The sequence below is a fragment of the Amblyomma americanum genome, chromosome 1 (genome assembly GCF_052857255.1).
Source record: "Amblyomma americanum isolate KBUSLIRL-KWMA chromosome 1, ASM5285725v1, whole genome shotgun sequence".
NCBI classification, from domain to species: Eukaryota; Metazoa; Arthropoda; class Arachnida; order Ixodida; family Ixodidae; genus Amblyomma; species Amblyomma americanum.
The window spans coordinates 374,104,706-374,248,884 of record NC_135497.1 but is presented as its reverse complement, the minus strand read 5'-3'; the positions used below and the strand labels follow the sequence as shown (position 1 = coordinate 374,248,884).

At 46.6% G+C, this 144,179-nt stretch overlaps 1 protein-coding gene across 1 annotated transcript; it reads left to right on the top strand.

The window, feature by feature from the left end:
- The first annotated feature begins 48,644 nt into the window (after nt 1–48,644).
- LOC144101248 (xaa-Arg dipeptidase-like) lies at nt 48,645–115,041 on the top strand. Its single transcript, XM_077634336.1, has 6 exons — nt 48,645–48,899; nt 78,473–78,618; nt 81,357–81,506; nt 83,359–83,500; nt 113,817–114,059; nt 114,736–115,041. The coding sequence occupies exons 1-6, from the start codon at nt 48,677–48,679 to the stop codon at nt 115,026–115,028; spliced, it is 1,197 nt and encodes a 398-aa protein (XP_077490462.1). The 5' UTR covers nt 48,645–48,676; the 3' UTR covers nt 115,029–115,041.
- Nucleotides 115,042–144,179: the final 29,138 nt, after the last annotated feature.

Sequence of the window (144,179 nt, the reverse complement as noted above, 5' to 3'; positions counted from 1 at the left end):
GCGTTTTCGTCAAAATGCGCGAGGATCGGTGGCGACTGTAAACGACGCTGAAGTACCTTGAAGGCTTCTGCTTGCGGCGCTTCCCATTTAAACGGCACGTCTGCCTTCGTCAGTTCGATCAGGGGCTCGGCGATGCGCGAAACGTTTTTCACAAGTCGTCAGTAATATGCGCACAGTGCGAGAAATGTGCGCACTGCTTTCTTATCGGCCAGCGGTGGAAGCTGTTCAATAGCAGCTGTTTTCTGCTGGTCTGGGCGTGCTCGCTGCTTGCTAACAATGTGACCTAGAAACAGCAGCTCTTCGTAGGCAAAGTGCCATTTCTCTGCTTTCAATGTTAGGCCAGACGACTTGATGGCGTCTAGTACTGTTCGAAGTCTTTTGAGGTGCTCTTCAAAATTTTAGGCGAAGACAACGACGTCATCTAAATATACGAGACAAATTCGCCACTTCAGGCCTGCCAGCACTGTATCCATTACTCGCTGAAACGTCGCTGGTGCGGAACAGAGACCAAATGGCATCACCTTGAACTCAAACAGCCCATTCGGAGTGATGAATGCTGCCTTCTCGCTATCTCTTTCGTCCACCTCAATTTTCCAGTAGCCGCTCTTGAGGCCATCGATGAGAAATACTTGGCGTTGCAGAGGCGGTCCAGTGTGTCGTCAATGCGGGGTAGGGGGTAGACGTCCTTCTTTGTTATGTTGTTCAAGCGGCGGTAATCAACTCAGAATCGAAGTGCACCGTCTTTCTTTCTCACTAGAACAACCGGTGCCGCCCATGGGCTGTTTGAAGACTGGATGACGTCGTCGCGAAGCATTTCCTCGACTTCGTCCCGGATGGCTTGTCGTTCTCGCGGTGACACACGGTATGCGCTTTGACAGATAGGTCGGACGTGTTGGTCCGTTATAATGCGATGCTTGGCAAGTGGCGTTTGTCGGACCTTCGGCGATGTCGAAAAACACTCACTGTAGCTTCGAAGCAGATTGCGGATCTGGTCTTGTCTGTTCCGGGGCAGGGCTGGGTTTATGTCGAAAGTGGGTGAGTTCTCTTGGTCAGGCGAATCTTCTGCGGGGGGGGGGGGGGGGGGGTCGGAGAGGGCGAAGGAGCCTCGTACGTCGGATATTTTCGTCGAAGAAAGCAATCGTCGTTCCTTTGTTAATGTGCCGGTGTTCTTCGCTGAAGTTAGTCAGCAGTACTTCGGCCAGGCCATTGCGGAAATGTGCGATGCCTCTTGCGATGCTGATTCCTTGGTCTAGAAGCAACTGCATGTTGCCCTCGATGATGGCTTCAGCGTTAATGGCTTTCGTGGTGCCTACAGTCACGATAACGCTTGAACGAGGTGGGGCGCTCACTTCTTCCTCCAGGATACTCAGGGCAACGTGATTTTCCCGAGTTTTCATCGAAGCTATGGCTTCGTCCGTCGAAAGCGTGATCAGCTTGGATCGCAGGTCGATGATCGACTGATGCTCATTAAGAAAATCTATACCCAAAATCACTTCGCGGGAGCATTGCGGTAGGACAACAAAGGTCGCAGAATAGGTATGTCCTTTGACAGTCACTCGCCCTGTGCGTCGTCGTGATGGCGTAATGAGGTGGCCCCCCGCGGTGCGAATTTGTGGGCCGTCCCAAGCCGTTGTGACTTTTCTCAGCTGCGCAGCGAATGTACCATTCGTCACCGAGTAATCGGCTCCTGTATCGACTAGAGCGGTAACTTTCCGGCCGTCGATAGTCACTTCTATGTCGGAGGTCCTGGTTCTTGCACTGCATGCCGCACTCGGCGTCGGGCACGGCATCGTCTCGTATGCGAGTCGCGGGCGGGGCGTGTGGTCGGAGCTTTTCTGGGTGGCGGCGTCGTTTTGAAGGCAGTTTGCGTCGTGGTCGGGGTTGCCATTTCGGAATCGGTGCAGTGAGGGTAGGTTCTTAATGCGGCGTCGCGGGTGCAGCGTCTTCATGGGGCGTGGTCGGTGGATGATCTTCGGTGTTTCGCTCGTGAGCAACCTCACCTCCAGAGGTTGCTGTCTATAGTTTCCCCTACGGCGGCTGGGAGACCTTCCTCGTACCGCGGCTGCGTAGCTGCGGCGTGGCGACGCAAAGCGCGAGGTTGACGGCGATGGTGAGCGCGAAAAGCGGTTCGTTGTGTACTCCTCTCGACGCAGGTACTCGTCGATTTCCTGCGCACGTTGGCCGAAGCGTGGTCGTGGGGTGTTAACGGAAAATCCTCGAAGACCGATACGTCGGTAGGGGCAGTGACGAAAAATATGGCCGGCCTCACCGCAATGGAAGCACAATGGCCGGTTGTCGGAAGTCCTCCAGACGTCGTATTTCCTAGGGCTTGAGCGACAATTGTAGGCTGGGCGGGCGGGGACAGGGAGGTGGCGTTCGGGAACAAGTTGTTCATGTAGGACAGAATACAGGGGTTGTCATTGGGGCTGAGTAGTCCTTACTGCAGCGGCGTAGGTCATGGCCTGGGGTTCTGTGGCCGTCGGGGTGTCAAGTGCCTGTTGCACTTCTTCCCGTACCACATCCATCAGAGTCGCTGCTTGTGGCTGTGGGGAAGATGGCAGTAATCGGCGAAGCTCCTCTTGGATGATTTCGCGGATAACTTCTCGCAAGTTGTCGCTGGTTGTGGCCGTCGCGTCCGTACGGATGGCACAGGCAGAGGAAGGGCGATTGTACTGCCGAGCTCGGACTTCGAGGGTCTTATCAATCGTGCAGGCTTCTTGCATGAATTCGTCGACTGTTTTTGGCGGCTGTCGGACAAGACTGCCAAAGAGTTCTTTTACGCCGCGCATTAAAAACTGAACTTTCTTTTCCTCTGTCATCTCGGGGTCGGCGTGGCGAAATAGCCGCTTCATCCCCTCGACGTAACCACGGACGGGCTCATTCGGAAGCTGGATCCTGGACTCGAGGAGCCATTCGGCTTTTTCTTTCCTCACGACACTGGTGAATACCATCAATAGTTCTCTCTTGAATAGCTCCCATGTCGTAAGGGACGACTCGTTGTTTTCGTACCACGTGCGTGCGGAACCACTCAATGAGAGAAATACGTGTCCAATTTTTGCCCAAATATCCCACTTGTTGAATGACGCCACGCGCTCAAATTGGTCCAATCATTCTTCGATGTCTTCGCAAAGGGATCCAATGAAAGTTGGGGGAACCCACGGCTGCTGCATTTTGATCGGTGTCAACATCTTCGGCGAGGTAGCGGTGCTCATAGTAGCATCTTTTCGCTGTCTGATGCGGCCCGACAGGGTTCTGAACTCAGGCTCCTTTCCCTGGAGACGTCGGCTGGCTCGCTGAGCTGCTGGCTCGTCCTCGGGTGCGAAGCGCTGAGGGCTGGCGTCACGACTTGAAGTGGCGTCCGGAACATGGAATAGTTCCGAGCACCTCCACCAGATGTCACGTAGTGGTGACGGCAGTCGAAGGAGCGATGAAAACGGACAAAAGGTCTTCTAAAAGAAAACTGTTTATTGGGCTGACTTGCGCCCACAATGGACTGAATCACTCAGCGGCGGCGAAGCGACAAGCGTGCTCGGCGGTCGTCGAACAGAATGCCCTCTGCTGTCGGCTGTGCTGAATTTATAGCTGATAGCGAACTTTCGAGATAAAGCGTGCGAAGTTACTAGAACATTCTGGAACAACGTAGAATCAGCTCTGCCTGGCTGCGATCAATCGAGATATATCTAGTCGCGTCTTTCGTCGCAATCAAAGCGATAAAATTGTGTGGCGGCAGATTTGAAGAACGAACAAAAACTGCAAATATTCGCGGCAATATAATGCCAATTTAATGTATTTCTGGACGTATGATAAGTAGAATCTTAGGTTGCTTGCTTTTTGGTGGCTGTTATTTGGGCTATTTCTTCCTTTGCTCGTTTGAGAGATTTGTGGCGCTCCTCTAACGCGGGCGTGCTAGTGATAACGTCCATCGCCTCGCTGGAGGCGCTGGAGTCCCGCGGAGATGGCTTTCCTCGACACCCAACGTGGAGAAGAGTTGAGGGCCACCGTCTCGAAAGACTGCGGGACCTTTCTCAGAAATGGCGGAATAGTTTTCGGTTCGTCTGCCTGTGCCGTCGATAACCCTGCCGGAAGCTCAGTAAACCTTGCCTGGGCAGAGGCTGGAGCTCGGTGTGGTGCGCCGCTCCGATGCACCATATCGGTGAAAGTTGTGCTGGGAATTAATGAAAATGAGTTCTGGGTAAGTGAGAATGTGCTTTTAGTGAGGAAAGATCGTATTCGCGCCTTGATAAATGTGGTGTTTTGCTTTTTTTTTAAAGTAACAGTATCTTTTCGGCTTCCTCGTCAAAGTTTGCGCAGAGTGGGGCAGCATAACGGACATCACAAGGGTCTTCGTATGAGGGGAATTTGGCACATATTTGACAGTCATGACAACTCTACGAGCTATGTCCGTACCTTTGGCACATTAAGCATCGTTGGGGATAGGGTATGTACGGTCGGACATGGATTTTCACGCACCCTACTTTAATGGAGTCAGCAGTGCATTGGAGTTCATGTAGGAAGCAGATACTCCGCAGGAATTTTTTTAATTTTTCTTATTTTTATTCCATCGGCATTGCTGACGTTCTGGTCCGTGAGTTGTTGTAACATTTCTTTTTCTGTTAGATTAAGAACGTCATTTTAAAAATTATCGCAAAAACTGTCGGCAGTGATCTATGGGGAGAAACAGAGACAGCGATATCCCTAAACGACACAATGTGAGTTTTGACTGCTAAGCCCTGTCATGGACTTCAAGGAGGAGATCAATTCTTGCCAATTTCACTACCTTGTAGCAGAGGCCCAAGGTTTCTGTGAGACACATAGCAAATAAAAATGGAGCCATTATCCTGGCCTGTTTTTCTTCTATTACGCCGTGTATGACGTGGCGTGGAAAGGTTACTTTCGTTTTCTGGAAAAATTCGACGTTCCTTAGGTCCTCCTTCTTTCTGAACGCCAAAATCTAAAAATGAAGAATCCATAAAATGTATCTGTTTTCCAGCCATGGTGCCAGCCACCCACCGTGGAGCCCAACAAGGTAACGGGACAGGAACTACAAAGAAAGTTCTGCCCACATCAGCTGTATGCCCAAGCCATATCCAAATATTGCGTAACTCAGGCCAGTTACTCTACACATGATTAAACCTGGCTGCTAGGAACACAAGTAAATCCAAGAAGCGAGGAGAGGGCAGGAAATGCACACGAAAGAGGATTGGAAAGTGAGAGATGAAGAAGAGGACAGGAAAAGGTGACTTCCCATTTTCCTCTGTCGGGTCAACAGGGAGAAGCCAGGAGATCTTGAAAGTCCGCACACTCGGCGTCGCCTGGACTACCCAGATCCCCTTTCCCCGTACACAGTCAAATGCCAAGCACAGTTAGGCGTGGTTGAGTCAAGCCCACATGTGCTCAAGAAACCGTGGTGTAGCAACTCACCATCATCTGCACGTTACAGATCCCCCATGGTGGTAAAAAAAAGTGTTTGATAACGACGCACGCAAAGTGATTCGTTCAGCCTTAAAGGACCGTGTACTGCGCGATGTCATGTTAAAGAATCCCAGATGTTCGAAAGTTCCGGAGCCCTTCACAACGACGTCCTTCATAGCCTGAGTCAGTTTGGGACGTTAAACCACCGTAAACCCTTCCCTCGTACTGATGGGGTCAGACTTCTTGCTGCTGTAACTTGGCGTTTGCAACTCACCCTGTAGTGTTATGTTTGCAGTCATTGCAGTCTCCTTTGACGCATCGGTCCCACCCCAATCGTCACTTGCACATGCCGGGTAACCTATACAGGCGTGACCGCACCTGCCTCCACCGGATTCGCCTCGATGTAGCACGCACTACCTACTTCCTATTCAATATCTGTCACTCCAGCAATCGAATGACCTCAGAATATTGTGTACGGGGAAATCTTGACCATTTATACTGCACCTGCAGTAGTTTTACATCATCACAGAGAACAATGAATACCGAATAAGACGTACTACAAGGCTCTAGCCTCAACCTGGCAAATAAACTCGGACTGAGATTTAACGCAGCTTAGGTGTTACGTGCAACGAAAGCACTGTTAGAATATCTTGGCGACACGTGTAGATGAGAAATGCCTGACGGGAAATGTTCCCAGCAGCATTTTCGCTTTTGTAGCGAATACTACATTACGGTAGCATTTCTAGCCTTCAGCGTTGCGGTGGCGGCACCGCAACCCTGTGGCTGCATCGCCACGCTGTCACGTGTTTGGTCACGTGGTGCGGAGCAGCTGCCAGCGGCGCGGCACCGTGGCTGGTCACGAGGTTCGTCACGTAACCAACCACTCGGGTAGCTGTAGCTATCGCGCCACTCCATGTTTAACCAGAGCTAAACCACCACCAATTTCTTTTTTAGCATGCGCGCACCGTCGTCTTCCTCGCCTCTCTCTTGGAATCTCGAAGGAGGTGAATAAAAAACGGCTGTGAGTAATAAACAACTTAACTAATCACGCTCCTCAGTGGAAATATTACCTTTAGGCACTAAGAATAGGATATTTAGACGCCTGAAAGGCCTTGATAAACCAATTTCAGGAAGCAAACAGCGAAAAGCGAACATCATAGGCTGATTAAAAATGCGACCTCTTTTGTGCAAGAACACTCTCACCAGTGGTATTCATGGCGTGGATAGTCACAGAGCAGTCCGAGAAAGCAAGAGCCTTATAGCTTCACTGTCTCAGAGGTAGCGCAAAAAAAAGGGGGGGGGGCGGGACGGGACACGATCAAAGTATAACGGAATTGACGGCATGGATGGGGCATCAACTTTGCCGTCAAGATTGCCTGTCCCGTTTTCTCTTCTTCCCTCTGTATCTGAGATAACGAACGAATAACAGCTTGCCCGAATGTCGCCGTTAAGCCATATGCTAGGCAGCTGGCCAGAAGCTCCGGGCCGCATGGCTCGGCTTGTGAAAATTTCAAGTACGAGCGACCCGTGTATTCGTGCCGGAAGCAGGCTCGTTAACGGCGTCGCTCGCACCGGCGCTGATGCCCTGGTTTCTAATACATGCACTGTGTCGTGCATCCGCTCAGCCTGAGTAGGGCTTTGTACGACCCGAGGGCGCCCTGCCTCGCCGACAGCGCCGTCAAGTGGGTGGACCGTATAGCAGCACAACCTGCGGCCGCGCAGCGTCGTCAAACCTGCGGTGCCTCGTCGCGCAGCTTATGCCCTGGTTCTGTTTGCTCGCACCACATGTGTTTTATCGGCAGTGTATTTGAAAGGGTTTCTTTATTTTTGAATGCGTGTTTTTATGCATTTAATGGCGAACAGCTTCCGAAAGCACGATATGGTGAACTCAAACTGTCTGGTGCGTTCAGTAGAACGAGAGATGTTCAGGAAGCGGACAGGAGCATAAAATGAACAAGTGCAGGGTGTCCGTATAAATCGTTACCACAAGACACCGGGGGCGCTTTGGAGGCCGCAGTATTCGTTCAAAGCACAGTCGGTCATTTACTTTTGTATAAACCTTCATGCTTGCTTTGTGCTTTCTTCTAGTCTCCGGTGCGATGAGAATTATCTTTACCTTATTTTTAACACCCAAACGGCATCATCTGCGCCTCTTTCGTGAAATCTTAGCACACGATACAGGATATGTGTTTTCTGCAATATGTCATCTAATGTATGTGGTATAACATCCCGATATCAGCCCCATGCGAGATTTGTGGGTTGCCGTAGTAGAGAGCGGCCTTTTAAATTCAACAACCTTGGTATTCTTAACAGGCACTGACTCACAGAAGATTGCAATTCTTACATTTCGCATCCATTAAATCTAACCGTTGGAGCCAGGGTTCAATGCTCTGAGCTTGTCAGCCGAACATCTAGTTGAGCCGCCGCGGTGGGTCTTTCCTTCAGCAGGAACCCGCTCTCTATGGCACACAGCCTTCTTGACCACGGGACACCACACAAAAAGTAGCTAAGCCTAGTACAATTACGTGCAACTATCGCGCGACAAAAAAAAACAGAAAAAACAACACAAAATATGAGAGACGCGCTTAATTTTCGTTTTTTAATGAGCTTTCTTGAGCATTGAACTGACGAACACAGCTGTGGGAAATTGAAGGCACGCTGCACTCAGCGTATTTTCAGGGTGTCCACCTATATATTCCTCTCTACAACATGTTACGAAACTATACTGTGGGGTATTGCGGGCTGCTAAGTAAAAAAAAAATGCTCTAATTGCCCCTCGCACCAAAGGTCACCTGTTGGCACTGGAGGTACATTTCTTCGACAGTTCTGCTAACAGAGTTTACTGTGCATCTTGGACAGCCTCAAGAAATTCAGAAAACTGTGGATATGCACAGCGCAGGCTTTGTGGAGCGGTTTGAGTGTCGCGAAGTTGCAAGCGCGAATTCGAAAGTACGCTTCGACTTGCTCGACTTCTCCACCGGCGAGCAGCGATAAGTCCACTGCCGCTACCCGCATCGCGAGTGTGTTGAATCACGCGATGGATGCCCGGACCTTAATGGTGTGCAGGCCCGAACATGCTCATTGCAGTGAAGTAACTGCAAGATGCGTCACTTTCTATGACTACTGCCCGCAGCTCTGAACATATATACCCAACTGTTCTCGACAAAAGCATTTGTCAACGGGAAAGAGTTTATGAACGCAATTCTTTTTTCATATATTCTAAGATTTCAGCATAATGATATATCCGCAGATCTCTCGAGAGCTGGCTTCCACTTTTTTACTATTAACGTTTTTTGCGGTCGTCAAAAGTGCTCCCCTGAGGTTTTCTATGGCAGTCTTAACTGCTCGATGCGGGCGTTGGAAAAATTTTAAAATAAATATTTTGCTACGCATCGGAAGTCTGCCCCATTGCCTTCAATATTTACATAGCAGTAGCTTACACTAATGCAATATTCAAAAGTTTTGTTTAAGAACGCTGGACATGGACAACTGATAGGCTTTCAATCCGTCCAGATTGTGGATGCTATTTTCTGACTTCACTTCCTTCAGTGTCTACACAGTAGAGTGCTACATCTGAGATCACACGCTTGGTTTGGAGAACATCCATTTAGATGGCAGGAAGCACATATAAAAAGAGAACATCTAAAATATTTACCACGTGCGGGCGCATGCTACAGTGCTCCTCGTGCATATTCCTATTGCTGCTTTGTGATTTACTTGCTAGAATTGTTCATAAAATAAAGGGAACTGCCTTTTTTAGGAATGTATAGAAGTTAAGCATTAGAAATGAAATTTTGGCAAGTTTTTTATGTCCACCATTATTGGAAAAAAATTTGGAATATTGTTAGCTACTGTTATGAAAATATTGAATGAAATGGCCCATTCTTCTGATGCGCAGCGAAATCTTTCTTTCAAAGTTTAACCATCGCTCGCATCGAGTAGTTGAGACTGCCATAGAAAACGAATAGAGAACGTTACTGACGATAGCAGCAACGTTAATGACAAAACAATGCAAGCGTGCCAACACGAAATCTGCGGATATATTGACTGTTATAATCAAACCTTACAATATATATAAAAAAATGCGTTCATAAAATTATTTGGTTGAAAAATGCCTTTGTTCAGAATTGCAAGGTATGCATAGGCGTACGACGTGAGGTGTATTTGAGACCGCGATTGGCATCACGCATGCTTTCGGCACAAGAGTGCTTGCTGCGAGTTTCGGAAGGCTCTTTATTCGAGCAGGTCAAGGTTCGCGTGCCATAAATGCTGCTTTGAAAGTAACGAGTGCACCTTAAACAGCATTATTATTCAAAACTTACTCTGAGAATAAAAATTAAGACTAGCCAAGTGTTTGCCTTCACCTGCTTATCACGCTAATCTCAGCGAATGGAACACGCTTCGCGCCATTCACATTTTCGTACTCCTGCCAGTAGGCGTCGGCGGCCACCCTTTATTTTTAGACCCTTTTTAATGGTCCTCTCTAAAGAATGAAAAAAAAAATTGGAGATAACACTTAAGCTCCGCTCTAAGGGTATGACGCGACAGTGTATTGGGTTAATTCCCATATATGCAGAAGGTTTACACTCACAGATCCTTGGAGTTGTCATACCACTCCATGCGCAGTGGTGCAGAAGTTAAGCGATGCGCTATTTTCCTGCGATGTCAGGTGCTCCCAGCAGGGTTCTTGTGCGGCCCAGGTTGCTCTTCCTGAGCGAGCAATCATTAATTTAACTGCCACCTGCCACGGTGGGCAGTTTTCTCAATATCCGGTGGGCTGGTTGCAATGACACCGCAAGGTCACGTGGCCAAGACGCCGCAAGGTCACCTGCTTTCTATGTTCCTCTCTGGGCACCACCTGCCAGAGTCATGCTCTCGAGTTTTCGCTCACAACGCTGACACCGAATTTTCTGGACAAGGAGGCCTTTAACGCTGTCGCGTTGAAAAATTAAAGTGGAGGCATAAGCTCCGCCTTAAGAGTATGAAGCGATAGCTTATTGGGTTACGGCCCACCTATGCGGAATTGGCCATTATCTACTTAACATTAATAGATCGCTGGCAGTCCTCATAAATTCCTGGCTCAGTGATGCAGCGGTTAGGCGACGCACCACTGCCCCGCGATGGCAGGTGCTGCAACCGGTGGGGCTTGTGGGACCCAGGTTGCTCTTGCCGAGCAACCTCTCGCGATCTGTCACCAATTTAATAGTCACGTGCCACGGTGCGCAGTTTGTTTACAATGTGGTGAACAGGTTGTAATGACGCCACAAGATTGCGCGACTTAGGTACATTTCTTTTTACTTTGCGCTCACGGTCAATGACGCCGACGACACCGACGACGCCGACGGAGACGCTGGATTTTCTACGACAGGATCTCCTTAACGCAATCGTGTCGAAACATAAATTAAAGAAAGAGAGAGAGCACGGACCAGCAGAGCTTTGCCGGGCTGGGCTCAAAGCGAATTTAACACAGAAGACAAGAAGGTAAGAGCTCATAAATAAATTTAGAAATAAATATGTATTTTGAAAAAGTAACAGGAGTCTTACGTTCCGTAAAAATCACAAAGTTTTAGTTTGAGGAAGCGCAAAAAAACATGACACACTGCCTTAACGCAGACGCGCCGTTGAAAAGAAGTTCCGAGCGAGCTCCACATGAACGTTGCTGCATGTTTCCACTCGATCCCGATACGAGTTGTCCTTCTAAACGAGAAGTGTCGCTGCATGCACATTCGGCTGTGCAAATCCTCACAAACAAATGGGTCTGTAATAAAGGAAAAGTTAATAGAACCCCTTATAATCAAAAATATTGCGCCTATGATACAGCTACACAAAGTACCATCACAAACGCATGGCAAACAACACACCACTGGCTCGTGCACGTGGGTCCTATGTTTTTTTTCTACCGAGGCAGACGGACTGTGAACAGAATGTGGGAAATCGAGCTGCGTTGGATAAAAAAAATATATTTATAACTTGATAGTCTTTGTCGAAAACTTTCTGCAAAGTCCAATTTAATTTTCCATTCCATTGGTTTCAAGGTATAAGGCTAGAGCCTTCGATAGCGTTTCAGAAACCCGCTTGGGGTCGTGCACGATCGAGCTCGATCGTGATTGATGTGGCCGTGTAACAAAGTGGGATCTGCATTGAGATCGATCTGAATCTTTACAGTCAATATCGAAGGTGCCCATGCGACACCGGGCACGTCGGAGCATCGTTGCATCAGGAACATCGCCAAGGTAAAAAGGCATGTAAACCTGGCTAAGAGAGTTTCCAGTCGAAGTGAAAAACTAATGTTTTCTGGGTTCGCTTCTTGATCCACCTGAGGACCGGAAGTCAACGTTCTACGACTCCTCTGTGACGGGTGCTGTATATTTTCTTTTTTTTTGTCGTGGTTCAGATCACGTGAAGGTGCCTCTTGCGTTTGATGTTGTGTTCATTTTCATTTTGTTACATTTTTCACTAATACACGACCTAAAGAACAAGAGAGAGAATCGGCTATCGGCTAGAGAACGAGATAGATGGGAATAGGACGAGATGGGTGCACATGAGCGAGAGCGTAAAATTCGCGAAGGTTGTTCATGTAGGCTTGGTGGTGGTCCCGGGGCGGTAGAGGTTCGAGGAGACGCTTCTTGAGTTACGGAAGAGAGTCTGAAGTGTTTCTGCAGATGTCAGCTAGTTTTGATCCTCCTTCTTCTTCTTCACGATCAACATCACGTCCACCATCGAGCTAGGCGGGATTCGATTTAATTCACGGGTATATAATTGCATCAGGTCGATTCTTATGCTAAAATGTGAATTCACGGCTTTTATATTTCCTTTTTTCTTTCACCTTTTTTCTGCAAATTTGCGCCTTCTTCACAAAATTATCCAATTATTCCACTCCTTACCTATGTGTGTATTTGTATCAACAATGTACCCTGGCCAATCCCCCACCCTGGGTACGTGCCATTCAACCAGAGGCCATCATCATCATCATCAAGAACGTGACCCGCAGCGAGGAGGACGTATAACCCCAGGCAAGGAATGCGAACGACGCAGAAAGGCCGGGAGGCAGCAGAACGGAAACATGAAAAAGAGGAAAACAAATGGAAGCTGAGGACAGCGAGAATATAGCTAAATAAACCAAGCAGGGAAAAAATCGGCTCCTAAACAACGTTATCGCAGGTAAACGTTAAAGTAACTAAAAAGCAGTTGATCAGAGCTTATAAGAAGACGGAAGTAAGTGCGACAAAGAGCATGGGCATCGATTAGCGTCGTCGGTTGCGGACACCGTCAAAGCCCCCAAAGAAACCTCCCGCTGCCGCTTGCAACATTCTCGCGAAGAGGCGGTATTTCGCGCACGCACTTCGGGGTCTTCCAACCACAGGCGGCGACACGCTGCCTGGGACAGACGCCGGTCAGCGTTTCGTTCGGCAGTGCGCACGGTGGGATCTTTCTTGCGGTGACACTGCGGTGAAGTGAAGGGCTCTAAGGACTGTGTGCATGTTCGATATCCAACATTAATTCTCTACCTCTCAGCCTAGGTAACCAAAGCCATCGGCAGTGGTTCCGGTGTGCTACCTTCCAGCTGTGTCTAAGTGCTCATAAAAGCGTGGATGCCATCTGGTTGGTTTTGCATGGGTTTCGAAGTTTGGTCTATGGTTTGTAGCGGTTTGACGTCCCAAAGCGGCTCAGGCTATGAGGGACGCCGTGGTGAAGAACTCCGCAAATTTCCACCATCTGGGGTTCCTTAACGTGCACAGACATCGCAGAGTGCAATAGCATTTCGACTCGACCGAAATTCCACCCCCTCGGCTGGTGTCGAACCCGCGTTTTTCGGGTCAACAGCCGAGTGCCATAACCACTGAGCCACCGCGGCGGTTGATTTCGAAGTCATATGCAGTGTGATCGAAAGTAAGTTTTACAGATTTCTTGAAGTTAGTCGCTGGGAGGTGCGTCAAATCCACCTCGGCAAATAAGTTATGCGGTTATGGGCAGAAAAAGTGAGATATTGATGGTCACCGTCAGGTACCTAACGGACTGAGATTGAACAATGTACTTTTTTGTGACTGCAGTAGACGGGCAGTCGTATTGTTTGATAGAACTTCTCTAGCGCGAGTGTGTTGCGAGATATCTGCGTCCAAACTTTCAACTCGATCCGCACGATTGCCTATACAAGGCGTTGACGATCGGCGAGAAACTCTTCCCATCGTGACGCGGAGTTTTGTCTGCCAACAACGTAGAGACCAGAGAAGCGGATAACTGTTTCTCTATCGCTTTCAGCTGTCAAATAGCAGAAACGGCCAACGTAACAGCTGCGTCACACGAGGGAGGAGTTACGCGTCAACTGTCACTGCCTTGCATGCGTAATGCGTAATTACACGAAATCAGTGGAAACTCTGGGGGCGAATATCTCAAAACACTCGTGCTCTAGAAGAATTCTACAAACGTAGTATTCTAGAATTGCGAACACCTCTTTGTTTCCAATACAAACATTAACGCGAGCCGCAGTGGCTAAATAGTTCATTCATAAATTTAGATAATTAGGTGGCTGACGGTAAAATAACCATCTCATTTTGTGTCCCCCTGACCCCGTATCTTATTTGAAGAGTTGGGTTCCACATACCACTGAGCGCCTAATTTTAAGAAATCAGTAAAGCTTAAGTTTGATCACCCTTTGTAAAATAGCTGTCACCAGAGGTATGCAAAGGGAATACGGAGCCATGGGGGGATTCTCAACTGTCGTGCTCCGCATAACTGCAGGCGTAGCGCTCGGACGGCCGCCCGTTCGATTGTAGCTGTCCTAAATTTGTGTCAGTGGTTTGTGATGTAACTATGAGTAAGCGGCCGTCGAGAGGCATTTGCTACAGTAATCTTTTAACTAAACTTTTCAACTCAATCTTTAATTTTCCGTTTGAGTAAGGAATAGTAATCTGAATTGTTCTTTGATGAAACATTGATCCAAAACAGGTAGAAAGTGCGAAGTTTGTTATTAATGACAGCATAGTTTCTCTTATCATATTATCAGATGGCTTATTTATTAGCTATATGAGAAAGCGATTTAATGGTGAAAGATGCGTGTATCATTGTGTGATCAGGGACGTCTGGATGGCATGTGATGGAAGCAACGCATTCTGGAATATTCGTTAATATTAGATCAATTATACTAGTGGTGTGTTGAGTTACTCAGTTCGGACCTAACATTACTTGTACGATGTTAAAATTATGGTAAACATCAAGGAATTAGTTTGCTTCGCTATTACCCGTAGCGGTTAGATTGCGCAGATTAATGCTAGGAAAGCTGAAGTTGCCAAAGAGGAGAACGCCGACATTATTTTGCTAGGTTGCGGTTTAATTTAATCTGTAATGATATTTGGGAAGAAAATATGGACTCTTTTTAGGGTGCTCATAGCACATGCCAACAAGAATTGACTGCGATGAAGAGGGGAATACGACCGATAATATTTCGATGTTTTATGGAAGGTTGTTGGCTGTGCATGGTATTTCCTGTCTGGTTGCAATAATTACTCTTCCTCCCATCCTGTTTTTGAGGGCTTTGCGGAAAACACTGAAATTTGGTAAGTCAGCAAGGAATTTGCTGTCACAGTTGTCAGTGCTTAGCTACGTTTCTGTCAGGAGTAACAAGTTGCTGGAAGACGAACGAATGAGATTAGGAACAATGTGAAAATTTCCAATTAAAATATAGATATTCATACAAATCGCTGACAAGGAAGGTTGGGGGGTTGTGGTGCATGTTTCAAACGGTTTTTTTAAATTTCTCGATGGGTGATTGGTATTGTACCCCTTTTACGATTTGCGACGTCTCGTCGAATGTGTAATCTTTTGGAACTATGTATAAGGTATTTAAACGCAAGGCGAATTTATCTGTTCTTGACAGCGCATAGGCAACTAGGTGTTCGCTGGAGTTAGAGACTGCAGAAGAAAAGTCTTGGTCATTGCTGTAATCGTTGTCTTTAAAATTTCTTTCCAAACGATGGCATGTTTTCTGTAGTTTTCATGGGCATGAGCTTTACAATGATTGGCATGTTCCAATCTGTCGAGTGATGCCCAAGACGGTGAGCGCGCTCAGTTAGAATAGGGTTATGGCAGATTCTACACGTGCGAAGCAATGGCGAATTGCTGAATTTTCTAAACGTTTTCTCTTAAAATTAGTGTCGGGGGTTTTGTAAAGTATCAGGTTTTCATGCCGGAAGCAATTTTCTGCGTTGTCTGGAGGCGCTGCCAGCTTCACGATCTGGTGTTTCAGATCAGTGGTTAGCTTTCAGGCTGTCCATTTCAGAATTAAATGCAGAAAGAGTCGGTAGTGTGATTCTAGAGCAACAAATGCTCTTGTTTAAAACGACCAGGGTTGTGTCAGTTGTTTTCTGCTGCATCGCAATGTCCTGTAAGTCGCAAATTAATCTAGGTTGGCTAGTTGCTAACTTCTTCAGTTATGAAAGTATGTTGTCAGAATTGTTGTGTACCGGTTTGTTCTCCACTCCACTTGACAGCAGCCAAAGCAAATGGATGGCGCGTGAACATTCAACAACAACACTAGTGCAGAACTGCGGGCTCAGTAGCTGCATTAGGAAGTAATTGTTGATTTTCCTAGCGAAAACAAAGAACTTTTTATTCACCTGCATTGCGAAGAGAAACGGATTAATAGCATGCGCCTTCGCACAGCTACCGAAGCCCACAAAACAGCGGCGACAGATGCGACGCTTTTATAGCCGGCGCAGTCATTGATTATCTCCTTGAGAGTAATATACTTTCTACTCTTTCACCAGTTCTTTCCCCAGTATGCAGTTTGTTTGTTTTGTTTTGTTGTTTTTTTTGGGGGGGGGAGGAATGCTAGTGGGTAAAAGGGAAAGGTGGGCTAGTTGGTGGTGAGTATTTGTATGCATATTGTAACCGCGCGAACAAAAGGGGTTCGTGCTGGGGAGGGCGAGATATGGAGTTAAAAGGGTGACTGCATTTTTTAAATTACCTGGTCGTGGTGGCACGGTGGCTTCGGGTACCTAGCCGAAGGATCGAATGTGGATCAAAGCGGCTGCAATTTAACACAGGCGAAATTCAAAACCACCTATTGGTTGCACAATGCCACTGTCTATACATGATCTCTAAGAGGTCGAAATTTGAAATCTGGAGTTCTCCTAGCGTTACCGCGACCTTCGTAAATCACGTGCAGCTTGAAGACGCTAAACAAAAAAAAAAGGCTTATGGGGGTTTAACGTCCCAAAGCGACTCAGGTTATGAGGGACGCCGTAGCGAAGGGCTCCGGAAATTTCGACCACCTGGGGTTCTTTAACGTGCACTGACATCGCACAGTACACGGGCCTCTAGAATTTCGCCTCCATAGAAATTAGACCGCCGCGGCCGGGATCGAACCCACGTCTTTCGGGCCAGCAACCGAGCGCCATAGCCACTCAGCCACCGCGGCGGCTGCCAAACCAAAAAAAAAAAAAAAACGTCGTCAGACCACTGCGAGCAGCCCGGTCCTTTCTGCAGTTGCAGGGCAACCGCGCACGTGGTTCCCGGCACGAGTGCCTCGCGCAACAGCGATCAAACGGTCGATTCAGTCCGCCGCAATCACGGCCCGCAACGCCCTGCGCCGGCTCCGCTCAGACGACAGGCCGTAAACTTTACGACCGCGCGATCGTGGGCGATGCGCGCCCCCTAAAGACCACGTGAACGCCGCCGATACGCCCGGAATAGTTCGCGTGGCATGGGCATAATCGAGGAGCTGCGATCACCCCAGTCACTTTGAGGTACGCCACATCCGAACGTCTCTAATTATTGCCATAAAGGGAGAGCGCGCGCCCCCGCGACTCCCGCTCCGACTGGGCTTCTCGGCTCGTATAGCGGAGTTCCCTTTTGCAAATCCAAGTCACCAGCTCACGCTTTATGGTCTGCGCGCCTTTATGCCGGGCTATTGCTGGCACGGCGTCAAGGCAACATTTGTCCGCGGCTATCGCCTGCGAAACCAAAGCTGAGGCACGTCTTCCTGTCATTTCCAGATAGGCGTCACGCCCCCCTCTACCCTCCCCGCCACCCTCCTGCACTCAGGAGAAGCAACCGCGATCATTAATCATTAATTATTTAAACGTACTGTCGACCTTTATTTCAGGCCTTAACAGGATACCGGACAAAATGAAATATGACTTGAGGGCTAAAAGAAAAATAACTATAAAAAACTAATGCAAATTGTGTAGTACGGGATCGGTCACTCATATTCTACTAGTGGCTGTAAACGATAACACAACACATGCGCTCCATAACATGAAATGTGAAACAAAATAAGGCTCACGTCAGGCAAATGTTATAAAGAAAGATACAGCCGAGAAGCAAAAGTCTCACACATTTGAGCGAAATATAGAAAAGCGCGCATAGTGCAACGGTTGTCGTTAGCAATCGCCAAGCTGTCTTAACTGGGACATATATATTTCAAGTGGTGTCTGGTTTACAATGGCAAAGAGTAAAGAAATTCACTCACTCGTGGATCACATTCAGGATGAAGCAGAATTTGAAACCATGAGCATGAATTTCGTGTTCAGTGAAATGCTTTGCATCTTTTGTTCTTGTGACGCGGATATCTGGCTCAAGGAGTTATCTAGACGTATCAAGTTTTGCACTTGCATTCAAGAGCAAGAAAAGGAAGTTCAGTCGCAGTAATCTGGCTTGTGCGTTCATCGTAGCTCTAAAGGATCCCTCAACAGTCTTTAAGGCTTTATTGGAGAAAAAAGAGTATTAATAAAATTTCATCTTTTTATTACAGCAGGAGGCCCAGTAGTAAGAAATGTAGTGAGACCTCCCATGTTGACTGAATAAAAGAGTGTCAGCCATTATGCACTGTAAAAATTAAACAGAAAACGAATGTTGTGCTTCGGGAATTCAATAATATGCAATCTTACACATACAGCATAAAATTATATAATCGTACATACAAACCTTTAACTAGAGCTAAAAATGCAACATAACAACAGCGGAGGATTACTGCGTAAAAATTGAGCTCATGGCACCAGGAGTTTCCCTCATCTCAGTTTAATGAAGAATAAAGAAGAAGAAGCTTTCAATGCAGGTTGAAGGTGGTCCGTTTTGTCTGGGTCCCTGGCTATGCAGGTATTCATTCAAATGAGGTGGCTGATTACTTAGCAAGGTCGGCTCTTGACGGGTCAGTGACACATCCCGTCCCGAATTTCAGCCTTCTGGCGATTTCCAGGTTTCAGCGGTTCCTACATATATCAGCCAGGTTACGAGATCCCTTACTAAATACCACTGACTATCAGCACTTAGCATATAATTGGAACGTCCGTTCGTGTAAATCCAGGCTGTGTGAGGTAACAATGACGCGGCTGCGGTGCAGGATTCCAAGTTTGAATTTATATCTATGCAGGTGTGGGTTGACACCGACGAACCTATGTGACGCATGTGGGAAAGTTGAATCTTTAGACCATTTTCTCCTCTACTGCCAAAAGTTCGCACTTCAGAGAAAGATTTACATGGAGGTCTCTCTCTCCAGGTTAGGGCTCCCTTTATCTTTTACAGTATTATTATCGTTTGGTGCGAACGCCAAGGGATTTGCATTGGGTTCTATTTGTGGATTTCTCCACGATTACATAATTGCAACTGGTAGGTTGATGTGCTAATTCTTTTAAAGTTCTACGAGCTCTTCTTTTTTCCCCAAAATGCTGTCTGTTATTCAACTGTCAATATTGTTCTCTTGTTTTCATTCATTGATTTTTCAAAATTCACGATTGGGGCTACAATTTTGTCGTCATCTTCCATGGAAACTTCTTTGTTTATTCAACTACACCTTGGCCAATCTCCCCGCGTGGGTATGTGCCATATACCTGGGGTGAAGAAGAAGAAGAGGTTTAAATGTGTGCAGTGGCATTTTAAGAGACGGGTCTGAACAGTTAAATGCGGATATGACGCTGAAACAACCAGTTCGTTCTGTTTAGTTTGTGCGGGTTTTTGACGACAAAAATACATCGTGAAATCAAAACACCTGTCGTTAGGGTGAGCGATGACTAAGGAAAGTATATGTAAGCTCCTTGCTAATAGCTGTCAACAAAAAAAAAAGTCCACAATTGATTACATTCAATCTAGTAATAGAAAATATATTTATTGCGAAAAAAAGAGGTGCAAATGGTGACAAAGCAGCTGAAAAGGTGTCCCGGCTGTATCTGCGATTGGCCGTTACTTTCCCACCTGTTGTTGCTTTCGTCACACTGATGTCACGGCCAAATGAAAACTGGAGGGGACACTTGAGCTTCGCCTTAAGGGTATGATGCGATAGTGTTAGTGGGCTAATTCCCAGATATGAAGAATTGATCATTTCCTACTTTACTTTTATAGGTGCCTGGGAGTCCTCATACCGCTCCAGGGGAATGATGCAGTGGGCAAGCGATGCGCCACTGTCCCGGCAGGTGGCAAGTGTTGGCACTGGTGGGGATTGAGAGATCCAAGTTACTCTTCCCGATCAGCCTCTCGCGACCAATCATTAATTGAACTGACACCATTCATGGTGGGTAGCTTGCTCACAATCCGGTGGATAGGTTGTGATGAATTCAAAAGTCAGAGGACGTAGGTGGCCCACCTTGCTGCTTATCGGTGAATTTTTCGATCTTACCGCCGCCGCCAACGACGACACCGGCTTTTCCGTTGAACGGGACCTTAACCCTATTGTGGTGTCCTGCTTATCACCGCAGTCGTAATGCGCAGGCGCGCAAAACGAATAAAAGGCGTGCGCCGCAATCAGCGCGCGGGCTTATCTCGATCAGCCACGCACCGACGAACATGCGGGAATAAACGTCGCTTCGCCCCTGGAAACTTGTCTGCTCCTTCGCATGAACCACGCTACACTAAAGTTAAATCTCACCGGCAGCCATCGACTCTCCAAACACGAAGTCGCTGGTTCCAGCATGTAGAGAATGTCGATTTGTCACTAAATATGACCTGTTGCCAGTCCTCAGCGCTCCATGCTTCGTGCCGATGTGCAAATTCCAAACGCTTCCTGCGATGTTCGCTGGTCAAAAGCGGCTTTCTCGCAGCCACGCGGCTTTTAAGACCCGCAGCGTTAAGTCTCTTTTGGATAGACGAAAGGCTTAGGCGAAGGCCAAGTTCTTCGTTGATTTTCTTGGCTCTCGTGAATGGATCGTGGACGGCGGCAGCTATTATCAGCGCGTCTTCCTCCGCAGTTGTTCTGGGCCTTCTTTGATGCGGGGCATCTTCCAAGCGGTTTTCCCAGTGAAACACTCGAAGAATGCGGTTGACTGTCTTCTGAGGGCGGTTCTCTTTCCGGGATATCTCTCGCTGGGACATGAACTTTCCCAATGAAACGATTTCGTGGCGCTCCTCTAACGTAAGTCGTCGTGGCATTTTCCTTGCGACAAGTGGTCGGGGATCGCATCGATCATTGCAGCAGTTATATACCCTCATGAAAAAATGTTTCGCGGAATGTTATTGGTGGACGAATACAATATGACGAGCGATGTTGCGTGTTTATATTTTTCAAACTTCAAAGTCGCTCAAATCAAGAAGTGCCAAGCACTGGCTGTACGAGATCTTTCCCACCAATTTTGTTATCGCCCGCGAAGATGCGAGGTAACCAAGTCCACACTTTATCGCAACCAATGGAAAGCTTAGAATAGAAAGAAAGGGTGGTGATTTAGTCGCGGGGGTGAAGCTTGTTGCATGGAACAGCGAACGAGGAAGAGAAGAGTGCGAAATCATGATTTTTTCTTTTTCCAAAATCGGCCGCTAGGTGCCTGGAGGGCTAGGCTGGTCGACGCTCGCGCGATAACCTTCAAATCGCGCTAGACTGTACCAACCCCTTTTCAAAGACGAGCTAGGCACTGTAACGTAAGAGTGCGCCGAACTTATTTTAAACCTGATATGAAGCCGAGAATCCTAAAGGCCAAGAATGTTCCGTTCGCGCTGCAAAAAGCTTCCGAAGCTGAATTGGGTAAAATGGAACAACTGGGAATTATATCGCCGGTGACGGCGTCAGAATACGCTACGCCTGCGATACCCGTAATCAAGCAAGATGGTAGCATACGGATTTGCGGCGACTACAAGACGACCGTTAACCCGTGCCTTAATGTCAACCGCTACCCATTACCAAAGGTAAACGACCTGTTCACAGCCTTGCCGGGAGGTAAGCATTTCTCTAAGATTGATCTCAACCGGGCCTATCAGCAAGTGGTCATGTCTGAGTTGTCAAAACAATACCTCGAGTTGAATACGCAGAAAGGATTGTTTGCTGTTAGTCGACTCGCGTTTGGAATTTCGTCAGCACGTGGAATTTTCCAAAGAATAATTGATACCATGCTTAAGGGCTTACACGACGTTTGCTGCTACATAGACGACATTCTGCTGACTGGCAAAAATGACGAAGAGCATTTCACCAATCTGGAAGCTTTGTTAAAACGACTTCAAAGAGGCGTTCGGGTCAGGAAAGAGAAGTGTTCGCTTTTCCAACAGGAGCTTCGCTACCTCGGACACAGAATCGGCGCAGAGGGTATCTCGGCAACGACTGAGAAGGTTGGCGCACTCCTAAAGGCTCCTAAAGACAGGCAGCAGCTGCAGTGTTCCTGGGAGTCGTCAATTCCTACGGCAAGTTTCTTCTAACCTAGCAACGGTGGCGCAACCATTTTTCATGTTGCTACGTAAAAACGCCCCGTGGTGCTGGGATGAGCGTTGCCAGGCAGCGTTCACCAAGAGAAAGAGCTTGCTATCCTCTCCGCCTACTTTTGCGCACTACGGCCCGTGCAAACCTTTGCAGCTATCATGCGACGCATCGCACTATGGTTTAGGCGCGGTTCTTTCTCATATTTTAGATGGCAGCACAAAAGCCAATCGCATTCGCATCGCGTACCTTGACCGATGCCGAAAAAAAAGCAGCCAGCTTGAGAAAGAGGCCCTTGCGATAATATTTGGTGTTAAGAAGTTTCATTTCTACGTTTACGGTCGTTCGTTCACCTTGGTCACCGACCATAAACCCCTTCAGACAATCTTGGGCCCAACAACCGGCATTTCGACTATCGCAGCAGCGCGTTTGCAGCGCTGGGCTGTCACATTGTCAGCTTACCGGTATTCGCTTATCCTCAGAAGATCAAGCCAGAATGCTGAGGCCGATTTCAGTTCGCGCCTGCCGCTATCAGTGGTGAAAGACGAAACCCAAGAAAGAAGGGGAAACTTTTTATTCATTGCGGTTGCAATCAATGCCAGTTTCAAGCCAGCACATTGCTCGAACAACCGCTCGGGACCCCTTGCTTTGTAAAGTGGTAGATTTCATAAATGTGGGGTGGCCGACGTCTGTGACTGAAAGGTTTGAAGCCTGTTTTTTGACAGACGCAACGAGCTCACAGTTCACCAAGGCTGCATCATGTTCGGGATGCGAGTGATCGTGCCGGCAAAGTTGCGCAACTTGCTGCTGGACGAACTCCACGAAGGGCACCCAGGCATCGTGCGCAGAAAGCAACTGCCGCACAGCTACGTGTGGTGGTCGTCCATCGAGGCGGACCTCGAGCGTAGTGTCAAGGCCTGCGTAAGTTATCAAGAACAACGTTGCGAGCCGTGCAAAGCGCCCCTGCATCCTTGGTCTTGGCCGACAGCACCATGGCAGCGCGTACATATAGATTTCGCTGGCCCCTTTTTGCACGCAATGTTTCTTGTAGTCGTGGACGCGCACTCCAAGTGGCCGAAAGTGTTTCTTATGCACTCGACTACATCGTATGCTACAGTTTACAAATTGAGAGAGCTGTTTGCGTGGTTTGGGTTCCCAGAAACCATTGTCACTGATAACGGCCCTCAATTCACTTCCGAAGAGTTCAAGCTTTTTGTAAAAGAATTGGGCTGTCGTCACGTGCTTACAGCACCGTATCATCCCAGCTCAAACGGGCTTGAACAGCGTTTTATTCAGACACCTAAAAACGCTCTTCGTAATTCTAGCGAAGAGGACACATTACATCTGAGGCTTCACAAGTTTTTGCTTACCTATCGCCACTCGCCTCATGCGACAACTGAGTTACCAGCAAGCTTGTTACTAGGACGACGGCTGCGAAATCGACTCGATGTTGTCAAGGCAGCGGTGGGAGGAAGGGTTGCATATAATCAGTTCAAGAAATCTGTCGCTCGCCCACGTCGTGATCGTGACATAGCAATCGGTGAGCAAGTGATGGCTCGCAATTATCGAGGCAGTCCAAACTGGGTCCCTGGTATTGTTGTGGGGCAGTCCGGCTCTTTGTCGTTTACCGTTCGTGCTACCACACCCAGAGGCAGTTTCACCTGGCGTCGCCACGAGGACCAGCTGCTAGCGCGGACCACGGATCCGGACCGCGAGGCATCTCACCAGAAGGGATACTAATTCCTGGAGTTTACATCAAGCGTCGATCCAGTGACATCCTCCGCTCCTACCATCATTGACCCTGCCGTTTCGCAAGAGGTTCAGATGGCGGGTGGAAGACGCTACCCGACTAGAGACCGTCGACTGCCGGACAGATATCAAGCTGGAGTTTAGCTTGATAAATTAGCCAATATAAAAAGCCAATATAAGACGAATAAAAGGCGTGCGCCGCAACCAGCGCTCGGGCTTAGCTCGAGCAGCCACGCACCGACGAACATGTGGGAATAAACGTTGCTTCGCCCCTGGAAACTTGTCTGTTCCTTCGCATGAACCACGCTACACTACACCTATCACCTTAAAGTGGGAAATGAAACAGATGGCTCGAAAATAAGCCCCCTGGATCACTTTTTCAAAATATCGAAATGTCATTAGCGCCCTTTATTATTGGGAAAGAATCCTGAAATAAACATAAGGTTAATCATATGGCATCAAACAGCACATATGTGTCTGACAGGTTTGAAATGGAAAGGCTGCAGGCCCGCTCCTGCGTTTTTCACATTTGTTAATACAGGCATTTACATATTGAGGCGTGCGTGCATTGTTTAATTACAATTGTGGCTGACGTTACTGAAACAAAACGGAAGGCAGCACGTTTAATTCAGTTGTAATGAACAAGTACAAACTAATGCGTTCGCTATCTCCTGTCTATGATAATGATTTTATTATTGTGAAATAGAAACCTAAGAGAGCGCTCAAGAGATACATTGCTTATAATTTGGTCTAATAATATCCACTTCCTATAAGAATTATTGGTACAATTAGTGATATTGCGTTCATAGTTCCTTTTAGAAAATTCCAGTGATGACTTCTTTTCTCAGAGGAAGCCTTGTCATGATTTTTAAGCCTTGTGCCACATATTTGCCTTTCTATGTTTATCTATAGAGTTCTCTCAATACGCTATGATTCTAGAATGGAATATTTTTTTATTGCGCGTCCTGTCCTATACATGCAATGATTTCATCTTTAATTATTAATGGGAGGGCATTATATGGCTCTTCGGGCCGAAAATCCGCCGTTGACCTTCCGTCCGCGAGAAACGAACCGAAACCCCCAAGTGACCTCGTGAAGAAAAATATCTTTCGAAGAGTGTTTCGAACATAGGTCGGCGCGAATACTTCAGGTTCGTTGGCCACTTCGTCACAGCACTACGTCATCCCCGCAGCGCAACACCACGGACACTAAACTGAGTGTCTCGCGCTGGGTTTGGGTGTCGTCGTCTTCATCAACTTCCATTCGGGTTGCGCGAACAGATCAGCTTCACTGGTCACTGCATTAAAGTAGTACGCCATCGCCTCAGCCGACCACCCCGCCCCGAGTGCATGCTTCCGCATTCACGGCGCCTAAGTAGTAAGTGCCCGCCGTAATTTAAGCAATGAACTCCTGAAACATTGTTTCGGGATCTGTGTATGATAAAGTACAAGAGAAGTCTGGTTGTTCTATTTCTTCAATATACGCGAGCAGATATAATTCGATCTAAAGGAGATTCGTGTACGATTATTCTAATTGGATTTAAAGGAAATAACTATCGGTTACTAATCGGTTATGACCACCGGCACAACTCCAACGCTTGGGGAGTTTTCGAAATTTGATAATTTCTTACAGCTTAAGAAATTTGGGTTGTTTCATGCAGTGGCTCTGAACAGCTAGCATTTATTCAGAGCCAAAACAATTAGTAAATTCATTATATCCATCGTTACTATCATCTAGTAAATTATACTGAAATCCGGATATTAGCGCTTGCTTATTTCTTAACGATGTTTTCCCGACTTCTCAAGTGATGTGGGCAACGAGCTGCAGAAGTCAACCTTTGAGGACGATGGTCATCTGTAAACCGTGCTTATAATCGTTTTCGTTTTGTTAGAAGGTAAACAGTTTTCATGATGCACCCAAAGCGATTCGTATTTATCGCTAGAACATTCTAGGCCACTGCATTGCAGAGAATTAAAAAACGCAGCAATGCCACCAAAGGTGTACTGCAGTCGATGGAAAAAGTGTCTGAAGCGTAGTCATGGAAAAAACACAGCCTTTCCTTCGACTAAGAAGTCCATGCTTCGAGAGAAATGTTTATCTTTCATTGAATTGAATAATTTATTTGTATGCGGACGATTCAGCCCTTGCTCTCCCCAGTGCAAGGTATGATGAAGCAGGCCATATTATTCAACAAGACAGCTCCTTTTAGACTGGTTTGCTAAAAATGAAATATTCGTAAGCGAATCAAAGACAGAGCTACTCTGTTTCCATGGCCCATGCAAGAACGGAATTACGAACAAATCAATTTCCCTGCAAGCCAGTAGCTGCCAACGCTGCGTTTGCCGCCGTTGATGTAAGCAAAAACTCTGCAATATCTTGGCTTGACTTTCGACGATATCTTACCCTGAGGTGAATAAATTGACGTTGTAGCAAAACGGTTACGAGCGGTCTGCGCACACCTGCATACATTAAGTTCATGTGTTCTTCCAGTGAAGGAAATGGCGCACAAATCCTGGGGCGAATCTGCAATAAAATATGGTATTACAAATTACGGTTTTTTTTCAGCATGCAGGTTAAAAGCAAATCGTATCATTCATAACTTATGCAATATTCTTACGGTACCAAATATCGCGAAGAAAATTTCTTAAATGCTATGCGCAGATTAGACATTCCTTTCACTCGGGTGCAGTGGGCGTTCGACATCTTGTGCAATTTTTTTTTTCTTTTGCCTTCAAGACTGATAATATTAAAGCACGTGCTCTTCGGGGCGCAGAACGTTACGTGTTACGGCGAATTTTTTCTAAAAATCATAGAAGCATTCGAAAATTTTTTATACAGTTTTACTTCAACAAGCTTGTGCGCGATTGATGCGTTCTGAATTTCAGTTCAGTTAAAAAGCTCCTTAGAATGTGGCTAAGAGCTGACATAAAATCTTCCTGCTTGAACTGTCACTGATTTTTGTCTTTTGAATTCCTAGCGCCGACGTCTATTTCAGGCATTATCTCTTTAAGTGTCTTGTTTTCTTTTTTGTTCTTTTCTTTAAAAATCGATTACGTATGTTTTTTTTCCCCTTTGTGATAAACATCTTTCGCTGTACATGTACTATTTGCACGTGTGAAGTATGGACTGTGTACTTTGTTACAGTGACCATTTGTTAAAGTTGTTCTGCGATGATGTCTATTGAAGCAATATTATTTCCAATTGTCTTGATTTGTTTTCAGGTCCTTCATAGATTCTTTCTTGTTCTCAGGAAGTTGATTGGTTTGGTTCGTTTTATGGGGTTTTATGTCTAGGTGATGATGTCTTACAAAAGCCCCATGACAAGATTACCTGCAAAAAAATGTGCCAAGGTAATGACGTAACGCCAAAGTCACGTGACATTATTACGCAAAATTTAGAGTGATAGCGTCACGCCAAAGTCACGTTACAGAATCTCGCAAAATTTTGAGAGTGATTACGTCACACCAAAGTAATGACGTCGCACCCGAGCTGAGTCGCAATCGCTGCCATGTGCAGACTGGAGAGAGGAAGAACGATGGAAAGAGACGCGCGGCACAAAACCGCGTCCGCCGGAGCGACGACGCTGGTTTGAGCAACAGATATTGCAGGTGCATACAAAGCCTCAGCCAGCGATGTCATCACTGGTTGACCTCAGTGTGGTGGCAGTATTCCCGAATACATTCACCAAACTTTTGAACAACCGTACGTCGTGCAGCAATCCGGGTGGCGTCTTAGCATTTCTCTTTGCATATAGCTTACATGTGTCAAGTTGGATGCTAGTTTTCGGCAGGGGTTTATGGAAGAAAGAGATGAAAAAAAAATTTGAGTTGTACAGTGTCAAATCAAAATCGATGATTTATGCAATTTGTCGTGAGGATGGCAAGCGCGACATGATGACAAAATTTTACGCGGTATCTAAGGCCTAAAATTTTTAAAAGCTAAGTTATTCTTAAAAAGCTTAAGGCGTTGCGAAGTCGCCTCAACGAAATGGAAGGAGTGCAAAGGGAACAAGTGATTCCACTCCGAAAACCCGCATCAGACAAAACGTTTGCCACCCGGTTTGAACGAAATACATATCTCGCCGAGATGAATCGATAAGGGAAATGAATCAGGATTTTATTACTGTAAATCTTCCTGAAGAGAGACTTCCTGTGAATCTCAGTGCATGACACGTGATTAGGATGATGAGAACGCAGCGCTGCATGGCACATTTCGTTTAGTGCAGTTCCGACGTGCTGTTTAGGAGGTGTCAGTGCAATTTTATGTATATATCTTGGGCTTAGCCTGCACAATGCTACTTAAATAAAACCTGTTTCGTTTTTCTTGCGGTGTATTTCCCTGTTTCAAGATTTACTGCGCAGCTCGTCTCCTCTTCACGTAATTCATAGCTGCCTAACCACGCTGCTTATAGCGAAGGGATGTGGTAAACGTTATACTGAAATTTTTATCCGTAATATGTGTGCGGACGAGAAGCAGCTAAAGAGAAAATATATTCGGGGCGTTTAGTAGGTTTTTCCAGGAGACGCCAGTGTTAGGAGGCTGAGAGAACCTGCGCAAACGATAGAGGATGATGTTTTTGTCTGGACTGTCTATTATCTTACAGCCTAAAGTTGCCACAACGTCTTTCAGTATATTAGCATATATGTGCATTTATTAAGGCGTAAGCCTTTAATGGCTGATACTCGCGGCGTCCGAACCTCCGTCCGTCTGTGCCCTGGAACGGTGCCAGTTGTGGCCTCTCCCCCCTCACACTCTCTCAGCAATCACGTGATGGCACAGCGGCGCTCGCGGCAACGTTCCTTCGTCAGACGTCTCGTTGCAGCAGTCGAGTGGCTCCCAAGCGGCCCGGTGATGATTCCACGGCAAGCGGTTCGGAGAACCACCCCCAAAAATGTGGATTTCTCCAATACCAAACGCCAGAAGAACAATGAGCGAATTCGCATGGCATAGTCAGTCGAATGGGAACAGGCTTTCGACGAACACAATTTTAGAATGTAGAAATTGTCCTTAAATTTTGGTTTTCGATAGAGAACAGTGGCGGATCGTCCGCAGCATATGAAACTACAGAATATTTTAGTGCATCGGAATGAAGGCCTGTGCACAAATACTTGGTCTGCAAAGACAAGAAGTGCTTTTAGATGAAATACAGTACGACATGACTCCCCATCTCGAGGAAGGAGGTGTCAGGGAACAGGATGCACCTGCCAGTGAACAAGGATGTCTTCAGACATCGTAATCTGAGCGTTGGACAGCGATGCGCAAAGCCGTTCAACAATTGTGTCGACCCAGGCGAATTATGACTGTCTGGAAACAGTTGTAAGCTGTTTGTGTTGAATCGCATGGGTGTTCATTTTGGCATAACCCATTCGTTGCCGTACGTAACGCTTCTAAGCTTGTGTCATCGCTCAGATGACCATTGCTCCGCTTCGGCACGGGTTCTTCAGTCGGGGCTAGCGGGGAAGGCGCCGGTAGCCAAACATAAAGAGTTATTCGCGGTGATTAAACTTACAAAAACGGTCTATAGACAGTATTTAGACTTCTTATAGACTCAATCTATTTCCTATAGATATTTATTTTTGTCTATTCGTAGTCTATAGACGGTCTGTATACAAAAGTCAGGTAAAAGTTCATGGATATCAATCTTTGTCTATAGACTGTCTATAGGCTGTCTATAGGTTGTCTAAACCTACGTTTAGCTGATCTAGACACAAAGCTATTAGCACACACTAAATTATACGCTCGAAATTGGATTACGCCTCTTTGATCTGGAACCCCCATCAAGCATACCTGGTAACAAAATTGGAGGCTCTGCGAAATAAAGCCGCCCGGTTCATATCTAAGAATTACTCGCGATCAGCGAGTGTAACTGAAATAAAAAAAAGCTCTGAATTTACCTCTTCTCGAAAAACGGAGAATGCTTTGCATGTTGTCATTTTTCTGCAAATTATATCACAGTCATTCATCCTTTGCTTTGTGCCATATCAAGCCAGCTCATCTGATATTCCCACGCATTGATCACCAACTCAAAGTCGAACCATTATTTGCAAGAACTAATCTCTTCTTTCATTCCCCTCTCCTCCTCGCCATCCGTCAATGGAATCTTCTCCCTGGAACCATTGCAGCTGCCAATGATTACGAAGCATTTGTAACCGCCCTAAAACGCAACTTCGAGCTTTAACCTTCATCCTTCCATTCCTCTTTTTTGCACTTCTGTTGAAGCACTGCTTTCTAAGAAAACTTGATTGTTTGTTTCCATGTGTCTTTATATTTTGAATGTTTGATGCTTTTCAAAATGTTCCTGGCCAAAGAATTTTGTAGTTACTGCAAATTTGTGTTGCGTTGTTTTTTCTGTTGTCCCCACTATGTAATGCCCGCTGGGGCCTTTAGGGTATTTGAATAAATAAATATAGGATTTATATTGCCTACCGACTGTTCTGTAGGGCCTCTAAAGAGAGTCTATAAAAGTTATAGACAGAAGTCTGTGCATAGTCTATAAACTGTCTAAAAATACTTTTGTAAGAGCTGACGGTGACTCAAACACTACTGAGGCGGAATCAGTGAGCAGTTGGACAGTGCTGTTAAGAGGACTCGATAGGGAACATCGGTTTTTGCCCAGTGATTGGTGCGGTAGAATTTTTAACACGTTGAGTGCTTCCGTCGATTATAGTCAAGCTTCTCACCGAATATCAAGACAGAGCAATTCGGGATCTCTTCGGGCAGAGAAGATGTGCTCATTCTATGTGATGTAAGGGGTCGGTCTTATGCCCTGCTGTTCTCAATAAAAACAAGTTCAAATAGAGCAAGACCTTCGTTGCAACTTTTTCCCCTTGAACACCGTAAAATGTGTCGACCCCAGATGAATTAGCGGTTGTCAAATGGGCAAGTTCGATGATTTGAAACTTATCGCAACGTCGTTTAAACATACAGAGCAGGACATAGATTTTGGCAGCACACTCCCTAGCGAGTCCAATATATCAATGAAGAATGGGCGACGGAGCAGACCTCCGTGTGGCACAAAGTTTTCCTCGTTGAACTATCTTGCTAAGTTATTCCCAATACGCGTCCTGAAGGTCTTTCGGACGGCTACCTTTCAATCTGATTGAGCATGCTGCCTAAAGCGCCCACAGGTACGACATCACGAAGGACACTATGCCAAAATGTTTTATCATACGTTTTTTTCATATAACAAAACTTTGGATGGAAGTGCTGTTTTTGCACGAAAGCACCTTTGACATAAGATGAACATGCGTCCAGTTGGGTGATAGTGGATTGGCTGGAACGAAGTCTGGCCGAAAAGCGGTCAAAATGCCTGCAGTTCTGGGGAGCGGATGCGACGATGGTTTATAAGTTTTAAAGACATTCCGTACGGAGTTAAAGGTGGAGGCTGGCCAGAAACCAGCAACAAGAGTGGTTGTTATGGGTCCTATAGTGGTTTGCGTCAAAGCATGGCGAGTAGCCGAGCTCCCCTTAACCTAATAAAGAGACCAAAAATAGAGTGCAGTGTACATTCATTTAGATATTTGACCATGTCAGAAGTGCTTCTGTCAGAACCTGGGGCTGATTTCCCACATGAAACCAGCACGACTTTGAGCTCCGGAAGCGTAAAATCACTATTTTACGCACCTGAACACTCCTTTATCTGGACTGGTGTTTCTGAGTTGAGTTGAGTTTAATGGCGCATAAGCGACTAAGGCTATCATGCGCCAAGCTCAAGGTATAAGAAATTGTTTTCTGTATAATTTTACAAAGGTATAAAAAATATGGGGGTGTAGAATGCCTAAAAGGTAATACCCTTCTGCCCAGTATTGAGAGCAAAACAAAATATTAAAGGTTTCAAAGGAGGCTGGTTACCCTCATCAGCCGTCCTTGGCTGAACAAGGACTGGAGGCCCCCAACCAATCAAGATAAAAACCTCAGCCCTTTTCTCTAGAATGCGAAAGTGGCTGAGGTGCATCAGGCAAAGTACTGGGTCATGTTTTACAAATCTTCAAGAACACCAGCTTTTTAAAAAAATCTAAAAACACAGGACATGTCCACAATTGCATTTTCACCTAAGATCAGTGATGGATGAAAAGGGATGCGTTGGCTATAAAACGGAGAGAAGAACGTTTTCCTTAGATTTTCGAGTTTAGAACATGAAATTAAAATGTGACTGACTAAGTTCGTCTCCACATGTACAAACTGGTTTGTCTTCTTTTGTTAGCAGGAAGTTGTCAGCAATGTGTGTGTGCCCTATACGGAGGCGACAGATAATGACTTCGTTCAAACGTTCCTGATGCACACATGACTTCCATTCACCGAGCACTGGTTTTATTAAGTGTAGCTTGTTATTTAATTCGCTGTCCCAAGAGGACTGCCAAATTTTCCTTGCCTGACATTTTAATAATTTCATGCAATCTTTATAGGGCACATTTGCATTCTTTATTAGCTTGCCACAAGCTTGAGCAGCACACAAATCTGCTCTTTCATTGCCCTTTATGCCTACATGACTTAGTACCCAACAGAGTCTAATGTTTTGTCCTTTTGCTATGGCTGTTGTATTGTTGTGTATAAGGACCCCAAGCAGCGGAGTTATTGCATTTCTGGAATGAATGACTGTAAGCACACGTAGCGAGTCTGAGTAAATAATACTGTTGTTGAGGTTCCCATTTACTATTTTTTCTACGGCTACACAGATAGCGTAACATTCCGCAGTGAAGATTAAAGCACACTGTGGAAGTCTTACAATTTTGTACCAATTCCCGTGTACCGCTGCAATTCCAACGTAAGCGTCTGTTTTGGAACCGTCTGTATAAAAGGCTGCGCAATTATTGTATTTTTCTTCAAGTGTGAGGAATTCTTGTATGATATGTTCTTGCGGGATTTGTTTTTTACGGAAGCCTGTAAGAGTGAGATCACAGATCTCCGGAAAGTTGTACCGTGGTGGAAGTGGACCTCGTCTTCGAGAAATGCTTGGCAGTATGTCTAGTACGCCAAGGTTCTGACATATGTCTTCGAAACGTAAGAGCAGTGGACGGGTAGCTTGCGGTTTATTGTTAAATAGTGCTCTAGATGGGCACTCTGTAGCGATGGGGTAACAAATTAGTTTGTGCAGTGAACGAATTATTAGAATGTACGAGCATGTGAGCATGGCTCTTCTGTCTGTAAGTGACGGCTCGTTGGTTTCAACATAAAGACTGCTTATAGGTGACGCCCTGTAAGCACTAGTTGAAAGGCGTAAACCTGAATTGTGCACTGGGTCGAGTAGTTTCAAATACGATGGTCTTGCTGAACCATACACTATACTGCCATAGTCTAAGCAGGATCATACCACAGAGCGGTAAATTTTTAGGAGGCTTGCCCTGTCAGAACCCCAGTGTTTATGTGAAAGGACTTTGAGTATATTCAGTGATCGGGAAGTTTTCTTTTTTAATGCATTAATATGAGGCAGGAAAGTGAGGTTTTTGTGAAATGTTATACCTAAAAATTTGTGCTCATTTTTTACGGGCAACTCGGTGTCGTTCAGATGTGGGGTAGGATCTGACTGTAATACTCGTTTTAATGAGAACAGAATTGCCACTGTTTTTTGTAGGGAAAACCGGAAACCATTTTTTTCCGCCCATGCTGCTAGTTTATTTATTGTCAATTGTATTTGTCTTTCACATGTCGATACATTGGAGTATGTGCAAAGTATTTGAAGGTCGTCTACATAGACCGAGTGCATAACGGACCTAGGGATTATTTTCGTAAGAGAGTTCATTTTCACAACGAAGAGAGTTGTGCTTAAAATGCAGCCCTGAGGTAATCCGTTTTCCTGATTGAAATTTCTCGAAAGGGTTGCACCCAGGCGGACATGAAAGGAACGATTAGATAAGAAGTCTTTTAGGCAGTTCAACATTCTTCCTCGGATGCCAAGCTCGGCAAGGTCTTGAAGAATCCCGAACCGCCAGGCCGTCTCGTATGCCCTTTCTAAATCGAAAAATACAGCGAGACAGTGTTGCTTATGAATGAAAGCTTCTCGAACAGTATTTTCAAGACGGACAAGGTGATCTGTTGTGCAGTATCCCTTTTTAAAACCACACTGATGGGCATCAAAAAGTTCGCAGGATTCAATAAAAAACGTTAATCTTATATTAAGGACACTTTCAAAAGATTTTGAGAGGCAACTAGTCAGGGCTATGGGTCTGTAACCACTAGGGGAGATTGGGGTTTTTTCAGGTTTAAGGAACGGTACAATAATAGTTTTTTTTCCAGGCTTCAGGTATTTTCCCTGATACCCATACTTTGTTAAAGAATCTTAAAAGTGCCTCTACAGCAGGCTTAGAAAGATGGGCAAGCATTTCAGAGTTTATTTGGTCGGGTCCTGGAGCAGTTTTCTTACCGGCAGAGAGTACAGTGTTGATTTCTTGGAGTGTATTAAGAGTATTATATTTTTCATTAGTACCTCTACTTGTTGGGACCCTTCGTTTTTCGGCTATATTTCTGTATTTAAGAAATGACTGCGTATAGTGTGCTGAACCCAAAACTACAGCGAAGTGCTCCCCCAGTATGTCTGCCTGTTCCTCTAAACTCGTTTGCGTGCCGGGTGTTGTGAGAAGAGGAATTGTGAAAGGTGAGTAGCGGCCATTTAATTTTCGAACTTGCTCCCACATTTTTTTTTTGATGTGGTTGAGCTGTTTATAGAAGAGACGTAAGTTTGCCATAATGTTTTCTCGACCTTGCGCCGGATACGCCTCGCATGTGCTCTCGCCTTTTTGAAAAAAATGAAGTTCTCATGAGTTGGGTATCTGCGAAAAACTCCCCAGGCTTTATTCTGTAGTTTTTTTGCCTCCTTGCATTCTCGTGTGTACCAAATTTTGTGGTTTTGGCGCACCACTCCTGTGGATTTAGGAATTGATACAAGTGCAGCAGAAAGAATGCATGCTGTGAACATTTCATTTATGTCATCTATGCTGTGGTTTTCTAAAATTATATCCTGTAAACTTGCTTTTTCTTGAAACAATGTCCAATCAGCTTAATGTAGTTTCCAACGCTGCGGTTTTCTTGGAATAATTGTTGGCGAGGATGACAGACCTATTAAAACAGGGAGATGATCGCTTCCATATGAATTGTCTAAAACACTCCAGTTAAAATCGCTAAAAACAGACGGTGAACTAAAAGACAAATCTAAAACACTCATTCTTCCTGCGGATGGGGAACAGTATGTGGGTTTACCTTAGTTCAGCAAACAGACATTAGTGGATAGAATAAAATCCTCGATGAGCTGCCCTCTAGCATCCGTTTTCTCGCTTCCCCAAAAACGAGAATGTGCATTAAAGTCGCCAACTACCAGGTATGGCTCTGGTAGCTGATTTAAAAGACCCTATAAGTCAAGCAGTGTTAATTTCAACTGTGGCTCAATATATACAGAGCACGCTGTAATCGTTTTATGTGCAAGCAGAGTGGCTGCTACTGCCTCAAGTCTTGTTTTTAGTTTAGGCGAACTAGCCGGGACACCGTTTTTGACTATAATTGCCACACCTCCTGACAGCCTGCTCGCCTGTTCTCGGTCGCGTCGAAGAACAGCAGAATTCTTAAGAAAATTATTGTTTTCAGGCCCTAAATTTGTCTCTTGTAGACATAACGCAACAGAAGCGTGTGCTCCTAGGATATCTTTTATGTCCCTGCAGTTATTCATAATTCCTCTACAGTTCCATTGCATTATGAAAGCCATCTTAATTTTGTTTTCCTATGTAGTTAAATCTAGATTAGGTTATTTGTGGCCCTTTGATTAGGGGCCTGTCTTTTTTTGACCGATCCAGAGAGCTCTGCCGACCACCCGACGTGGATGGCATGGGGCTGCCCTGGGTCGTGTCCATCGCCTTTGCAGAGGCGCTGGACGACCGTGCGGAGGGCACGTGGACATTAGAGTTGGACCTCGACCTGTGGGAGGAGGTCTTGGAGGCCACGGACACGGGGGTCTGCGAGGCCTCTTTTCGGGTTGGCGGGGTTGTGTTACCTACTCCACCCGGGGGATCGATGGCCCCACCACAGGCTCACTGCGAGTGGCCTGAGCAGGTGCCAAAGCCTGTTGTGGTGCGCCGCGCCCACGCACCACATCGGCAAAGTTTGTTTTGGCTGTGAAGGAGAATGCGCTTGTTTGTCTGCATCGCCCTCTTGCTTCTTTGAACGAAATGTTTTCAGTAGTTTTGAGTGTGATTATTGCTTTTCCTTTCTTCCAGGACGGACACGCCCTGGAGTATGCAGCATGGTCTCCCTCACAGTTTGCGCAGCGTGGGGCGCCGTCGCAGTCATCAGAAGAGTGATCTTTTGAAGCACATTTTGCGCAAGTTTTACGACCGCGGCAACTCCCTGAGCCGTGTCCAAACCTTTGACAGTTAAAGCATCGTCGAGGGTTAGGAATGTAGGGTCTCAGATTTATTTTTAGATAACCCACTTCAATTGAGTCTTGGAGAATACTATGTGCAAATGGTCAAGACTATGTGCTTTGTTGGTATTTCTTTGCCTTATTTTCTTATTTTTATCCTGTGGACATCAACAATGTTTTGTTCAGCAAGCCCTTCTTTGATTTCTTGTTCAGTGAGGTGCAGAAAATCATTCTCTGAAATTACACCCCGGACTGTATTGAGGGATCGGTGGGCAGATATGGATACAGGGATGTCACCCATGGACACAATGTTGAAAAGTTTTGAGTGTTGGATGCTATCTCGGAGTTCCAGTAAGAGATCTCCACTGGCCATTTTTGTAGGCTTGTAGCCAAAGCCCGAGGCACCCGTCAAACATTTTCTACAATGAATGGGGAGATCATTCTAGCAGATTTGTCACTTTGCTCACTATGAATCACATGAAGCTTAGGAAAAGTTTGTTTCTTTTTTGTCATGAAATTTTGAGTTACCTCGGTCCACTCTCTCTTGTGAGGGCGATCAGTTGCTGAGAGAAGGTTTGCCATAGAATAAGTGTGTTTTTCGGCTACGGTGCCAGCCACCCACCATGGAGCCCAACTTGGGGACGGGACAGGAACATGCAAACAAGTCCTACCCTCGCCAGCTGTACACCCCAACTATAACCCAATATGACGCAACTCAGGGTGGTTGGCCACACAAGGTTAACCCTCGCCGCCAGGAAAAAAGGAAGAAACTAGAAGTGAGTAGGAGACAGAAGAGTTGTGAGAAAGGGGTAGGAAAGTAAAAGATAGAGAGGAGGATAGGAAATGGCGACTGCCGATTTCCCCCGGTCGGGTCAGGCCGGAGGTGCCGTCTACAGGACGCTGGGGCCAAAGTAGTGTGTTGCCTCCGCCGAGGGGCATTAAAGGTCCAAACGCTCAATATCGGCTCAACCACCAGGATCCCCTTTTTCCCGGACACGGCGATGCCACGCACGGCTAGACGCGGGTGCTCGGGTCCGTGGTGATGCACTGTTCACCATCATCCCTTGTGGGGATGTCCCTGCGGATGCTCGGGAACCCGCGGTGTCGCCACTCACCGACGCCTGCAACCTGCAGACGCCCCCTGCGGGGTGGACTGGGGTTTCTCTCGGCAGCCAGCTTGTTTATAAAAAATATTCATGTGGTGCTCAAAGCTACGTGTGTGCTCGAAAGTGTTGCTCAAGGTGATCCTCATGGTATGGGACACTGCGCCAGCGGCGCTGATCAGCACATTGGCTTTGTACCACCAGTAATCTTTTATACTTGTTTTATTGGTCATTTTTCTTTAGGATATTCATAAAAGGGCAGTTTATAGTGGCGCGCTGAATTGTGTGAAATCGTAATTTTGGACAAGCAATAAAGAACGTGACCCAAATGACAAAGGTTCAATTATACGCAAATCTTGCTTTTAAAGGGAAATACTTGAACTCACTCGGAACACATTTGTATTCACAGCTGTCCAAGTGGCTGTAACAGCAGTGCATACAGTGACAAGTATCTGACTACACATAATAGGATAAACAATTTAATTTTCCAGATTTTCGAAGCAGATCAGGTAATAAAGGGCGGGTAGAAACGCGGGTGGTGCTATGACTGTCAAAAAAGCTTTCGTTTTTTATTCCTCAATAATGCTGCGAAAGTACAAAAACAAAATTCATCCTACCTGTTCAGCAATGTCATCCGGGAAGCGCACACTCCCTTGATCTAGTGAACTGCCGTTCGCGGGCAGGCTGCCAAAAATCTGTGCAGCTCTCGTAAACAGAACCATGTTGTTGCTCCCGGGCGCGCCGTGCCTTCCACGTGCCTCTTTCCTGAAAGCGCAGGAAAAACGAGAAAGCTGTTCTCTTAATGCACGAGGTAAAAAGCTCCCACCACACCGTTATGAAAAAATCGCTAGCGCTTCTTTTCACTCAACATACTTCGTTTGCACAAGCAGACTGTCTCTAGTTTCGATCATCGCGGCTAACACGATGGCAAACTGAACGCTCGATGCAAGTAAGAGAAAGCTACTCGCACATTTTGCCAGCATCGGGAACTGAAAGTGACGGTAGACTATCTGCCTGTCATTGTCAACTCCACTGTCTGAACTGCAGTGCATGTACGTACGCGTAAAAAGGTGATGCTCACTTGTACTTTTGGGTCTGGTTATCAATTTTCACTTCAACCTGCTTTCCCACAGTGCACGGAGCGCGCCTGCACAGTTGCGTCATACACATTTGCATTGTACTTCGCGCCCCTGGGGGTCCAAATTTTCTTCCCCTAGTCGTATCAGGGCCCACGTCTCCACCCCGTTCCACGTCGTTCTTCGCTATAGCGGAGGCTGGGCGGGTTGCGCGGATGCGTTGCCTATCATAGCGCTTCGCGGCTAAACGTGCGTGGCGCGAACATGCGCATGACAGATCAAAACAAACAAAAATGGTGCAGTCGAGGGCAGCTGTCAAGCGCATAGTTTGAGAGTATAGTGCAGTCGCTAGAATCCTAACTAACCGAGCTAGAATAGTTATTTTATGCGACAAGAACTGATTACTAGTGTGCATAGTAGTATTGAAAAAAAGGTTTATTTACCTACTCGGAGGTAACCCACATGGAAATTGAGAGTACTCCCTTCCACTTGCGAGGAAGATGATCGATCTTCTTTAGCTAAGAGCTCCTTTAAACTTCCTTCCTTTGAGGACTGCGGTATGAAATGGCGCGCATCTGCCAGATAAAGATTACTTTGGTTGAAGTTATTTCAAAGGAGTTGTGCAGTAGCCGTGTGACATATGTATTGGCTGACTTCAGGTCAGAAAAAAAACTAGTATTCTCTTTTGGCCGAAATGAACCCGATAACCTTCAAATCGCGCTTGCTTGTATTTTGAGGTATATATAAGACACGTTTTCTCATCACCTATTACGCGTATACCTCATAGCTCATTCGGGTTAGTTTCATTTTGTCTCCCGTGACATTTTGTTTTCCTGGAACTATAACCATTGTTTTCCAGCGAAAATTTGCAGTTTGGTGATTTTTTATCCGAAGCCACAGTTTTTATTTTTTTGCTCTTTTTGTAGAACAAATCACTCCTTGGAAAAATTTCGTCCGTAGATGTGTACCCTTCTAGTTAAGTACCTTTGCATCTCTGTAAATTAAACTGGAGAAAAAGCTCGCCTTTCTATATTTTTCGTTTTTCTCATGATTGGTAAGATGTAACAAACATGAAATTTAGAGAAATTTGAGGTTAAAGGCAAAACATAGATTTATTTAATCTTTTCAGCAGAAATAACTTGCACTGAAACATATTTTAGCAGTCTTGCCTCTAGTCTTATACTCAGCACCCGTGCCATACTGAGGCTTCTTGGCTCCCCACTTTGTACCTATGGCCTTCTGTATGATTTGTTCTACTTTATTCCCAGTAAAGTATTCTCTCCTACTAAAGTATCCAATCCAACTCAAAATGAAACTTTCACAATAGTCCCTCAGAAGTCATGAAATCGCACGCCACGCGCGAGGTAAGAAGAGCGCTGTGTAAAATGCGCCAGCTATAATAAAACATACCCTGGGATATATTTGCTTTCCCTCGTTGTGTTGAAGAATCAGTTGCGCTTATAAAAATTTCTAATTTTACTTTCGACAACATTTTTATAGCATCAGTTAGAGTGATTGATGGCACAGAAGTGCCCACTCGTTATTCAGCTTCGAATACTGGGTATTCTGCCCATAGGTCGGGGAACTCACTCATGAGTCGACTCACGCTGGTTCATTCAGGTTGATTCTAGAATCTGAGTTGTGAGTCAGTCCGGACTCACATCAGACCATGATCTGAGTCTTGAGTGAGCCCAGACTCACATTCAGATCATGTTCTGAGACGTGAGTGTGTCAGGACTACCATGCAGATTATGATCTGAGTTGTTAATGATCCCGGAATCACGATCAGGTCCTGATCTGAGTTGTTAGTGAGTTCGGACATACGGTCAGATCATGATCTGAGTTGTGAGTGACTTTGAACTCGCATTCAGATCATGATCTAAATGTGAGTTCAGACCTCTCTCTTGCGTTGCCCTCTTTCTGGAGCTGGCTGATGCATAAATTTACTTCGTGATAATTTACATGAAAGCAGACCGCAGCTGCGGGCTTTCAGTGAGATCTAATGGCAGCTTTTCAGGTGCATTCTTCTTCACGAACGAACAGCTCCCACTTTTGCTGGCATGGCCACGTCAGCTCTGAGAGCAAGAAATAACACTTAGACAGCGTGGACATTTGCCCCCTCTATTTAAGGGCAACTGTATTTCCAAACTTGCCTCTACAAATATTCACTAACGTGTCGTAGGGCACGGTGTACAATTTTGCAGGTAAACTAAAATTTTCTCCTCCTAAAATATTCCGGGCGCGCCTAAGAAGCGACGTTTAAAACGAAAGCATTTGCTTGAAAGTGTCTAAATATAAAACACGAAGTACAATGTATCGAGCGTCTATTTACGCCCCCGTTATTTACGCGAGCGTGTCGCGCCCACGATACCACAGTGCGAGCCTGTAGTACGGCACCACTCACATTCAACACCGCGTTCGCACAGCAAGTTTCAACTCTGTAAAGCCGATATTCCCACTAAACTCAAACGCAAGCATGGTGTCAGAACCGAAACAACGAGGCGAGCAGGGCGCCTAGCCGCGCAGTATTTATTCAGCTGCCTCGCAGCCATGTTAGAGGTTGGCGTTGGAACGGATGAAGCACACGAGTCCCGTACCTTTCCAGGGTGTTCACTGACTAATGTGTCATGGCAATGGAGAATTTATTTTTTCTCGCACGCCGAAAACTTTCGTCCCTGAGAGTACACGATTATTTCTGCAAGGATGCCATATCAAAACAACCAAAGCATAGGCTTGATATTCATGAGCGGAGCACATCGATCGAGTGCACAGCCTCGTTCCACGGTGCTTATAGAACGGTCAGCATTTTGAGCATGCAAGAAAATGACATATTTACCTCGTGGTGCACGTCGTAAACGATGTGATCGATGATTTATGAAGCGCATGTCCCGCTCAGTCATCCTTTCTCGTTGTTAATCGTCTGCTCCACAGAGCACACGTGATTAACGAGCTTTTTACCTTTAATCAAGCTCTGTTTCCGAAATAGCTGTTACGCTAGCAGATCTTTTTGAAGCCGCACTGCAGATGGTACATTGCGACGCTCCGCAGATGCATCGCGAGTGCCCGGCGGAGAAACCGCCGTAGTTGACTTTAGTGCGCCGAGAAAATCGGTGTTAGTCAAGAAGGTCGTGATGTCGCAACGACGTGACCTCAAACCCCCCACAACGATCACACAATAGAACAATGATGCCGTCACTACAGTTCCTCACTGGCGTGCAGGGTCGTGACGTCATTCTATTACCATTACCTAGGGCCTCTGAAGGAAGAAAACAATCACGCTGAAAATTAAAATGGTCTAGCCGTGACTTGAACCGCTGCCCTTTGAGTCGTGAGCCGGGCGCGATACACCTCGACTGCTCAGGAACGTTCACAACTTGGTTAAGGGGAGGTCTTGTGTATCTTGAAGTAAATAATTAAAAAAGAAATAAATTTTCAAATTAAACTTCAAAAATAAAAATAAAATTTAGTAAAGAACTGTGTCCTTGTCGGCGAAATGATATCCAAAGAGCCATTAGCGCTATCGCGTAATAAATTGAATGCCAAGCTTTAGTCTCCCCAAATTTTCCAGAAGGCATCTCCAGGAACCAACAATAAAACAAAAAAATGCCGAAAAAGGGGCCGAATAAAAAGGCTTTTTTTTAATTAACTGCAACTCGTGCACGGAACACACGACTAAGCCCGAAAGAGCGAAAACGTACAGAAAGAGGTACTGATAACTAGTATGGTGTTTCACCTTTGTTTGCTATTATGACCTTGTTCTTACACTCGTATGTACTTACTTAATCTATGGCCATACGGCTGCGATTTTTGCGGCGCTCTGATGTCCTTGCTTATTGACACGTTCTTATGTCCCTGCCAAGTGCGTAACAACATTTTTTGTGTTTAATACTGCGTTATTGTTACGTACTCATGTCTTCCTCCCTGCGGTATATCGTTATTTACTGTGTTTAGTGCGCACTTGGCAATACTTTGCGATTTACCATTAATGTTAATATCTGTGACGTGTGGACTGTGTTCTCCAAGTTATGATTGCGTATTGTGTGTCGTAGTGTGTTTTGGTTTGTTGAGCGATATGTGTCAGCTTTAGTAATTTCTTATCCTATCTGAAAAGGAGCAGCCGACACCGTTTTCAGGCGCGGATGTCTCCTTTTGTGTCCATGTAAATAAAAAAAGCTACAGATAAACTGTTCAATAACAAAAAAAGAAGAACTTGTGTAGAGGAACAACACAGAAAATCGTAAGATGATCTTAGCAGGGCAGCGTCAAGCAGTTAAAAACAAATTGTTGCAAGAAGCGTCAAATAAGCATGCATAAAGCCAAGTCAAAGGTAAAAAAGTTGAATTCGTGAGGCTTTTTCGCGCTGTTTCTACGGTCTATCTCGAACCAACTAGCCTCAGTCAGAGCTACCACTCTCTCATGACTGGCTACTTTCACCGAAAACTTCATCTTTATGAGCTATATAAGGTCAAATACTGAAATAGAGATATTATCGCCAATCGGTCGTTTTCGCAAGCAAAACTGCAATGACGGCAGGACGTGTACTTTGTGCCAATCCCTGAGGCCAGGTAACACTGTCATCAAGCTGCAAACGCTTCCCACCATGGAGGAAAGGAATCTAAGGAGAGGCCATCGGTATCCAAGCTGCGCGCTAGAAAGTGCGCCGGAGGTCACGCGCTTTCGCAAGGACTAGTGGGAGTCTTTGGTCGACGGCGCAGCCAATGTATAGTAGCGTTGGATGCAGCGGCGTCGTCTGATTTATTGTCTGCTGCGCATGCGCAAGCGCTCTGAGGCGGCAGCCAAGTAGGGCAGCGAGAGCAAGGAGGAGCCTTCAGGGCCTTTCGGTCTCTTTCGGTCATGACGTAACAAGTTTCAATCGAATACCGAGGGAAAAAACTATTAATTTTTAAATCCAATTTTCTCAGTGAAAAATGCATCTTTTGCTGGTGAACAAACGTCAGGCTAGCGTAGCAGTAAAATTGATTTTAGCTAGGAAAAATATTTGATAAAGATGTGCTCTGTGAACCTTTCCCTAACAAAAATGAATAAATGAATCTAACAAAAAATTAACAGCGCAAGACGTCACCTTTACAGGAAAATTCATTTACTTTGAGACTGTGGTTCCTTATTGGTATATGTAGTACGGCGCTTGGATGTACTTTTCCTTGTCGATGAAAGTTTTGGAATGGTAGATATTCTGAAAAAATTTCAACCTGAGGTTTCGACTACGATCTTTCAAGTCTTCCCATTTAAGTTTACTTTTGCTTTCTCTCATACTTAGTTGACGACCCCAAATACCTGAAACGAATCGCACTGCCCTATTCTGTATTGTTTCAAGCGTATCGGCCAGCTCTTCGGTATACGGGTCCCAGCAAACACATGTGTATTCTAACAATGAGCGCACATCAGTGGAATACAATTGTTCTATTAATTTAGATGGAAGTTCGCTGAAATTTCGTCTTAGAAAACCCAAAACACGTGCAGCCTTAACTTTTATGTGGTGAACGTGCCTAGCCCACCTAAAATTAATTGTTAAATAAACTCCTAAATATTTATATTCCTTGGCCGTGCTTAAAGCACCGTTATTTACGGTATACGTAGTGAACTGGTACAAGCGTTTTCTTGTAAAGGTGACGTGAATCTATTTTATTAATGAGAATATTAGAAGAAATAGTGCCCACTTGATGTCAGAAGTAAATAAAAAGGATTGAAAAGCAGGGCAGAAATTTTGGAAACATCTGTATGCAATAAAGTAATAAGATCAGGCTAGAGAAAAGGTTTATTGCTGCAGATCAGGGTATTCGACAAAAGGCGATGAAGCAATGAAACACGGTAAAAGAATGCAGCGCGAAAAAAACAAGGACGAACAGAAGTGGACAGGACAGCGCCCTGTCCTGTCCACTTCTGTTCGTACTTGTTTTTTTCGCGCTGCATTCTTTTACCATGTTCACAGACCAACAAGCCCAAACAGCCGCTTTAGTTCAATGAAACAAATAGGATCAAGGATGACAGAAAAATTTAAAGAAAGAAATGTTGCACATAATTTATCGAAGGAGGAAAAACCGGTTACTGCAGTTGCTTCCCTTGAGCAAAGGGAGTAGGAAAAGGCAGAGAAGAGGGTTCCTAGTGGCACGTCGACAGGCACAGATGGTATTCCGATAAAGATGGTAAGACCAAAATCCAAGCAAACATTAATACAAGTAGTGAACAAATTGATAGTGCATGGCAAAACCCCTGATGAATTGCGACTAACTAGAATGAACATTATATATAAGGGCAAGGGGGACAAAGCTCTCATAAGTAACTACCATCCCATAACTGTGACATCTGTGGTTTACAGAGTGGCGATGCAGATTATAAAGGACAGACTGCAGGCTTGGGTGGAGAACGAGGGGGTGCTTGGGGAGCTACAAAATGGGTTCCGGAAGCAAAGGAGCTTGGAGGACAATCTGTTTTCATTGACGCAGTGTATAGAGATTGCTGAAAAGGAACACAGGCCCCTAAGGCTAGCATTTCTGGATATTAGGGGAGCTTACGACAACGTCATTCAAGAGCATTTGTGAAACATACTGGGCACATTGGATGTGGAGGATGAAGTAATTAATCTTTTAAAATATGTACATAAAGGTAAGAGAGTGCTTATAAAATGAAAAAATTGTATCAAGGCCTATAGACATAGAGCGGGGGCTTAGGCAAGGATGAAATCTGTCTCCTTTGTTGTTCTTGTTATACCTGAAGGGGTTGGAGACCAAGCTAGAGATGAGCGGACTAGGCTTCAACCTTTTTTTTGGAAGCAAGGAGCATGGATTAAACAGTCATTAACGGGACTAATATCCGCGGATGATGTAGTGCTAATGGCTAACAACAAGGAAGATTTACAGAAGTTTATAGACAAATGTAGTACAGAGGGAGATAGATTAGGTTTCCAGTTTAGTAAGAAAAAATCTGCAGTCATGATAATTAATGATGAGGGCGGCGAGCATAGAATACAAGCGTTCACGCTAGAAGTATTGGATAAATAACGGTGCTAAGTATTTGAGAGAGCATGAAAAATATGTAATGAACAAAGCTAGTAGGAATGCAGCTGTCATGAAAAATATGGCACTGTGGAATTACAATAGGTATGAGTGGTAAGAAAGATCTGGAAAAATGGTGATGTTTCCTAGCCTGACTTTTGGCAATGCGGTCCTGTACAAGAGACCAAATGTTCAAGCAAGGTTAGGTATCAAACAACGCGGCGTAGGGAGGCTAGGTTTGGGAGAACAAGTCAATATACCAAATCAGGGGGTACAGGGTGATACGGGATGGACGTCGTTCGAGAGGAGAGAAGCTAGCAGTAAGTAACAGGAGCGATTGAGAAAAATGGGGGAAAAGCGGAGGGCTAGGAAAGTTTTCAGATACCTGTACATAACGAATGTTGACACGAAATTAAGAAAGCGAACTAGAAAATTGATAAGCAAATTCTGGGAACATACAAGATCTTTAAGAAGGAAATTGCCAAAGAGAATATCTATGATAATTATAGGCGGAGCGCTCTGTTGTTTGAGGCCAGGACGTGAGTTTTGCGGACTAAGACATATTGAGTCAGGTACCACGAGATAGACACGTTGTGCGTTCCATCCATCGTTATGTCTCCGTTTGCATGCGCTGAACAAGTACGAAGGTGACAAATACTGTAACGTCATGCAAAATGATTGCGTTTAGCGTACTTAAGCGTGCATAGAAAGATGGTACGTAAACACTTGTAACACTTCTGAAAAGACTTCTACCGCGCTTTCCTGATTGGCTGAGGAGGTCTCTGCCTTTGATAGTGCTGCAATTTAGTTATGGGATGGAGTATAGCTACTTAGAAGCGGTAAAAAAAACATGAACTTAAATGCTACTTTAAGCTAATGTGGGGATCTCGCTCATTCAAGTGCTTTGAATGTTTTATTCTGATCTGTACACTCACTTTCCTCATAATATAAGCCACGTGACGATCACATCGCTGAGATGTTTTTTGCTCGCTTTGACGAATACATTAAGCATGTCGATGAAAGCTAGACTTTCTTTTAGTAGCAGGGCCGTTTCGCAAAAAAGGAAATCCATACGTAACACGATCCGTACGTCAAATCCATACAATCTATACGTCAGTCTGACCATTCGAAAAGAGATACGGCCGAACTCCACAAGAGTGCGGAGAGCCTCAGAAGGCAATCAAGAAGCTCATAATTTGAAAAAAAATGCCGAATAGCGGGGTCGGCAAAGTAGATAATGAGAAAGAAATTGCAAGATAATGGATGAGTACAAGAAAAGTACTCTGTAAGGAAATAGAACGGCGCAAATTTCCCAAAAATGAAAAGAACGCAAACGTAGTAAAAAAAAAAACGAGAGCTGCAATCGAAAAGGGGAGTTAGTGTACGAGCTAGAAGTTATTAGTTGTTTTACTGCACTGACAGGGCGTTGTCCCCTGCAGCGGAATTTGCGATCCAAAAGCGTGTGAAATGAGTCAGACCCGACCGCCTTCGAGTGAAACAAAAGGTGATCAAATTCCGAACACCCCAAAAACAGGACCAGCCAGACGGGTAATAACAAAGCTTGTGTGAAATATGCAGGGCTTCGTTCACAATAGCCCTGCATGCTTCAGCAGATATTAGCAGGAAGTAAACAGGTAAAATTCTGACATCTGTTGACACAGCGTATACCGAGCATTTAATTAATCTGTTTGATTTCACCAGAGGAAGATATACTCAGTTTCGCACACCAGTTCCGTAATTTCAATGAAGCCAGGGGACATATTTTCTAACCGACTTGTTTTTCCCTTATATTTCGTCCTCTGCCATTGGTTGCGGCTCCCACTGACGTAGACCTTGCTAGAAGCTGTCACTTTGTGGCTGTTTCTATAAGCTGTTCCTTTTCTCTTGTCCATTTTGCGTTCATTTGGCCTTATGTCAGTAGTCACTCGGATATACCCGCGGCTTTTAAGCGTCTGTGGCCACCAACCCGGCCACTGGGTGGTTGGAGACCGGACCTCACCATTGGTTGCATATCACAGCTAATGGCGACCAGTGGTCAAGTGCGGTCGCCTGCTGTTGACCGAGCGCTGCAATGCATCTCATCATTGGCTGCATATTGTATCCAATTTCATCCAATGTTGAGGTCCGGTTGCCAACGACCCAATGGTCGGGTTAGTGGCCACAGACGCTTGAAAGCCGCGGGTATATCTGAGTAGCCACTGACAGAAGACTGAATGAACGCAAAACGGACAACGGAAAGAAATTCTGATGACAATTACGACGCTCCCTAATGCGAAGTTTGAGCACAGGTCTATATGGCTCGGCGGTGGCGAAGAGCGTGTGCTCCGGCCGCGCGCAGCTCTGCATTCCGGCGTCGGCGGCACTGAGCCTCTGCTCGGGCAGCTGCAGACGAAGCATTTCAGCCGGTTGCGTTGCTCATTCTTCAGAAAGAACTGGCCGAGGCGGAAGCTTTAAGGCGGAAAATGTATGGCGAGGATAAAGCAGCTGCTGCAGCTAATATGTCTTTTATGGTGGCAATTGGCTCTCTTGGCATCAAGACATCTTTGGCCAAAGAGCGCCAAAGATAAGGCGTCTGGACATCACAGGTGAGTTAATGTTTCCTTGTTTGCTGGCTTCCCTACTTCATTTCGTCTATGAGACTGAATGTGAAAGCTAGCGGAGGCCAGCATGGTATATCTAGCAAATAGAAGCGGTTGCATTGAGCTTGAAGATGCGAGTGCACCCTGATTCAATGAGGTACGAATCCTTGATGAATCTCGAGTGCAATTTTAGCGTAACATTTTTTTCTTCTTCAAAGAGAATATAAAATTGCAGAGTTTGAAAAAATATATCCGAAGTTTCTGCTTTCGAGCACCTGACTTTAAGCGCACCAAGCAGCTTTTGTTTTCGTACTGCCAATGTGCACAACCTCACCATCATACCAGAACACATCGTGTAGGGGCGAAGTGGAGAGTTGAACTACATCCGCGGCACAAATGCAGCGAATGGTTGATTTCAACTACCTTTTGTAAGTCAGCGCGTTCTCACAGCGTGGAACAGCTGTGTCAGCCGGCTTGGTTGGAACGTTGCTTGCGAACGGGAACAGAGAATGGAAGAAAAAACAAATGCTGCCGTTTTGTCCCGGATGCGATTCTTAATTTTTTTTTGCGTCATAAACACACTGACCGCGTACCCTCCAGCGCGGTTTATTTATTGTGCCACTGATCCGTACATGGAGCAACCTTTTTATCATATAAGTTGGGCATAAAAAAACTGAACGGGATTTTGCAGGGCTAAAAGCTGGCCACCTTGCCTGGAACGGCTACATACAACTTTGCGCCGTTCTTTGTTCACATTTCTTTGCCAGCAACAAAGCGTAGATCGTTACTATCATGGACTTCTTGCCTTTAGTGGACCGTGCGGTGGAACGCCACGGCGAAAATTTATGGGCGCTCAGTCGTTTTTTGTGGGCTAATCCCGAGTTAGCCCTTGAAGAGTTCAAGGCTCATGATGAGCTTTGCGGACTTTTGGAACGCCATGGCTTTGTGGTACACAGGAGGCACCTTTTGGAGACTGCATTCAGGGCTGAGTTCAACGCTCCTGGTGGGACAGAAGGTAGGCATGCTCTCATTCTCCTTTGCTTTTCTCTGATGCACTATTCGCTGAGACTTTCAGAGCTGCCATACTGGCATTTTTATGAAGAACCGCAAAGCTGAATCGATAGGGACGGCACTTGAATACCATTTTGTGTGAAGCTAGTCGACCTCAGCTTAGGCCTTGTGTACGAATGAGCTGCTCCAGACTACAGGGTGTACGTAAATACCTGCTGCATCAAACACATAGCTATCTCTTTTATTGCAACCGGATTTAATTTGAAAATTTGTTGATCGATGTCTGTATATTCATCTTTCACTGCAGATGGCCCGTATTTTCCATGTATTACAACTGAAAGTTAGGCACGAAGCGGCAAAACTGAGACAAAGCTTTACCTATACAGCGACCAGGCGAAACTCTACGCACTAATGTTTACGAAAAAAATGCGCTAGCGTTCACTCAAGTAATTTGAGTTTGAGCGTCGTACGCTTTTTCATGTGATATGCGCCATAGATATACAAGTGACTCAAGTCAACGCTTTTAAATTTCAGGGAACGCACATTCCTGTGAGTTACAACTTGCGGTTGGCTGAGCAGACGGTAGGCAGCGTCTGCGCCAAGTAGAACCTTTCCGTGGACTACTTCCATGCACCCCATCGAAGAGCGTCCTTGGGCTTAGAGAGGAAAAGCAACCATTCTTGTTCGGTTTTCGTGCTGGCTTCTTGCGAACCATTTTTTTGATGGCGTTGTTTATTGCCTCTGGGCATAAGGGGAGTTGGGAAGAAAAGAGAAAGGAAAGGAAAAAATGGCTGGGTGTTAAATAAAGCAGGAAAGGCGGACCGATCTAATGAAGGCGAGGAGGGAGTGGTGATGTGGCCCTTGCGTCCAATCAATATTGATGGACGGGTTGTCTTGGTAGAGACCGGCTGCTACCAGGTGGCGAATTCTAGTTGACTTCAGTGCCGGGCAAACCCACAGCAAGTGGTGAATGTCAGCCTCGGTGTCTTGCGAGTTGCAGACTGGACATCCTAGGCGTGGATATAAGTGGTGAAATTGAGGCCACGTCCGAGTGACGGCGGGAGTGAGGGCAACCCCGACCCGTATCCTCCGGAGCACAACCTCCTCTGCCTGGTAAGACCGCGGGGGAGGGTTATCGCACACGGAGGGACGAGAGCACGTGTGCGGCGCCGGAGGTGTTCTTTTCTTGTGAGAAGGAGGGTAGCATCATCCATACTGAGGAATTGAGGCATTGATGTGGGTGGGGTTGGCAAGCGGGTTCCAGAATCTGCAGATATTTGTGAATTGAGTAGGTCACATGGGGCCCACTCAATTGTAAAGGCTTGAGGGATGCGAGCCGCCAGGCGATGTATATTCTGGCACATTTTTGGGCTGCGGCTGACACGCCGGAGTAGACGAGTTGCTTGAAGGGCATTAGTACGGATGATAATGTGATCTGTACGGAGCAATTTAAGTGCGACTACAGAGTGAAGTGAATCTTGTATAGCAAGCAGCTCAACACAGAAGGAAGTAAAGGGTTCCGCAAATCGAAGCCTGGCCGTCTTGTTAAGTGCAGGCTGGCAGGGACAGTAAAGTGCAGTCGTCGTTACACAGCCCTGGATACTGGCATCAACATATATAATAATTGAGCCGCGGGGTAGGTGACTATCGTGTTCCGCGTTTCGCTCGCGAAGGGTCGATGCCCCGTAAGGTGAGGTTGGGCGACGTAGATCGGTAGGTTTGTTGTCGCTCAGCTGCACAAAGTCCCATGGAGGAAGAACTGACGGTGGCGTGAACAGTATGGTGTGTGATGAAGCAAAGGTCTGGAGTGCTCGCTGTGAATGCAAAAGGGTGGCCTTAACGCTACGAGCAACACGGCGCTGCTGCACAAGCTCGTCAAGGGTATTTAAGTGAGCATTTTCTTGAACTGCCACGATCGGCGTGATGCGTGGAAGGCAAGTGATAGCTCTCATTGACTCTCGATTGACGGCTTCCAGACGATCCCACTGAGCTCTGGTTAAGTGCTGGAACCGTGCTTGGTAAATGCCATGCGTCATGGGAGTGAGCGCCGCCGGTTTTGGGAGCAATACGTCTGATTAGGCCCAAAGTCTGCAACGCTTCCTTTTTAGCCTGAGAAAGCCAGACAGTACCCGTTCCGGACAGATGTATCGACAAACCCAGAATTTTCAAAGCCGAAGATTCTTGAACGGGGGTTCCAGATAGTTGGAGACGGATTGGTGTGGCAGCGAGTTTACGGCGTCCCAGCGGTTGGCCACTGAGGTGAACGTAGTTTTGCTCACGGAAGGCTGTAGGCCGACAGGCATAGCGTAATTTGCGGCAATATCTAAGGCTGACTATAGGGCCGCAGCTTGAGTTAGCAGGTCATGGTGAGTGCTCCACACCGTGATATCATCGGCGTACAGTAAGAACGTAACGTCAGGGACATCATGTAAGCGCCATGCAAGAGGAATGAAGGTAGTATTGAACAGTGTTAATGACAGTACCGAGCCTTGGGTACACCGCGAACAGATTCAAATCATCCTATGGAGTCACCACTGAGGCGTATGGCAAATCGTCTGCCTTCAAGGAAGGACTTTATAAAATCGCATACTCGAAGAGGGAGACGCAGAGCCGGAAAGCCGGACTTTGGAGTGAGCTCTTCAAGTGCACTCTTCACATGGGAAGTATTCAAGTGTATTCTTAACTTCTTTCCACCTGTTTGCAGGCTGAGTTGTTCGAAACTGGGTTTGCCCCCGAAGGGGCGTAGTGGGATTTGCGGAGCCTCCTCCAACCACACACCCGTGAAGAAGCCGTGTGCCGGGCCGGGGGTGGCTTGTACCCATTTTTACTGGTGGGTGTCTGGCGGTAGGTTTCGAACCAACCACCTCCCGCAGCCGAAGCGGACGCCCAGACCACTAGGCGACGACTGCTTCGACGCTTTTAGACGCTTCTTTCCCCCGGCACACCTGCGTAGCCCAGGGCCAATCGGGCCATGGCTCCGAAGCTCCTGCAGGGGAAGCTAGAAAGATCCGAATTGAAGCGAGGGAGAAGTGACGCCCTAGCAGTAATAGATGACGCCGCTCCTCAAGCTATTAGGAAGGTTTCGTGCGAACGGCATACGTTGCGAACAGCGCACGACGTGCTTTTAATAGCTGACACCGCAAAACGCGATTCTCTTTCTTGCGCACAAAACTGGAATAAGGAAAATCGATGAAGTCCTTCGTTTTAAATGTGCGGAGGACACCCTAGTAAGCCATTCGTTCGTACACAGCCCAACCACGTCGATACACATAAGAGGAATAAGGCGAAAGTCGATGGACTTATTAGGTCTCATGGAACAGAACGCTGCGTTGTTTTTATTTCGTAAAAATTGGCAACCTGAGCAATGACGCCTCACTCCTCCGCGAATTATTTTCCTCGACAGCTGACATGCTTAACCCGGTGTTCTTCCTTCTTCTCGTACTCTACGACGAAGCATTTTGGAGGACACATGGGCTCCCGCGTTTTGTTGTCTGCTTTCTCTTGGTTGTTCTGGTAGGTATTGTATTTCAAACAATACTGCAAAGACTGAATTCCGATAAGTATCACAGGGGCGAGTTTGAGCCGAAAGAGAATAGAGTCTGAGAATAGGTGGACTGGCGAACATTGGGGAGGCTATTCTCTGCGAACAAACTCGCTAGATGTGCGACGTGCCGCATGCTAGGGTGATTAATGAATAGGCACACGGTGGTTTGGCGCTTGTCGTCGCCCAATTTCTGCATCTTTGGTCGTTTCCTTCTTACGGTAGCAAGGGGTGGCGAATTAGTCCAACGCAGTGGTCTTTTGTTCTCTGACCCGAAGAGAAGCAGTCACGGAGGACGACGCCTTTGTTTTATTGCGGAAAATTCGAAGAGCGGATGACGTCATCACGCGTCTAGCGTTTTTATGTTATGTAATGAACAGCAGTCTCCAAGTGACCGCTGTCTTCTTGTTCTCCGACTGCCAAGTGGTGGCTATAGTGGTTGGCAGCAGTAGGCGCGCGGTTCCGAGTTTTACGGCGCTATACACTTTAAGCGCTTTTTCGTACTTTCGGGACTAACGACGACTGTTAGTCCCTCGTGAAGACCTTTGGTCACCAAAAAGACTAACTGCGGGACGGGCCAGCCCTTCGCGCATTGAAAAGACGGAATGTTTTGCCCTCGCTAGCAAAGGCAAAGGGAGAGACGACCGACATCATTTTTACATCCCGCTCTCTTGCTCTGCTCCGCTGTAAGTTACCAACTTTGCTGGAATGTTTGCTGCGTACAGAATTGCGGCCTTTTGCAATTGAAGCACGCGAGGGCAGCGCAACAAGGGGAAAAAAATGTCATAAGGCACTGCTGCTTTAAGAAAGGCTTAGCGGCATCGGAGCGATCGGCAGCTCAGAATGCAACGATATATATACTTTTCTTTTTGAACCCTATATGGCGGTAAGTGGCACGGTGCGCGCAAAAGATATAGGCGATTTCATTTTGTTTGCTGTAAGTATACGGTCTTACGCTGCGTGGCAATGAAGGGGAGCACTGAAGTGGTAAACGACCGGTAGCCGTCGCGGCACCGTGCACTAAACGCCGCCCAGCGCAGAATCATCGTGTTTGGTTGAAAGACGAGGCCACATAGACCCGCAACGGAGGCAAATAAAGAAGACCGCGCTGATACGGCGCCTTGAAACTTCGAGTGAGCGTTGCTGCGGTAACTGTAGCGCCAGCTGTGAACTGTGCGTTGGTATGCGGCTCCATCGCATTGTGTGAAGAATGCCGCTACAAGCGCGTCGTATTGGTTTTAGTGCTTATCAAAGCCTGCTGCGGAACCGTGTAACAAAAAAACAAGCACATATTACACAATTATTACGAACGTAGTGGATAAGTCGCCACTGGGCTAAACTTGCCTCCTCCATACGTTGTTAACAACACAGGTATTGGGGATGAGGAGGAAAAAACTTTTATTTTGGCCAGCCCTAAGGCCTAGTGAAAGAGAGCGCTTCCTCGGACAAGGCCCACTGATGGTCTGCATAGCGCATGTGATGCTAAGCACACCACAAAAGAGGGGGAGGGTAGGAAAATGAGGAGAGGTAATGGCGGTGTTATATGAGTTGGGAATGTGTTCTGTGTCTAGCTGGATTTCTGGACAGTTGGGACAGTGAGCTGTGTCACACCATCAGAAGTTGTAGAGAATTACCGGGACGAGGATTCTGTGTGAACTTTGCGAAGGACGTGTGCTGGTTCCGTGTTGAGTGGCGGGTGAGGCTGTGGTAAAAGTGCGCTATTTTCCCTGGTGTTCTGGTAGTGATCAGCTATTTTCTCCTTGTATGCTGCGGCGCCTTCCACTTACGTTGCATTTGGCCAGAGGATCGATGGCGCCCGGGTGTTGATTTCGCTGGCCCGTTAATGAACCAATTTATTTCCCTCGATACCAGCATGACCTGGTATCCAACGCAGGGTGAATGTAATGTTCGGACTGCTGTTATAAGCTTATAGTAGAATTTCATGTAAATGGGTTTCAAGTAGTCTGCGCTGCATATTGCGGATGGCTTTGCTGGAGTCGGTATAGATAAAATTAGTGGTCTGGTGTTTATTGAGTAAGGATGCTTCCTGCATGGGACATATTATCGCGTAAGTTTCTAGAGTGGTTATGTTGGGAGAGTTGGAAAAAAGCCCAGCTGAGCGAGTGATGGGTTCTGTCTATCCGGGTGCATACACTGCATGCATACGCGTGTGACCCGATATTAGACTGCGTGGCGTCCGTGCATATCGGTAAACACGTCCTCTCTCTGCGGTAATGGTTTGCATGTGCTTGACGTCGACCGTCATGAAGGTGTGGCGCAATGTTTTTTGGTATGTTTGGAAACGAGATGTTCCGCGGTAGCTGCAGGCCTGGCTAACATGTGTCTGTTGATGGGGGTGATGCCTGTGGATGTCGCATCCCTGCTCCGAACAAGAAAAGCGCGCTACTTGCCTAGGCAGAATCGGTGGTACCAAAGTTTGTACGTCAGTCACCGTTGGGCTGAGTCTCCTTGTGCACATAAAAGACGTTTTAGCATACGGAGACGTATTAGCGTAGACGTATACCGGACGCCTTCAGCGCGCGCGCCGTGACATGGCTGCGGCCAGGCGGAGCCACTGCATGGGAGCAGCCGGCGCCCAGTAAACCGGTATGCGTCTACGCTAATACGTCTCGGTATGCTAAAAACGTCTATTATATCATGTTTTGTTAATAAATAAAAAAATATTAGGGATGGTCTACAGCTGGAGCATCATATAAAGAACATTTTTTTGATGAAAGTGACGTTCAATCAGATTGGTATGCAATGTTGATGAGCTGTTTTTCCTGGCACCATTTTATTACTAATTGCTTGTAAATCATCATCAGCCTGACTACGTGCACTACAGTGCAAAAATGACTGGCGATTTGGCATTGGTAAACACGAAATATTGTGCGAAAGCATGGTTTTTTTTGCCGGTGGACACTACCGCCACACCTCTAAGCGTGATTGAGGTGTCTACTGACCCAGGGGAGCCCGTTATGCGACTTTCCTTTCCTCAAAATCAATGCAGTCCAATGGCAAATAATTGTTCGTGAAGTAACGGAACGTAGCCGGTGGATAGTGGCCGAAGAAAGAACGTTTACTGCTGGCTTTATAAAGACAGCAAAGGTCACATGACTCGCCATGATAAGCGGCACGTGTGAAACAGTCTTTGCTCCTGCTATACATCAGCCTGCGCGCTTGATAACATATCGCGCGTACTTGATAATACTACATCCCTTCCCCCTAAGCTGGAGTACGTGAGCCGATCTGGTGGCTTCCGTAGGCGAGTCGAGCGACGTGGTAGTTGTTGATCTTCGGCTTGAGAGCGGACTTTCCGTGCCTCCGTACCTTGATGATATTGTGCCTGCTCAGAGCTACTTTGAGCTTCGTCGTGGGTCCGGACTGGAACCGGCTTGCTAGGTAACGACCCCCCCCTCGAGCTGTGGCCTGAGTTGGTCCACGTGGCGCCGCTGCGATCCCTCCGGGGTCTAAACCATGCGTGCTTCCGTCGTGGACACTACAGTCGCCGGCATCCATTTCCGAGCAGACCGAAACTGGCACGACCATACAGGCTTTCCCGGTTGAAACCGTGTTGCTGATCTTGTCGCTGCTGGAACAGGTTCACCGCAGTCATTTTCTGTGACCTTGATGTCCGTGAGTGAAGCTGTCAGCCTGGTTTGGGGACAGAAACCCAACAGCAGTTCCGCTGGAGATTTCCCTCCTTCCAAAGGCGTCGTTTTATAACGGAATAAACTTGATTAGTCGTTCTTGCAATGTACCTACTGAATTCTTTCGAAGCCCTTCATTACCGTCCGCATGGCACGCTCCACCAACCCATTTGACTGAGGATGGTATGGGGCTGCTCGGACGTGTTTCACATGGCTTTCCTGCAAGAAACTAGACATGGTGGCATTTGAAAACTGTGGCCCGTTATCTGATACCACGCAGTATGGCAGGCCAAACCGTGCGAAAATACCCTGAAGTACTTGAATGGTTGTCTCTGGTGTGGCGGTCTTCAAAAGTATGGCCTCTAACCACTTTGTCTCGGCGTCAACCAAAACGAAAATTTGGTAGCCATTGATGGGGCCTACAAAATCCATATTCAACCTGTACCATGGTTTGTTACTTGCCGGCCATGGAGACGGAACTTCAGCAGCCGACATGGGCCAGCTTTGAATACATTGAGGGCAACTTTGAACCAGCACTTCAATGTCCCTACCTAGTCCAGGATACCAGAATAACGCTCGAGCTGTGCGCTTCACGGCTGTGATGCCGGGGGGACTGTCGTGCAGTTCCTTTAGCTTGAATCGCTGCGCCGCCTCCGGCAACACTACTCGATGGCCCCAGTACATCAGATTGTGGCTGGCGGCTAGCTCATTACGACGAGAAAAGTACGGCATCAGGTGTTGCTGTGCTGCCGATAAGTGCCGTGGCCAGCCGCGTGAGATCCACCCCCTGATCCGCTGAAGCGTGTCGTCCGAGCGGCTTAGGTCCGCTAGTTGCCGAGCGGAAAGGGCTACGGAATTTAAGCCCCGCGTATAAAGCACGTATTCCATGGGTTCTTGCCCTTTTCGGTCACCCCAGCCCGGCAAAGGTAGGCGACTGAGCGCGTCTGCGTTAGCATTTAGGTTTCCTGGGCGGTACTCTAAATGAAAATGGTAAGCCGACAGTAGCAGTGGCCACTGTTGGATTCTTCCCGCGGCCATGTGCGGGATTGGCCGCTCCGGGTGAAACAGCCCGGTCAGTGGCTTGTGATACGTCATGAGAGTGAAATGGTTCGCCAACAAGTAATCTCGAAACTTGGTAACGCTGAACACCAAGGCTAAATCTTTTTCCAGTTGCGAATAATTCCGCGCAGCCGGTGTCAGAGCTCTCGAACGGAACGATATAGGGTGGTCCCTGTTCCCGATTCGGTGCGCCAGCACCGCGCCGACCCCCACTGGCGAAGCGTCACATTCAAGCCGAAACGTCTTTTCGGGGTCGTAGTGGACGAGAAGTTCCGCTTCCCCCATAGCGCACTTGGCTCCTGAAAGCCTTTTTCATGCTCGGCTGTCCATTGCCATCGTGCTCCTTCGTCAACAGCCTATAGAGTGGAGCCAACGTTGTTGCAAGGTTCGGCAAAAACTTGTCGTAATATGTGATCAATCCCAAAAAGGATTTTAGCTGGCTCACCATCTGGTCTTGGTGCGGCGGTGATGGATTCCATATTCTGAGGGGGGTGTAAGCCAGTTGCGTCGATCTTGTTGCCCACGAACGTAACTTGCTTCTCGCGGAACCAGCATTTGTCAAGGTTCAACTCGTGTCCGTTGTCGCGCCACCGCTCAAAGACTTGCCGGAGAGTTGAGTCGTAGTTCTCATTTTCAGCAATAATGATGTCGTCCAAGTACACCTTGACGTAAGGAAGACTTTGCAGAACGGATTCGACGCGGCGCTGGAACAAAGCTGGAGCCGATGCGATGACGAAAGCGAGGCGGTTGTATGCAAACAACCCTTTGTTTGTGTTCAACACGGCCTTTTTTCGTGCTTCGTCGTCCAGTGGAAGTTTATTATACGCGTGTCGCAAATCCAAAGTAGTGAACACCTCGCCCCCCCCCCCCCCCCCCCCCCGGACAGAGGTTCGAAGACGTCCTCAATTTTTGGCAACGGATACTGTTCCAGATGTTTCGCCGAATTCACGGTTAACTTGAAGTCTCCGCACAGCCTAATATCCCCGTTTTGCTTCACTACAGGCATGACGGGCGTAGCCCCCACTCGGAAACTCTCACTGGTGAAAGCACTCCTTCCTTGACTTGGCGGTCGATTTCTGCAGACACTTTTCTCGAAGCGCGTATGGCACCAGTCGAGCCTTGAGGAAGCGTGATAGAGCGGCATCTTTTTTATGTAGTTTCACGGGTGGCCCCTTACAGCAACCCGAACTGTGCTCGAAAACTTCTGAAAATTCCATCAAATGTTTCGCTGTCGTGGCGTCACCGTGTATGACATGTACGTTCTGCGACGCGCATTCTTCCAGTAGTACCATGCCAGCCCTCCGGAAGGCTTGGATGGTGTTCTGGACGCACAAAAGAGGCTCGTTGCAATACGCTACAAGCAGCGAGCTGTCCACTTGCGTGCTACCGCAATCGATTTTCATAGCTACTCGGCCAAGGACCACCAGCGGCCCCAGGAAGCACGTCAGGCGCAGTGATGTCTTCTCCAGTGGAGGCCACCACTAGCGGTTATTCTCGAATACCCTTCTTGGAATGACGCTGATAGTGGGCCCTGTATTTACCAGCATGCTCATGTTCCGGCCTTCTCAGAAGAAATCCCTTTCAAATGGCCGTGCGGACTCGTTCCTAGTGTAGCTGTGAGCCTCCAAAGCGTTTCCTCGCCACTTCCGTCACTGCCATCTAGCTCCTTCATCGTGTAAGTTCCTGAGGGGGTTGCGCGACCGGTGGAACACATCCTTGCCAGGTGACCCTTCCGGCCGCACTTGTGACATGTCGCTTTATTGTATCTGCACACTTCCGAAGCATGGTTCGAGCCACACCTTCCGTACTGAGTGGACTCTCATGGATCCATGCCCACGTACGGCATTCCTCCTGTGCTTCTGTACGAAATTGGCAGCACCGTTGTCGTTGAAGCTCCTCTCTTGCATTGCCCGGACATTCTTTTCTGCGGCTTCCACTGCTAGAGAAAACGCTTCTGCCTCCGCCAGGCTTAACTTCTGTTGCGACATGTGTCGTCGAGCTTGTTCATCACGGATTCCGCAGACAATCCGATCCCGCAGCATGCGGTCCAAAAACTTATCGAAACTGCAGTACTTCGCGAGACGTCTCAGGTCGGCGATATATTCCCGTACCTTTTCGCCTTCCGCTTGGTTCCGCATAAAGAAAGCGTAGCTTGCTGCAATCTAATTGGCTTTTGGGTCGAAGTGGTTGTGCAGGGGCTGTATGACGACTTCGTAGCTCAAGCTGCTCCCCGATTCCGACTGGCACTGGCCTTGAAGCACGCGAACCACGTTGTCGCTCAGGGCCGACACCAGAAGCGCACGCTTTTTGCCCGGATCTGTGATGTCGTGGCACTCAAAAAAAGGCCACAAAACGAACACGGTAACTGCTCCAGCTACCGGTTGTATGGTCGGATTCGGGTGGCCTGGCTGTCATCGTGCAGCTATCCCATCCTCGTCGCCACTGAAGTAACGGAACGTAGCGGGTGGGTAGTGGCAGAACAAAGAACGTTTATTGCTGGGTTTTGCTGGGTTTATAAAGACAGCAAAGGTCACATGACTGACCATGATAAGCGGCACGTGTGAAAGTCTTTGCTCCTGCTATAAATCACCCTGCGCGCTTGATAACATATCGTGCGTACTTCATAATACTACAGTTCGCGTCGCAGATGGAAATCGATGGAGACGACGACGCTCTGCAATGGACAGCGCAGAAGTGTGCTGCAGGTTAACACGAGACGTGTTTGGCTGAGTCTTTAGGTCTGATCCCAGGTAAGCCTCCACAGCGTCTTCGTTGTAGCCGGGTGGGCCACGTACGGTGTCTGTCGTGCGCCTCGGTGCACCCAATACCGACGCTTTGGTTTGGTTGGTTTGGTTTATGGGGGTTTAACGCTCCAAAGCGACCCAGGCTATGAGGGGCGCCGCAGTGAAGGGCTCCAGAAATTTCGAACACCTGGGGTTCTTTGACGTGCACGGACATCGCACAGCACACGGGCCTCTAGAATTTCGCCTCCGAAATTCGACTGCCCCGGCCGGGATTGAGCCCGCGTCTTTCGGGCCAGCAGCCGAGCGCCATAACCACTCATCCACCGCGGCGGCAACCAACGCTTTGGGCACATTGTAGAGAACTGTGCCATGAGCTATACTGACAGGTTACGTCAGGGTAACAGACACATGTAGATGAGGTGGTGTCAGAGCACATCATGGATGTGTCGAATGTTGTGACGCGTCGTATGAACTGAGTCATGAGCTCACAACGGAAAGGGAACCAAAGGTTTCTGCACCAAACAGCACAGAGGGACAGCCTGCAAACGGACCATCTGGAATACCCGTCTCTAGACCCAAATCTATCGGACCCGGGCCTGCATGGGCCTTCCACTCTGAGTCCTGTGCTTGCTGCTCAGGAGCCATCTGTCCCTCAGCGATCACGACAGTTGGACGCCCCTTCTATAGAGTCAGTGGAGGCCCAACAGCCAGTGAATGTGCGGCAAGCCTGCTTCGCCGGTGATTTCCCTTCGTCGCCGGAGTGCAGCAGTGTGGCGAGCGAGGTGTCAGCCTCTAGCGTGTTTGGTGCTCCATCGGCTGTCAGAGTGGTTGCGAGCGACGTGGTCCTCTCGGCTTTATGGGCCGAGGACTTGGCTGTCTCGGAAGACGCCGTCGGCAATAGCGCACCTTTGAAGCGCCCTGCAGATGATGAGGTGTGTGTCGGTGGCGAGCTGCACCAGTTATGGTGGCATCGGGAAGGATAGCCTCAAAACGAAGAGCGATGCCTGTCCTACAGGCCACCGAATTGCAGGAGAGCCACCCAAGTGCAGAGGATCGCGTTCAATACGACAAACACAAAAAATGGCGAGCGTCGCAGCATTTCAGATTGCTACCTTTTGCGTTAGGGGTTCGCATGATCTTATAAGGCAACGTCAGTTATGGCATCTTTCAAAGAAATGGGATGTGAGTGTAGCAGCCGTCCAGGCAACCAAGCTGTCCCCTAATGATGGGACAGAAGCAACTCTCGAGCTTTTTTTTTGTCAGAATTCAACGTTACCGTTAGTCACTCGAGAGGCTTATCATGAGGTTGCACGCTATTCCTGGCCAACACAATGGGGATTTCTGCAGTGTCTTATTGCAGTTATCATGAAGACCGTCTTATCTGCTATGACCTCGCAATTTCCGCTGTACAGTGGCGAATTATTGGCGTTTATGGTCTTCTAAAGCTTCGAGATAGATGGCTATTTTTGTGACTAGCTGACTGTTTGTGCACGGACAGTAAGTTTATACTGCTGGGTGATGATTTGAATTGTGTTCGTAGGGATGAAGACCGAGCAGTGTTAAGTAAGCGTGATGACTCTATTGCTGCTGGACTTACTGGTTTGGCATGTGAATACAACCTTGTGGAGGTTGAGAAATTCAAGAGCCACAACATTCATTTTACTCATTTTCAGTGCTCCTTTAGTGCTCGGCTTGGCAGGATTTTCATTTCAGCAGGCATGTTAGCCAGCGTTTTTTGCTACTGGGTAAGGCCCATATTTTTCAGTAATCACTGCATGGTGTCTCTTCAGATAGGGCAGTACAGCCGACGCATACTTCACCCTCGAAGGGAGCTGTGGAAGTTGAATAGCTGTCTGCTTTCAGATGAGCTCGGTAGCTGTGCATGAGCGCAGGCTACTAATCCGCTACTTCTCACAATGCAGGTGTTTGTCTTCGCTGTGCAACTGCTTTTCGCCGCTCTACCGTCTGCCTCCTGTACATCAGTTTCGACCGCCGCCCTGAAGTTCCTTGAAAAAGGCCTTTTTCATCCGCCTGCCCCATCGCCTACCCTCATCGTTGCCAGAGGACGTCATCTTGGACCATCAGTGGCCAGTCCCATCACCAAGAACATCATCTGATACTTCTATCAGCCATATAAAGCCCCTGCTGTCATGGTCGCCACTCTTTGGGCTCAGTAGTTGTGCATCAGCGCAGGGTACTAATCCGCTACTTTTCACAACGAAGGTGTTTACCTTCGTTGTGCAACTGCTTTTCGCCGCTCTACCGTATGCCTCCTGTACATCACTTTCGACCGCCGCCCCGAAGTTCCTTGAAAAAGGCCTTTTTCATCCGCCTGCCCCATCACCGTTGCTGCCCCATCGGCTACCCTCACCGTCGCCAGAGGACGTCATCTTGGACCATCAGTGGCCAGTCCCATCGCCAAGAACATCTGATAATTCTATCAGCCATATAAAGCCCTTGCTGGCATCGCCGCCGCTCTGTGGGCTCGGTAGCTGTGCATCAACGCAGGCTACTAATCCGCTACTTTTCACAATGCAGGTTAGTAATAAGTTTACTCGATTTGGCAAAAAAAAAAACAGTAGCTACTTTTTAATGCAGCTGCCGAGCCCTCAGTGCTGCTGTAGTATTGCTGCCGACTGTTCACGTGTTCTTCGTTTTCTTTGACTATTGTCAGGCGATGTTGAAGCTAACCCAGGCCCCGACCGTTACAACAGCATACTTTCCGAGCTCCAGAAACCGGACAAGCTACCGGACTACCGGACAAGCTACATTAATTTCTGATCTGCAGGACATTAAACACCAACTGAAAACTACCGAAAGAACCTTGACCGGCTTAAACAAGCGCATGGACAATCTAGAATCACACTACGCCACACTTTATACTCTCCATTCTGAAATCGACGCCCTGAAAACATTAAAGACTGGACTTACCTGCAAGATAAAAAAAAAAAAACTGGAAGCACGTATGGACGATGTAGAAAATCAATCTCGCAGAAACAATCTCATATTTTACAATATTTCTGACACTAACCCCAATGAAACATATGTAGACTCGGAAGAAACAGTCATTCGCCATTGCTCCACTCAACTATATAGGTTTTGCCATCGAACCCAATCTAATCGAGCGTGCTCACCGCCTCGGCCGCCACTCTACTGATCGCACCAGGCCAATCATCGTTAAAATCACGTCATCGAAAACTAAAGACAGCATTCTTTCCTTAGGCAATAAGCTCAAAGGCACCAACTGCAGTATTGGCTAAGACTTCTCCCTTCCCGTTCTTAACGCCCGCAAACATCCTGTAGCCTTTGCCAAATCGGTATCCGATAAGTTCTGTTTGCGATTCAAGACATTACATATTGGTCCTAAACGCTACATATTCGATGAATCATCACAAACAGTAAACGAAGTAAAATAGCAACCATCTCAGCTCCTGTCGACGGATCGTTCTAAGCATGTACACCAAAACGCTCTTTCATTATCAGCAATCTTTACTAACGTGCGCAGTTTCATTTCAAAGCGCGGCATTGTTTCCCATATCGTCACTTCATCTGCCAGTAACATACTAGTCTTGACAGAAACGTGGCTAAACAGAGATATTTTCGATAGTGAAATGCTTGCCGACTTGCCCAATTTCTGTGTTTTTCGCAAATATCGCCCAGATCGAAGGGGAGGAGGGGTACTGATTGCCACCGCTAGAGATCTATCATGCACAACCATTAACCTTTCATCAGATATAGAAATATTATGGGTTTTATGCCACGCTTCACCTAAATCAGTTATGATCGGCGTTTGCTACAGGCCTCCTAACAGCCCAGATTTCCCTCGAAAACTTAATAACGCATTGAATGAAATTAAAGCTAAACACCCTAACACATGCACTCTCCTATTCGAAGACTTCAATTTCCCGAGTATCGACTGGAATAATCTAACCGCTACAGGTAATAAGGATGGTAATGAATTTCTAGACGTTTCCCTTAATTTTAACCTCACTCAAACTGTATCCGAGCCAACTCGTGTAACCGAAGACTGCGCTAATATTCTAGATCTATTATTAACGGATAATCCTGAATGCGTTCATTTCATCACGTATCTACCAGGCGTCAGCGATCACCGCGTCATATATGCCGGTTTCACGATTAAACCATCTTTACGCTCAACAACTTGAAAAAACAACTATCCGATTATACAATAAATGAAACTATACAGCAATAAATAATGAACTTCGCGCATTTTTGCCAGGATTTCAATATAACTTTCATCAAAGATCCATTCATGATAACTGGTCTTTGTTTAAGAGGAAAATCGACGATTTGGTCGACAGGTTTTTTCCGAACATGAATATACGAACTAACCCTCTAAACCCACGGTTCACAAATACACTCAAACGCCTTGAAAATATAAAGAAGCGTCTTCTCCGATCGGCCAAGTTGCTTCCCTCTAAGTACGCTTGGAACAAATATTACGCAGCCGAAAAACCGTACTTACAAAGTATTCGAGAAGCCAAGCGCTCCTCTTTCAACTCCGATCTGCCTAAAATGTTGTCAACTAACCCCCGTAGGTTCTGACAAGTCATTAACCCCCAGCCATCACCCACTATTTCTCTCACGATGGTTCGGGTGCCACTGTATGCGAAACAGAATGCGCCAACATGTTCAACGCAGCCTTTTCTTCCGTGTTTACTAATGAAACAGATCCGACATTTCCTGCAGACGCCCTAGTTATTCAAGATACTATGCCTTCTCTTACATTTTCATCAGCAGGAACTTCGTCACTAATTGAAAACGTTAAACTTTCATCCTCTGCTGGAACAGACAATATCAACGCTAAAATATTGATTAATACCAAAGATATATGTTCATCTTTGTTGTGCTTGTTATTAGTTCAGTCACTCTTCACAGGTAAAATGGCCATAGACTGGAAAATTGGGAAGGTCGTTCCAGTCTACAAATCAGGTAACAAGAACTCGCCGCTTAATTACCGTCCCATCTCTCTAACTAGTATTCCATGCAAAATCATGGAACACGTCCTCTATACCCATATCATAGCATTCCTTGATTCGAACAACTTTTTTCAACCTGCTCAGCACGGGTATCGCACGGGTTCTTTCTGCGAGACCCAACTTGCTACGTTCATTCATGATCTGTATGCTAACCTTGATTGTATTCTACAGACTCACATCGTAATTTTAGTTTTTGCGAAAGCCTTTGAGAAAGTACCCCATAAACGCCTGCTGATAACTTTCCCAATTAAATTTGCACCCCCATATTTTAAAGTGGATTGAAAATTTTTTAACTAATCGTTCCAAGTTTGTCTCTGTTAACAATAATAACTCTAACTCACTCTTAGTAACGTCGGGCGTTCCACAGGGATCTGTGCTTCGCCCACTACTGTTTCTCATATACATTAATGATATTCCTTCAAACGTAACATCTAACATACGCATGTTCGCTGACGACTGTGTACTTTATAGTGCTATTCTCACCACCGCTGACTAAAATTCTATTCAAAAATGATCTTAATGCTGTTAAGGAGTGGTGTAATAAGTGGCTAATGAAACTTAACCTACGTAAATGTAATCTTTTGTCCATCAGCCGCCGTCTTAATCCTCTAATCTTCTCTTACATAATATCAGAAGTTCCCGTACAACTAGTTCAGTCATACCACTACCTAGGCATAATTTCTAGCGATTTTTCTTTGAGCTTGCATGTTACTAACATAATATCGTCAGCAAACAAGACGCTAGGTTTCCTCACGCGCCATCTTCACCATGCTCCCCAACATGTGAAGTTATTAGCTTACATATCATTCGTCAGGTCCAAACTAGAAGTTGCACCGCATTTGGAATCCTCATCAAGCTTACCTCCTCAATGCCCTCGTATCTGTACAAAATCGCGCTGCTTGCTTCATTCATTTATCGTACTCTTAGTACATCAGCGTTTCCTCCTTAAAAACAGCATCCGGATTATCACCCTTATCGCTCCGCCGTCGCATTGCCAGCCGGTCTTTATTTCACAAATTCTTCCACAGCCCTATTCACACCGCACCTTATATTCTTCCCGCAGCACGGATATCTCATCGCATCAGCCATCGCCTACAAGTTGCCCGTCCACGCTCACGCACCGTCACTTTTTCTAATTCCTTCTTTCCTCGTGCAGCCGCAGACTGGAAAGGCCTTCCAAACAACGTTGCCATCATCACTTGCCCTAGTCTTTTCGCTGAAAATGTAAAACTTTCCTTTTATTGTGAATCTGTGCTTTTAATTGTTGTCATCCCTTATGTAACACAACTCTTTTGGGGCATTTAAGGTAATAAAATGAAATGAAATTAAATGAACCTGCTGTATCTACTTGTTTCAGGGATACGGAGTCACGCGGGGATCTCTGTTTTGAAAAAATGGGACTTCTTTAAACAGGAAACAAAAAACTTGGCTAGTGAAGCCTCACTGAGAATTGCGTTTCTAAAAAGACACCTTCTGGAGCTCGGGGGTACCTTTTTTGAGCTACATGAGTTACAGAGGATTAGCCCAGGTGCCTATGTAGAAGATATCACTACCGTAAAAGCAGAGCTTCAACAGATTGAAACCAAAATATACAAGATGCCTTGATACGGTCTAGGTCCTCTAGGTTCCTGGGTGAGCAACCATCTCGTCGGGCCCCGAGTGACAAAAGGCAGACCGGTTTTGTCTAAAGAAATATTGAAAATTCAGTGTGAAGATTGCACATACAGTGATGCTCCTGATATTCTTTATGCTTTCTTTCACTATTATCAGGAGCTGTTTTGGGGTTGTAGGGTCAAAAGTGGGACATCAGATTATATTTGCTTACTCGAAGCCAAGTAGGGGAGGGACCTATCACTTTGGACGAAATTAAGTCAGCCATTTCCGACCTGCGGGGTCAGAAATATCCTGGCCCAGATTGTATTACTAGCGAGTTCTACGAAACGTGTTTTCCTTTCCTTATGCCTGTTTCGAACGAGGTTTTTCAGACATCTTGTGATGTTTGTTTTTTGCCTCCCACTTTCCATTCGGGGCACACTGTATTATTCCCAAAAAGCGCGGATTCCAAAAATAGTTGGACATCGTCCAATTTTTCTTTCTAATCTAGATTACCAACTTCTTGCAAAGGTTCTTCGTAATCGTCTCCAACTAGTTGTCGCTGAGTTAGTAGGTTCTATCAGGTCTACGGTATCGGGTATACAAACCCATATTCATATTCCACGTTCAGTATTGGAGGCAGTATCAGAGGAGACCGGCAAAGTTGCTCTTATTCAGATTGAACTTGCAAAAGCATTGGGTAAAGCTCGTAACGGTTTCTTGTTTGCGGTCTTAGAGCATGCAACTATTGGAGGCGTTTTGATCAGAGGCATAAGACTGGGCTATAAACAGTCCTATGCAAGGTTAATTGTAAAGCAAGAGCTAACCAAACCAATACCACTGGAGTTATCTGTTCGCCAAGGCTGTCCATTATCTCCTTTGTTGTTAGCCCTATATCTTGAACCCTTTTTACCTCCGGATTATTAACCGCGCAACTATCCGTGGTTTTTCTCTTGCACAATGTGAAATGAAGCCTATGCTGATGATTTCGCCCTCTTATGTTCTGATAAATAAATTGCAGTCGGGGCATTACATTTGACTGAACAATTTTGTGAGGAAACATGTCTGGCTGTTAATTTAGATAAATCTAAGGGATATTGGTTGGGTCATTGCGGTGTGGCGCCAAGTCATATTGGTGGCATAAGCTGGGAATGCGGCACCGTTAAGTACTTAGGGGTTCTTCCGCAGAAAATCCGCAACAGTAGAGCCTACTGGGATTCACAGATAATATTCATCAGGCGACAAACCCAGGCTTGGGTGGTGAAGAACTGTCAGTGTTTGCTGGAGCTCAAGTCTGCAACATTTTTTATTATTTTCAAAACTTGCCTAAGTGCCGCAGCTTCTCCACTGTGCGAGGAAGAAAGTGCAGGTGACGCAAAGAATATTCGCTACCTTCGTATAGCGCTCCCAATGGGAATCTATGCGTATTAAAAAACCAGGTTCTTTCTCTAGAGTCTGGCGGAATAGGCCTTGTTCACTTATTCTTGCATCAGCTTGTTCCGTGTTTTACCTTCTTCAAATCGGCAAACCACCCTTTTTAGTATATGTGCTTATAAGGCGTCTGAGTGCTCATTTTCCTCTCCTATTCGCACCGAATGGACATACTCGGGGGGGGGGGGGGGGGTGTCTTTATGGGGATTCCTTATGGAAGTTGCTGACAACTTAAATTTCCTCACTGTATGCTTTTCTTTATATTAACTGCATAGTGTCTGCAGAAGGCAGACGTCTCAGGTACTTACAGAGTATTTCTTCCCTGTACCTTTGTATCAACAACCTTATCTGGAGTTTCTTGACCCCAGTGTTTCAAAACGTGTTAAGCGAATGTGGAATTCATATGCTCCAAAAGCATTCTTCTTTTAAACAGCACACATTGGCGCTGCCTGTCAAGGCGTGGCTTCATGATAAGAAGAGGTGAAGGCTATATCTATGAACGCTATATATAGGGGTTGGTTATATTTTGCGCATTTCTTAGCACCGGATTGACAGTGTGAATATGGTTTATTGTCGAGTACCTTTTACGAAAGTCAGACTGATCATTTGCTTTATGGAAATGTCAGGCTGTCCTGATTCTATTATCGATTAACTTTGCAAATTCCTTGTATGGAAACGGATGGTATGCGGATCAGTCTAATTTCTCAAGCCCTTGAGGTCCCCTTTCTTATGGATTAGGATAATGTTAACGTTCATTCAATATTCCGCTACGCTCGAGGTTATGAGGGCATTGCACATAAAGAGTGGGCAGCTTTTTAGCACAATGTCCACATCTCCTTACACCAGATCTGTTACCTTATCTTCCTCAGCTGCTTTCCTCTTATACACTGCTTCTAAGGTTTTCTTTACTTTCTCCTTCGCCACCGGCAGATTCTCCAATTTCTCTGCAATACTGCTTCTCCCATTAGCGTCCTGATCACTTCTGTTGCTTTATAGACCAGTGTAAAACTCCTCGCCACTTTCGCTATCTTATCCACATTGGAAATTACATTTCCGTGCTCGTCTCTTTGAGGATTCATCTAATTTTCGCGTTTACCTAGATTAACTCTCGATTTCGTAAGAGCTATCTCCGTCCTTTACAGCAGGCTCGATTCTCCCTATGTTTTACTTCATTATGTGGGTTACCTTACGCTTATTTATTAACTTTGATAGTTCTGCGTGTCCTATTCGGACTGTTGAGTTAGAAGCTTTCACGTTATAACCTTTCTTAAATACATCTTTCGTCTCCTGACAGAGTTTACCGATATCCTGTATAACTATCCCACTGCTTGCTTCTATTGCGCACTCCACAATGATATCTCTGAGATATCGTTCATGGTTTGAACACTGAGGTAGCCTTTCTCGGTTAGAACCAAATATGTGTCCTGCATCGATATCTTGAATTTTTATACGGTACCTTTCGCCGCTATATCCATGATGGTCTTCTTTCTTACTAGTTTCTTCCGTTCCATGTTTTAGACCAGGCTAATTCGATACCTCGCCATCTTATGGCCAGTACAACGCACCTTGCCGAGCCCCTCTACATTCTGCACGATACCATAGTGTCAGCACAATATGAAGTATCTTTCATTTTGAGTATCCTCATCCGGGATTTTCCACGTTCATTTCCTGTTCTTCCTTTTGAAGAACAAAGTATTCATGATCCGCAAATTATTTCGTTTTGAAAACTCCACTAATAACTCCCGCATATTGTTCCTAAAAAATATGCCATAGTGGCCCAGTGTATCCTCTTCAACCTGATTATTGCCGACCAAGGCATTGAAGTCGAACGTCAGTACTGTATACTGTGTTTTTACTTCACTCACTGCCGATTCCGCGTCTTCATAGAAGCTTACGACAATCTAGCTGGCCATCATAAGTGGGTGTGGGCGCCTAGGCCGGTACCACCTTTAATTTGTACGTATTAATTACAACAAGGCAGAAAACTGAGCTCGTTGGTATACGTTCATGATGATAAATCTGTTATCATATTTGTTATCATTATGATTGTTATCTTATGACAGATCTGTTGTTACCTTATCTTCACCAGCTTTTTTCCTCTTACGCAATGCTTCTAAGGTTTTCTTTATTTCTCCTTCGCCACCGGCAGATTGTCCAATTTCTCTGCAATACTGGTTCTCTCATTAGCGTCGTTTAGAGGACAAGCCAGTTTCAGCGGAACATCTGAAGGTTTTACAGTTGGGACCGAAGTTTGGTTTTGAGCCCGTTCTTCATCCCGCGGAGAAGCTCGCTCTCTCAAAGCCCGTGTGTGGGCGTGTCTCTAGCGACTTTTGTCCTAGATGCGTGGACGAGTGCCTTTCGGTGCGGAAAAGGACCAACGAGAAGCAAAGGAAGAGCGGGAGCACAGACCAGCTGGGTTAATATATGCTGGAACATGACCAGCGGCTGCTGGTTGCTGACAAGGATGGAGTGTTCGTCGTCATGCCTACCGGCACGTTCAAGGAAAAGCAAGTGGGGTGGTTGACAAGAATTATAAAGAAGTGCAATTCAGAGCGAACGCATAGAAGCAGGCAGTGACACTTCTTCAGAGCCCCAACCTTCTACGTCTAGCGTCTTCAGTGAAGGCAACCTCGGCAACCCATCTGGAAGCCTTCTTCAGCGTGAAGACGCATAAGGAAGATATGCCCTTCCGTTGCATCGTTTAGGAGAATAACTCGTGGCAGGATAACGTCCCAAAGTATTTACAGAGCAATTTAGGATTTCTGAAGATAGATGACCCATACAGTATCAAGAACTGAGAAGCCGTGGTCAGGTACTTGATGGATTAAAACCCTGGGCAGTGCCATTTCTTCAGCATAGATGAGGATGACCTGTACTACTCGATGCCACACAACTTGTTAATGAGGTGCTTCCATTCATGCATAACTGGTGACAATGATGAAAAGGTGTTCATTGAAAAGTGCGGTGTGTCCCTTGAATCCTTCCTAGAAATTCTGTCGTTCTATTTGAAATCTTATGTAATTGGTTATGGTGACCCTTTCTTCGTGCTACGCGCAGGGGTGTGCATTGGGTCTAGGATAGTTCCTGCTCTTAGTAGCATGTTCTTAGGCTTTGTTGGCAAGAAGGTAGATCTGAATTCAGCTGGCCTGTTTCGGAAGGCCTTTCGTTACGTTGATGACTACTTAATCATCGTCGACAACTGTGACAACTTCGTACGCAGGGTAATAGACAGTGAAATTGTTTAAGGATAGTGGTATGGGCCTCACGTTCACGCACGAGGTTCCGAATGAAGGAGAGTTGCAGTTTCTAGACCTTCGAATGATTAGGAAACCAGGCTATCTTTGTTGTAATTACCGTCCGCGTTCCACGAAAAGCCTCTTAAATTTTGCGTCAGCACACTCGAAGCTCATCAAGGATGGAATCGCGGTCTCGTGTTTAAAGTCAGCTGCATCAAAGTCTTGCCACTATCGCATCATGGAAAGTGTCGATTATCAGGTGGAAAGACTGATTAACAGTGGATATCCAGATCACGTGATCGGCAGAGCCAGCGAAAAGGTTATTCGCTGGATAAAGGGCCGGGGAGAAAACGACAAAAAAGAACACAGCAAACCCGTGGTAGTACCGTACGTGCATCGACTTTCACACGGATTAAGAAAGTTGCTGGCAGGTACGGCATTCGTGTCATGTTTTCGGCTCCCAAAAAATAGTCAACGTTATGTCCTGCGATTCAAGCTAAGGCGGAGCTGGGCGCGAAGAAAAGAAAAGGAGGATGTGCTGTCAGGCATGTATCACCGTACGTGGCGTGAAAAGTGGGCACAGTGTACAAGATCCCCATGTAGTGCGGAAAAGTGTCCATAGGCCAGAGAGCGGTCGTTGTTTGAATGGGCGGCTGATGGAGCATGCCAGAGATTTAGAAAAAGGTAACACTTCCAATAATATGGTTCTTCATTGTCATGACTGCTGCAAGCGCAAGAAGAAATGTTCTCCCATTTTTTCCAAAACCTGTGTTCTTTTTCGTCACCGAGATCGTGTAACACGGGAGATAGTTGAAGCCTATCATATCGCTGAAACGGGGCATACATGTGTTTGTGACCCTTCAGTTGGCTTGTCTGGTGGAGAAATAAGATTTTTGTAAGAGCGACTGAAAACCGCATGTTAATCTTTTCCTGCTCATCGGTCGGCATGTGGCGTGCGATTACTCTGGGTTTGTTTTGGTTTTTGTACTATATATGGAAGCCTCTGAGTAAAAATTCTTGTAGTTGAGAGTAAGCGCTGGTCCCCTCTGTGTCGTTGTTTGTGAGTGCCTGGATTTATCATAATGGGCCTATTAATAACTTTAACTGCTATAATTGCCTCACTCTCGTTAATGCTGCAGAATTTCTGTATGTTGTATGCTACATCCCTACTTGCCGGGAATCCCACATGTAGTTTTCGTTTGCTCTCTAAACCATATTTGTATAGTATGTGCCCGCCCATTAGCATTGTACATATTTCACCTATCCTTATAACCTCCCTAAGCCCTACAATGGCCACTGGGCCCTTGAACAGCACTGCTAGACTAGCGCCACCGGATAAAGTTCTAGCGTTAAAGATTGCCAGGTTCAGTTTCCGATATAGCCTGTTCTTGTAGATGATGCCATGTTTTAAGTATCATGCATTAAAAAAAATATTAGCCGTGGTCAAGTGGATGGCGCCCTGCTCCCTGCCAACGATACACTGGCTGGATTCCCAACGCGGGCACGGAATTTTTATGCGAAAGCACTGCTTAACCAGCAATGCTGAAAAAGCTGATGTCTGATGGAAGCCCCTCACATACCCAACGAAATAAATTAAATATCGCCGCGACTAGGTTTCGAACCCGCGGCGGCGCGAACAGATCAGCTTCGTTGGCCACTGCACGAAAGCGCTATGCTATCGCCGTTTTTTTAACATGGTATTTTTTATAGCTATGTAATGTTCTACATATATGTACAAACCATGAGGAAAACACTCGCAAATGAACACAATACATCGTACGACACACCTAAACAAAAAAGCACTAGAAAAGACGCTACACACATCATAGTACGATACCTAAGCAACGATTCACTAGAAAACGGGAAATGAAGTGTACAGCACTAGGAGTGGTTGCAAGGCCGGTTCAAAATCGGTCTGCGCATATAATTCCTTAATATGAACAATCAACCTGCTGAAGTGGCCTTTTGCAGAAACAACAGATTCACAATGTCGGTCCACCATGCGTGTTTTTTACAGGTTGTCTAGTCCAATCAGAAAGAATATGTCTAAGGGTTCGTCAACAAATGGCAGAGCAGTGAGATATCGTACAGAATATAGTGTCATGTGAAGTCTTTTTTTTTTCAATGTCCGTTTCAAGATATCCAAAAAAGAGTATTTCGTATTTGCAATTGAAGAAACAATGCTCAATCATTTCTAGAGCATCACAAAGGCTGTAATTTACCGTAGATACAAAAATGCCCTTTTTCTCTGGCCATGCTTTAACGAGCAATGTCTCGGTATGTAACTTATAGAGCAATGTATTGGTACACGTCAGAGGGGCATTTTATGTACTCGCTTGAGTGCGTCATGTAACGGTAAACCGAAATACACAGAGCGGTACATGGGCGTAGTGAAGGTCACAGAAATTAAATAATTGTACAATCGTTTCCTCGACGCTGAAAAGAAGAACTCAGTGGAGAAACAAACAAGCAGGAAACGAACAACCAAACATACCTCATGCATGAAGCCTCACAAACACGGGCGATCAGAACATGTCAAGAGACAGTGAGGTTCGGTAAACATGAAATAAATTTATTTGCAAGACTGCGCACTTTTGGGTGTGTAGTGTCACGGAAAAAAAATGAAACGTGAAACTATCTGTTGGACACAGAGGTGGGCAAAACCAAGGGCGCCAGCGCTTACAAACCCGAAATTTAGGTTATCACGTCTCATACATTCAAAAGACAAATCCCACACAAAAGTGGCAAAAACTCGGTGAAAACTGTGAATTAAAGCCTTGTGCAATGGATAATTTGTTGTGGATAATAAATGTTAGTGGTGAGAAATGGGTCACATGTGGTCTTCCTGCCAAAAATTGAAAGACCATGGAGGACAAAAGTCTGAGGATAGCGCTGAAGAGCTGGAACGCGATCTTTCCAGTAGTGTGCATAATGCTTACAGGCACTCGGAGGCCAATGTACTTGGGCGGTTTACGTGTCCATTGCATGCCAGCATATTCAGCAGGCATCGATCCCCACATTCCAAGCCAGAGACCGCAACACTTAAAACGATTGATCCGAGCTCCTGACACTGCACCGAAGCCCTCCGTTAAACGAATAATTTCGTCGATGCTTGGCTTATCAGCACGGAAAAACGCAAGGTTTTCTGCATAAGCTAACAACTTCCGTTCGTGACTCATAATACGGAAACCACTGACGGCTGTACTGTTTACAACACTTATGCAAAGTTATTCCTAGTATAGTGCAAAAATAAGCGGGGACAGTGGGCAAGCTTGTTTCAGAGAGGACTGATTGCGGACTGGTTGTGAGAGGCAACCATTTACAACCAAGCGCGTGGAACAGTTTTTGTGACAAAGGCGCATCCAAAAAAGATATTGAGCCAACATTGCCGTAATTTGAAAGAGAAAAAAAGCAATGAATGGCGCACTCGATCCAACGCCTCTGCCATGTCAATTTGGAACAGTGCTATTTGTTCATGAGTGTCACTGCAAAACTGCTACACCGTGCGCGCAACATGTAAACAGACTGTACTTACCGTCCCCTCAAGCCACATGTTTGATGAGGTCCAATCAGAGTAGACATTGCAGGCTTTAGCCGATTTGACTGTACTTTATCGAAACACTATAATCAACATTAGAAATAGTTATAGGTCTGTAGCTAGGACAACGCCCGTCTTGTCTGCCGTGTTTCTGCTGTGTTCAGTGCCGTCGTTTGCGCTGCCCTCATATAACTCATTGTGAACCAACTAGCCTAAACACAAATTTTAGCCTTATCATTTTCTGGTATTAAGAAAATACGAGATTTGGTAAATGACGTTGGCAAATGTCTCGCATCAACACTGGTCTTAAAAATTTGGAGGAAGACAGAAGAAAAAACGGATTTAAATGTCTTGTAAAATTGTCCTGACAGGCCGTCAGGTACCCTGGTTTTCGAAAGTGGCAATCGATCAATTTCATCTTCCAATTCCCCAAAGATAAAGGGCCACTAATTGCCGTGCACTCATCCTCGAAAAGCGAATTAATCACAGACAGCCAGCGCACTACATGAATATCATCAACCGTGCTTGAAGTGGCAGCAAAAAAGAGGGGTGTAGTGATTTGCAAACTCAGTACATATTGCATCTGTATTTGTGACCAGTACGCCATCACAGCAAGGTTCAGACACCCGCTTGGTAGCCACGTGGCGATGTTCATCAAGAAAGCATGTCTAGCTGCTGGGTCCTCAGAGCGCAAAGCACGATTGCTGCGGGATCGTACACGGGCCGCCAGAAGGCGCTCTGGATCGAAATTTTGAAGGTGACACTTGTAACGTGATGTGTGTCGAACTAAGAACGGAGGCAACTACATGGTGGCAGGAGCAAGAAGAACGCGTAGGGTTTATTGGTACGCCTTTATATAGGTTATGGCGACGGGGCACTAGCAATGCCAAGCGGACAGCTTACGGGCGCGACATGATAAGGCAGTCAATGTGCTGTAACGATAAGACAGATAGTGCATGCCCGATACAACACCTAACAGTTGAAATTTCCTCTGTGTATAAGCCTGCAGCCTCACATTTAAGGTCATGCCGATTATAAAGGCTCTGAAGAAACTGGTTCTCCTCACTGTGCTGAAAATAAGACGTTGTGGATCCGATCTAAATAAATATAAGCCATGAACTTCTTGGTAAACCTCTGTCAAGCCGCAAATAATGGGGCTGACATGAACAAAAAATATTCCAATGCTGTCCTGACACGCTGCTTGAAATTTTTCTTGATTAGCAACGAAGAATTAAGCTCCATAGTGCCCATAGCGGCTGAAATTTGGGACGGTCACAGTCTCCAATCCGCGCAATGACCGTGGCATGATCGAAAAAAAAAAACAAGCATGACACCGGACTCGGCACTGGAGCGATGTGCCGCCGGCGTTCAATGGGTTCATTGGCATTGGCGTTGACAAAGTTTTAGACTTCGTCGATTCTGAGGAAAGAGAGAGAGAAAAGAATTTTAATTAGAGGAAAGGAGGAGGGTTCAGCCTGTGGATATATAACCCTGGCCTGCTACTCCACACTGGGGAAAGGTGAGGAAAGGGAAAGAGCGAATGAAGTTGATGATGGCATAATGCAATGAGTTTCATGGGGTGATGTCCCCCCCCCCCCCCACACACACACACACACGCACACGCACGCACACTGGCTGGCACTCGCATCGCGGTGATTAGGAAAGGAAAGGTACATAACAGACTCCCTGGGTCAGTCGACACATCAATTGCGCTTTCGAAATGTTTAGAAAACTATCCACAATTTTTTGATGACACTGACACAGATTCTGGCTTTCGATATGATTCAGATCGCGTATTTTTAGAAGGTATATATATTTTTTAATTTAGAGAAATTGTCAAATTGTACTATTTTTAACATTTAAAAAAATATCAACTTCCTCTCGGAAAATAAAAAATGACCAACTTGCTTCCCTATACGTCTATTACTTACAAGAAATGTAACGGGTGATGAAACTGACTACGACGAACTGAAATAAAGCAGTAAAAAAGCAAGAAAGTGCGTTTTAAACCATAAACAGCTGTTTATTTCACCGCAAGTTGGTCCGAGTTAAAGTAGACACGATGGCTGGCTTACTAGAACAGTTTATTGCCTTAAATTTACAAAGTTTTAAACGAGGTAATTTGCGTTTGAAACAAGAAAAATTATTCTTGAAGTTCAGCTCGTGTGCCGTAAGTTGCGTCGTCTATTCACACTCATTCACCGCGGAGCATGCGGAACCCGGCGTGACACAGTTATGACCAGATAACCGCTACAGTTTGCCCTCACTCACAGTCATGCATCTTTGGGACTGGAGCTAAAGCAGATATCGCATGACATTTTCGCTTTCGTAGTTCGACCTGCTATGGCTCCAGGCAGCCAAGAGCAGAACAACGAGGGCATTGAATGTGCTGTCGTACGCGTGCCACTAGAAAGGAACAACCAGCCGGCAGGGTAACCGTACCACCAGTCCTTTATTTATGCCAGAATAAGATCGAGGAGAGCTCGACCCACGGAGCGAAGTCCTCAACACGGCATCGAGTAGCGCGAGACACGCTGGCGGTGAGCGCGGCCCGATTGCGCGGAGGCTTCTCGCTCTCGAGGGGCAGCATAACGTGACCGCGGCACCGGCACTCAGCGTCGCCTGCATCGCCTCGTCCTCGCGACCTCTACACGCCTGTCGTGGCTCTGGCAACAATGACTGAGTGCGGCATGAACACACTGAATAACAACCTCACTTGTGCATGTGCCACCCCTGCAGGGCTAAGGAAATCTTTTCTTGCGAATGTCTGTTTGGCTACACAGCGCTCCCATGCTGTGCTATGCGGTGAAGAGGCGCAAAGAGACGGCGCAACTTTCTACGCATGAGCTGAACTTCAAAATTTTTTTCCTCACTTTAAACTAAAACCACCTCCTATATAATTTCGGAAATAAAACGCAGTAAACTTTTCTACTAAACACGTTATCGTTTGTATTTTTACTTGGACCAACTGAGTGGGAAATAAACGGGTGTTTATATTTCAAGACGCACTTTCCTGCTACTTCAGTATTTTATTTCACTTCGGCGTATTCAGTTTCACTAGCTGCAACATTTTTTATAGGTTATAGACGTGTGTGGAAGCTAGATGGCCATTTTTTAATTTCCGAGGGAAAGTTGATATTTCCTTAAATGTCAAAAATACTATATTTTTACAATTTGTCTAAATAAAAAATATTTATACCTTCCAAAAATACGAGATCTGAACCATATCGAAAGCCTGAATCTCTGTCAATATCATCAAAAATTTGTGGATAGTTTTCTAAAACTGATTTTGATCGATAATTGTGCGGTGCCTCGTTTTCCGCCTTTTCGAGACGTTCAAACTGAGCAAACTTCACGAATAAATGTTTTGTCAAAAATATTTAGGCTCAGATTACGCACGTTGTAATAAGTTTCCATGAATTTTCTTTGAACAAATCGCGGAAATGGTCGAGCGCAACGTCTGGGACGTTTGGCGTGCAATGACTCGCCCTCTAGTGATGTGGCTACTGTGTGCATACTTTTTCCCCAGATCCTGTTACGTTTCTTGGGTGGCTGTGCACTTTCGTAATTATCTGTGAACCTGTACGGGTATCAGCTTTCAGTGGCAGATTAAACAAGAGCATAAGAAAGTCATGTTACGCCGTTACAAACTCACTGCGGCTATATTGAGGTATCTGGCGACAAACGCCGCTTTGGAACCTTGAGCAGGCTACGGACCTTTTTTTTCCATAGCACTTGACTTGTGGCCTATAGTCTGACCGGAAAAGTGTTGATCGTCTCTCCAGGACCCACAGTGGCTATTATGGCGGAGTACGACGCCCTGCCAAGTATCGGCCACGCCTGCGGCCACAACTTGATCGCCGAGAGCACGATTGGCGCAGCCCTCGCTGTCATGGAGGCCATGCAGACCACATATGCTGTCCGCGGCAAGGTGCTGAACGACGGGTCCAATTGATATTAAATCCTCCAGTGTGTTCCCGTACTCCATTCCGTCACTGCTAGCCCGCGATTTCAGAGGCATGGGTCATCAATCGCTTTTCAAGACACATTCATTTTAGACTATTTCACGGTCTGCCTTGTTGTATGTATCTTGCGGAAAAAGCGATCAATTTGAAGATTACCATTACTTGATCGGTGCGTAGGCACAGTTCTTTGCACTTACATTAGATGTCATCCTTTGCAGTAAAAGCACTTGGATATTATTTGATGCGTGAATATAATTTCAACAAGGCAGAAAATTTAGCGACTTGGTACACGTTCATAGTGGCAAATTCAAACGCTACAAGAACAATGACCCAGTAGGGGACACAGCACTGTGTCCCCCTCTGTGTCGTTGTTCTTGTAGTGTTTGAATTTTCCACTATAAATACAATTTCAGCTTGCGCAGGATCTTGTTGGTGTTCGCATCGTAGAGAATTGGTAGAAAGAAAAATAAAACTACTCCTACCGGGGGGGGGGGCAGTTATTCGAATATCAAACAAAGACCAAGAGCTATGGTTTTGTTCGCACTTCACTTACAGTGTGCTTCATCTTGTTAAAAATAACTGAAACAAGTGAACGGTTTTGCCCTGAACCTGCAAGGAAGAGCGAATAAGGTACAACTGCATAATAATCATCAGAATAATATAGTAATATACTGAATACAGTCGTTTTATCGGGCTCTTGTCTTGTAGCAACGTTACGAAGAGCGAGATTAGAAATTTAATTCTGTCCTAGCACTAAGCGTGTGGAATGTACTGGGCCAGACTTTTCAAGGCAAGCTGTTCTGGGATGAGTCTCTCAGGCTACATCGTGGGACAAGGATAGACATAAATGGTAGGACTGAATGACAATGGCGGAGGAGGCCTTTGCAAAAACGTATTTTATCCCCTAAATAACTGATATGCCTAGTCACTTACGTCATTTTCTAAATGGTCCCCGTTGCTTAAAAAACATCTAGAGCAAGCTCTCGAGCAATACGACCAGATGTGAACCGTCTTTTTTGCGCTCGTGTTACAAGAACCACTCAAACAGTAATGCAAGGACCGCAACTAGACACTGCTTTTGACGTACTGTTTTTTACCCGAAGCATGACACGCACTGCGCAAGTACAAGGGCGAAACTCATATGGAAAGGACAAGTGAAACTGCGGCAGAACCAATCCCGCAATGGCCAGAAAAAATTGATGTGATCATGGAGGGGGGAGGCGGAGGGCTCAAATTTGTTAGAATTTTTTAATTTCTGATTTGGCGGATTGCAAGTCTCTGCAAAACTGAGCAGGGTTGAAGGTTTATTTCGACGGGCAAGAGCACTGGGATTTTTCCTCGTGGAATTGTCGTAAGTATTCGTTGTACACCCCTTTTTTGCATTTTTCAAGTTTTTATTCATAAAACATACAGCGACTTCGAAAATTAAATGTTGCACTGTTACAGGTTCCAAATTAAAAACTGCCTTGGGTGGGGGGGGGGGGGGGGGGGCGGTCTTCTACAACATGAAGCAAACAATTATAACATTAGTTGATTGATTAGAACTTTACACTAGCAAAAGCAAGCGAACAGCCAAAGGCAGTGAAGAAAAAGCACTTTCATTAGTTCATTAGGTATCATTCAATATAATCATGAAATGCTGTTTAATGCGAGTCTGAAATGAACGTAAAACATATCATTTAATTTCAAAAAGCCACAGTGTTCCACAGTGATATGCCAGCATTGGCATGGTTAGATGTAACCTAAGGAAGAAGAAAATTATAGCACTCAGAAAATCTGGTGTTATTTCTAATATTTAAGTCACCAGTAAAAAATGCGTCCACTTGTATATTGCGGTTCATTAATCGATACATAATGAGCTGTGGATTCAAAAGAAAAAGTTGGCAGAAAGGCAAAATATTTATCTGACGGTAAAGTGGGTCTGAGGGAGAGAGTAATGGGCTAAATGTCATTAGTCTAACAGCATGGTTTTGAAGGTGCTGAATGTGATATAAATATGTATAGCATGTATCGGACCATGTTGACCAGCAGTATGAGGGCTAACTATGTATATGAGTGTAGTACGGTGATAAATATTAAGGGCTGAAAATAGCGGCACGTTTTGATAATGATATCAAGGCTGCGCTCCCAAACACTTTGAAGGGTGCAAGCGACATCGTGCTGCAATTCGGCTACAATTGCCAAATTACATAAAGCTGTCAATTAATGGCCGGCGCTATTCCACAATTTTGCTTTCAAGAATCAACCTGTCTATAAAAATTGAACTCTCCTAAATTTAAAAGGAAGTCCATAAATAAACCTCTCTCAAAAAAGAAATGACCTCACAGTAAGGATCATAAGATGGCATGCATGTTGGTTTTCATCGTTCACAAGAAATTCAAAAGATAGAACTAAAAACTGAATCACAACTTTGCAAAGTATTCTCGGAGTTTTTCTGCGCAGAAATTTACCCCTGGGGGTCGTCTCGTCCGAACTTGAGTGAATATATTTTCACATTTTTCGTGCTATACTTCACTGTGGTTCCGGTAACCACAAAATGAAAGGAAATGATAGGCTTGTTTCGCTCAGTTTCACATTAAACACGTTCTTCCCAGCATTGTTCTACGTCAGAAAACTGTACGGTGTATTCCATGGCGCCGTTCACTGAGCAAATGGATTGGTCAGAAGCAATCCTAAGAGATTTCGCGATCATGTCGTTGCGCAGCTGGTCGTCTTGGGGACGCCGGCGGAGGAGAACTGTGGCGGCAAGGAGATGCTTCTGCAGAGGGGAGCGTTCAAGGACATTGACGTGGCTATGATGGCCCATCCTTCAGTCGAAGACACGCTACGACCGAATGTCGTTGCGAGGACAAAGGTACGAGTCCGCGCTACCTGGTAGGCTTTCATGAGGACAAGCCGTAGTCTCGGGTGCGTCACTGATTTGAATGCACAGGAAATCATTTCTCCCTCTGTTGAACGTAGACAACGGCAGGAAAGAAGCGTTAGGAGCAGGTGGATAATTTCCTTTTAGCACAAACCGGATATATTTGTTTTATCTGTGCCGTAGCAGGATGTACTGCGAAAATAAAACTCAACGCGCTGTGATTGCATTTTTACTGCCGACACAAGGTCGCTTGGTGTTCACATCTGCCACGACTGTGTGATGTCAGCACACATTAAAGAACGCAGGGTGTTCTAAATTAATCCGAGGCCCTCCACTACGGCGTCCCTAATTGCCCATGTGTCTCTTAGAGATATTAAGCCCCACAACTTACAATTTTCTTAATCGAGGCAGAGACAGGCAGGTTCTTTTTTTTAAATACAACAATGAAAGGTCTCCGAACACAATATAATTTACAAAAATCACTGCATCTGTAGGAATAATCTCATATTTACACCTGATGTTCTTACTTTTCCGGTTTCCAGTGCGTAATTCTGTACATCGTTACACTCCAAAAACACAAGCTATCAGAAATAATTTGCGAAAATTTGGCTCCTTTACACCAAAAATCTTTATATGACCAATATACCAGAGCTTGCTCATTGCATGCTACGTATTTTAACACATTCCAGCGCATCTGCGTTGTTTGAAATTTAATGCGGCTCTGAAAGGCGCTGTAATAAAATTGTGGTATGCCTGGGCTATTAAAACACGCTTCTTCACGAGTATTGTCCAGCAAGGATGTTTTTTAGTGCGGTTCGCAGAAGATAAGTTATCTATAGTCGTAATTTGAATTTCATCGTCTTCGCGCCTTTCCCTCTCCTTTCGTGGGGTCAGCACTCATTCGCCGGCCCCACCTCGGAGCGGAGCTTCCTGACCCGATAGAGCTACGCGGCTTATTGGCCGCGGTCATGATAGCTGCCGGTCCTTTGAAATAATATAACCAAAATCCGCCTCTGAACTTGTATACGCTGGTGCGAGTGACGGAGGAGGGTGCGAGCTGGAAAAAGTCGCCGGGAAGGGCTCGCCAACTTTCGCGCGTGATTGTGGGTCCTCTGCTGCTTGTAGAAGTGCATTATTTGGCTCAGGTTTTCATGACAACAGAGTGCAGTGATTGAGCGAGTTGATGTCCTCTCCTCGGAAAGTGTTTCAGAGCCCCTTTAAGGCCCCTGCTGCAGAAACACCGCCTTTGCTTCAGCTTTTTACTTAGTGCCTCTGGGAGAAAGAGGGAGGGGGATTGCGTTAGCAACCTTCAGGGTGCAGTGAGCGTTTGGCAGAGTTAAATGAACCTATATTTAACCAGTTTAACAGATATCTACATAGCATAGGTCGGCTGTAACAAAAAGTATCTCCGGTTGTACGACTCCCGTCATCACCACGTGCTTCCGATAAAAATACTCACAGTTTGCGCCGAAACAGTGGCTACAAAGCTTGGAGCACTGGACATCTCAGGGATGCGGTGCATCGAGCGACATACGAGCTGGGCTGAAGCGTTCGTACGTGCGACAATGGCTACGCCGCACTTGAGCACAGAAGATATCGTATTAATTCCCAGCATGTCGCGTCCGAGTGCAATATGATAAAATTTAGTATAAGGCTCGCTCACTTCCGGTGATATACCTGCACATCAATTTACAGTGTCATGTGCTCACATTGTATGACGAACCCGCAGCCCCGATGCAATAATGCCTCCAGCACGATTGTTGCAGTGCCCTGAAGGACCTAAGGCAATGTTGTAGAACGTTTTATCTTTGCCAGTGATGGGTACCTACCGTCGCCATTGCAGACAACTGTGCATTTCCGAGGGAAGACAGCTCACGCCGCAGTGTGTCCCTGGGAAGGAGTAAACGCACTGGATGCAGCCGTGGCCTCGTACGTCAACATCTCTCTGCTCAGACAGCACCTAAAGCCCAGCAGCAGAATACACGGTGAGTACGCACTGACTGCGTCCTGCTGCGGCAGCAATGTTTCGTGCAGTTGGGACCAAAATTTAAAGCAGCATAACCCCTATGTTTTATTCCTTGCGTGGCATTGTGTCCAGCAGACCCTGGGGGCGTCACTCACTCGCGCAGAGCTGAGGTCCATCTTAACGCGACAGCGCTAAAGTCCCCGTTCACCTGAAAATCGGGAGTGGGCGTTGTCAGTGTTGGGAGCGAAAAATTACGAGCATGGCTCTGGCAGCTGGTCCCCTTAGAGGAACCTAGAAAGCGGGTGGGCCACCTAGGTCACGTGACCTTGCGACGTTGTCACAGATCGCTCACCGTGACCGGTGGCAGTTAAATTAATGATTGGTCGCTCGGGAAGAGCAACCTGGGGTTCACAAGGCGCCACCGCTGGGAGCCCCTGCTATCGCAGGACAGTGGCGCATCGCTTAACTGCTGCACAACTGCTCCAGGAGGCATATGAATACTACCAGGGATCAACGAATGTAAAATAGAGAATGACCTGCTGTATATATGGGAATTAACCCATTACGTTCTCGCATCGTACCCTTGAGGGGGAGCTCAAGAGTCCCCTCCAATTTTTTTTTATTGTTGTTCCTTTCATTCGACAGCCTCGTCGGCGAATCCTCCGCTTTCCGGATGAGAAAGGGCACGTGCGGTGTGCTTGACCGATGTGACAGCGTTGCACAGTGCATACGACCCAGCAAGACCACCTGTTGATTTTATCCGTTATAAATCTCTGTGTCCCTGCTGAAGTTTGCTTTGAGAGTTTAGCTTATGTTCCAGAGTTTTAGAGTCTGCTTTCGTCGCAGGGATTAGGCATCTGCTTTTAGATGCGTAGGCCTACTACTCGGCATAAAGAAACAAAGAGAGAATTTTTTTCTTCACCAGAGTTCTATATCAAGCCGTTCAGGAGTAGAACGCACGAAACAAACATGTCATAGCCAAACTTTTTTATCTGTATCCAACAAAAAAATCAGCGGAAAAAAGCTGAAACCTTCAAAGGGCACTCATTACCGGCCACTTGCGTACTGCGCTGACAATACAATGTAATTGAGCATATACAGCGAATATTGGTGCAAAGATTTCTTCCACTACTGTTAATCCTCTTGTCTTTTTGGTGCACGGTGCATTGGCGGTGGGTGGTGCACAACATTATTTTTCTTTCTTTTTCTCTGCCCACACTAATATATGTCGGTGCACGGTAGCCCGTTGTGCCAACTGGCGCTGCGGGCAGGGCAGTTTCTTTTTCATTATTTTTTCTGCCCAAATTAATCTGTCGGTGCACGGTTGCCTCGGTTCTCTTATTCTGGAAGTGTCCACTGAGTGTGTACACCCGCCTCTGACCGCGCCCCGAATGCGGAGATGATGATTCCTGTCACATCATCCCAGCTACTGCACTTGCCATGCAAATAATAGTAGAAATGCAAAAGTTAGTATTGCTTTGAAATAGGCCGATTGCTGTGCAATTAAAGTTTATGTCATAGCTTGAAAGCAGAAGCAGGTACCTGTGGTTGATCGAAATGTACCGCGAACTTTTGCACAACTAACGAGTTCCGGGGCACCAGCGGCTGCGTTTGCTGTTTTTTTTTGGGGGGGGGGGGAGGGGGCAAGATAATGCGCCCAGTTTTGGCCACTCCTACTTACTGGGAAACTTATAGAATCCTGCCCCAGGTTCTGTTTCATCACGCATGGAGAGTTGTGTATGTCGCGAGACGGAATTTCCTCGCATATAGGCAAACGACCAGGAACGCGTTATTAGACGATGCTCGCGAAAGTTCCTGCTGTGTAACGCGGCTTATGTGGAATCCTCGTCGCCATGCTGGAACCGTGCGCAGCCGAGGTCCGCAGCTGAATGGCGGCATCCGCCTCCGCTTGCTCGCGTGCTTTTTTATCTACGCTGAGCTGCGCCTATACTGTCAACACCGCGTAACAATCTAAACAAGCGGTTCATACCATGAGCATACAGCACACTGCACAAGAATGAAAATACGAACGGAAGAATAGTTAGGCTGATTTTTGAAGTGAAAAATGCACCTAAATGAGATACTCATATGCATAAATTAACACCATGGTTAGAGCACGGCAAAGTGCGTAATTAAAGACACCCTTTTCCACTCTTGCGTCTAATAATTGATTGATTGATTGATTGATTGATTGATTGATTGATTGATTCAATTTTATTTCTCAACATTCATACAAGGCATGCTTGTGAAAACATCTGGATCCCTAGCTAAAAGCTAGTTGGGATCCATGCAATTCAGTTTCAAAGAAAATTGCAGGCATAACTAAAATTAATTACATACATATAAAAGCTCATGAAATTAGAAATACATAAATGGGTACATAGAGCAACAATATTTAGAGCACCAAGCCTCTTTTACAAACGCATACAAACAAACAAAAATACATGAAAAGAAAAAACGCTGGCTTCACTAATTGTTTATAATATTTCTTCAATGACTCAGGAAGAGTTTTACAATGTTTGAGTTCCCTTGGAAGCTTGTTCCACAGCTTAATACCAACATGGGCCATCCTTCTTTCTCCATAGACATTTTTCGTTTCCGGAAGAAGGAAATTTCTATGAGTGGCGTTGGAAGTGCATAGTGGTGGGATACAGAATAGCGATGAGTGTAACGGGTAATTGTCTTTAAGGCATGTGTGTATTGTCAAGACAGTCCTGTATTCAAGTAATGATTGTAGTGGCAGTATATCCATCTGTTTAAAAAGAGGACACTAAGAAGGAAAGAACTCCAGCACACATATGAAAAATGGTATGGTATGGTATGATGTGGTGTGGTATGGTATGGTATGCTATGCGGGGTTTAATATCCTGGAGCTAATCTGCCTATGAGGGACAATGTACAGGAGGGCTCCGGATTAATTCAGACCCCTTGGAGACATTTAAATTGGCCATTGGGATGGATGGCCCAGGAATTTCTGTAACTTGTCCTTCCCCTCCGCATACAACTCTAAAGAAGCCATGTGACTGGCGAAGCAGGAGCGGTTGTATTAGACGGGCCATGGCCATCTCTGCCGGAGCTGCACACACTCACCAGATCACATCAGGTATTGCGTACCCAAAATCCCGAACCTATTGCTAATCAAGCACATGGCCCAAATGGCCGCACTTACCACACGACAATCTCAGCCCCGCGCATGCTTCAGTGCTCTCCGCCCCTCGCCACATCTCTGCTACAGCGCGGGCGAGGCTGAGAAAGACACTATGTGCGTCACGGAGTGCGGCGACTTGGGTGGCGCGAGAAATGGCCTAATTTGGCCACAGCGGCGAGGGTAATGCCGTTTTCAAATTTTTAAAAACTTGTATTGCTATTACTATGGGCCAGCTACAAATCTCTAATTGCAATCAGGTACCTATCGGTAATAGTTAAAAAGGTAAGTATTAGAATTTAGTCAATCACTTAACTAGCTAGCATGATTAGCCAATTTTCTTTTATGTCCGCCAATACTGGTATTACTTTGCCGCGAAAACTTTCGCCTTGCCCCAACAACCTTATTTTTGTTTTAAATTTCGGACCTTCAAAAAAATAAAACACCCGGTACAGCCACTCAGGGCAGTCCTCCCCATCTCCCAACGAGTTGGTGCCTATGTCACATCCTAAAACCGAGTACAATATCGGGACCGGCTACTCCTCAGGAGGCCATGGCAGCGTTCACACAAAGGCTAGCATATGCAAGCCAACTAGGATCATACGACCTGTCAGAGCGTTTTTGAGGGCTCTCGCTTCCAGGTCAGCCAGTTAACAATCCCCATGATGGGCAGGGCGAGAGAAAAGTTTTAGCTTGCGACATGCTACAGTGTCGCCTCTTGTACAGTTATCGGGGCAAAAACGTAGAATGGGACTAAACCACTCTGGTAGAACTACTGCTGGTAATAGTGGTGTTAATAGTAGAGGAAGCAAATATTTCCTGTTAGAGATCAACTGCTGCTTGAGTTGAGCAATATGACTGATAGTAAAGGGACAATATTCCCCCTTTGAGAGGAGAGAAACCCTTCAATGAAAAACAGAGAATTTAGCCAGCGTTTAAATATCGCTGGCATGCTACTATGCGTCGGCAAGGGAATCTGGGAGACAAAGACGAAAGGAAAGCGGTGCGGTAAAGTTAGACGAAAAGAAATAAAAACTGGAAAATATGAAATGCGGCCATTAAATGCGTACTAAGGTGCAGCGACGACTAATGATGTAACATATGAAACGATGAAGTGCATAATCCGACAAATAGGCTGACAAAGTTCACTGCGTGAAGAATGCATGAGGTTAACATGCAAGGTGAAATTAGAGAGCTTGTCGAGATGTCCAATTCAATTTAAATATGGAAACATTAAGTTCATTGCATGTCTGTGTTTCCTAAGGCACGCTAAGGAACCTAAAGCACTGTCCACTATTAGAGGCACCGGGGAGAGCTTCACCATGCAATGTTCAGAGCACGCACGCTCCTCAGCATACGCAGGGCACTCAAGCCGAATATGTTCCGCAGTTTCGATCGAGCCGCAGTTGTAACAGAGCGGACTGTTCATTTGGCCGAAACGATACTCACCCCGTGGAGTCCTGCAGAAAACAGGAAATCACCTTTAATCTACGAGTAGGATGCCCTGCCTTGTCAAGCTGTAATCTGCAAAGTGTTGGTGCGCTCGACGTATATGTAGCCCTCAGTGCTATTTATCCAACTACGCACTACTGTGGATGTGGATATCAGGGGGCTTTCGATATTGTCGTCCACACCGAAATCGCAGTCAACCGTCGGGAAACCAATCCAGGAGTCCGCCTTTTCAACTATATCCAAAAATTTCTTATCGATCAGACAGTAAGACTCATTGGGCCAGAAAATCAGCCCTCGCCTGTCCCAGTCTAGCGGGCACACCCCAAGGCTCGACTCTATTCCCGAGGTTGTTCAACTTGGTAATGATGATGATGAAATAACTTGGATTACACCCGTCAATGATTCAGAGGGAGATGAAGACTTGAGTCTTGACCGCCGTCATCTTCCTCCCCTTTCAGCACGCTGGGATCCCTTGGGATTCAGCGGTGTCCAGGGCCAGACGGACGACTTTTTGTTCTTCTTTCTGGCTGACTATTAAACTCTCCCAGGGCTCTATATTCCTGTCTGCTTCGTTGTGGCTAGGGCATGTCAACACAATGTGGATGATGTCTGCAGTTTCATTACACTGTTTACACCTGGGGTCTTTAATCGCCTGATGCTATCTGCTTAGTGCTAGTGGGTTGGGATAAACCCCCGGCTGTAACTTTCTCCACATGATTTCTTCCTTTTTTCTGAGGTCCTTGCAAGCTTCAGGTAGTGTCGGTCTTCCTAATCTGTAATGGCTAAGAATATCTTGGTACGTGTTCAGCTCCTTGTCTGTCTGAAGGGGCTCTCTGCTCGACGAGACCGCACTGGATCCCGGTATGTGAGTCCTCGGGACAATGCGTGCGCTGTCTCTATTCCTCGGAGGCCCTCGTGGGCCGGAGTGCAGACTAGGTTACTTAGCTCTGCTGGTGTCGGGCCGGTAGTCAGAATGTTGACTGCTTCGACAGATACCTTGCCTGCGTTGTAGTTGGAGATAGCCGATTTGGAATCAGTTATAATCACCCTGACATCCTGTTGAGTTAGGGCCAGCGCAATGGCTATCTCCTCAGCCGCTGTTGCGTCCCTCTGTCGGATGCTGCAGCATGAGACTCGGTCTCCGACCTCCCTGGTTGCTAGGGCTACGAAATCCGTTCTGCCTTGGCATTCCGCCGCGTCTGTCTAAATCCCGTCCTGTCTGTTAGCTAGTTTTTTTCTGTAGGGCTTTCGCTCTGTCCTTTCGTCTACCCTCACGGTGTACCGGATGCATGTTCCTTAGGGGTGGTGGGATCCTGATTTTGTTACTTATGTCTGTTGGGATATTCTCCGTGTATTTGAGCCGCGCTCGAGGGTCGAAGCCTAGAAACCTTTCGACATAGTCAACATGACATACTGCTAAAAACGTTAAGTGCTATGGGAAGGGGTCTTAGTTTAGCATCTTAACACCTTAGTTTAACCTGCCGTTGTGGCTAAGTGGTTAGGGCGCTCGGCTACTGATCCGGAGTTCCCGGGTTCGAACCGGACCGCGGCGGCAGAGCCTCGATGGACGCGAAACGCCAAGGAGTCCGAGTGCTGGACGATGTCAGTGCACGTTAAAGATCTCCAGGTGGTCGAAAGTATTCCGGAGCCCTCCACTACGGCACCTCTTTCTTCGTTTCTTTTTTCACTCCCTCCTTTATCCCGTTCCTTACGGCGCGGTTCAGGTGTCCGCCGATATGTGAGACATACTGCGCAATTTCCTTTCCCCAAAAACTAATTTTGGTGTACCACAGGGTTCCCTCTGGGGACCCGTACTATTCCTTTCATACATAGATGACATATTCTTCATACCACTAACCAATAATATTGTAAGCTGAGCGACCGAGCTTTATTGGCGCTGCCAACAATGGCGTCGAAGAACGAACCAACGAACGAGCGTGGATGATGAGGATTCAAAAATGAGTATGAAGTTCACCTGAAGCGAAGGGTGATGATACATGATCACAGATGAGGATGAAGTTCCCGAAAAGTGCTCACACTTTTCCCACCGCGACGAAAGCGGCCATCCTGGTGGCAGGAATTAAAGGGAAGAAGGACCACAGGTGGTCTTGAGCCGAGACACGTGCACAATCTCACTTCCACGGCAGCGACGGTGGTTGACAGGAGACGCGTGGGCTACGCAATAGTTGACTCGTGAAGTTTGTTCGAGCACCGTTTATGGGCCGATGAAGTGACTGAGAAGTTTGTCGGACAAGCCTGGTGTACGAGTAGCCGCGCAGAGCAAGACTTCGTCACCGGGACTGAATGACGCAACACGGTGAGCGGAGTCGTAGCTGCTTTTCCGCGCAGACTTGGTTGCCTCTGTGTTGAGTCTGGCAAGTTCGCGACAATGGGCAATTCGTGAAGTGAATTGTTTATAAGAGGGTGGGTCAGAGAAAACATGTGCTGAGAAGGATGCTTCCAGGATGAATGTAGGGAACCGACCATAGACCAGGAAAAACGGATAGTAGCGGGTCCTGCGTTGAACTGAAGTGTTGTATGCAATGGTGAGAAAAGGAAGCAAGGAATACCAGTTACTGTGATGAGAGTCAGTGTATGTGGATAGCATATAGGACAGGGTTCGATGAAAGCGTTGGGTGAGACCATTCGTTTGCAGATAGTAGGCGGAGGTTGTCTTGTGAACAATGTTGGCGGCGTGAAGAACTTGAGCCATGATTGTAGTCAGTACAGATTTGCCGCGATCGGACAGGAGGACACGACGAGCTCCATGGCACAGAATAATCTCTCGCAGGAAAAAGTTTGCAATCTCCCCAGCAGAACCAGACGGTATAGCTGCGGTTTCAGCATACCGGGTGAGATGGTCTACGGCTGTGACGATCCAGCGATTTCCCGCCGCGGTCAACGGTAAAGGGCTATATAGCTCGATGCCTACAACTTCGGAAGGTGTAAAATGGCAGAGAAGAGGTTGAAGTAGGTCCGCTGGAGGTGACGGGGACCATTTACGGTGTTGGCATGGCAGACAAGAGACAACGCACTTAGCGACACTCGTGGAGAGACTGGGCGAAAAAAGCGGCTCTTGATTCTGTCGTAAGTCTTATGGTAGCCAAGGTGCCCAATGGTGGGATCGTCGTGGAAGGCATGCAAGATCTGGCGGCGAAGAGAACGGGGAACAACTGGCACCCACGCTTCGCCGAAATGGTTGTGGTTATGACAATAAAGCAGTCCACCCTTCATTTTAAATTTTGCAAGTTTTGCAATTTTGCAATCGAGAATTATGGTTTAGCGAAGTACCGTTGAGTCGATCTATCAGCGTGCGACAGTACGAGTCCGATTGCTGAGCTGAAGCCAGATCATGCTGGATGTCGGAAAAGGTAGCATTCGATGCGGTATTCACATCCTGGATAGGCAAATTGTTGGCACGTGCGGGCAAGGAAGTACGCGAAGAATTACTATGTGACGATTTGACAAGGGGGCAACGAGAATGGGCATCGGCGTCAAGGTGCGCGTTTCCAGATTTGCAATTTATGGTGAATTGAAATCTTTGAAGTCGTAGAATCCAGCGTCCGAGCCGGTCAGTTAAATTTTTCCGGGACGACAGCCAGCACAAAACGTGGTGATCAGTGACTACCACGATATGCCGGTCGTAAAGGTAAGGACGAAATTTTTGAACAGCCCAAACAACTGGAAGGCGCTCTTGTTCTGTTATAGGGTAGTTCTGCTCATCCAGAGTCAGCGAGCGGCTGGCATAAGCGACAGCCCTTTCGTTGGTTGAATCTTGTTGCAGACGCACGGCCGCGAAAGGGCGGCGCGACAAACAAAAAATGAATGCAGCATCAAACACAATGTCCCGGTCGTTACCTGTGCTGTGCCAGGGGGTTGTGTACAAATTGTTATCGTGTGGTGCACTATACATCGGCCAAACTGAAAGATACGTCAACCAAAGATGAGGAGAACACCGAAGATTACTCGGGGGAGATTCACTTGTTAATCTCTCTAAACATTAGCGCACGTGTAGCACAAACGACAAGAAAAAGAAAATCCAGTGCAAACCTCTTTTCGAAATAACGACCATCCTGTTCAGGCACAGGGATCAACTCACGCGTGAGCTCATGGAAGCCTTCCCAATGCGCATCAGTGCAGATAAGTGCGTTAGTCACACCCCCGTCCACTTCTCTGTTATGGAGCATCTGTTCTTGACCAAATCACTGGGATTCACGGGGTAACCTGTGATGCTCATGACGTTATTCTTTTGTTCTTGTTGGCTTTCCTAATTATTCGAGCTTATGTTTGGAATGAACCTTCAGTTGTGAGTAGCGCTCGTATTTCTTTATCTACGCTTGTTCTCGTTTTTCCGCGCCAACTTCAGTATGTTTTCAGCAACCTCTATGGTGCGATCACGGCACTTGACTGCAGACGCGGAAGACAGAAAGTCCCAACCAAGAACCACTGGATGAGCACATGAAGAAAGCACAGCAAGTTCGACGTGATTGCGGCAGCCGTCTATCGTGATCCGAGCGGTGCACTGCCCAGAAGGCTATATTGGGGCTTCATTGGCGGCGCGTAAACGAGGACCAGAGTAGGGGGTACGAACTTTCTTGAGCCGAGAACATAAATCGGATCGTATGACGGAAATAGATGCGCCGGTGTCAATAAAGCCTCAACGAATATCCCTTCAACTTCTACTTACCGCATGTTTGACGGGGATGTGGGAGGAATTGTATGATGAGCGGTCGGTGCAGCTTCACCTCTGGAAGCTGCACGGGTCAGTTTTCCGGACGGCGCTCAGAGGCATACTATGCTGGCCGAAGGGGAGACGGCGAGCGACGGTAAGTATATGGTGAACGGCGCCGTGAGGACCGGCTTGTGGACACCCTCTCAGATGGCGGCGGTGGGGAAAGTGGGCGATCAGGGTCTGTAGCAAAGTAGGTCTGACGGTGCGGAAACTGAGCACACGTGGCCTCCAATCGAATGTCATGGTAGTGATGGCGCTCTTCCCACATGCGCCGACTACACACTCGAGCGACGTGGCCGCGAATGCCGCAGAAGAAGGAGACCGGCCTGGGTGAACGGGAACGCCATATGGAGTAAAAGGAGGCGGGCCGGAGACAGGAGCGGATGGGTGATGCGATACGGCGGCTATGTTAAGCTGTGGAGGACTGGAGCTGAAAGGTTGCATAGGTGAAGCAACCTCAGCATGCGTAGGTATGTAACGGTTGCTTGGCTGCTCTTGATAGTGTTGGGATTCAGGTAGCATGGCTGGGCCGGAGAAGAGACCAGGACGATCGGAGGAAGAAAACTTGTAAAACTTTATACAAATACTATTTACATAATGTACAAGTAGGGCAACTGAGAGTGCTTCTCAGTAAAGAGAGCTTCTTAGCAGTCGGAAGTCTCTCCCAGCAAAGGGTATCTCTCAAGAGGGGGGCTCTCCTGTGGTACCAAGCCAGCAGCTCGTTAAATGCTCTTCGTATTCCCCAGATCCCTAAATGGGAAATACAGTTCGAAGAATGATGTCCAATCAAACGATGGCACTGATAATACCACCCACCGCAGGGCGGTCCTGATGTTCTCTCGCAGCTCGATCGGGGGAAAGGGAACAGGACCCGGTCACGTTGTCGTCGACGTGGCCTCCAGGTGGGCGCGGACGTGGGTCCGGACTGCGCCCATGTGGAACAGGAAGGCGCCTGCGTGACACAGGAATGCAGACTGTCTACCAGCAGGGGTTGAAAGATCTTGTACTGATGACCGGTACGCGGAACCTCGGTCGAAGGGGCAGCTCTCGGGCAACTGTTCAACCTGGAACAGGAAGGCGCCTGCGTGACACTTGAATGCGGGCTGTTTGCCAGCGGGGGTTGAAAGATCTTGTACTGATGACCAGAACGCGGAACCTTTGTCGAAGGCGCAGCTCTCGGGCTATTGTTGAGCCCCAGCGTGACTGAAGAGGACAACACTCCGTTCATCAACCCTATGCCTTGTTCAAACACGTGGGGACGCTATTGTCGTCGCTGCTTCCCACATTCCTGCACCCACGTTTCTTCCAGAGGGCTCATTCACCTTCGCGATGGTTTTCAGGGAATCCTCCCCATGTCCAAATTCGCCGAACTCAGCAGCAGGAAGGGAGGGCGAGCACAACAATAGGAAAGACGCGCTACAGAAGCGAGTTCCTCCTTGACCACGGCCCACAAATTAGAATAACTGGCAGAGTGGGAAGCAGAGGGAACAGTTCATGGGTAAGAACTCTGCAGTTCTTCCCGCATTATCGATCTAATCAGCGCGCGGAGATCGGCGTCTGTGGGAAGACGATGGTCCAAGGTGTCCGGGAGGCGGCGTGACTGAAGATCATCTAAGCGCTGACAGGTGGTACGAATGTCCGCTACAGATGACGGGTGTTGAGCGGCGAGAGTGTTAAAGGCGAAAGGGTGCCTATTACTTTGAGAACATGGTGGACCCGGTCCGCTTCAGGCTTGACAGTGTTGACACGGCGGCAAAGGGCAAGGACAGCTTCAATGTATGGAGTGTAACTCTCTCCGCGAAGCTGCACACGGCCAGGTGTCTAATTTGTTTTGGTAAGCAGCGGGGCCAGTGGTCACCGTTCCAAAGATCTGATGAAGCTGAGTGGTAAACTGAGCTTAGTCAGGAATGGCGGACCGATGGTTGACGAACCAGGTCTTGGCTAAATGGCTCAAGAAGATTCGGACGTTGAAAAGTTTTGTCGAAGCATCGCAACAGTTGTAGGCGCTAGCATCTTCATACTGCTCCAGCCAATTCTCAACGTCGTGGCCGGGGAGGCCAGGAAAAACGGGAGGATCACGCTGCTGGGTGGTAATAATCCAGGTAGGCTGACCTGACTGCCTACCATTGGACGCGCGTGTGGGGGCAGGGCCGGTAGAAGCCTCAGATCCGAGAGGAAGCGCACCAGTTGGGGAGGAAGCAGGCACGGCTGCCGGAGCAGCGGGATGTTGATCGAGAAGTTCCATCTGATTGATGGGCCGAGCAGGATTCGACCAGAGCGTAGCTGAAGGGTTTCCATTGAGCCGCACAGAGATCAGCAGCACGCTCCACCACTTATAAGCTGGGCGACCGAGCTTTATTGACGCTGCCAATAATGGCGACGAAGAATGAACCTACAAACGAGCGTGGATGATGATGATTCACAAATTAGGATGAATTTCCGAAAAGTGCTCACAATATCTTTATTAACGCCGACGACACCAATGTGTTTTTTCCCTGGAAATGACGTGGTTGTTCTGCAAAGAGAGGCCAACTTCTGGCTGGCAGAAGTTTCTACCTTGCTAAAATCTAATCTCTAGGAATTAAACGTTGCAAAGACTAAGTATGTCATATTTAGGGAAAAGAAAAAAAACAATCGCTCATAAATTTAGGCTAAAACTGAAAACTAAACTCTAGTTCGTGAAAACGTAATAAATTTTTTTGCTGTAATTTTCGAGAACCTCCAGTGGAACGACCATTCACCTTAATTGAGAAGTAAAGTGCCGCGTCAGTGGGTATAATAAACAGGCTTCGAACATTCTTACCCATGAGATGTAAACTGCAGTTTTACTACTCTATAGTTCACTCCTCTCTGCACTACGGTTTGCTGGTGTGGTGCACAAGAACACTAATATAGCAAAATTAATAAAGCAAGAAAGAGCTTTGCGTGAAATATCCAATCTCACACTCAGTGAAGGCACAGAAGTAGATTTAGAATACACAATTTACTGGGAATTGAAAAACTGTGATAAAAAGCCACTTTATTCATAAAAAGCAAATAAAACAAACCGACAAACTTTCGAGAACACTTATCTTGACACCCCAAGAAGTTAAAACTTTCGATCTACTTCATTCCACCTTTCTAAAACACGTACAAGTTATGGCCACCAAAAGCTGACGTCCACATACCCCGTGTTGTAAATACCCACCCCGAGCTACTCACCATGATGTTATTGTCACATAGTGGTGACGGCAGTTCAGGCAATGAGGAAAACAGCGAAAGAAGGCTTCCAAATGAAACTGCTTATTTGGCTGGCCTGCGGCCACAATCATCTGAATGATTCGGCGGCGGCGGCGAAACGCACCAAGCGTGTTCGGCGATCGTCGAACAGAATGCCCGCCGCTCTCGGCCATGCTCAATTTAAAGCTGACAGCGAACTTCGAGATACGGCGTGCAAAGTTACTACAACTGTCTGGAACAACCTAGAATCTGCTCCGCCTGGAAGCGATCAATCAATATAAATCTGGTCGCGTCTTTCATCATAAACAAATCGATAAAGGCGTCTGGGCCTTTGAAGAATGGTTTGGTTTATGGGGTTTAACGTCCCAAAGCGACTAAGGCTATTAAGGACGCCGTAGTGAAGGGCTCCAGAAATTTCAAACACCTGGGGTTCTTTAACGTGCACTGACATCACACACTACACGGGCCTCTTGAATTTCGTATTTATAGAAATTCCGCCGCCGCGGCCGGGATCGAACCCGCATCTTTCGGGTCAGCAGCCGAGCGCCGTAACTACTGAGCCACCGCGGCGGGTCCCTTTGAAGAACGAGAAACAGTATACAGATTCGCGAAAGTATGTTTAAACGAGTTGTTCATAACATGCTAGATTTTAAAACTGCCTACGGTTTCGTATGTTGTTGAGATCGCACTGCCCCATCATGTACGTATATACTTTCATTTTATGATTATTCTTGGTGTTCAGTGTTTTTGATTCTAGACAGTGTTTGTTTTTTGTTATAAGCTGCCGCTGTCAGACGCTTTGAATTTTTGTTTCCTTTTAGGCGGGCAGACTATAGCCAGGTGTTTTGTAACGCCTTTTGCCTGCGCCTTTTTGGCTTACGCTTTTGCACTGTAAGCCATCATCGTCATCAGTAACTTTATTTCCACGCTGTGGGGCTAGCACCCCTGTATTAGATGGCAGCCAGGATCTCGAAGGCGCTAGCAGCGTCTTCGGCCCGTTGGATGACCCTTGCTTGAGTCTCCAGGTCGAAGCTAAGTACACAGTTCTCTCACTGGTCCATAGGCTTTATTGGTAGTGCCCTAGTGGGAGTCTGAGGGCATTCCCATAGTATATGGTCGAGCGTGGCCCTAGCTTTATATCTATTACATTTTTTCTGAGAATTGTTCCGGGTATATGATTGTCCACAAAGCGGAACTGGGGAATGTGTTTTTATGTAGGCGACGCCGGGTGACGGCCTGACTCTTACTGAGTGATTTGGCGGCCGGCGGGTACCTTGCTCGCCCCAGCCTTATAGAGTTGGAGGATCTCTTTATGACCGCAGGCAATCGCGCTCCGTGTCGCCTTCAACCAGCCCATCAGCTCGGAATTTGAGTCCTCGAGCTAGTTCATGGGCTGCTTCGTTTCCGGCTAGGAAGGGATGTGCGGGGGTCCAGCGAGCCTGAATATGTCTGCTTTCTCTCACTGTCTGCAGGATTCGTCTCCATTCAGGAGCGACTGTCCCTCTGGTGAAGCTCATCACTGCCGACATTCAGTCGCTAACAATGGTACTGGCAGTTGTGCTTGCTATGGCTAATGCTACGGCAGTTTCTTCTGCTGTCTCTGTGTTGTCCGGGCGGACAGTGGCACTGGCAATTAATTTAGCTTCTGCGTTGACAGCGGTAGGAGCAATCCTGTCGTTGCCTCCGTCGGCTGCGTCAACGTAGACCACGCCAAAAATTCACCACATTTCGTGTAAGAGGGGGGGGGGGCAGACTTTCTTTTGGATATGTGCCTGACTTGTAGACATTTTGAGTACATGCTCCAACTATTTATATACTGCAGGGCACTCAGTTCAATGTTTCAAAGAATGTTGTTAATTACAAAAGCAACCGGAAACAAACCAACGTATTTTAGTGGTAAGGGTTATCCCAAACTGTCGATGCTGGTGTGATTCTGTTTTTATTTATTTATTTATTTCATATAGTGCAGACCATACATACGCATGGTCTAGGCAGGAGGGGAATTTGTGACAAAATGGAAGTTCCCACGTAACAAGCATATGACATGCAGAAAACACAGGCAAAGTATTCATTACTAGCGAAATATAATTAGCAACACAGAATTGACGCTCCAATTCCTTAATAATGTTGCTTGCTGCGGAAGTGTGCGAAGGCAAGGATTTCCACTCATTTATTGTTGTGGGAAAAAACTATGTTTAAAGGAGTTTGTTGTTGCGAATATTGAAGCTAGACTGGTAGGGTGTGTGTGCCTAGTCTTTCTGGTACAAAGTGGCTTTACGCAATCCGGCAAGTTCAATTTCAAATTACCTGACAGGCAGGTGTGAAAAAATGCGAGCCCACTGAATTTGCGACGAGATTCGAGACTCTATTTTATGTTGCTGCATCAATAAGGAAGGAGAATCATTTGTTTTACATTTACTGAAAATCTAGCATACAGCTTTTCTCTGAACTCGCTCGAGCTGCAATATATCTTTCTTCAATGCGGATCCCATGGAATGGAGGCATATTGAAGTTTGGCTCTGACGCAGGCATTATAGGACAAAAGTTTAGCATGTACAGGTGCACCCCTAAGTTTCCTCTTCAAGGACCAGAGCTTTCTAAGAGCTGATGAGGAAATAGCAGGTATGTGAGGAGACCAAGTTAGCTTATTACTAAGAGTGACGCTAAGGTATTTGTACGCGTCTACTTCTCTTATGATATTGTTGTTAAGTAGATAAGGATTGGGGCTGATTATTTTCTTCGTTGTAACTCGCAACAGAACAGTTTTTGCGGTATTAAGTTGCATTCCCCAACGCATTCATCACTCATGTATAGCCTGCAGGTTTGCTTGTAATACTGTATGATCATTCGGGGGATGTAATTTCTTTAAAAACCACACAATAATCAGGAAACAATCGGATAGAAACATCACCGTGAATGACATCAGCCAAATCATTGATATACACTAAAATCAATAGCGGCCCCAAGACTCAGCCTTGGGGCACACCAGAAGTCACGGACAGAATTTTTGAGGAGGAGTTCATAATTTCAACAAACTGTTGCCTACTTCTAAGATAGGCACTAATCCACTGCAAGATACAGGAGGGAAGACCGATACACTCTAACTTGTGTAATAACTTTTCATGTGACACTTCATCGAAGGCCTTCGAGACGTCTAAACACAGAACATCTAGCTGGCCGTTCATATCGAGAACTCAAGGGTGCCGAAATGAAGGCGACACGAGTTGCATTAGCCTTGAACAGTTTCCCTTCCCTCTAAATCAAGAGGGGTGGGTGGGGAAGAGGTTGACCCGATTAAAGATAGAATTAGGACAAATAAAAGCTGGCCTGTATCGAAAGCTATCGCGTTCTAATCACCCAGAGGCCACTATCGCCGAAAACTGAGATTTTATAGGCTGGAAAAGACCAATAAACGAAATACAGGGGTCGCCACTACCGGCCGATTTAGCAAATAAAATGCGCGCTTGGAAACCCTTTTTCTAAGCGGATCTCGGAGGCTATGTCGCATCGCCTTTCACTTCAAAATGACGGCAACCCGTCCTTTTCCATCAGATTGTCAGGAGTGTCAATCGACTAGCGGGAAGACTCTTAAATCCAATTTTCTCTGCGATAAATTTCATTTCATAAATTTCATTTATTCTCCTTAAAGGCTCCTTTCGGGGTATTACATTAGAAATGGGCTAATCGAAAGCTTTGTTACGTTTTGTCACGATGATACAGGAATTTCAATGTTGGCGTTGAAGGATGATGGGCAGGTGATAGCAGCAACGGAGTGGGAGAGGCCGTTACAGTCTGACGCGGCTCTTGGAAAGAATGAGGTACAAAAGGTTACGGTACGGGCGTGTGGACAAGTAGCTTGAAGGGGTGACCAGTGCGAGGGGATATGCGTGGCGGAGGTGCTCAGATGTATGCGTCGTTTGCTGCCGGACAGATGTCAACACAGCCAGAGAGTCAATTTTTACACACAAGATATTTGGTTGTACTTGTCCTCAGTTTCCCTTTATGAGGTGGATTGCTACCTTCACAGACATTAGAGCGGGCGTAAAAACGAATAAAAATATTGGTGCCCTGCCCGCACCGTTAGGAAGAGAAGAAAGTAGGGAGCTGAAAGGATGGAAAGGAAAGCAGGGCTAATGTGTGCAAGCCGAGTAAGATACTGCTCGAGACCGCTATCAGTTTAAATGTTGCAGCACAGCAGAGGGCAGATGCAGCAGCGGGCGGCAAAGGTCAGGTGAGCTGACGAGTTGAAGCATTATACGCAGATAGCGTGGCCACAGCTGGCGCATTGCTAGGCTAATTGGGGGTCAATGCTAGTTTTGCTTGTCCTGCAGTTTGCTGACGCAGTTAGGCTGATGATTGTGATCATCATCATGAGAATGGTTTTGTATGTTTACCCTAGGTCTCCTTTCCGACAGAGAAGCCGGGTGGCTCTCGAATGCTCTCGAACGAACGATAGTTGCAATACACTTTTATTATCAACATATCGATTACATTCCACGAGTGCTTAAGCTCCTTTCCTTCTTGAATATTTTTCTGTTGTACCATCTGCGCCCACTATTTCAATCAACACGTAAACTCGAATTTTTTTTAATCCCACGGGCTCCACGCGCTCTTCGATCTTCAGAAGGAAGTGGCCTTTTGGCGCCATCTTGTGTAAGTTATCTTAAGTAAATGTGCCCTCTAAGCGTTGCGATCACAGTGGTTGCGGTTTCTGTTTTGATCTGACAAAAGGCGCGGGTGATGTGAACGAAACGTTTTGGCATTTTTCTTCGTCAGCGCTCCTTCTGTGCACTTTTCTCTTTGTTAGGAGCCATTCCGCCCTCCGCCCATGTTACCACACTATGAGCAGTATGCGAAGGGCGCCCTGCCACAAAGCGCAGGGAACTTCGCGGTGCAAAGAACAAACCGCCTGCAAAGGTAGACCTCAGAAGCTGCGCACGATGACGTCAGCAACGTCGGCTACCTTCAATGCGTGTTTTAAATGCAGTAGCGTTTACGGAGAAGCCTTGAAATTGCGCACGCGTGATAGTTCTATTGCAGTTATTTTTTAATACCGGACTCGTTAGGGCAGAGGAGGAAAAGGCTGTTGGGAAGGGGTATTTGAGGTGGATGTGATGCAGGGTTGATATCCGAGGAAGGCAGAGACGAAGTGATCGACAACAGTTAAATTATGCACATAGGATGCGCCGGGCTGGTACGACAGTAAACAAAACGACTGATAAAGGCGCAGTAATTGCATGGTTTGACAGCGTGCACTTTTCGCCATCTACTAAAGCAGAAATGAATCACTGTTGATCTAGTTGGCTGAAGTTAGGCCAGACGGCGCCACAGTGACTGGCATGGGTTAAGGTACGGTTAGTACAGTAGGAATGGTTTGGTTTATGATCGTTTAACGTCCCGAAGCGAGTAGGGCAATGACGGACGCCGTAGGGAAGGGCTACAGAAATTTCGACAACCTGGAGTTCTTTAACGTGCGCTGAATTCGCACAGTACAAGGGCCTCTAGCATTTCGCGTCCAACGAGATGCGATGCCGCGGTCGGGATCAAACACGCGTCTGTCGTGTCAGCAGCCGAGCGCCGTGACCACTGAGCCACCGCGGCGGCCTCCGTACGATAGGAATCCTCGCTGAGTGGTTTTTACGGTTTAACGTCCTAATTAATGGTGTCTTCGTTTGGTCGTTTCAGAGCTCTGTGAAGCGCTCTGGTCGTAATCGGGTGCTCTGACCACGTTCGGGTGGCCCTTGTCGAGCGCTCGCCTCTCGCACAGAGCTGCTCGAGACGCTCCGGTCACTCCATGGCTCCGGTATACTGCTCCAGCTCCGGCTTTCTTCTCGGAGTGACCGGGCGCTCTGGGTCACGTGGGTGCATACCACTAATCCCAGCTCGGTGCCGGCCAGGCAGCGATCTACGATTTAGCGGACGCCGGTGGCAGGCGACGAAGCGGCTGTTGGTGCCTTCGATTGGTCCAGAGGAGGCGTTGACTGGTTGACTGTTCGCTCCCGTGATCCACCTAGGATTTGGCAGAGTGGGAGCCGCTCTTGCTCTGAGCGCATAGCGGGACCAATCAAGCCGAATGGTCAGCCAATTGTTAGAGCGGAAGCGCAGGAAGCAGGAGGAGGACGTAACTTCCGGAACCCCGCGCGGCTCCGCTGCTAGCTGCTGTAGTCAACAGTAGCCGCACGTGGTCGCGGTCGCCGCTTAGCCTGTATCGATCGCTACCCCGGCTCTCCGTCCCAAGGGGCGCTCATTTTTCGAACATCGCTTTGTGGATAGCACTGTCGTCCTCGTCTGAGCTGCTGCTGGAATCTCTGTTGTCATGTGACGGAAACACAGGCCGAGTTCCTATACGTATGCCTATCCGGCGTCTCTTGAACCTTTTGCCTCCCACAGCGCGGCACCTGGAAAACAACTGCGCTACAACGCTACAACTGCGTGACTGCGTCAAAAGCCTACAACTTGCTTTTGCCTACGCGTAAGGGACGCCAAGGCCTCGCACCGCTTTCGCGAAATAGCGGAAGTGGCTCCATCACGTGGACTCATCTCTAAACCACTCCGACATTTTTCTCGGAGCGTCAGAGCGCTCTGAGCTGGAGGCGAGCACTCAGAAAGAACCAGCCGAATGTAGTCCGAGCGGCGAGTTTCGACCAGCCGAATGTGCGGTCGCCTTTCGGAGCGCTCTAGAGCGATCTCAAGCGACCAGTCGAAGACACCATGCGTGACAGTTTTTGATGTTCTTGAAAGCGAATGCTGCTCAAGCTTCAATCCAAAGACGTACCGTCTGTCGAAAAAGTTTGCAGCAAACGGTACGTCAGTATCTGCCGCAGTTTCGGAGCGTTGCTTAGTTGTGCGTAGCGGCAGAGATCACCGCGCTAACGTCGGTGACTGCACCAGCGGCGTTTGCAGGTATCGAAAAGGCCGAGTACGAGGGCCTTTTGCGGTCGCATTGCGCGTGCATTTTGGACGAAACAACTTTACGGCTCCGCATTTGTGCCTGCGCAAATCCAATGGAGATGTTCATTGAAGTTGAAGTTGAAAGTTGATTTGTGATTCGAAAATAAATTACAAGAATACACAGCGAGAGGTCCCAAGGTACAAGTCCGCAGGTGGGACCTCGCATGAGAATAAATTTCAATACACAACAAATCAGAAAACAGAAGCTACAAAGAACATTAATCCGCACAAATTATATTGCGAAGCAACACAGACAATAAATAGTTGTGTACATAGTATAAAGTTCAAAACCGACAGATTTAAATAAAAGAAAAAGTATAAAGAATAAAATACCACTCACAATGTAAGATACCGTGATAAGTAGTATGAACACCACTGGTGCAATGAAAATCACATATTAAGGTGGAAAAGTTTTATTTCTGCTTAATAAAAGAAAGTACATTATTTTGCTTGATGTCAAAATTTAAAAAAAATCCAAAATGATGGCACATATAATCGAAGGCCTTGTTTCCCGTAGTTATTCCTGACCTTAGGTGGTAGAAAGTAATTACGCAGGGCGTACTGTATGACGTTGTTGATTATGATCATGTCGGGGGGAAAGATGCTTAGTGGGAATTGATAAAAAGAACGAAAAATTGAATACTGATATTATACAAAATAAAGGGCAAAGATGGGTAGAACCTTTAAATACATGAAAAAAATGTGCGAGGGTGAGGTTCGAGGAGCAGAGGTATGATGCGTATGGCTTGCTTCGAGAGTTTTATTAACGACCAGAGATGAATATGATAAGCGTTACCCCTGAATGAAATGCCATAGTTAAGTGGCTATGGACGCGCAGTTAAAAATCATATGTGCAGCGACAGTGCAATATGTCAGCTGGAGACACATTGTTAGCTGGCGAGCTTATCTTGTCATGACGCCGCTGACCAAGCTGGAAAGCTGTGTTCAGGAGCCGATGAAACATCTATATGTCAGCAAGTGCTCCGCGGATAAAATATGGTTGAGATGGGACAGAAAATTACGGTGCGGAATGAATAAAATGCGTCGGTGCTAAGAAAAATTGCCGAGTTTTCTTTCTTACGTGACCGCTCTCAGAGCGCCTTATACATACAGCTTGGTGGGGCCGCCTCCGACTCGGATTCATATAGTTCGCCCTGGTCTGCGCGCTCTGGGGCAAAGGATAAAAGTGACCTGTCGACGATACCATAAATTTGATTCACGTGCAAGCGACTGAGCAAATTGAGCGATTGAGCGGCGCGTCGCTGCATAAAACTTCCGACTTGTTGGAACTTCGTATACCTATGGCTGCTCGAGCTGCCCGAAAAAACAGGGTTTTTGCGCCGCGGCGGCAGGAACGGCTAGTTTTCGCTTGCGTGTGAAACAGGCTTTACCTCCGGAATGAGTGTAGCGTTTTTCTTTTCGACTAAGTTCACGTGGCATTAAGTGTCGCGGTGGCGCGACGCCCGACCGGAGATGCAAGCAGTAAACAAGCGCCGGCGCGGCAGCGTATCCATCAACGAGCAAGCAGATGTGATCAGGAAGCGGAAAATACCGCCGAGCGCGGAGGTCTGTGAGACCAGCGAGGCTGACCCCTCGGTTAAAATCACGGAACTATTCATTTGGACATCATTTAACTAATTTTAGCGCGCGTGCATAGGTATCTTTAAGGATTTCCGTTCTCGACTGCATGAAGCCGCGTACCTTGGAGAGCAGACTTTTCTCTTCAGGGATGAAACAGTGGCATTTCGATCCAGGGGTTACGTCGTGTTTTCTGAAAAAAGCAATATTTCATGCTGATGTGGCGTTTATTTTTACAATAATCACATTTTCATGCCCAAACCACCTCGTAGCTCGCTGGCCATATTGGCAGCGGCAGGCGCAAGGTGTCAAACTGGAGGAGCAGGCTTTATGTGTCGCTATGGGTTCGGTGCTTTTCCGAAGCGAACGCAAAGAATCATGGGAAGATTTTCTACCAGCTGCTAACGGTTCCAGTTCTCTCATTTTCTTTGCCTGTTGCATTGCGGTCTCCGTGCATTCCGGCATAGTTTATACACTATAGTGTGTGTGTGTGTGTGTGTGTGTGTGTGTGTGTGTGTGTGTGTGTGTGTGTGTGTGTGTGTGTGCGCGCGTGTGTGTGTGCGTGTGCGTGCGTGCGTGTGTGTCTGTGCGTGTGTGTGTGCGTGCGTGCGTGTGTGTGTGTTCATCATATTGACACCGCCCATTCATCGTCGTCGTTCTACTAGAACCATGAGAGCGCGGAATGCGCGCGCGAGCTGGCCTTAGTAAAAGAAGCCGAAGTGTCTGGCTGCGAATGCTCCGCTTTTGGGACTGCTACTGACGTCCGCTGCAGTCACCTACTTTGACGTATCCAACCGAGCTGTACCACCCGTGACATCTGGTGGAGGCCGCTGGGTAACGCATTCCATGCCTCGGACTCCCCCAGCAAGCAGGGATTCAAGTCCTCGAGGGTCATCTGCCATCGAGGTGACGCCTGTACACCACGGCAGCCGCCGGCTCCAAGGCCTTCAACCCGAGTTTGGGCTTCTGGAGTCTCGCTCAACCCAAGCGGTTCGTTCAGCGCCATCGTCGACGACCGTCCAGCCCGAAATAGGCATGCAGACGACGATTAGTTCACCTTCTGTTGTGCTGCAGCAGCCTCGGGAGCCACCGATCTTCCAAGGTTCTCCAGGCGAAGACCCGGAAGACTGGCTGGAGAAATTTGAACGCGTGGCCCGGTACAACAGATGGGCGGAAGACTCCAAGCTTCAACACGTGTTCTTTTCGCTGGAGGGCGCAGCTCGTACGTGGTTCGAGAACCGGGAGTCGTCTTCAGGAAACCCCGGCCTCTTTTCGGCCGCCGCCACCTGCTCGTCCTGCTCCATCGTATCCCCGTAAAAGTGACATCTGACGCACTCCCAACTACCGTCCTCTCTGCTACCACTGCGGTGAGCCGGGCCACCTGTACCGCAACTGCAGGTATCGTCAGATGGGCCTGCCGGGGTTCCCTGCAGATGCACCACGTCCGCAGCCTGGGCAGCGACCCAGAGAAATCAACGATTATCTGGCCGAATCTGCTGGTGGGACCCGCAGGTCGCCATCCCCACGTCGTCGGTCTTACGGTGACTTTCCTCGGGGAAGGTCGCCAAGCCCCCGCCAGGAAAACTAAAAGCAGCAACCTTTGAGGGGGAGGTTGCTCACCGACGAAATGTAACAGACCCTCCTACGCCGCAACTAGGTGGCCACCCGATGCCACGACCGAATGCCGTCCAACACCGTGAAACGCCGACTCGACGGGAATGCCACCTGACGTGTCGAAATGAACCCGCGCCGCACCGCAGCCGTGACCGAACACCGCGCCGTACCGCTCACACGCCGTCTACGACAGCAAACCTGAGCATTTCCCTCGACGGAACAGACGTCACTGCACTCGCCGACACAGGGGCGGATTACTCTATCCTCAGTGGAAATTTCGCCGCCACTCTGAAAAAGGTCACCACTCCGTGGATGGGCCCACAGATTCGTACAGCCGGGGGTCACTTAGTTACACCGACCGGGACTTGCACATCAAGAGTAGCAGTTCAAGGCGCAACCTACCTGGCAACGTTCGTTATACTCGAACATTGTTCACGTGACGTCATTCTCGGGATGGATTTCTTGACCGAGAATGGAGCGGTCATCGACCTCCAGTCAAAGGCCGTGTGTTTCTCCACAGAGAACGCAATACACAGAGATCCAGACCATCCGACCGCACTTTGCATCCTGGATGACCACGTCACCATCCCACCTCGTTCGAGTATTATGGTTTCTGTCGGCGCCAAGACTGTGCGGAATTTCGAAGGCGTCGCGGAAGGCAACCAGATCTTGCTTTTTGTCAGGAGCCTTGCTGTCGCCAGAGGAGTCGTTAATCTCGTCGACGGAGAAACAGAAGTGCTGATAACCAATTTCGGCGGTGCACACCAACATCTGAACGTGGGAACCGTTGTGGCTCACGTTGATGCCATCGCCCATGTCAGCAGCACACCCAGTATTTCCACAATGTCGTTGTCGCAAGAGCAGAGCCCAGTCACTGGTTTCACGTTCGACGTCAATCCAGCACTCTCCCCGACGCAGCAGCAACAAGTTAAAGATCTTCTTCTGCGCTACGGCGACATCTTCTCGGTATCATCGCGTGTTGGACGAACTCACCTAGCGAAGCATCGCATTATTACGGACGATAACGTGCACCCTCTCCGACAGTCCCCCTACCGAGTGTCTCCCGCTGAACGCGACGCTATTGGCCGCCAAGTCAAGGAAATGCTCCGCGACGACGTAATTCGTCCTTCCAGGAGTCCCTGGGCAGCGCCAGTCGTCCTTGTGAAGAAGAAAGACGGAACATTGCGGTTCTGTGTAGACTACCGTCGCTTAAACAAAATCACCAAAAAGGATGTCTATCCTCTCCCCCGGATCGACGACGCTCTGGATCGCCTTTGTAGCGCTAAATACTTTTCTTCGATGGACCTCAAGTCAGGTTACTGGCAAATTGAGGTCGATGAGCGGGACCGTGAAAAAACAGCTTTTATTACTCCAGATGGCCTGTATGAATTTACGGCCATGCCCTTTGGACTGTGCTCTGCACCGGCAACTTTCCAACGCCTCATGGATACCGTCCTTGCCGATTTAAAATGGCAGACGTGTCTCGTCTATCTTGACGATGTTGTCGTCTTCGCCCCGACTTTCCAGGAGCATCTTCACCGCCTCGAATTGGTCCTACAAGCAATAAGGTCTTCTGGACTCACGCTCAAAAATGAGAAATGCCACTTTGCGTATACAGAGCTGAAGTTCTTAGGGCACGTTGTGAATCAAGCCGGTGTTCAGCCTGATCCTGAAAAAACAACAGCTATTGCCCATTTTCCGCCGCCGCAAGACCTGAAAGCTGTCCGCCGTTTTCTTGGATTGTGCGCGTATTACCGTCGCTTCGTGAAAGATTTTGCTCGCATTGCCGAGCCGCTGACGCGCCTAACAAGGTCAGACACACCTTTCACATGGGAAGCAGCGCAAGAAAATGCATTCCGCAGCCTTCAAAGCCTCCTGCAGGCGCCTCCCGTTTTGGCTCACTTCGACGTAAACGCCGACACGGAGCTTCATACTGATGCCAGCAACATCGGCTTAGGTGCTGTCCTGGTCCAGATCCAAGCAGGTCAAGAACGGGTCATCGCTTACGCAAGTCGATGTTTGTCACCAGCCGAATCAAACTATTCCGCTACCGAGAAAGAATGCCTTGCCATTGTATGGGCCACTTCGAAATTCCGACCGTACCTTTACGGCAAAAATTTTAAGGTGGTGACCGATCATCATGCCTTATGCTGGCTCGCAAGCCTTAAAGACCCGTCCGCTCGCCTCGTCCGATGGAGTCTGCGGCTCCAGGAATACGACATGACTGTCGTGTACAAATCCGGGCGCAATCACTCTGACGCCGATTGTCTGTCCCGCGCCCCAGTAGATCCTTCTACCGACGCCTGTAATGATGACGACATCTTACTGACTGCTCTCAGCGCCTCCTGCCTCGCTGACCAACAATGCGCCGACCTCGAACTTCGAGACGTAATGGAATTTCTCAACGGCAGCAACACGACCGCCTCACGCGCTTTCAGGCGCGTGTTGCCATCTTTATGCATCCGCAATGGTCTTCTGGTCAAGAAAAATTTCGCTCCAAACAATACGCAATACCTAATATTCGTACCGCCTAGCCTGCGCAATGAAATCCTCCAAGCCTCCCATGACGAACCCACTTCTGGACATTTGGGCATAGCCCGTACGCTAGCCCGAATCCAAGAGAATTACTACTGGCCTCGTCTCCGTGCAGATGTCACTCACTACGTCAGAACGTGCCGAGCCTGTCAGCGTCGCAAGGTACCGTCAACCAAACAAGCTGGGTTCTTGATGCCCATTAGACCACCCACAAGGCCCTTCCAACGAATAGGAATGGACATGCTGGGTCCGTTCCCACGTTCGAACTCTGGCAACAAATGGATAATTGTCGCGACGGACTACCTTACCCGCTATGCAGAAACGTCAGCTCTACCCAGCGGCACCGCTTTAGAAGTCGCTAAGTTCTTCGTGCATCAGATCGTACTCCGCCATGGGGCACCTGAAGTGCTGATCACTGACAGAGGCCCTGCGTTCATGGCTGAGCTGCTGCAGGAGATCTTGGTTTACAGTCATACCTACCACCGCCGAACAACGTCGTACCACCCTCAAACGAACGGGTTGACTGAAAGACTGAACCGAACCCTTTCTGACATGATTTCCATGTACGTCGATATTGAACACAAAACGTGGGATGAAGTGCTTCCTTATGTCACCTTCGTCTACAATACGGCCATGCAAGAAACAACGCAGATGTCCCCATTCCAACTCGTCTACGGCCGTGCAGTGACGACGATGCTCGACGCAATGTTACCACATCTGCACGACTCTAGCCTTCACACTGATACCTACACGTTCCTGGAACGCGCCGAAGCTGCTCGCCAACTGGCCAAAGTTCGAATTCAGGACCAACAACTTCGAGATGCAGATCGCTACAATCGGCGCCGTCACGACGTCCATTATGCGCCTGGCGACCGTGTGTGGGTGTGGTTCCCCATTCGGCGACGAGGACTGAGCGAAAAACTCCTCCATAGCTACTTCGGACCGTACCGCGTGGTCAGGTCATTGGGCGACCTCAACTACGAGGTCATTCCCGATGGATTTCAGAAGTCCCGATGGTCCCCGTGCCCTGAAGTGGTTCACGTGGTCCGCCTGAAGCCTTATCACGATCGGTAGCCTCGCCCACTAACCCCGTTCAGTCCTTCCGACCTCTCCACTCACTCCCAGCATCGGGACGATGCTTCTTTTTGCCGGGGAGTAATGACACCGCCCATTCATCGTCGTCGTTCTACTAGAACCACGAGAGCGCGGAATGCGCGCGCGAGCTGGCCTTAGTAAAAGAAGCCGAAGTGTCTGGCTGCGAATGCTCCGCTTTTGGGACTGCTACTGACGTCCGCTGCAGTCACCTACTTTGACGTATCCAACCGAGCTGTACCACCCGTGACAATATTGTACATATTCATCGCAATATCAGCGTCTGCTACGTATGTGCGTATCCTGAGCGCAGAAACTCATAATATTGGCATGTAAGCGTGTTCTGGCGTGGTTAATATACTGGCATATAACTAGCTTTTCATTATGCGAAGGAAAGCACTAAAAGCGGCACAAGAAGACAACACACACACACACATGACACAAGCTTTTCATTGTCTGCACTGCATGCGGTTTCACGCACTTTTTAACCTTTTGAACACATGTAGTTATTTATTTTGCTTTTAAAGCGATAGCTTTACTGCTATCGTGACGCCCCTCCGGCGAGTTTCAGCTTATAACCTCTGGCTCCGCAATTTGACGTCTAAAGAGTGACACGTGTTTCTATTCGCGTACTCCGCGCGTGTTAGCTGCTGTGGAGGGGAGTGGAGAGGGTAGTCACGTACGCCTAGAGGGGGAGGGTTGTTTGCGGACTGCGCATGGGCGCACAGCCGCGGATAGCTCCGGCAGTTGTGCGCTCCGTCGCCGTCGCCGTGTTGCAGACAGAGGAGGCGAGGAAGAATCCCAGGTGTGCTTCGTACTCCCTCCGTGACGTCATACATTTTGTCCGATACCCTGACCATCGGATCAGTAGACAAACGCCGAAGCGACTGAGCCACGGCAACTATAGTGGGCGTTGGGATATACTGGCGTGAAATCAGCACAGTGTGATCTTAGTGCTTACCAAACCTTTTAAGAATAAAAGAAAATTCTCTGCAGGTGGGAAGTTCATTCCAAATGCTTCGGACTGTTGTTAAAAACCTTTTGCCCCTGCCTATCCTCTTAATTCTGTTCGTGACCGCTGTTAACTATATCAGGCAAGATGATACTCTAATGAACCTATTCCAAGAGATTTCGAAGTTAGTCTATCGAGAATCTGTCAGGGTGTAAAAATCATGGAACATATCTACCTAGCGAAAATTCTAAAGCTACACTGCAGCCTGTTTGTTTATCGAAAGCTAATACCTAGGCGATTGGCCTAATAACAAAGGCATCAGATAGAAAGTCTGATAAGCTATTAGATTCCTTGACGCTGGAAAGTAGCATTTACAAGACCAACTCCGCAACAGAAATCCCCGTTTGGAGTATGTATAAGCTAGCGTCTTTTGGGAACACAGCGGTACCATGAGGACACGCCGTGCACAAAACTTCTACACCTACCGTCTTCAAATAGGCTGACTTCACTAGACTTTTATAGCCGCTCTGATCTGTGTAGGGCAGGTACTGACAGCTGATCCGGATCATGAGAGGAAAATAACTAGAAGGGTAAGAATGGGGTTGAGCGCATATGGCAGGTTTTCTAATATCATGAGTGGCAGTTTGCCAATTTCCCTCAAGAGAAATGTGTACAAGAGCTGTATCTTCCCGGTACTCACCTACGGGGCAGAAGCGTGGAGTCTAACTTAAGGACAACGCAGCGAGCCATGGAAAGAAAAATGATAGGTGTAACGTTAACAGACCGGAAGCGGGCAGAATGGGCAAGGAAACAAACGCGGGTTAATGACATGCTAGTCAAAATCAAGACGAAGAAATGGGCTTGGGCAGGGCATGTAATGTTAAGGCAAGTGGATTCCAAGAGAAAGTAAGCGTAGCAGGGGGCGGCAGAATGTTAGGTGGCCGGATGAGATTAAGAAGTTTGCAGGCATAGAATGGATGCAGCTGACAAAGTATAGGGTTAATTGGAGAGACATTGGAGAGGCCTTTGCCCTGCAGTAGGTGTAGTCAGGCTGATGATAATGATGATTATCTGTGTAGCCATATGTACGGGTGGTGAGTTGTTGATCAGCGGAGCTATAAAACTGAATATTATGCCTGGACATTTAACGTGCGTCGTGTAAAACTTAGCAGGTTTGCCTTTGACAATCTGATGATCGAAGACCGCAATAACTATTGAGGTCAAAGAAGTCAGTGCGTTCCTTGTTTCAAATGGCCATTTTTCCAGCAGCGATCTGTGCATGCGCATAACCTTCTCGCCCGCTATTCCGCAGTGCATGCCCTCCCGAATGGCGCACTAGCTCACTGCGCGCGTGTTCTTCTGCGAACGGCGTTCCCTCGATGAACGACACGACAGACTGCGGGGCAATTATTCGGTACAATTATATCACCTCCTGTGGCAGGGAGATGCGCACATGGTACCCGCACGCACCGCCCTCAAGTGAGAACACGTGGGCTGGTTCTCAAGCGCCTTTCAGTGGTGCTGGCAAAGTACTGACCGCGTGTCTGCAGATTGGTCGCACGCGTCTACTCTCCCTAGGTTAATCTAGCACTGCACCTTACGATTCCCGAAGGTCCACCCGAGGCTATCGTGAAGGGATCTATAATGGCCACTCCCCATCGCATTCCTATACCGGACTGTGAATTTGTGTTTGCGACTGGCAGGTGCAAGAGGGGCACGCTACTGGAAAAAAGGTCATTGTGCATGTTGCTTACGAGAGTCATAGAGGACTTGCGCTGTTATTAGAATTCTCGCTAGGACGCCGCGGCTTTTGTTTCTTACAAAGTTTAGTAGCCCGACTAACCGCATCGCAATGAAAAAAAGGAGCATCACAGCAGTATATTTGTTTCCAATTTTTTTGCGGGCTGGGTAGCGTCCACCTTTTATGCGGGAGAGAAGGGATTTCATCGCCAATGCCGCCGGTGGCCCACCGGTGTTCTAATAGCTCAAAGCTATCTCTTGGCCTGGTGTTCGGCTTCACCAGGCCCCACCTCTCGCAGGCTGAAAGGGCGTTCCCCATGGTGGTCTTCGGTCACGTGCCCTTGCGCCATTAAAATCAAATCCCCGCTGTCGTCATCATCACCATCACGGGTGGCGTGGAGCAGTACTCATTACTAACAGCGGAAAGACTAGACTCATGTTTCTTATGTTTGGAAACGGGTCATAAATAGACTGCAGCTCGTGAACGGTCGTCATCCGGATGATTTTGTCCCGTCGGTTAGAGCTCAGAGGCTAACATTCTGCAGAAGGTGTTAAGTTGACATTTTACATACTCTCGTATCCTATTATTTGACACAAGAATAAAGTCAACTTTCACGTTCCAATCAATGCTGGCTTTCATGAACTGTTTTGCCTTGCCACGGAATTTTTGGTAGAGTGCTGCCATTCATCTCCGATAGAGTTGAAGCAAAACTCTAACCCTAACTGATTGATTGCACCTTCTTAAGCGCCCTTGCATCAATTAACATGGAGGCTGTGTCATATTGCATTCCGTGCTGTCAATGATGACCGCATGCGTTGTTGAAGGAAACGTTCCCCCAAAACATATCTCAGCATAACCTTCTGACGTTTTGACAGAAATTTTTGTCACTTGTAATTTGACCTCTTTTAGCACTGCGAAGTATCGTGTACCTCGTTCTTGAGTTTCAAACATACACAACGTGGACGTTCGTGCAAGCCCCTTGCTCGCAGAAGCCGCCGTCAAAATTTTAGTCATAAGCCCTGTAGTTCACCAAACTTGAGGAGCTACCGTTAAACATCGACAGAAGGAAAAATTTACAAGAAGGAAGAAACCAGTGAACGCTCATGGTTTGGTCACGAAGGGCTTGGTACGTATAAGTGGTCACAACCTAGAGACAAGGGAATATAGTACGTCTATATTTGTTATGTTACACGTTCTTTTCAAAGCGAATGAATACCCATTCGGCGACTCTACAGCCAGTATGGTTAATGCAGGAAGTTTATTTAGGACACGTGCTTCAACTTTCTAACTTTTTTGTTGGGACGTATATGAACCGCATTTGCAGGCACTATCATGGAATCGGGGAGTTACCCTAACATCATTCCGGAAAGCAGCAAGCTCGTGTACAATATTCGTGGGGAGACAGTGAGCGAACTGAACGAGTTGGTCGGCAAAGCTGAAAGCTGTTTCAGAGCAGCAGCGCAGGCAACTGGCTGCACTATGACGATGGAGAGCGGGATGCAGTACAAAGACCTCGTCCACAACACAGTCCTTGCCAAGCTCTACAGGAAGCACGGCCACACTCTGGGTAAGTAATCGCCAAAACTCCCAGAAAATACTCCCTGCCACGTAATTTAATCCCACATTTCGCGTTTTTCCTGCGTAATTAGTCGAATGTTAGCAGAATCCGCAAACTCGCGTGGATCCCTGCTGAATTTGGATGGAACGGACCGCCAGAAATATATTGCAGTAAGAACAGGAATTGGCGACTCGTTCAATGTAATATGAAATAGGTAATATTGTACGGGGGAAAATCAGCGACATTTATGTCCCGATAAGCAGCTTTTAGCATCCATGGAGGTGATCAATGGATGCAGCCAGTTTTTCTCACAGAAGCGGCCGAGCTTATAAGCGAAGTATCCTAGGAGCGTCTCTGTTTCGATCAGATATACGGGGCTCGTTTGTGTGTGCTTTAGATGTAGCTGCGCTGCTTCATTTGCCTGTTTACAAGCAGATTAAACTTGCCTTCTCGAAGGAATGCAGAGGAAGTGGTAGTTTGACACTTTATTTGTTGCGCAACCCTCGGCTTAAGAGTTTTACACAGGCCCGCACAGCGTACACATGTCTTTCTGCCCGCAGATTAAACAGTTGCGAAAAAGGGGTAGACGCAAAATATTTCACCGGCAGCCGCCGCTTGAGTTCAACACATCGCTCCCTTCATTATCAGCCATGCAAACCATTGCGAATATAATGCGCGTTCGCAGGTCTCACGTTTACCGACGACGACATGGGGAGAGTGGCTTTCTTGGGCGCGGCCACGGACGCGGGGAACGTGTCGCACGAGCTGCCCACCTTGCACCCATCGTTCGCCATTCCGAGCACCGCCGGTAACCACACCCGCCCATACGCCCAGGCCGCCAACTCGCCCGAAGCCCAGGCGCCCACCCGCCGCGCGGCCAAACTGCTCGCGCTCACGGCGCTCGACTTGCTCACTGACCCCGCACTGCTGGCGCAAGTCAAGCGGGAGTTCTCTGAGCGGAAAGCTCGCCGTACCTGAGATGAGGGCAGCGTTTCCGAGGTGATGGCTTGTAAAAAAAAATAACACTACTGCTACGAAAGTTCCGCTCTCCGCAGTAGCCTCGATAATAAATTTAATCGTCTCCGCAATGGTGCATTCGTGCTTGAGCTACTCAAGTGCACACTAAACACAAATCAACCCAGATGGGTGTTTTTGGCTTGTCCTCTAGCGTCCTCCCAAGTCGAGGTTCGATATACACCATTAGACTTCGAGTAGATTTCAGCACCAAAAAATACGGAGGACTTACGGTTGGCGAAGGGAGTAGATTGGGTGTAAATTTTTACACCAAAAAATACGAAGCACTTGCGGTTGACAATGGGAGTCTATTTGGTGCAGATTTTTACACCAAAAATTACGATGCACTTCCGGTTTGCAATGGGAGGTTTCAACCGCGGCGATACGCTGAGTGGTGGCTGCGGTGTCAATGCAGGCGCCGATTTTGCAACGCCGGCATCTAGGAGGAGGTGATGACAGCGGTCCGTTTTTCTATATTGCATTTTTGCTCTTTCTTACAGGGCTACTAGAACTGCTAACTATATAGGTGGAACGGTGCTAGTTAGTTAATCACTATAATCAGGTTCGAATGCGCTTTGTAATCATGAACAAAGCCCAATCGAACTTCAATTTTGAGATATAACAACCAGCCCCGTTCCTTCCATGCCGTTACGAAGTAGCACTGTAAGGAACAGGGCAAGAACGCTGGATACAAAGTGCATCGGACCGCTGTCTTCACCTCCTCCTGGATGCCTGCGTTGCACGATCGTGGCGCCATGCATACACACGACGTCCCAGTCACGTCGCAGCGTACTGCCGTACATCGCGGAAACAAAACGAGACCAGCGGTGGCGGCAAGGAAACGTCTTTAATTTGACTTCGCTGCGTACACGGCACTTCTGTAAAAAATACACAAACCATGGCTCCGGCGGTAGCCGAAAATATCTTGACGGGGTGGTTCGCAATGGGCAAGAAAAGCAGAGTTGGGGAGACGACAGGTAATGAAACTGAAAACAATACCGTGGTAACGGATCTACGTGCCAAATTCCTTTCCTGCAACACATTTTTCTTCTCGTAAAGTATACCATCTCGTCACTGTGGTCCAAAAACCGAATCCCTGAAGTTAAAGAACCTGAATGGTGCACAAGCCACTTGCGGGCAGCTCCACATTGGACAAATAATGCTTGTCATCTCTCTGCCTTTATAAGTTTTTAAAAAGAATGCATTTGTATATTGTATCCTTAAAATCTGTTCATTAATGTTATTTCTGCAGTCCATAATAGACCTTTTTAAAGAAAATTTTGAGTTCCGTGCTCCAATCGCTCATTAAAAATATTTTTCGAACACTATTTTCATCCAGTTTATATGTCCTCAAAGTCGATAAAAGCAGGATTCGCAGTAAGGATTACACAAAAACATGGCGTATAGCTTGTACTCCGTGGTTTTATTTTCGAACAAAAATATAGTTCTTGGATTTTACCTTCATAGTGCAAGGTAGCTGTGTAAGTTTGTCAGACATTTTTTTTCGAGACTGCAGTTTTAAGCACTTTAGAGAACATTGTTACTAGCACGTCCTGAAAACACTGTTCGCAATTTAACTTGTGCATAAGACTTACATTCATTCCATTGGATGTTCGAAAATACTGAATTACACAGACCACCGCTACAAATAGCACTGGATTATCACAATTGTCAGTTACTAACCTACACACATATCTGAAATATTAACACCAGCAGCATTAAAAGGCTGCTTAACATGTCAAGCTTATTCAAATGAAAAGAAATTGAAGAGCCTGCGTAAAGAAAGAAAAGGTCACAAAAGACCTGTAGATTACAATTTTATTTTTTTAAATGGAGGGCAATAAACAACATTTGAAACCACAATTGTTGGACAGGTATTAGAGATAGGGACTCACTTGAAATCAGCACCTAAAAGTAATCAAAACGATACAATAGCAAACCTTGAAAAACAATGCAGAGTTGAAAACTTCTTCGCTACACTTCAGGCTAACTGGTGCTGTCAGATAAGATTAGCTAAAAAAATGTTACGCACCAGACAATATCCAGTGGCTAATTCCAAGTGGCTAACTTCAAGATGCAGATTACAAACTACAGTAAAAGAAATACTAAACAGACATCCTAAGGCAGCCCACTAAATCCACAGTAAAATATCACAGGTATCCAACCTCTAATGTTTGTGTTTGTTCTTGACAAACACATAGGATGAACATAACCTTAAAAAATGTGTACAATACATTCAATTTAACACAATCACATAAAAAGAACACAAAACAAAACTTTACACTCAATATATGGAGGCCTATACTCTAGCAAAAGTTTAAGTGTGCCGAAAGATATGTTAGCCACCCATTTGATGGAGCCTGTCAGAAATAAAATGCAGTACTCATAACTTATAAGGAAAAAATTAGAATACATACACATGCACACATGCTTTTTAATCTAGCTAACAAGTAATGACTAATGCTGAAGCACAAGGAATTAGTCAACCTGGTATTACGTGACTGTGCGCACTACAAGCAAAGCAAAAACACATGGGCTAAGGTCAAAGCGCTCAGGACACAGGCATTCTCTTTGATAGCGAGAAAGGCATTCATAACCTTCACTTTAGGACGAAGTGAAGAAAAATTCCAGAAAAGTTCCCATGGCAACTGATCAGACTAAGGACTAGTAACTTTGTGATTAAATAAGTAATTGAATTTCTGAAGACCTGTGTCTAAGCACATATTTGCTTGAAAACTTAATTGTTCACCAAATCCATTATCACCATTATTTTTTTCTAATTAAATGATATGTATAAATGCTAGCAAATGTGTCATGTGGCAGAACGGGAAGTCTATAAGATAACAAAAAAATTACAAAATGCTGACAGTGCTCCCAGGAAGCTGTCCGATCTAGATGTAAAAAGATAAAAACCATGACTAGCCCATGCAGGGACAAGACACCAGTGGGGTGATGTGTCTTAGGGTCAACGAAATGTTGCTGTTCCTGTTTGTCATGTCTTTCCATGGTGTCACATAATACGAGTACAGCATTTGTCGAAGTTTAGAGCCCAAGGAATTCGCTTCTGAGCCCTGTTGTGCATCGCTAGCATTCCAGATCTCTTGAAGGTACAGAAAATCTTGCCCTGACCACCGTGAATGCTGGACATCCATGGATGCTCAGATGCCTTATTACACGGCTCAGAAGCCAAACCTTTTGGCTCTGTACTTTTTGACAAAGGCTATATACACATCAGTTTTCTCACAGATTCATGCTGACATTTTCTTTTTCTTTGCTCTGGCCAACTGTATCATGTTAACATGGATAAGTTATAGCAACACACTTTGTGTTCCACTACCAGTATTCCAAACAGTACTAAAACTAGAAATGTAAAACATGTACAGGCAGATAGAAGAGACAGCTGTGAAGGAAAGACGAAATGGTTTTTAAAAACTGATGAGCTCAAAACTATCGAAGCGTGGTTTATTTTAAGCCAAATATCTAAAAGCACTCTCAAGAAAGGTCAGCAGACAGAGTGCTTTCTTTAGATTTTCCAAACGGAACACCCAGAAGGCTGCAAACCGCAGAATCCCCACAGAAGCAATGAGGTTTTCAGTACAGGGTGATGGCCAATGAACAGGAAAACTGTGCCTTGATGAGTGAGGAGGCATGCTGTAAGTGCTTGGTCCTGCAAAATTAAAAACTAAATATCACTGGCACTTCTAACACTTGTAGAAGTGCAAAAAAATACTGCAGCATTTCAGTATAATGCACATTATGACTACACTATCCTAGGGATGAGTTCATGAGGGGGTGGTCTCCCCTCCTCAAAGTGAGAAATTTTACATAGAAAAACCATGCTCAACCCAATTTTTTCAAGAATAAAGTCAAAGAAATGCGAGGCTCAAACATGTCACTGACCGAATTTTAAAGATAATGGTAACCAGGCTAATGTACTTGGAGCTATCAACACTGTCTAGCTTCAACTTCATTTCCCACCACTATGTGCAGGAGAGCTTGGTGGCAAGTTTTGTATCAAAACTTTTTAATTCATGATTCGTTAGTATGCATGAATCACTTTGCGAGAATTTTGCTCGGAATCAAAAGTGTCCATATTACAGAGGTGCAACTGTACATATGGTTTGTCCATTAGAGCCATGATCACATTTAGTGGGCCACCACAACTATGCAAAAGTTAAACAAAATGCTGCAATGGCCTCCCTGCCAAAGATTTGAAAACCATATTCTAGCTATAAGACAACTGAGCTGCTAAATCTCATTTAATTGCAGCCAGTGCAGCAACAGCCTAACTATAATCAAACTAGACGATAAAGAAACAATGGTGAGCCACTGCTCATAAGGGAGCATGATACAAAGTGCATATTCGAAAGGTACAGCAGCACACGAAATCTACCACTCTTGCTTTATCCGTGGCATTTGATACATATGGCGACTACAGGAATTTTTGCTGAGCATCGAAGAAGCAAATGTTCTCTAGGGAATCACATTTTGAGCACCTATAATAGCCCGGGATGCAACAATCAGTACTCCCCATGAATCATATTTGCGTGTGTATAATGAAGACCTAAAAATACAAAACTGGTATGGTGTTGTTCAAAGTGTATATCGCCATTATACACAGCTTGCGAAGTAGCACTCCACAATGATTGGATGCCATCGAAGACTACAACACAAAACACTCTTTTCCAACTGAAAATAAAAAATAGCTGCACCGTATCCAGACCTCATTACCATTTGTCAATAAAATGAAAAAACCACAGTTGCAAAAGCAAATAATGGTGATCGCCTCTCCATAGTTTCGTGCAAGTCTAAAGAAACCACAACCGTCTCAACATTGGATTATTGGTTATTTGAAAAGAGTGGTAGTGAACACGTGTGAAAATGACACAGTACCAATGCAAATCCCAAAATAGCAGCGTGTCAGTACGCTGTATCTGGTTTAGTCACAAAAGTACTCTATTTTCAGACCTGAGCAGAGTTGCAGCAGTTACACTGGCTCCTTATTCCTACTATTGTCTGTTTTTTAATTGCATAAGTAACTATGCCTGAATTTTAAAGAAAATCCCTTCGGGGTCAGCAGCTCCTTACTGTCACTGTTTGCATCAAGCCTCTTTGCAAGATAACGAAACACCAGGGCTTTGTGCCAGCCCCATTCTAAAAAAATCACAAAACCCAAGCTTTGCTAAGGCTCGTGACTTCAATGCCTAAATTTGAGTAAATTCTGTGCCTAAAAGGTAGTCATCAGATGCTCAGATAAATACTGAGCTGCTATTTTCGTACAAAAATTTCAGTTCCTGCCTATGTCCACCAATAATTTGCACAAAAATACCTACAAGTGTTGCAGGGGGCATCTTTCTTTGCGACTTAACTCTGAACTGTTTGGTACTGCTTGTAGATTAAATTGATGCAACCTTGGAGTTTTTCATAGATTAGAAGCTGTATAGAACAATGTCTAGTCAGGTTTGATACCAAACAAATCATTATGAATAAAATGTATGTCGTTCGAATTACTGACTCCAATGATAGGTGAGCAAGGCAATGAGGTATGTAATGCTTTGAAATTAAAGCAGCTGTTATATTTTCACAAATATTGACAGCACGTTTATACTGCACCCATCGAAGTTATGCCGCAAAGAACCGCAGAACATAAGGCAAGAACAGACAGCCGTTGCTTTCTCGCTTTCACTCGTGTTCCAGTGACAAAGAGATTGCGCCATTGACTGAAAGCAACAAATAATCAGATTGGAATTCTAAATGTGGCGGCCGAATCTATGACGGCAGATACAAGTATGCACTTCAGGAGCTTTGAGCACATTCACAAATTTGCTGCGACGCGCACGATAAGCAAAATTATGTTTTTTGTGGGGAACCATGGCATTTTAGAAAAAGCGACTTGATTTTTTTATGTTAATAGCGATGCCGCATACCTCGTTTTGGGAAAATGCATGAAATTAAGAGTTGCCAAAAATGCTGCACATCTCCAAACTAAAATGACACAAATGCTTCGGAGGGCACTAAAATAACAATGCCGAAAACATACAGCCGCTTGCAAGGTGTACTTCAGTGCAGACGCAAGCAGACTTGTACTACAGAGCGCTCGTGCGGTGCTTTGCGCAATGAAGGCGAACTTATAACGCAGGCAGTGGGATTGACTGACAATGCAGGTGCTCAAGCGCTGGCGCATAATCATAAAAACAACCCATACACTGGCAGCGCGTCGTTAAGAAAACTGCGCTAATGTTTTGCTCCATTCCTCAGCGCAGCGCTTCAGCGCTCCACACAAGCCTGCTCAAGTCTTTATCGTACAACGATATTTAAGACGCAAAATCACTTACCATGACGGCGAGACGGATGTGAGACGGCAGGGATTCAAAAATATCCTTCCGGGCAGCAGTGTCGAGGTATAAATTTCTCTCCCGCTGGCCAAGGGCGCGGCAAAGCCAGCGCTTGTCTCAATTAGCTCACAACGGCGCCATAGCGCCATTCGCAAACCAGAGCGAAGGGCAAGCTCAGCCGTCGTTTACGATGTCCACTTCGGTGAACTCGGTTAAGCATCCATCTTTCCTTTCTCCGTCGCGCATCGAAAAGCAGCAGCGGCAAACGCACAGTCGCCGCTCACGATATCCGTTCCAAGAGAGGCTCCAAACAACCCGACGCGCTCAATTCTGCGACGCAATCCGAGACGGCGCCGCTGGCACTGCTAGGCCTAGCGCCTACGCCGCTTCGGTCACAGCGTCCGCATTCACGAGTCACGACTCTCTCGCCGTCTTCTGATCCTTTGCGCCGCCTGCTGTCGATTGCATTTCGACCGAAACCAAAACTTGCTGGTTCGTTCCGGAACTAAGCGAAACAGATAAAAGTGCACAGTTCCACTGGCGCGTTCTTTTGAACAGCAGTAGCAATTCGACCTCGCTCCGTCTCAGTTGCCGTACGGTGTTTTTTTCTACACCGTTCGGAAGGTTTCGAATGGCGACAACCACTCCGTTAGAGACGGCTGATGAACGATTGCGGACCTCGTTAGCACATCGTCCGTTCTAGCTGGTGTTGCTTCGGTGTTTATGATATCACGTGCACCGTTTTACCGGTGTTCTCGTCTGGCGATGCGGTGTTTTAAAGCAGACGGACACGAATAAACCTCCCATCTCGTGTCATTCGTGTTTAGTGTGTGGGACACAGTAATGGGCACGTCTCGAAAAGAAAACTATTTGGGCGTAGAAGGGGCACGTGGGTTGAGGAGGCGGGCGATGACTTTGGCATAAAAGAAAAGAATTTCTTTGTTTTCAAAACTGTATGTCCCTTTTCTTTCCCGTCAGAAGCTTCCCGTTGAGGAAGTTCAGCACCCCTCCGTCTGTAAACTCACTGTTGCGACTGGGCATCCTACCGCTGTTGCCACTGTTGTGATGTTGGGGTCATCTGCCTAGTGTGGCCGAGTTTCCCGTCTGTCAGCGCGGTTTCCACGCAAAGGCAGGCGGCTCGAATAATAATGACGGCGAGGTAAACGAAAAGGACTTTTCTATGCAGTATTTACAACGAAACAGTACAGAGGATCTGCACGGGGGCTGACAGCAGTATTCCTTCTCGAGACGAGGCTCATTTTGTGATGAACGGCAAAGACCCGGTCGCTACATCTATCTTTCCACTCCTCCTGCGATCTCTCTTTCTACTTGCCGTGGCGTCCTAGGATGCCCCAGCTCTGACCGGGACCATGTCCGACACAACGATGACCGACGGTTGCATCCGCCGCTCTTGCGCTGCACGGGGCGCCCGCCGAGAAGCTGTCTTGTCAGAGTGCGTCGCGGAAGGCACGTCCGGACGTATTGGCGATGCGCGTAGGGCAGCGAAATGAGCTTTCGCTGCACAGCCACTGCGCTTGGCTCAAACAGGATGCCAGTGGAACCAACTGTTGTGTCTTCGTCATGCTAGAGTGCTGCGCGTGCGCCGAACACTTCCATTCCTTCTTTCCGCTCCCACTTCCCTTTCCACTTCAGGAAATAAAAGCCATCACACGCCCCAAATAAACGTCTTATATGTTCGGGCTGTCTGTGCCTCGTAACTGTCCGGGCCGCAGGCTGTGGCTATGCAACAGTGGCCACGAGCCAGGATACCCAACAGGCGGTGAAAGAAGACCCGGAATCGGCATCCGCGAAGGCAGCCTCACAGACGACAGGCATGGCTCATCATATGCTACCTGCATTCAACGAAGATACAGATAAATGGAAAGCACCGCAAAAAGGCTGCGTTTGATGCAGCGAAACAACGTCTGAAAAATGCTCCAATTCTTGTACATTTCGACCCTACAAAGGAACTCAAGCTAGAGTGTGATGCGTCGTCGCTCGGGGTCGGAGCAGTTCTGTTGCATTCTAGCAACAACGTACGTAGACCTATTGGTTTTCGCTCAAGAATACTGACCCAAGCAGAGCGGAACTACTCCCGAGTAGAACGTGAAGCGTTGGCGCTGATTTTCAGAGTAAGAGAATTCCGAGACTATCTTCTAGGTCGTGAATTAGCGTTGGTCACGGATCATCAACCACTCGTCAGCCTGCTGAGACCTGACCGCCAGACACCGACTATGGCGGCTGCGCGAATTCAACGCTGGGAACTGTACGTCGGAGGCTACAATTACAAGCTTCAGTATACTCCGCGGCCAATTGTGGAAATTGCATAGGAAATTTACTTATGCTACCGGCTGCACCTCCTCTAAACTGGCCGAAGACTGAAGAACGGTGGTCTCGGATCAATATCGACTTCGCAGGACCCGCAACCGGGAAGATGATCCTGGTTGTAGTGGACGCGAACTCCAAATGGATCGAAGCGATTCCTATGAAGTATGCAAACGTAGAAAGCACAATAAGGGCTCTAAGGAGCATGTTTGCCCGTTTTGGTGTGCCACGTACAATAGTATCTGACAACGGCGCACAGTTCACGAGTAAGGATTTTGCCACATTTACAGCAAAAAACATTACGCATCTGTGCACGGAACCTTTTCACCCACAGTCAAAAACGAAGCTGCTGAAAGGGCGGTGCGAACGATAAAGGAGGGTATTCAGAAATTAAAGGGTGGCGATCTCGACGAGAAATTGGTACGGCTGCTGTTCACTTTACACGAACACATGTGAAGAATGGGAGAACACCTTCAGAGATGCTCCTCGGATATCAAATAAGATCGCGTCTAGACACCTGCTTCCCTCTGAATGTTGCAGGTCCAACTGAGGGGAGCCATGACTGGACACTGCCGCCAGACAGCAGCGTGTACGTCTGCAATTACGGACAGGGAGAGAAGTGGATCCTTGGTCGTGTGAAATCGTCGACAGGAGCACGGATGGTAACCGTAGAGACTCCCTCTGCCATCGTCAAGCGGCACGTCGATCAGTTGCGCCGCCGCTGAGATTCATCACCAAGGTTTCCGGTCACCGATACAACTGCTCGTGGTCCAAGGTCCAACCAGACGCCAGGTCCCAGCACGGCCGCCAATGCAACCACTCCCTTAGATGCGGCCGCGCCAGATCATTTTCATGATACAGACCAAATTGCAGGCAAATACATTCAACCTCGCACCCCCCCCCCCCCCCCCACTCCCACCTACCTTGCGTCCGGCCGAAGCTTCGCAGCAAGTCCTGCGCCGGTCAACGAGGCAGCGCAAGCCAGTGCAATGGTTCCGTATTTGAGGAGAGGGTAGTGTTGTGTCTTCGTCATGCTCGAGTGCTGCGCGTGCGCCGAACACTTCCATTCCTTCTTTCCGCTTTCTCTTCCCTTTCCACTTCAGGGGATAAAATCCATCACACGCCCCAAATAAACATCTTCTATGTTCGAGTAGTCTGTGCCTTGTAACTGTCCGGGCCGCAGGCCATGGCTATTCAACACAAACTTCCATTGTAAAAGCTGTGGCACAGTACCACCCGTAGTAATAAACTGCATGCATACCGTTCAATGTAATAGCAAAATACCTCCCTGATGTTGAAGCTACTCTGCAAAACACAACTTTCTGGCGGCAAAAGCGTATCACATTTACGGTAGAAATCTGTGTTCGCTGTTACTCTGGGTGTCAACTACTTAGAACTTTTCGGCACCTTGTTTGCGAGGCTTGAAATATTCTGAAAGTGACATATTTTAATTTAATAGTCATTTTGGAGACTGCATAACAGCGGTCTCATCGCTCTTTTGTGTGTGCGTGTGCGTGTGCGTGTGCGTGCGTGCGTGTGTGTGTGTGTGCGTGTGCGTGTGTGTGTGTGTGTGTGTGTGTGTGTGTGTGTGTGTGTGTGTGTGTGTGTGTGTGTGTGTGTGTGTGTGTGTGTGTGTGTGTGTGTGTGTGTGTGTGTGTGTGTGTGTGACAAGAAATTCCTGGTTCTTTGCTGTATCCTGCAGACGAATAGCGGCGACCGCCCAGACAGTGCACTCTCTGCTGAACACGTATTATACAGAGCCACACACACTCCCGGTTATTGGGAATACTTGTAGCGCGACACAGAAGGCGAATAAAGTAGATGAACGGGAGAAGCGATACTCTCGAGTGTTTTTATTGATGGATGAAACGCACAACCATTAAGTTTTTTTTCATGGACAAACACCGCAGGCACTCGTGCAAATGACAAAGCAAACACCAAGCACCCGCCTCAGAAAAGTTTATGTAAAATTTATGCTAATTAGAGTAAAGCTCCACCGATGAAGTGCTGACGCAATGCGAACATTTCTTTCGGATGTGGAACGCTTCTAACCACTGACGCGATAGCGCTTCGCTACATCTTCCAGTTACCTGTCTTTCTTTAGAAATGGTGAGCATTTTCCAGGCCATTCGCAAAAATTGCTAAGACCTACTAAGCTCGTTCCAGTCCCATTCTCTAACCAATTTTCATGCTCACGAAGGCACCGATTCAGACAACGTCCGCACTGACCCCAGCGTACAATTTCCCACATCTGCTGTCCCTCGTCTTTTCTGTCCCGCTACATGCATTCCCAATAGCAATAATTCAGGCGAGGCACTTCGTTGACAGAAAGTGCGGTGAGACGGAAACCTTTAGCGCGGTGTGTCTGCTCGTGTCGCTTTTGTTCAGTGGCGCGCGCACACTTGGTAGCTGGAGACACAGGAGAGTGTTTTAGGCGGCATCCTTCCAGATCGGCGTTCAAGAGGTGCCTGACACGCATGCGCAGTAGGCTGAAGTGCAGGTGCATTGTCTACTGGCGCCTTATGATGTTATCAGTATGACTGACAGCTATTGTGCAACACGTTTCCGAGAATGTCCACGCTAGCCAGTCATGAGCCTATAAAGACATTCTCCTTGAAATGAATCAACCTGTTCAGCAAGTAGTATTACTGAAAATACTCCTGGACTATTAAAAATCTATCTCTGCACATATAGGCACAATATAACTTAATTGTGGAGGTAAATTGAGAAAGCCAACATACGGTGGTCGTTTCCAAATACGTAATCCAACACTGCGCGATTAGTCGTGGTAGGTTGTCTGTCAAAGTTGGGCATGTGCACTCTAAGGCTACTACCGCCATAGTAGCGTCGTCTAAAGCAGTCAGCTGCTGCGTACAAAAACATGCGATGAAATTCGGCCTTCCGCCTTCTGTGGCGCTCGCGCGCTGACCATAGAAACAGCGGATGACTTAGCTGTTGCTCTTTGATGTAGGGGAAATGCTATATGCGTAAGTTCTGGTTTGCGACGTCCGTGCAAAATCTTGACCAAGTGGTCAAGGTTATTTGTATCCCTCTACAATGCGTAGCTTTCTTTTTTTTTGCATCCGTCTTCAGTCCTTCTTGAACTGCTGAAACACAGGGTGAGTGATAAATCCCAGCCGCGCCGGTAGCGTTTTGATGAAGGCGAACTGAAAAAGCCTCCCTTGTACTGTGCACAGTCCGTGTACGTTACAGAGCGCAAAGTGGTCGAAACTATTCCGCAGCCCTGCACTGCGGCTCATGTTTCTCTGTCCCTGTCCCCCCCCACCCATCTTTCACTCCCTCCTTCATCACTTCGCTCACTGCGAGTTTCAGATGTTCACAGGATCATCTCCAGTGCTATGAGAATGACTGCGCTGCAAGGGATATCTTACTCTTTGTATAAAAGTGCCTCCTCCCAGTGAAGGAGCACCCAAGTGTCATGTAGGGGGCTTCGGTCCCCCCTTTTATCAATGGGAATAAATGTTTGTCACCACTGTGTCCATCGAAAAGTGTGACGGTTACTGCGCCTTTCCTCTTCCCCAAAGTTTTCTTTTTTTTTCGTCACAATGGTATTCAGGTGTCAACCAAGGGTGAGACAATTAGGCCTACTGCGCCTTTCCTTATAGGCAATTCGCTAAGTCCCCGGTCTTCAGGCTTCTCTTATTCTCAAGTCCCGGATGTCGACACGCGAACACACATGCGTTCGATGGGTTTCCTCGCCAATAAAGGCTTTCTCCTTAAAAATACAGAGAAAAGACTACGCAGAACTGTCTTGAATTCATCTGTTTTCCTTTTACTTCCAAGCCTAATGCAAATAAGATTCTTCTTTCTGGAACGCTGTAATTAGAAGATAGCTGCGCCATCTATCATCTGGGCTTATTTGGGACCGCCATGCCGAAGTTCAAGTGGTACAGCTTGTGTGATTTTTTTTAAATGGCACAAGCTAACTCTTCATATCGACGTTTCGAGTTGAAAGCGTATACATAAGCTTAATGAGTGCTACAAGAAGGCAAATATACTACGTTACTTCACCCTTAAAAATAGAACGAAGCAGTCGCAACAAAAGGTATCGCTTTGGCGCCGATGTTAGCGCATGCGCAGTCGCAACTAAACTGAGATGGAAAAGGTTTCTTCCGCGGTGCAAACCAGCAGTGCCAGGAAAAGGGAATAGCAGGAGAGCTGAAATTTGTGTTGCCAGTACAAGCAGAAATGCCGAAACAAACGCTTTCTACATGCGGACCAGAGTGGTGTCCATTGTTCTGTTTCATGTCACGTTTCCAAACCGGAAAGGATTCATACAAAGTTAGTACAAATGAGACACAGAGCTTTCTAACAAGAATAACAAATTTAATGAATAGATTGAACTGCTACTGGTGCCGGTGGGGCTGATCCGAAGAGATGCGGCGATTGTTCGAGCTCTCCTTCCCGGTGTTCTCCCAGGAGCCGTGTTGTGTTGAGCCCTGTTTCTGGTAGAATGTAGTGGCAGCGCAGGCAGGGCCAAGCGGCATTTACCGGTTCGAAAAAGGGTCAGGTTGGCTGGAGGTGGTCCGGCGTGGTCGCTGGGGCCTCGTCCGAGGCGAAAGGAAGAACCGCTCTCGGATCGACTGAGGCAGAGGCCGAGCTGGAAGTGTGCCTTCTTGTGTCGCTGGGTTAAGGCAGGATGAGGGGTAGGGTAGCCACTGTGGCATTAGAACGCGTTAATCTTCCCATACAAGCCAGCTTCAATTTGTCTTAGTGCCCTTTTATGATTCTTCTACTAATGAAGCGCTTGGTACTAATTACACAAATCCCAAACCATCGCCGCTCGAATGGCAAGCTAGTAAGGATGGCCTCCGAGGGCGGCGATTCTCGGAGGCCGCAGTCAGGGCCCAAAAAGCGACGACACTGCGAGTGCTTCGCACGTACGGCGGGGATGCAAAGGGACGTGCTACTCTACTGTTGTTTGACGTAGCTTCCTTCGCACCGGCGCGATGGCAGTGCGCCTCAGCCGAAGATAGCACCAGATTGCTCGTTTTGGAACTTCCATGAGGTTATGATGATATGAGGTTACAGACCGTGGCATGTATATTCGGTGACATGTAAGTGGCGTGTTCGCCGAAGAAGCGGCCCTGCCGAAGGAGATTTTGAGTATTAGGTGTTGTGTTGTGGCGGGTACAACAGTACACGCAACCCCATGGAACGAGATCCCCCTACGAGATCCCCCAGTGAAGCTTCATACAGATTCCCGGGCAAGTGGTCTGAGAAACGAAGGTGAAAAAGAGGTAAATATTCGCGCCCGACCAAACTAATGGCGTCCGGCTGATGATATTCACGGAATTTTCCGCGCACTTGTGCAGTGCCCCACGTTCCGCAGAATGCCACTCGTGCAGAACCGTACGTTCGGCTGGGACGGACACGACACGCGTGCGCGCCAACGTGGAGACCGACGGTGGAGCGCTGTGCGATCCCATCGTGCAGCGCGCGCTAGCAGACATCGCGTGCAGACGACGCTGTTGACGCTGAAATTTCACTATACAGTGGCCAATAGGAAGCACCGACAAAGAGAAATGCAGAGGAAGCATCACAAGTGGGCATATTTCAAAGAAATGATGAACATTATAGAAGCTGTATTGCATTTATTCGCCCTGCAATCCCACAGCCACCCGCCGGCGAGCCATGTGCGTTGTCCTTATGAGAAAATTTGAGGTTTATCAATATCTTTACTCGTGTTATTTTTACTCGTGCTAGTCCTGCCTTAGCTTATGCAGCGGCACATTCTGTTCATCCGGCATGCCTGCACTTTATAGCATCTTACTTTTTGCCAACGTGAGCATAGGTTAAATCACGTATCAATAAAGCCACAATGTGGGGAGCTGAGATTGGATTCAGAATCGCCTGCAGATATTTTCGGAAGTTACTCTAGCTGCTCTAAAGCGTATGCATCGAAACCGACAAGCATAGTAACGTCGTGGCGCTGTCTCTGACAGCCCCGCACCACCACAATTCCAGTATTTCACAAGTTCCCGCAATTCCCACCGTTTCTATGACAGCCTGTCCTGCGCGTTGTTACCGAAGACGATGCTGCTAACTGTATAAATTGCTGACTGCGGTCGTTGGCGTTGGCCTCTTTTAGAATGGCCTCTGAGACATGCGAGAGTCTCGGAGGCCACGGTGAACAGGCACAAAGTAGCGGTGTTCTGCGAACGTTTCACACGCTCGGCTGAGGTAAAGTGGACGAGCCACTCGTGCAGTATTTGACGCCACTTCCTACGTACCGGTACAGAGGCCGTGTGGCTCAGCCGAAGGCACCATAAGGAACGAATAATACTGCGCTGTAGTTGCAGTCGGTGGCGCAGCCGGTGGGTGCGTTGCCATGGGACCCACTCGGAGGGTGATTACCGTGGAAGGAGGAACGTATGATGTGAGAGGAGAAAAGCGTAACTAGTGGGTGGTTACCAGAGGAACCATCCGGAAGGTGGATACCGTGGAAGAAGGAGGGTATTGGGAGAGCGGAGGAATTCCCAACCGGCGCATGGTTACCATGGGATGAGGAGGAGGGTATGCCGAGAGTGTACGAAGGCGCAACCGCTGGGTGGTTGCCACTGAAACCACCCAAAGAGTAGCTACATTGTGAGGACAGGGAGAGTTACCGTGGAAGGAGGCTTTGTGGCGAGAGCGTAGGAAGGCGTGATAGCGCGTTTTGTCATACGCAGCCCAAAATCACCTAATACGGTCCACATCGAGTGCAGCTAACACACTACTCGTAATGCTGGGCTTCGGTGGCATACTGGTCCTGAAAGCCGACGGTAGTTACGCGAGTGATGAAATTTGGTTCATCATACCCTACAATTCAGGCAAAAGCATTGTGAACTGGAAAGAGTATATGAGCGCCTTTTTGCGTAGATTGTAAGATTTCGTTATAAAAATCAATATATCCGCAGATCTCCTGCCGGCAGGCTTTCATTTTTATGCTGTTGATGTTCTTGCTATCGTCAAAAGCATTCGCCATTTGTTTTCATTGGCACTCTTAACTGCTAGATGCGAGCGATGGAAACATTAAGAAAGAAAGATTTTGCTAGTTATCAGAAGAATGGACCATTATATTATATTCAATATTTCCATATCAATACCTCTGTTTTCAAAAAACAGTCAAAATATTCGTAAAAGAATGCTAAACAGGGTAGGGTAATCATCGCCCAGTTGGCGTCATGGAGTCAAATTACTGACTCGTTGGCGCAGTCCGCTCGCGCGCATTCTGCCTTGAATCCTGCAAGCTGCAGCTTGCTGCTTTGTGTTTCGCCGCTCAATAGCGACACAGTCTACAGTCTATGCCTGCGTGGATTAAACCGTTCAAGTAAATATAAATATTGCTTCAAGTTGTAAGTGCTTAGTTTTACGTAACAGTATGAGATGCAGTTTGTTAATTGTTTTTATATTGTTGCTTTGTTTATTTTGCATTTTAGGAATTTGATGTTTCGTCTTACCATTTGGCCTAGCAGTCGCTAGCGGTTACTTGCTACGCGCGTGAGGGCAACGCTCCGAACGTTTCTCCAAATTCTTTGCCTCGCGCTTGTTGGCGCTTCAGCTGCTGTTTGCAGTTTTCCCGCGATGTATTTTACTACCAGCGCTGCGCTTCAATGTGAACCTCGTTTTGCGCAATAGCAACCCACCTTTCATTTCTCTTATGTGGTGAAAGCATTAATCTTCCTGCGGCTAAGCCACTAATGTGCCTGAAGGAACCGTCGGCCTCTTTGGATTGCCAACCACAAAGCAGTATAAGCCATTGATTTACATACGAAAGCGTAACGTTGGATGTATTAAAACAGGGCGTTTGCATGTGCTTGAGTTTTCGTAAAGTGGGTAAAACTAGGTTGCTGCCGATATTTAACGTCCTCTATGAGCTGCTTTTTTTACGAAGGCTATCAACAGAATTAGAATACTAGTAAAATCAAGTGTCATCATTTAAGCTGGAAACGTGACATAGCTTCAAAGTGACCTCATTGTGTAATCGTATGCAGGAAAGGCGCAGATTTTTTTTCTGCACAATGACTGAACTCTGTGCTCGATGTTATTCTGGCAGGATTTTATTATTGGCAAGAACTCTGTTATGGCCTACTGAGTATTCTAATTCACCTAGCTCTTATTAGCGCCAGTGACACTTGCGTGAAAATGCTTTGGTTATGCTTGTAATTTCGCAATGCAATTGGAGTATTAATTATCATGAAGTGGTCATGAGACCCGTCGCGACGGCTTTGTGTCTTTTGGCGTTCGGCTACTGATCCCAAGGTCGCGGGTCATTTGATGCCGGCCGCGGCGGCCATATGTCGAAAATGTCTAAATAGAAAAAAATCCGATATGCTGTGTGAAGCCAGCGTTTTTTGAAGAAACTCTTATCGTCCAAATTAACCCGGAGTCCTCCACTACGGCGTCCTTCAAAGTCTTCAGGACGTTAAGCACAACGATTTTCAAGTGATAATGAAGTGGAGGTTGTATTGGTTTTGTGAAACTGAATGACTGCATGCGCGAACAAAGCAAACTAAGAGCTCAAGCAATATGCTGTTGATGACTTTTTTGTAGCAGGTAATGATATAAATATGGAAGAATACTTTGTAGATTACTTCTGATTACCTGATATATCAGCTTATTTCTGCAGGGCTTCCCTGAGCTATTTCACCCGCAGTGTGCCCATTTTATTGGCCTAGCTTCTAAAGCTTGTTGAAAAATATTTGTGATTTCCCTGGGGTCTGTGGTTGAATATTGACCCAGAGTACATAAAGGAATTGAGCGAATCTTAACAATCCGGGTGCATTTCTGGATATACTTGCCAAGCTTTTATTTCATTACCATTCAGAGCTCAGGCACTGAGGTAGTCTACTCAGTGGTTCTTCTATGTATGTGCGCAGGCTGTTTGACAGTGTAATGAAGTGGGCCCTTGGCAGGCAGGGCTGCATAACTGTTTGGTAAACCAACGCAGCGTGCACAGTTGGCGTCACCCCTGCTGCATTTTGCACATTTCTTTTTGGGCACAGGCTGTTCAACACCAGTTTTCGGAGGACCTCCTGTTCTGCTGAACTTGGAAAGTTTTGATAAGCACTCCTTGCAACTGGTACTGTTTTTCTTTCACTTCATGCTCTCTTGTATAGGTAGAGGCTGTTTGCTAGAATTTGTTTCACAAATCTTGTTTGCTTGAACTTTAGGACTCTTACTGCAGGCCGGACGAGCACGGACCCGGCCTAGTTTCACGCAAATTAATTGCAGCACCTTGTGGACGATTTTGTAGGGATCAATGAGAAGGCTATCATCACAACTTGACCTTGAGAGTGTTCCTGTTCTACTGTGCACATCTGGACTAATGCTTCTTGAGCAGTGGTGTATCATCTTGCCTGCAGTGCCATCATTTCAGCTTCGTCGTCCGGATGAGAAAGGACCTGTTTGGTGATGCAATTTCAGGAAGCATGCACACGCGCAGCAGTATTTGTCTTTTTTTTTCAGATGTGCTCCGGTGTGGCTCTCAAGGTACTGTCCACGATTTCATCCACCTCTGGCGTATATTGAAGTATAGCAGGTATTATCAAGACATGAGCATCTTTGCTATGCTTGCATGTGGTGGTGCAGGACGTCAACCATCGACCACCTTTGATTCAACCACGTCGTGCAGGTAAGAGAAAGCCATTTTGCAAGATACAGCTCGTGAGGTTCTGTGAGTAGTCTGCGTCACCCTTGTGTAGAGCGCTCGGGCAATCTGCACCGAGCAGTCAAAAGTGAAATAAGAAAGGAGTCCACTGTTTGCGGGCCAATTGCTTCTGCATAACCTTACTTGCAGGTTGATGTGGCTCTACTTCCGCGCAAGCGTAGCCTTTAAAGGCTACACACAATTAAGGTGTCAAGTTTTATACAGGGAAGGGCACCTCTAGAGCGCTCTACGCAAGGGTGACGCATACCGTACAAACTTTTGTCTAAAATAATCGCAGACTCCCTGCAGGTACACACGGATCTTTCTCAAGGTTGTTGAGCCACAAAGACAAAAGACAAATTTTCTCAACCCGAGTTTATAGGTAAGACAGTGGAGTTCAAATTGACTTCGTGGATTTCTGTGTCGGTATGTAGGTTGTTTTAATTTTGCTCCTGTTAAAGACCCCCATGGCAGGTATCTTCTTGAATTTATGGTGAGCCATTGCACTCTGCACAAATGCCACTGACAATGACATCATACGCATCTATGTTTCTAGTTCGCTTATTTTTATGCGTGTGCTGTCACTACTTTCCGTGGCATGTCCTCACTTGCTTCTGATTCCTGGTTAGCCGCTCCAGGCGCACGTAACTGACGTTTTGGTTTACCTAATATAGGTCCCTTCTGCAGGCTGCTGAACAGAGGTGGATTTGATTTTCCCACGTTACAATCTAGTTGGCATCTTCTTTGCAAGAGAAGTTACTTTCAGAACACCTAGCTAGCTCTTCCCTGCCATCTACAACATAGCAACTTACTAATGAAACCATAAATTGCGAACAAGGCCGGCAGCCGAAATTTTTCTTTAACAGCTGCTCACCGCTCGACACTTTCCCCGCCTTCCAAATGTGTATGCCATTTTAATGTCAACCATGCCAGTCAACCTACCTCCTCAGTGGCTACAAACGTTTATTTACTGGTCGGTTTCTTTTTTTGTGAGCGTACCAGTATTGGATTCAACAAAGAGTAACGCAGCGACTGAAGAGCAAGTTTTCTTTTAAAAAATAGCATATGCATTTACGGTTCCTGACTGCAGCCGTTCATCACTCGTAATGTGGGCGGGTGATTCCACGAGAGATGAAACTGACCAAATAGTTGAAATTTTTTTTGTTCTTGATTATTTTATATATTGTGCAACACATTATTCAGCAGGCGAACAATGAATTTTTTAAAGAAAATCCTAATATTTCAGAAGAAAAAAATGCATATGACGTCATGGCAGAGGCAACATTTTCACGCAGAGCTCAACTTCGCGACTATGCAATGACGTAAGAATCAAAATATCACACCGATGCCGCGACTGCACACCAAGCAGAAGGAACTCGAACGCAAGCCGTCTGCGGGTAGACCTACGGCGTCTCCCCAGTCGCGGACCGACAGAATTCGCAGCGTAGCAGGCCAGAGCGGAAAATGCGACCTTTCAGAATTGCATTGCGGTGCGAAAAAGTTGAGCGTGTGCGAAAATGGCGTGGTTATGACCACAGCGCTGAATTCCAAAAGTAATCGCAGCAAAAACACGATTTCAACCGAAAATCAATACCTGGCTCCAGGTAGGAGCACACGGTGGGTCTGTGGCTCGTGACTTATTTCGTTTAACTTGTTTGGCCAGCTAAGAAAATTGCGGTGACGGCGAGGGGACCTGTGTCCAAGAAATTATGCCCAGAAGGGGATAAGGGATCATCCCCCTCTGGGGATTGTCACCAGAAAGGGATAATTGCTGCAGAAATAATTGCTGATTACTCCTGATAATAACTGCAGATGATTACTGCAGCAACCTCCCTGCTGCAGAAATGCGAAGAGGAACACCATCAAAAAGAAAAATATAAGAACGAAAGATGGATTATCGAGAAAGACCGCATACTTCACGCGATAATGCTCGCGGTCCAAATACCAATTAAAAAGACAAAACCAAAAGCAGTGGCACCCACAGAAGTGATGAACGTCTACGATGGAGCAAGTAGGTCACAGAAGACGCATAGCGCTGTAGATATTGTGAACACTAAATTCAGCGAAAAAAAAAAACAGCACTGTCGCAAGAGGTAGTCAAAACGAGACAATACAGAGAATAAAAATTGTGCTGTAGTACAGCATGGAATGACATGTTATGGTACAGCTTGGCACGTGGGATTTGTTGCCCGTAAGCTGCACGGTGTCAGATCCTCACAGCGATTGAAACTTAATCTAAAGTTTGCCCTCATCGAAATCCGGCTGCCATGGCCCGGCTTCGATTCACCTACCTCGAGCTCAACAGGAGAACGACTTACGACCGCAAATGGGCCATTGCGACGGGTCGCAATCCGCAATGTGTGTCGCCGCGCCGAAATGCGCAGCCACTCTGCAAGGTGCTTCATAGAAGACTAGTATTTCTAAAAAATAGGATTTTGAGGTAAAAATATGGCTTTTTCAGCATAGTATTACCAGTGTTCGCGGACATCACAAAAGCGGTGAATCGTCTTAAGTAGTAAGGTGGTGAACTAATTTTTAATAATGAACTTTTTAACTAGTAGAGTTAGGCGCCTATTTGCAATTTGAGATTTGCATCCGGTCGTTAGTAAGAGCCATATCAGGTTTTAGAATTTACCCTTTTTTGTCGAGCCCCAGCGATTACTCTTGGCGCTCTGGCTCGACAATATTTGGCTGTTTTGACTATTTACGTGACTAGAAAGGTTGGTTTGCCTGCATGATTTTGGAATGCACATGTATTTTGGCACGATGTAGCCGTATTTTGTCGAGGCTCAACGACGAGGGTAATAACGTTTTCGAAATTCTAAAAACTGATATGGCTGTTACTAACGACCAGCTAGAAATCTCAAATTGCAAACAGTTGCTCAGCTGCGATAGTTAAAAAGTTAATTATCAGAAATTATTTAACCACCCTAATACTTAAGACAATTCACCGGCTTTTCGGTGTATGCCAACACTGCTAATGCCAAGCAGCAACAGCCATATTTTTATCCCCAAAAGCCTAGTTTTGAAAATTTCTTAGGCTTCATTGAAACACCCGGTATAAATAAGCACTGCAGGCTGGAGCATAGGTGATAAATAAACTCACTTGTCGGTAGTTCCTTTAAAATTTACCATGCTACCCTTAGAATTTTTGGCGCTCTGAACGTGAATGGGGCTATCGAAGAGCCTGCAGGCAGTGCAAAAGCTACTACTGCCGACACCTGGACACCGCTGAGGAGTTACAGTTTGCATGGGACCAGCGTAGGAAACAGCACGGCACGCGGTTCACCTTCATTCGTTCCGCAGACTGTTTTGTTGCTGGCGTCTGCCACGGTCTGTACCTTGATGCCAAATGTATCCGCATAGCGGATACATCGCCCTGCGTGAATATACACGGCCCTTGGAACGCCTTAGGCTTCACTGACAGAGAGGCAGCGTTTACAACGGAATTACTTGCAGATATATTTGATTCCGCCTGCAAGTTGTTGTAAACACTTTTTACTTAATCATTTCCTAGCCTTGCTGCCATCACCCCAAACTGATTGAACAGTATGAGCAAATATGTTCGAATGTTTCAGTTACTTCGTGTGGGCGTTGAATCTAAACCTGACAATTTTTGTTCTTCTTATTTAGTGAATTCAGAGCACGTAGAGGATAATACCTCACTGTTAGGGTGGTATATTACACAAATAGGTACTACTTTGCTGTCACCAGTGCACTTTGGAGAGGTGTACGACGACGCAATTCAAAGTTTGAAGTTCTGCTAAACTCTAAGCCCACTTTAGCGAGGCTGATAAACTTCTAAAGTTCCTAACCATTGCTTGCGCCTGGATTTGGCTGCTGTGGTAACAGGCGAAGGAGAGCAATGGTTAGCGAACGCCACGCTGAGGTGCTTAGCTTGTAGCAAAACGACGCCCTGCCGTATGCACCCTTATCTAGCGTAGAGATGGGTATCTTGGATTATCGCCTGGGGTAGCAAGTCGGGAGTTAATTAAACGCATAAGGGAGCAAGAAATGTTTTGTTAGGTTTATTACTACAGGTAATTTGTGAACGGCCGGTAATTGTGAACTCTTTATTTTCGAATGAAGAGTTTTTTTTTCGTCAGCGCACTTAAGCGAAGGCCTTCTGAAGCCATTGTCGAAAAGAAAAATGATTTAATAATTAGATATGGCCTGAAATACGATTCGTATGCTTTAAAGGTAGCCAAAACATAGCGAAGCACCCAAGTTGAAATTGCTCTAGCGGAGTGGTCTAAAGTACCCAAGTTGGCGGAATGTAGATCAACCTGGAAAACATGCCGGCGGTGGCAGTGCCCATATTTCTGCATCCTGCAATTTTCCCCTCCACAACGTCAGCTCTCCCTGCGTTTTCATTGTCGTGGTCCCAGCGCCTGCTCCTTCACTTTTTCCTCGTCCCGCCTGTCATCTTCCCAATCGTAAGATGTGAGCCGGTGGTTTCACCGGCAATAACGGCCGTTGCCGTAAAACTCAAGGCTCATGAAAGCTGAGTTTGCATCCCGGTAACTCCTACCACATTTAAAACTTTCACTTGCTCTCTGCATGCAGATATTGTCTAAAGAAGGAAATGTTTCGTTACATTCTACGGCAACGGGGGTTGCCTATAACGAAATATGATACCAGCGCGAAGGGGAAATTTAGACACCAGCGCTTGTGGTGTCTACTCTACTGGCATCCGTTGTCTTTTCGGAATCATATCTTATTTCATTACGTCCAAAGCAACCAATTAGCCCTCATCTGTACACACTCTTAGCGATATTCCACACATCACCACATATAGATGATTAAGCGGCTTTCAGCACTTTGAAAAGGCTAATGTAATGCAATTTCGTTCCACCGCCGTCGGTTTAGCTCAGCGAGCACGACAGCTGCGCCACCTATGGGGAGGAGCGCAGACTACATCGGCGCGCATTTGGCTTCTCGGTGGGCCTGTGTGGTGGGCCCGAGGCGAACTTCGCATTGTCGCTTACCAGCCACAGTTGAATGCACGAACTAAGACGTTTAGAATACTTTTTGAGAATAAAATCACCTCGTCAGGAACAGACGACAGATAGACTGATGAACGTCAGCAGCGTTCCCTGTGAAATAGGGTGGTGGCAGTTGCCACAATGCTAAAATTTTTCCCATTTATATTCCTTTAACTGTGTTAAGGGTGCAATAAATCGGTCTATAAATTCGCCATTTTCTTTAAATGCAATTTTTATTACTGCTCTTCTAACCTTATTTCACCTCTCTGCGTTTGACCCACAAATCTTCCCATCGCTTTTTGCTAACTTCTATCGCAGATTCGTTCACATGACCTTTGTTATCTCTGAACCGAGAGCATCAGCAAGAGTTACTGTGTCTGCATCGGCATCCAGATGGATACCACCACATTCTACTATAAGATGTTCAATCGTTTCTGCAGATTTACCACGCACTGCACATGTGTAATCTTGTTGGTTTAATTTCTTCTTGTAGCTCCGCTTTCTAAGACACCCTGATCTAGCTTCAAAGAGTAGGGTACTGCCTCTTGATTCACCATACAAAAATTTCCTCCTTATCTGTTCTTTCCAATTTCGGTATATTTCTGTGGTCCACTTCTTTTTTGTTGAATCAACTCAGTTTTTAAGTTCTACGGATTTCACCTGTTGCTTAAACCTCTATTTCTCCGTCCTTGTTTCCAGCATTCTTACGGGTTAGTTTCCTAGTACTTTTCAGCTACTGTGAGCCGATGCTCTTTCTGTAAAAGTATTTAAGTACCTTAGCTGCCCACAAGTTATCGTCCAGTTTCTTAAGGTGTTTTTTATCAAATATTTTACTCTCAGCTTACCGTGCTTCGAACGACGCCCAGCCCATATCCTCTTTTACTGCCTAGTTTGTGGTTTTGCCGTGGGCACCTAGTGTAAATATTTATTCCATAAAGTAAGACCTTGCATCATTATTCCTCTCTAAATACTTCTCTGTACCTCATAATTTTGTACCTCGATAATACCCTATGTTTAATAATCACGGCATTTCATCGCCCTTTCGTCCTAATAGCCTGTTCGTGCTTTTTTATGTATACCTCTCCTTCGTTTACAATTAGCCCGTGATATTTGTATTCTGCAAGTCTGGGTATTTCATGGCCTTGTACTGTAATCACCTGATCAGTTCATTCGTTAAAAATCATGAGACCTGAATAAACTGAACGTAAACTGAAGCCTAGAGCATCTCTATCGTCACGAGGAGAATTAATCAGAGTTTTCATATCTTCCTGGCCATTTGCCAATAATACAATATCGTCCTCATACATTAAATAGGGGAGTCACTGCTCCACGGCAGATTGTAATCTGTACGAGAGGTTGTAACCTATATTGCTTTCTTGTAGCCTTCTTTTCAGCATCATCATCAGAATGACTACGCCCGCTACAGGTAAAAGACCTGCGCCATGTCTCTCCAATTAACCCTATCATTTGCCAGCTGCAGCCAACGTATCCCCCCAAATTTCTTAACCTCATCCGCCCGCCTACTTTCGTCTTTCCGCTACTACTCTTGCCTTCTATTGGAATCCATTCCGTAACCCTTAAGGACCAGCGGTTATCTTGCCTTCGTATTATATGCCCTGCCCAAGCCCATTTCTTCCTCTTGATTTCAAGGAAGTCATTAACCCGCGTTTGTTCCCTCATCAACTCCGTCCGCTTCCGGTGTCTTAACGTTAAGCCTATCATTTTTCTTTCCGTAGCTTGCTGCGTTGTCCTTAACTTAAGCTGAACCCTTTTCGTTATCCTCCAGTTTCCTGCCCCATAGTGCCGGTAAGATACAGTCTTTGTATACCTTTCTCTTTAGGCATATTGCTAAACTGCAATACGTGATCTGAGAGAACCTGCATTATGCGCTGCACCCCATTCTTATTCTTCTAATTATTTCCCTCTAATGATCCGCATCAGCGGACACTGTCTGCCCTAAGTAGACGTATTCCCTTACCACTTCCAGCACCTCAATACCAACTGCAAACTGCTGTTCCATCGCGAGGCTGTTGAACATTACTTTGGGTTTCTGCATGTTAATTTTTAGACCCACCGTTATGCTTTGCCTAACTCATTGATTATGCTTGGCAGTTAATCTGCTGAGTGACATAGCGGGGCCAATTCATCAGAGAATCGCTGGTTACTCCTCTTTTCTCCACCAACTCTTATTCCCAACTGTTCCCAATTCAGGCCTCAGAATACCTCCTGTAAACAGGCGGTGAATAGCATTAGCGTGATCGTGTCACCTTGCCTGACATCCTTCCTGATTGGAATTTTATTACTGACGTTATGGAGGGCTGTGGTAACTGCGCAGTCGTTACAGATATCTTCCAGTATTTTCACATAACACCATTCTACACCTTGATTTCGCAATGCCTGCATGACTTAGTTTCGTATTTATCATATAAACCATAAACAGCAGCGGTGATAGATACAACCCTGCCTTAATCACTTTCGTACCTCGACAGTTGTACTAGTTCTTATTTTTTCCCACGCATTTTCAACTTTATAATCTCCGTATATTTTCCATAGAAAATCAATTATGTCATGACCGACACCTCCATCTTTCAGTATGCTCCTCAGGACATAACTGTTCACATTCTGATATGCACCGCTTATGTTCAAGAAGACTAAATACAGAGGCCTGTATTTCACCCTAGCTATGTCTATCCATTGGTAAGCACGATCACGCTATCATCTAGAAAGAAAAATAAAAACTATATATGCATCAAAGGTTGCAACTGATCGACAACACGCCTGCTTCCAGCTTGTTAATGGCGAGCGCTAACACTGCGTATGCGACATCTGCTTTGGACCAAACTCACGACATGACCGCATTGGTCAAAACTGGAAAATGCGCTTGGCTGTGTGGCGGTGGCATTGAAAACCCCGGACTGAGCTCCGATCTAAGCACAGCTAATTAATCTCTTTCTTGTCAAAGCTGCAATGACGGCAACGCAGCTGGCCGAGGGCTGTGCCTGGTTATACAACAGTGCAAGCAGCTACTGAAGGTTTGCTGTCCCACAGCGATAGCTTTCTCCAGGTCAGCGCTTTAAGCATGAGTGCACGACACACGACAGCAGTACGAATGAGAGGGTGAATATGACCGCTCACCCACCTTCAGCCAGGTGAATTCGTATCCAGTAAAACGAGCAATAGCGATGAAAATGCGCAATGTTTGAATCGTTGCTTAAATTAGCAAATTTAATCGCGAGCATCAATGAGTTCGACCTTCAGAAACACTTTATATTGCCGATTCTTGCTGTCTCCTGGAACCAAAAATTCACATCAAGCTGGTCGTGCATGAAGCAGTTACACCCGCCGTGGTGGTGCTGACCTAGGATGGAAGGTGCGACATTGGTTAAAAAATCAGTAGCAGAAGTTGCGCAATGGTTGATGCTTGGATTTTGAATTGTAATTTCAAAACTAAGGCATATTCGCTGGTACCAACGATGCAAGGGCCGAACGGCACCCGACTAATGCAGACGAGGCGAAGGCGTTTCTTTTAGGTGGTGCGCGTCAAGGAAGGTACACCACACGTCTAAGTTGCCCAGGCTGATTATAGACAGCTCTGATAGCATCAAAATCTACGCTGCCTTGTTCACGGGAATGATGATCGCCACTTATCGATATCTGGGCGGCGTATAAAATGCGGAGACTTCCATATCGCCGCTGTAGGAGACTGACCGAACAACGAGACAGTTGAATACGGCCCATAGCTTGAATTCTCGACTGCACTGTTAAGACAGCGGGTTCTATATTGCATATTTCAAGCAAGAAACTGGTCTGCAGCGCCGCATGGCTTAAGCGTCGCTTATTTGTGGCTTTACTTCCCTCGCGCCAACCAAGAAAAGGAGTTGTGAAGGAAAGCCGCCATAACTACCTAACTCTCGATGGATGAGTGAATGACCCGCGAGGGAAGGCATGCAGGGGGTTAAACTGTGTAGAAAAAGAGCCTAGAGTGAGTTAAGAATACGCTGCCGCGTCTGGTAGCACCTGCCCCATCTGTAAGCTAGCTTCCTTTTGGCTATCGTGTTCATGAGACATGACTGTCACTTGTGTGCGCAGTTCAAATAATGCTATAGAGAAATTGATCTGTTACATAGGTTCATGCTTAAACAACAGGGCAAATCGAAAGCCGACGACCACCCATGAAAAGAACGAGGTGACTGCACTTAATAAAAACAACCAGCGCGTGATTTCCATTTCACATTAAATGCAGACTAGCAGTGTAGCATTACAGCGAAAATTCTGCAGTAATTAAAGCGTTTTCTCTGCTGGTTTAACACGGCAAACTGAAAAGACCCGGGCTGAACGGCGATTTAAGGGCTTATAGTGCTACGGTTTGTCACGAACGCGGCTTGCTGCCCTTTCTGTGAGGTTGCTGGTCCAGCATTCTACAGTTCGCGCTGTCTTGAGACGCCGCCAGTAGCACGGACGAGACGACAGTGCCGTAAAACTAAAGTTCTATCCTGAGTTAAGGCTCTTCATCTCAAGCATCAGTCACTGTTACGCACGGAATATAGCAAGAAGTCTGCCGATTGGTCGGTCGCTTAGTTGAAAATATCCAGCTACCTTAAAGTTTTGAGTTTTGAGGGGTAATTTTATTCCTAAAGGCGTTCCTTGTTTATATATCCTGGAAGTAAATGCCCAGCCACAATACTATTAAAAAGCTTAGCCATTCTCTCGAATATTGTGAGGGTCCTCGCCCTCTAAACTCTTTTCTTTTTTTGCATCTCGAATACGAAGTGCGACGACTTCGAACCCTCTTTACACACGTTATAGTGATTGCAAAATTATCCTAACACAGTATTGCTTTTTCTTGCGCACTTTTTAGATCCACCATTTGCATGAAATTGTTATTTCGCCTTGAAGCACATCCTACTCTTTTAACCTTTTTCCCCAGTCAGTCTCGTTCTACCTTATGTGTTCTTCATTGGTAGCTACGTTCCTTTTAACTCTTCGTTGTCGCGACGCATTTTGTCTGTCTTCGAAAAAGCTCGTAATTAACCTCCTGCAGCTTTGTATTTTTTTTTGGCTGTTCAACCGTCCGCTGTGGCTCACTGGCTAGAAAGTCGGGCTCCTCTGTCTGAGGTAGCGTGCTCGATCCCATTCTAGATGATGCGTTGCGATGAAAGAAAAATGCACATACCGAGCTGCAATGCAATTTTGCTTCACGACATAAAAGTCAAAGTGGTCGAAACACATTCGAAACCCTACAGTGCGTCGTTTCACGCAAGGCTTCTTTGGCGCGTAAATGCTATCAATAATTCGCCTCTCCAGAGGACTTCTTATGTCTCTTCCAAGACATGTATCATGATCTTCCATCCAAGCTCACTTTTGCTGTCCTTGCGGTTACTTTTATTTCTTCTTCGGGGCTTGCTGCTTCGGGGCTTGCTGAAAGCTAGCTACGCGAAATGAGTAATCGACTAGGTTACGCATTTGGAGAGTAATGATTGATTATAATAACTGACCATCCAATTTGTTTTTCCCAATTAATTCTCACTTAGTTTACAAGAAATTTCGATATCAAACGATAGTCAGGTTGCTTTGTTCTGAATTCTACCGCGGTTTTCTTTACTTCATTTAGTAGCTTTGGCGTGATTTCAGGTAACTGGCTTTACAGATAGCGCCTGAGTCGTACATAAAGATTGTAAATCTGTAGAAATATACGAAATCTACCTAATCTTGTCAAACTTCAAGGGAAAGCTCCAGGTTACCGCACGAGACGTTGAAAACTGGTTTACCAAAGCCACTATGAACCCATAGAAAACAATGACTTATGTATAGGCTACCG

Excerpts from the sequence above, each read along its gene's own strand:
- LOC144101248 (XM_077634336.1), top strand. The coding sequence starts at position 48,677 with ATGGACTTCTTGCCTTTAGTGGACCGTGCGGTGGAACGCCACGGCGAA. Across the intron at positions 81,507-83,358 it reads ATGTCGTTGCGAGGACAAAG|ACAACTGTGCATTTCCGAGG; the intron begins GTACGAGTCCGC and ends TCGCCATTGCAG. Across the intron at positions 83,501-113,816 it reads GCCCAGCAGCAGAATACACG|GCACTATCATGGAATCGGGG; the intron begins GTGAGTACGCAC and ends CCGCATTTGCAG.